This window comes from Mesocricetus auratus, unplaced genomic scaffold (genome assembly GCF_017639785.1).
Source record: "Mesocricetus auratus isolate SY011 unplaced genomic scaffold, BCM_Maur_2.0 Super-Scaffold_100676, whole genome shotgun sequence".
Lineage (NCBI taxonomy): Eukaryota > Metazoa > Chordata > Mammalia > Rodentia > Cricetidae > Mesocricetus > Mesocricetus auratus.
In genome coordinates, this window is record NW_024429266.1 from 118,199,534 (window position 1) to 118,321,646 (window position 122,113).

General features: G+C 41.3%; 1 protein-coding gene and 1 long non-coding RNA gene across 4 annotated transcripts; both read left to right on the forward strand.

Moving 5' to 3' along the window:
* Positions 1-6,483: 6,483 nt before the first annotated feature.
* On the forward strand, positions 6,484-17,973 carry LOC121137228. Of its 2 annotated transcripts, XR_005874465.1 has the most exons (4): positions 6,484-6,875; positions 14,704-14,773; positions 15,873-16,100; positions 16,203-17,973. It is a non-coding gene; the product is annotated as an uncharacterized LOC121137228 (long non-coding RNA). The 2 variants fall into 2 exon arrangements; XR_005874466.1 differs by lacking the exon at positions 15,873-16,100.
* Positions 17,974-45,133: 27,160 nt separating this feature from the next.
* Positions 45,134-114,810, forward strand: Znrf2 (zinc and ring finger 2). 2 transcript variants are annotated; one of them, XR_005873670.1, is made up of 5 exons: positions 45,134-45,712; positions 85,629-85,724; positions 93,952-94,025; positions 98,871-98,976; positions 106,378-106,457. XR_005873670.1 is itself a non-coding variant. In XM_021231029.2 (5 exons), the coding sequence occupies exons 1-4, from the start codon at positions 45,235-45,237 to the stop codon at positions 106,433-106,435; spliced, it is 738 nt and encodes a 245-aa protein (XP_021086688.2). In that variant the 5' UTR covers positions 45,134-45,234; the 3' UTR covers positions 106,436-106,457; positions 109,827-114,810. The 2 variants fall into 2 exon arrangements, 1 of the variants encoding a protein (XP_021086688.2); XM_021231029.2 differs by lacking the exon at positions 93,952-94,025 and adding an exon at positions 109,827-114,810.
* The last annotated feature ends 7,303 nt before the right edge of the window (positions 114,811-122,113 follow it).

The following is a 122,113-nucleotide window of genomic DNA, read 5'->3' on the forward strand; positions in this document are numbered from 1 at the left end:
TCAGTCCCATGCTGTGCTCCCAGCCGTCAGTCTGGGGGAGGTGAAAGCATTTTTAAATTGATGAATTATTTTAAATCTTTTTCAATATAAAATGGAACTCCCCCATCATTAATGCCCATTGTCTCTGATTCAGAAATGATCACCACTAATGTCCGCAGTCTCCAATTCATCCACCAATTCCTGCCTTGTGCTCCTCTTAAAAGTTTATTTCAGGAAGAATTATAGGAAAACAGACCTCATTGCTTATATGATATTCCTTGCTTTTCAGGCTGCCAATATCTACATGCAAACATTATATTTAGGAAGCAAATAGATTCTGATGCTTTGTAAATATCTTTCTTCTCCCATTTGTATGGAGAGGGGGGCAGTAGAAACTGTAGTGGCAATCAGATTTCTATTGTAACAAGACAATGGAGCACTTTTGATGGGTATGTGTGCTTAAATAATCACCAAGGCGGCAGCTGGCTTCTTTCTCTCTTGGTCTAATTAAGAGCTGTTTTCTCTGCAAAGAATATTCAAATCACACCTCAATCCTACGTGTGTCGAAAGCCTGTCTGGAAGACGGCTTCTCTTTGTCTAAGAAGAAACTGCATGCTTGTTTTTCTGCCTGTAGATGACACTGCTTCAGAAAAAGGCTGCTGGCTTTGAGTGGTAAACTTATTTTATCCCTAGCACGTGGGTGAATGCTGTATCTTCTAAAGACCAAAGAGAACTATGCCAGGTGAGGCAAGGATCAGTATGGACAGATGCTGTCAGCAAACGAAGGGTTGATGAGAAAGGAGAGAAAACATACATCAAGGCTACAAGGTTGAACTTCAGCAGTTGGGGGAGACAGAAGCCCAGGAAATAAGCCACCGGCAGACAGTTTAATGATTTCAAAATGGCAATTGCCCCAGTGTGGAAGTCACCCAACAGGGCAGGCTGTAAACTACACCCACCGCCGTATGTTTGTTTCCACTGCAAGCAAAGTTTCAGGTGGAAAGGAGGCTTTGGAGTAGAGCCATAGATCTCTGCCCAGGGGCCAGACTCTCGGGGGCCATGGGGAAGGACCATGGTTCAGAGGGGACCCAGCTATTCAGTTGAGCTAGTGTGATTCCTTTTTCTGGAGGTGAGACTTCCCGGTATAATCAGTAAGTTGTGTTCAGCATGGTGGTGGGTATTGTAGGAATCACATCCCCAGCCCCTAACACCTGGAGGATGGATGGTATGCAATTTATGAAGTGCTTATTCACGTATAGTTTATAAATGTCTTATCCCCAACAATCCCAAGGAGTTTTTAAAAAGCAGAAATAAATTTTTTGAGAAAAATAAAATTTCATGATAATAGCATCTAAGCAGGTAAGGGTGGTGGCTCACAGCTGTAATCCCAGAATTCTGGAGACTCGGGCAAGACGATCAGGAGTTCAGAGCCAGCTTGGTTTATACAGTGAGTCCAAGGACTGTGCAGACTACATAGTAAGAGCTCTTCTGCCCTGGACAGTTTTATGCAACCTGGCCTAAGTCAGAATTTTCTAAATGGAGGGAACCTCAATTAAGCAAATGCCTCCTAAGGTCCAGCCGTAAGGCACTTTCTTTATTAGTGATTGATGGGGGTGATCGGATAGTGGGTGGTGCCATCCCTGGGCAGGTGGTCCTGGGTTCTATAAGAAAGCAGGCTGAATGCCATGAAGAGAAAGCCAGTAAGCAGCACCCCTCCATGGCCGCTGCATCAGCTCCTGCCTCCAGGATCCTGCTCTGTGTTAGTTCTGACTTCCATAAGTAATCAACAGTAAGCCAAACAAACCCTCTCCTCCCCATGCTGCTTTGGTCATGGTGTTTCATCACAGCAATACTAACCCTAAAGTAGGATAGTATCTCAAAATTAACACAAAGCAAAGTTCCTCAGAACAAAGTAACAATATCGTCTCAGACACACTTCATTTACCAGACTTAATATCCAAATGCTGATTTTTATTTTTCATAACCACCTATCTTAAAGGTACTCATAGTCTCCAACTTGCAGATGAGAAACAGGCTCAGAGAGGGAAAGTCAGTGGCCTAGATCACACCAGGAGAGCTGATGGATCCAAAGCTCCAAATCAGCTGACACCACATAGGCAGCCAGTAGCTCCCCATGTAGCACAGCCTGGGTCTCTTCTGCTGAATATCCCCTCATCTTGATGCCCGGGGAGAGACATTCATCAAGTATTAAGCCAGGGAGAGCTCTAGACCCAGAGACAGTGTTCCTTGACTCAGTGAGTATGCCACTATTTTTGGGGGGAGGGTAGCTCATTTTCAGAGTACTGCTCCATCACTGGGTGAAGGGACATTAGCCCACCTGAACTTGTGACTCTGGCAGGCCTTGCCCTGCCACCGGATCCCCCTGCCTTGCTAAAAACCGTTAGATTACATTTCTAAAACTAGCCACTAAGGTCTATGCCCTTACTGGCCAATTCCTCCTCCAGAGACAGCTACCAAAGTCTAACAATCAAAAGCCCCCTTTGGCCCACCTAATTAACACACCCAATTAAAATTTAACACCTCGGCCAGGCGGTGGTGGTGGCTGCGCACGCCTTTAATCTCAGCACTCGGGAGGCAGAGGTAGGTGGGTCTCTGTGAGTTCGAGGCCAGCCTGGTCTACCAAGCAAGTTCCAGGACAGGCTCCAAAACAATACAGAGAAACTCTGTCTCGAAAAAAAAAAAATTAAACACTTCAACACTTCATCATAACATAGAGTTTCCCCCTTTACCTTTATAAACCGCCAATTGCCTATGTGCCACGGCTGTTTCCTCTCTATCCAGAGGCAGTCCAGGACAAATACATTTCCCTGCCTCTTTCCCCTGTCCCCTACCCATTCTCTCTCATCCCCTATCTCCTTCACCACAGCATCCTAACCCATTCTCACACAGACCTCCCCTATTCCCCTCTTAAGAATGACACCTGCGAGGTCATTGGCTGCTGTCTTCTGCCCGAGTCAGAAAGCAGCCACTTTAACTTTTCTTCCCTACTTAATAAAGCGTCTCTGTGAAGACAGGTGCTTGGGTGTGGTTTGTGTCTAATCTGAAGGAAGCCTATGATGTCATGTTGTGTGTATGGGGGGGTAGGGGAGTCTCCTTCACTGGGGGTAAATCCATAAGCAATAAAGCCCCCTGCCTTCTGGAGCCTGTGTCTACTGGAGCAGGCAGATGAGAAACACAGTTTAGGCTATAGCATGATAAGTTATAAAGTGACAAACTCAAGGCAGAAAAGAAAACTCAGAGACTGGTAAAGGCTAGGTTATGTGACAAAACGTCCTGGGGAGACCCAACAAATACATCTACTCACCCCAGATAGGGAACCCACGACAGACCCAAGTACAGACACCATCAAAGTCCAACTTGGTGAACAATGGGTTTTATTGGCGTTACTTACAGCTATATGGTTGAGGGGTTACTTACATGAGACAAAACGATTCAAAGACAGTTGCATTGCCAACACCCACTCCAGCATGGGAGACAACTCACACCTGGACCTGGAGCACACTGAACAGCCTGCAGGCAGCTCAGCAGGTTGGATAGTGGCCTTTCAGGTGCCTTGGTGGTCTAGTCCTCTTCCAGACAGCTCAGCTGGTCCTGTCTGAGAGTCTTCTTTGCATCTTGGCTCTGCTCTTCTGAGAGAGATCTCAGCTTTTATTGCTTCCTCTTGCTGGGAGGAGCCTAGTGAATCTGGTCAGTTTCGGGAACTTCCTGAGGCTGTTTTGTTTACCTTCCTGCTTAAGATGCAGGATGGCATGTTTCAATCTAGGAGGAAACTGTTGTGCAACAGGGCATCAGCACAGCTAGGGGATACCATGTAGCTATGCCACCATGCAGTGCCAGGGCTTGAACCCAGGGCTTTCTGAATGCTAAGCAAGCTCTCTACTATTGAATACATTCTGAGTCTCCAATTTGTAATTTTAAGTAGGCTGGGAGGAGGAGTCTTGCTGAGAAGGTGGTATCAGATGCTAAAGAGGAAGGAAAGGAGGGAAGTAATGACACTAACATACACGGAGGAGTGTAGCAAGCAAGTATGTCCAAATAACAGCAAGGAAGCTGGGCGTGGTGGCACATGTCAGTAATCCCAGCATTTTGGAGGCTGAAGCAGGGCCTGGAGTTCAAGGTCAGCCTGGGCTACATAAATAGTGCCTATCTTGGAAAACAAAGTGAAAGAAAGTAAACATGGAAAGGTGGAAGGAGGGAGGGAGGGAGGGAGGGAGGACAGACCGAAGGAAGAAAAGGCATTGTCACCGTCATGCTGGCAGACAGAATCAGCAGATGGTGGCAGTCCTAGTGGCTTCCTGGGCTACTCTAAAGGTTTGAGGTGGTGAACACTGGCAGGAGCTGTGCACCCAACAGCCCTGTTCTGACACCTGGGGTTAGAATGCTTCTGGCTGCTGCTTTGCAAATGGACACTGAATGGCCAGTGAGATGACTCAGCAGGCTAAGGTGCTTGTGGCACAAGCCTGGCGGCCTGAGTTTGAAGACTGGAGTCTGCATAAAGGCAGAAGGGGAGAACTGGATGGAAAAGCATGGACTCAGGACACCCAAGGTCAAGTTCTCTGCACAAAGGAGATGTATTTGCCCCAGAGGGACAGAGGGCAGGGAATAAGAGACAAACTGGGAGACAGAGGATGAGGGAGAATAGATAATAGTGTGCTGGTTTGAAAGAAAATGGCCCCCAAAGAGAAAAGCACTAATGGGACTTGTGGCCTTGGAATAGATACAGACTTGTCTGAGGAAGTGTGTCACTGTGGAGGCAGGCTTTGAGGTCTCATTCGCTCAAGCCAGGCCCACTGAGTCAGTCTGCTTCCTGTTGCCTGTGCATCAAAATGGAGCAGCTCCTTCTCCAGCACCGTGTCTGCCTACATATTGCCATGTCCCACCAAGAAGATAATGGACTCAAATATAAGCTTTTTCCCCCATTTACACACTTTCCTTTATAAGAGGTGCTGTGGTCATGGTGTCCCTTCACAGCAATAGAAACCCGAAGACAGCTACGTATACTAAGCTTTTAAAGAACACTAAAGGGAGAAGGATGGAGACTGGGAGGTCAAGACGTGATTCACGTGATAGGCATTGCTGCTAGGGCTGGGCCTGTCAGTTTGTGGAGGAGCGGTCGGGCTCTGTGTGCATTTTGGTTACTGAGTCACACTGAACACTGACATGGTTGTTAAACCAACAAAGCCTGCTGGAAGGAAAGCTGTTTTTTTCTTACAGTGGATCCCAGGAATCTGTGACTAGTGACGTAAGACACTGACAAGAGCTGAGAGCTTACAAAGATTCACCTTCAGACACAATGTCACACATTGCAGAAAACAACACAGTTCTTAGTTTGGTTTTTTCTTTTGCTTTAACATTGTATCTATGTGCCATCTCTCTTCAGAATTTTATTAGAAGATGTAAGTTAACAGAAAGAGAACTAATGAAAGATGAAAAGCATAAAAATAAAAGAGAGATGCAATGTGAATCATTGACTGTGTAGCAATGTACAGAAGCATCTCAGTATCTCAGTAGCATTACTAGCAAGGAGAAAATATATCTGGAAGTAACTTTGACCAGGGATTCTAACAAAACATAGTCAAGAATTTAAAATCTCCCATAAGTTATTAGATGCTAATTCAATCGATCATGACTTTTTTAAGTTTTGAATAAAGCTTAGATACTAGTTACTGGGATTTGGTCACAGGGCAATGTTCTTTTGGAAGTAATTTCCCCTCTCAGGGGCCCCTTCTGGTTTTCTGGAACCTTCCCTCTTTCGATTTCACATAGACTCACACATATAAAAACATACAAGCCAAGATCCGAATGCAAGAGAGAACTATCAGTGCTTGTTGGCTTGGCCTCAGTTAGTATAATATTTTCCAGTTCCAGCCACTTTCCTAAAAATTGTATACTTTTATTTCTCCTTACTAATGAATAGAATTCTTTTTTTTTTTTTTTTTTTTTTTTTTTTTTGGTTTTTCGAGACAGGGTTTCTCTGTGGCTTTGGAGGCTGTCTTGGAACTCGCTTGGTAGTCCAGGCAGGTCTCGAACTCTCAGAGATCCTCCTGCCTCTGCCTCCCGAGTGCTGGGATTAAAGGCGTGCGCCACCAACGCCCGGCACGAATAGAATTCTATTGTATATATGTGCTGTATTTTCATTATCCATTCATCCATTGACAGACAACTAGGCTGTTTCCTTTTCCTGGTTACTATGAGTACAGCAGCAAAGAACATGATGAACAGGTATCTCTGCAGTAGGATGTAGAATCATCTGGGAATATGCCCAGGAGTGGTACAGCTGTGTCATATGATAGATCTACTTGTAGCTTTTTGAGGAACCTAACACTGTTTCCCACAAATGGCTGCACCAGTTTCCACTCCCACCAGCAGTGAATGAGGGTTCCTCTTTCCCCCACACCCTCTCCAGCATCTGTTACGTTTATTTAAATCCTTATCTCATTAAATCCAATGGACTCATTCATATAAAGCAAGTCTCGCCGGCAAAGCCACACCACCGGCATGGTTCTTAATTCTACATGACAAGCAGAGCCCACAGACAGAGGGACAGTACCGTGGGGACTGTCACTGACCTCTGTCTTAACCCATTGAGAAATGCAAACAAAAGAAGAAAAGGAAGCCATGCAGCTTGAGCTGCTCCTGGTCTCTGAGACTGAAGCACTGAGCTCAGGAGAACCTGTGGGCCCAGCTCTTTTCATAGCCTGTGTGACCACTATTCCTTTCCGTCAGCTTTTCTCTGTCTGGAAACAACTACAGGACAAGCGCTGGGTACGCCCGTAAGGAATTTTCTAGATCTGATTATTGAAAATGGCAAGACCCAGCCTCGTATGGGCTGCACCTTTCTGTGGCAGCTGAGGATGGAGGTGGAAGAAGACAGGGTAAGCCCATCTTTTTGTTTCTTGCCTGGTTGATGACCTCTCCCTGGCAGGTTCATCAACTGCTACTGCTGTATTCCTTTGTCCAATGTTACAACCTTACTTTGAGCTTTAATGTGGACTGAAGACCAGTGGCTTTCTAGGAACCTTCTAGGCCTTCAGCACTGGCTTTGGGCTGCTGAGACACTGAGCCCTGTAGGTTGAACAGCTATGGGATTCTGGGCCTCTCCATTGCAAGACAGTCACTGTTAGACCACCTAGACCATATCGTGTAAGCTGATCTAACCAGCCTGACTTCTAACTCAGAGATCTGCCTCAGCCTCAATAGTGCTGGGACTAAAGGGGTACACCACCACACCCTGCTGATTTTCTGGTTTTAAATTGTGCCGCCTACATTGGACTTGCAGTTAAGAAGGCAGATGACAAGAGCTTCCTATGAGAAAACCACCCTAGACAACTATCTAAGTGTGTTCCTTTCAAAATATACATAGACAGTGGAGGAATGCTAATTAAATAGAATCCCTATTTCTGGACATTCTAGACACAAAGAGGCAAATAAAGGAAGAAAAAAGAAATACCCCAAAGTATAATTATTTGCAAGAATTAAAACCAGGTGTAGAATTTCTGAGAGTCCACAGTCAGCTTTGACCATATAATCCAAGCCCCCAAAGTAATACTAATAATAATTGTATTATTTTTAAAGAATTATTAGAAACAATACAGAGCCATCAGTAGAAATCATTTTCTGTCATCCTCAGTGAGCAGAACCTCAGGAGTTAACTTGCTCACTAACAGCCAAACTTTGTGACATCCCACAGTGAGATCAGAAGAAAGGGAAACGTTTGGGAGGCCCATGTCCAAGTTGAAAATAGCGACCTAAAGCCTCTGTTTCTTTTTTGTTTTGTTTTGGTTTGGTTTTTTGGCTTTTCGAGACAGGGTTTCTCTGTGTAGCTTTGGAGCCTGTCCTGTAACTAGCTCCATAGACCAGGCTGGCCTCAGAACTCACAGAAATTTGCCTACCTCTGCCTCCCGAGTGCTAGGAATAAAGGCGTGCACCACCACTGCCCAGCAAGCTCTGCTTCTTTATCCTTATGCCACCCCAAAAGAAGTCAGACGATATAAACCAAAGACCCACCACTGCAAGAATCTTGGGTATATGGTCAAATTTTTCACATTTAAAGAAGTTATACAGGGTCACATAAGGCCATTTTCACCCAATTATATAATACATTTTGACCATATCCCCCTGTAGCCCATTACTCTCTCTCATTGTGTGTGTGTGTGTGTGTGTATGTGTGTGTGTGTGTACACTTGTGTGCATGAATGTGTATGGGTGAGTGTGCATATGGATGTATAGGTCAGAGGCCAGTTTTAAGCATCAACTTCAATCGCTTCTTCACCTTATTTTTTGAGACAAGGTATCACTGAGCTTGAAACTCACCAACTTGGCTAAAATGACTAGTCAGCAACTTCTGGGGATCTTCCTGTCTCCACTTTCATAGTGCTGGGATTACACACATACACACACACACACACACACACACACACACACACACAGTTGTGGATTATTAGTTTAAGATGTGTTACATTTGTTTATGTTGTGGAGCATTTGTTTAATGATGGCAAATGTGTTGCATTCTTTTATGTTGCATTTGTTTAACTCTGTAAAGCTGTATTACTTTGCCTGTCTAAAACACTTGATTGGTCCAACAAAGAGCTGAAAGGCTAGTAGTGATGCAGGAGAGAGAAACAGGCAGGGGGCTGCCAGGCAGAGAGAGTAAATAGGAAGAGAAAACTAGGCTTGAAAGAGAAAGAGCAGGGAGTGAGAAAAGGAGGAGAGGAGGACACCAGGGATCAACCACCCAGCCACACAGCCAGCCATGATGTAAAGGGAGATATATAGAATAAAGAAAGGTAAAAAGCCCAGAGACAAAATGTAAAGAGAGATGGGATAATTTAAATTAGGAAATCTGGCTAGAAACAAGCCAAACTAAGGCCGGGCATTCATAGTAAGAATGAGTCTCCATGTATTTATTTGGGAGTTGGATGGCAGGCTCTCAAAGAGTTAAACAAAAAATCAACTACAACACACACCTCACATGGCATTTTTATTCTGGTGCTGGGAATTAGACTTACGTTGTCATGTTGCACAGCAACCACTTTACCCATCAGCCTCCTTTCTAGATTCCTCGTGGGTTCTTTGTCTTTCCTTGTATTACTGGTACTACTGCAACTCCACACAGATTAGTGATAACGTTTTAATATGGAAAGAGTCTAAGAGTTTGTGGGGGAGGGGTGGAAGGGTGCTATGATAATGAAGGTCCTCAAAGCTTGGAGAAGCCCCTAGGGACCAGTGAATGACTGAGGTTGTGGAAGGCTAGGTTGTGAGAAAATGTGCCCAAAGCATTTGAGGTACATGGCAGGAGTGTGGCTGGAAGAGGCAGGGGTGATTGCTTGAGTTCACCCCAGAGAAGATGAGAATAATTTTTCCTTTGAGTTCAAAATATCTCCCTCACAGCTTTCAGTACATGGATCTTTATAAGTATGTCTAAATGTAACAAGATTGCTTCATAGTGAGCCCCCCTCCACATTGCCATGGAAACAGCACAGTGCTCATATGACAGGTGTGAGCATGTACATGCACACACAGCATGCTAATATATTCTCATGTCATTCATGCGTTCTCCTTCTGGTGCCGCTTTATACTTCTAAAAATTATACACTTGAAATAAAAACTGCTAATTCCTATTGTACAATTGTCTGTAATCTCTCTTTTATTTTGACTTCAGAAGTTACTGACTGTGGACTTTTCTTCAGCATAGACATTCTAGATGTGAAATCATCTGTTGCCACACCCTGGGGCGATTCCAATTTTTCTCCTATCCCTATCTATTCCTCTCCTATCACATAGTCTCAATACCTATAGCTCAATTTTTAAAAGATTACTTATTTATTATTTATACAGTGTTCTGTCTGCATGCATGCAGGCTGCCATGTGATTACTGGGTTGTGATTGCTGATCAGGTGCTTCAGAGCCTAAGAGTCTGGAAGCTAGTTTAAGAGTTCATCACCATCAGCATTGAGCTTTCCCTCCGCTGGAACTGGAGTGTAGGCTGGAACCTGTAATATACAATGGCCTCCCTGGTCCCTTCAGCCCCAAGATGCGTGGCTGTACTCCTGCTTCATCACCAGGTCCATTCAGTTGAAGTGGATAGCGGGATTAAGTAGCCTTAGTTAAGTACCACCTTCCAGGAAGTGACTCAGCCACTTCTGGGTGTGGTCTGACACCCCCGCAGAATCCACACCCCTGTGTCATCAGTCTCTACCAAATGCCTTGACCCTCAAGGTCCATACCAAGTCCACATCTGCCTTCTTTACATTTGTCCTGGGTCACTCCTAGACTGAGACCAGCCAGCTTGGTATGTTCCTTGATGCCAAATTACCCAGGGATGGACTGCATCTGCCAAACTCAAGACTGTTTGCTACTTAGCCCAGGCTGGCCTTGAACGTAGGACTTTTTTGCCTCAGCTCCTCCATTTGTAGGTGTGTACCACCATACTCAGCTTTCCAGGTAACATTCTTGAGTTGTGAAGTTACAGTTTTGGAGCCACCAGCCCACCTACCTGTTTCCTACCACTGCCCTTCCTGCACTTGGCCTCTGCCTCAAGGGCAGTTCCTGGAACTCACCACCTCAGGACAGGCTCCATCCGAGTTGATGATGGCTTGTGATGCTGCTACCGCCAGACAGATCTTCTCCTTATCCCAGTCCTTCCCCTGGCTGGGCCCTCTGCTACTTGCTGTCTTTCATATCTCACCAGAAAGCATAAACATCTTGTGATTGTATGCTGTCCACCTCCCCCAGTAGCTCATAAATTCCACGAGGACATCATGCCCCAGTATACCCAGTGCCCAGCATGCAACAGGGGCTTAGGGAATTGCTATTAAACTAATGAAGAAAAGCACTGTATTACTCCAAACACAAGAGCGAGGACAGCACCCCAGCTGCCTCTGATGGTCGAGAGAAGTCATTTTATTGTACTGTGCTTTCCTTTTTGAGACGGCTTCTCCTATGTAGCTCAGGCTGACCTTATGTTCAGAGCAGTCCTCCTGCCTCAGCTTCTTAAGTACACATCACTTTGCCCAGTTAGGAAGGTGGTTGTTTTGTTTTGTTTTCTTCTTTTAACAAATAAAACTTCTCTCTCCTAGCTACTTTCATGTGACTTTAAATTCGATGTTTAAAGCTAGCACACAAAGAGATGGGTTTCTTTTTGGAATTTCCGTGCATACATACCATTATACTTTGTTCTCATTCATCCCCCTCCCTCCTTTCCATCTCTCATTCCCCCTACCCACTCCCCTGTTGCTGGCCCTTGTCCTCGCTCTGCATTGTTCTCCCTCATGTTTCTATGTTCCATTACACCCTCTTCCCTCCTCTAAGCCCCCAAGATTATTTCCTCCCCTCCTGTGGCCTTCTCTTTTCAGTACACAGACAGACAGACAACAGACACAGGCACAGACTACACATTATGAAAAAAAATGCGGTATTTGTCATTCGAATCTGACTTATGTCACTTAGCATAATTATCTTCAGATCCATCGATTTCCCCCAAAATGTCATGATTCTATTTTCTTTATGGGTGGAGACTTCTATTGTGTATATGTGCCACATTTTCTTTATCCATTTTTCTGTAGATGGACATGTCATTTGTCTCCATTTCTTGGCTTTTGCGAGCAGTGCAGCAATAAATATGAATGTGCAAGTTATCTCCTGTGGTGTGTTGACTTAGAGTGGGCACGTACCTAGGAAGGGTGTAGCTGAGTCATGTGGCCATTCAACTTTAGTATCCATGTGTGTTGTGGAATACTCCTTTACACTATGTGAAGATGTGTCTCTGGATAGAGAGCTCTGGGAAGAAGAAAACAGGGAGTCGCCAGCCGGACACAGAGGGAGCAAGACAAGCAGGAGGAGAGGTAAAAGCCACAAGTCACATGGCAGCAAGTAGATGAATAAAAACAGTTTAATTTAAGTTATAAGAACTAGTGGGACAAGCCTGAGCTATAGGCTTTTCATATTGTGAATAATATTATATATTATAATAGGCTATGAAATTGTATTTCATAATTAATAAGTATTCATGTCATTTTTGTGAGCTGGTGGCCCAAATTAAAAATGTGCTACACATGTGGCTTTTGAAGGACAGATGTCAGCAGCAGGAAACCCTGCTGTTTCTAACTGGCTAACTTGACTTACAATTGTTGGTTAGTAGTAGGGCTTTGACTCACTATGAATCTCTCTTTACATGGATTTAAGTCATTTTACATTGCACATTAGTGACAGTAGTCCTTAGAATATGAAGCCCAATGGCACAAACTTTAGGGTGAGATAGTAGAATTTACACTCACTCTCATCTCATAATGACAGGATTTTCTGTTTCATCTTTGACAGAACAAAAGCCAAACTCAATTTTTTGTCAGTGTTATGGTCCATTTCCTATGCCATAATAAAAATGCTACAGAGTTGGTTATTTATCATGAATAACAGTCTATCTGTCTTGCTGTCCTGGAAGCTGAGAAATCCGAGAACATGTTGCTGATCTCTAGTCAGGATTCAATGAGAGCCTTACGCTGCATTATAACAAGGTGAATGGTGTCACATGATAAATCAGACCTGGCCCCAGACAACTCCCCTTTATAACAAAACCACTCCTTTAAAACTCCCTGAACGGATTCTTCCACCGGTGAAGGCAGAGACCTCATGATGTCATCATTCTTCAAAGACCCCTCCTTCCAACATTGTCACCACCACTTTTCAAACCATATACAAACCACAGTTGCTGTACAAGTCACTCTGCCTTTCTGGGCCTCAGTTTCCCCCTCTGTAAATATTTTTTATTCCCTTTGCCTGCTTTACCTTTTAGTAGACACTACAATTTAACTTTTTTGATATCAGTAGCACCCAAATCCCTCACATACAAAAATTATATATAAAACTATGTGTTAAGCCGGGCGGTGGTGGCACACGCCTTTAATCCCAGCACTGGGGAGGCAAAGGCAGGCAGATCCGCCTGCCTCTGCAAGTTCGAGACCGAGCTGGTCTGACAGCCTCCAAAACAATACAGAGAAACCCTGTCTCGTAAAACCAAAAAAACAAAATAATGTGTTAGACAATTAATTAATGGGACAATAATTTCTTGATTCTTGTGAAGTTTTTTATTAGCTTTTAAAATTGGTTATATTCTATTTCATATTTATAGCTTTAAAAAAAACCACCCCAGTGTGAGCTTTTAAAACAAATAGTTGGCTTAGACATGACATATCTGGGGAATCAAAATGAAGGTGGTAAGCACTTTTGCTGCCTGGATTGACACTGGGAGGTTCTGTTCTGTTTGTCTTCCCTTGTGGGTAGATGGCGTCTGATCAGGTTACCCTCAAGTGTTTGAACACTGAACCCAACTTTAAAATACACTTTCTATCCTGGCTTCACTACCATGCCAAAGTACTACTGTGTCTTGGCTTTATCTATTGCGCTATGCAAATTATGCTGGGCTCTATGTGTCTTGAGGAATTTGGCAAAGGATGCTGAAACTCATGACTGCCATCATGTAAGTTCACACCCTGCCTGACCTCTGATCACCAGAGCTTGGTGACAACCGTCTTGTGGGGCCCTGGGAAGGTGTCTAGAGCAAGGCACTAACCTGTGCTCTGTGCCAGAGCTGGTGTTACCTACTGGAGTTGCCAAAGGACCAAGTCCACACTGCCCTTTCATGCAGCTGACAAGAGATCCCAGATGAATGTGTCAAGCGTGTTTCTGTGTGAGCCTGCATGTTGCTGTCAGCTGTCTTTTTCCGTATTGTCTTTGGTGTTAAGTTTTTAACATCAGTACAATGTGTTCATAAATAAAATCCTAAATTCTGCTTGGAAACAGCGAGCTGAAGGACAACTCTGTGGTTTCCAGGTCTCCTGTGACCTGCTTTTGTCAGTCAATGATTAACTGACTTTGGTTAGCAGAGATAATGCAAAGCTTTGGAAATTTACCCGGCTTTTGGCAGTAGGACTCCAGCCTTGTGCCTACATAAATAGATGGGGCTTCTGTATCCACAGCTGCATTAAGCCCTCTTGAGAGCCGTATGATATTGGAAACATTGTGGTTATTTAACATAGCAAAAGTCGGTTGCTCAGAGAGTACAAGTCCCTAGAGGTCAACCAGTCAAGTTTGGGTTTGATCTAACCCCAAGTTCATGGTCTTTTAACTGTATTAGACTGGCTCTCAAACAGCAATACATGAATTTCAACGAACCCTTTCTGCTGTCAGGAGATATTTGGTATTGTTTTTTTGTTGTTTTGTTTTGTTTTGTTTTGTTGTTTGTTTGTTTGTTTTTGGTTTCTCTGTGTAGCTTTGGAGGCTGTCCTGGTACTTGCTCTGGCCTCGAATTCACAGATGATCTGCCAGCCTCTGCCTCCCAAGTGCTGGGATTAAAAGCATGTGCCACCAATGCCCGGCTTAATATTTGTTTTAAAGATAGGGTCTTACTGTGCAGTTCAGGTTAAATTTGAATTTGTGTTCCTCCTGTTTCAGCCTCCTGAGTACTAGGGTTGTGGACTTGTGTCACCATGCCCACTGGGGGTGCTGGCTACTCCTGATGCTAGCAAAGAAACCCTGGAATACTTCAGAGCATGAGGTTGCCCTAGTTCTAGGCTGAGTGGCTCTTAGACCCAGGACCATCTGCTCAGTTTGTAGAGTCCTAAAGCATCCTAGGGACCAAGCTGTGAGTCACATCATGCCCCCAAGTTCCTTGGTGTCATCTATCATGGATTCTTTTGACGTGTACAGGAATCAACCATATTGCCTGGATGGGAAGGACAGAAACAAATGAGTCGTTTGTCATGCAGGTCTATACCTGGTAAGTAACCTGGTGTACAGTGTTGTATGGGGCCAGTGTTTATTCCTATATGTCATATCTGCTTTCTTTTTTTTTTTTTTCTTTTTTTGGTTTTACGAGACAGGGTTTCTCTGTATTATTTTGGAGGCTATCAGTCCAGCCTGGCCTCGAACTCACAGAGATCCGCCTGCCTCTGCCTCCCGAGTGCTGGGATTAAAGGCGTGTGCCACCACCGCCCGGCATCATATCCGCTTTCTGAGACTAAATTCTACTGTGAAGGTGACTAAGAAAGGTTAATGACAGAATGTTAAATACTTCACTATTAGGACCCAAGGGGCTGGAGAAATGGCCCAGGAGCTATCACTTATTGTTCTTGCAGAGCTGGATTCAGTTCCCAGCATCCACATGATGGCTCACAAGCATCTGTAGCTATGGTTTCAGGGGATCCAGTGGTTTCATGGACACACAGCCTGCACATGATACACATTCACACCTGCAAGCAAACCTCTCCCATACATAAATAAGAAGCCTTTAAAAAGCAATCAGTTCAAGAGAAGACCATGCATTTGAGCAGAATGATGAAAAAATACTGTTTGCAGATTTAAGTCAATACAAAAAAATAAGCATTGTAGAAGGCCGGGTCGGATGTTCTGAAGTGAGGGTTATAACAAATAATCAGAGAGACTTGTAAAAGCAAAAAGACCCGTGGCATGCACACTGGGAAAATGTCTTCTTTTACACATAACAATGGCACATAAAGCCCACATTACATATAACAACTCCCTGCCAGATGGACGTTTTCCCTTTATTATTTTTCTTTCCGACTGACAGGATGTAAGAGTGCCTTTGACCCTGTATGCTAAGAGAGAACTGCGCGAGCCTCCAAATAGCCATTTCTTTCCGTGGATGTATTAATATAAAATGGGTCAGAGAGAAAAATCCTCAGCTGTGGAGGGTTCTGGACATATTCAAGGGAATAATGATAATCAACGAAAACTAAGAGGGGCCCTGATGCCCTTGCAAACGCTTTCTAAGGGCAAGGAGTGTGCTGCACCTTGTCAGTGTGTAAGTCGTGAACCTAGACACAGCAGTCTCCAGATGGTTCTGTTTTTATCAACAGTACACATCAGCAGATCTTTCAAATGCTACCTGAAAAGGCCTCCCTTCTGGCTGGCTGCCACGCTTTTCTAAGGGGAGGCACACCACGCATGAGCAGAACTGTCTGTGGCTGACTACAGACAGGAACAAGTCTGTCGGACCACCCATCGCTAAACACATGGAACATCGTTCCTGACATAACCAGAGTTGCCCTGGTGAACTTGCCACAGAGAAGCAAGAAAAGAAAAGGGTACGAGGATGCTTTGGGAATGGAGAGCTGGGGCTGAGGTAAAGCGCCAGAGGGAAGAAGGGGGGCTACAGCTAAAAATGTTTACTGTGGTGTCTCCAACAGATTGGGAGAAATCCAGCTAATGGCGGTCAAGCAGCTGTCGGAGAATCACATCCGAAGGACGGTCTGTGGCCCCTGCGCCCTGAGCTGGAACAGTGACGTTATCTTCGAAACGAGCACACTGTGGTCGGTTACTGATGTCTGCCAACTGCTTAGGAAAGGGTGTATGCGGCCTGTGTGTCAGTCCTGCTCTTGTTGGCACGAGACAGTGTTTTAGACCATGGTGTTTACTGATCTTTCCTTTTAAAAAGACAACCAGCCTTTGCCTTCTTCTTCAGGAGCCCATGCAGGTATCCGCCTGCTGCCCAGGCAAGAGACTTATCATAGTTTAAGCAGAGTCTTTCCAAGGTCTCTGATCTAATGAGCAGTAAATTCCACTTAACATGTGTCTCCAAACTCTATAAATGGAAATCCCTACAGATTGGCCTTCTCTTTTCCTTTGCAACAGATGTTCAACACAGCAGGCTTTCCCATGCCTTAGCACCAACTGCCACTCTCAGATCTCCCAGAGCTGACCATGGCCAGGGAAGCATCCATGACATCTGCCGCTTGACCTCTCACAGAAGGCTCAGTAGGTGGATATGAATTATGGCATGGCAGCCACCACTTTTTGTCACAACCGACTCTCTAGAAGCACTTGTACCCTAATGGCATTGCCAGCTACGCCTTACTGGGTGGAGCACAGTACAGACATGCCACTCACCCTCTTCCTTTATTGTTCCACTGCCTGGATCTTTGTCAATTTTATAAAATTAACATTTTCCTTAAAAATTGAAAAGTCTTGTGTTCAGAGACCTTCCTTCATAGTGTGCTTCGGCTGCTCTGACGCGGTGCCCTAGACAGAGTGACTCCAACAACAGGTATTTTCTTCTCACAGTTCTGGAAGCCAAGGCAAGCCCAAGGTACCTGCTGGCATATTCTGTCAGGGGCTGGCTTTCTGGTCTGAAGACTGTCACGGTGCTGTGTCCTCACGGTGGAGGAGATACTATTCTTTCCTCACCTTAGGAAAGACACTAGTCCCACCAAGAACCCTGCCCTGTGTCCTCATCTAAACTGACCTGCTACCAAGAGACCCACCCTCAAATAACCTCACATTGGGGGTTATAGCATCAGTATACACATTCCATAGAATGCCCATATCTGTAAGGGGTACTTTTGAGACACAGTATTGCCACACACCTCAAGCAGCCTTAAACTCAAGAACCTCCCATCTCAGCCACCCAGATCTGGGATTTTAGGTCTGAGGCTTTGTTTGCAAACAAACTTTCTAACACTAAAGAGTTTTGATGTGCCTTTTGATCTGAGTTTGTGCTTGAAGAAGGCTACTGGTGATACAGGGAGAACAGAACTTTAAGAACCTTGAGATTTAAAAAGGACGCGACACACACACCAGTAGTCTCAGCAGTTAGGAGGTAGAGGGAGGAGGACCTTAATTTGAGGCCAGTCTGTGCTACATAAAGAGAGCATCTCAAAAAAATTTAAGATTTAGAAAGACAATGCTCCCTTTTTTCAGGTTTGAAGAGAGCAGTGGGTGACTGAGTTACTATTACTAATAGCAGAAAAATGCCCCAGTGAACTGTGTGGGTGAACATAGGATCCAGTAGTGAGGTGGGGGTTGGGCTATTTAGGCTGTTTCCTGAGAAGTGAATTGACAATTCCGCTTGTTGAGTTGTTGATGCTGTGCTGAAGCAGGAGTGCCATGATTTTGAGCTAGTTATTCAGTCTCTCTAAGCCTCAGTGGTGTCACTTCTAAAGAATGATTAATAATCATTTGCCACGGAATAGAATATTTGTTTAATTATGTAAAGATATGTTACATTTGTTTATGTTGCAGAATAATTGTTTAGCTATGTAAAGATGAGTTGCTGTTTCATCTTGCTTGCCTTCCTGGTAGGTCTAACAAAGAGCTGGATGGTCAATAGCTAGGCAGGGGAGGAATAGGCAGGGTGGTGGGTAGAGAGAAAAGGGGCCAGCCAGCCAAGGGCCAGACAGACAGGCAGACATGGAGGCACCAGGAAAGCAGGATTGACAGTATGTAGATGAGTTAACGAGCCCCAGGGCAGTACATAGATGAATAGAAATGGATTAATTTAAGTTTTCAAAAAAAATTATCTAGAAACAAGCCAGCTATGACCCAGCATTCATAATTAGTAAGTCTCTGTGTCATGATTTGGGGGGCTAGTGGTCCAAGAGAAAGCCTGCTACAATCATTCCTTCTTTATGATACTCACTGAGCAAGGCATCCCATGAGAATGATGCAGAGTACTTAAGGAATCTGTCAAGATCCTGCTAAGTGCTCATGGCTTATTGATAGCATGTGACAGGGCTATAGTCCTAAGAAATGGAGTCCTTCCCTCTTTGCTGAAGTCAGTTAACAATTACAGAAATCAACGCTTTACCGTACCAGGCCCTTGATGTGAATTAATCTGCATCCCCCTGTGGGGTAGCACCATGGACAGCAGCAGGTGCATCAACCCTAAGTTATAACTGAGGAAACAGAGTCACACAAAGATGAGGTAACTTGTCCAGAATCACAAAGCAAATGGCCAATAGGACCAGGAGTTGGACATCTGCAGTGTGGTGCATATCTGCAGAGCCAATGTGCTGAAGTTATCATGATGTTGGGCTCTGTGGTTAAGACCTTGGGTGGAAGCAATGGGTGGTCCCAATAATTGGCTAGGGTCCCCCATGTCTGAGCTCCTTTGATTGCCCTTGATTTGAAGTCTATAGTTGTGTTGCATATTAAAAACACAGTACTGCAGGACACATGGGCGAATTCAGGGACCAGAACTCAGTGGATACACACTTGGGGGCAAACCTGGGCTACACAGAGAGACTGCCCCCCCAAAAATCCCCAAAACCTACAGTTACTTTCATACATTTACTCAATGCTCAAATGGTACAAAAATCAAAAATAAAAGGTAACATTATCTCAAGTCTCTTCTTGCTCCATCATTCAACCATCTAGTTCCTTCCAAGCTCTGTACATGCAGACACTGAAGGCTGAGGTAGAATTGTCAACTGCATGGCCTAGTGTTACAAATGGCCTCTATGTGAAGACTGAGGACACTGGTTCCCGGTATATTTAGTAGACACATGGCTTCTAGGCTAACTAAGCAGAGACTCCAGTGACCAAACAAGAATACATGCTTTAGAGAATATTTTTTATAGGGCTGAAAATTAGGAAGCAACAAATAGCAAAAATAACAAATCTGGAGACAGGTGATCACTTAATTTCCATAGCTACCACTTTATAGTCAGCTTGCTGCATCCATGGATTGGCATACACGGGTCAACCAAGTGTAGATAAAAATATTTTTATTAAGTGGAGGGAGGGTTAGAGAGCATGTGCATGCAACAGTAAACTAGTGGGGGTCAGAGGTCAATCTGCAGGAGCTGGTTCTCCCCTTTCACCATGTAGGTCCCAGGAATCAAACTCAAGCCTTTATCCTTAGTGATGAGCTCCTTTTACCCACTAAGCTATCTGGCCAGTTCCCAGACATGTTTTTGTTTGTTTGCTTTGCTTTAAAAAATGTATCCTTGTTGATGTACACAAATTTTTTTCTTGTCAGTGTTCCCTAGACAATACAGTTTAACAATGGTTTACACAGCATTGTATTGTATTAGGAATCATTAATCATCTAGACATGGTTTAAAGCATCAGAGGAGATTAGAGTTGTAGCTCAGGGGTGGAGTGCCTTCTCTGCATATGTGACATCTTGTGTTCAATGTCTAGCAGTACAAAGAATACACACATAAAATCAAAATAAATATGAACAATCAGAGTTGGCTCTATCCAAAGGCTGGGCAATTTGTTACTGTAGTTAAATGCCTTTAAAGTAACCAAAAATTAGAGAGAAGTGCATTGTTTGAAGGAATCAAGTTTGAGTCAAAGGTGGCCCTGAAGAATAAAGATGGGCTACTTGGGGGGGGTGGTTCATGGCACACAAAGACTTCATAGGAGAAGAATGAGATTGATTGAAAAGCTTAGGGATGGGCAGGCCCTCATCATGGGGAGTGTTTCTTTTCCTCTTCAGCGGCTACGTCACTGAAATGGACGTTGACCTCCTGCAACTGGTTAACTAAAACCTGATGGAGGGCTTCTCCACACCAGATGGGTGAGGGGTGACTGGTGGCAAGGGGTGGAGGAAACAAAGGACAGTTCAGAAGTCCCCAATGATAATCTTATACAAGGCAACTGCATATGGACTTTGGAACCTGAAGGCAATCCCAGAACCAACTCCCCAAGGGACAACGTGACATAATTTAGAAGCCCATGTTTCAGCCAAAAATCATAGGGCATTAAAAGAAAAAAAGATAGAGTTGGGAAAATGGCTTAGTCCATAAAGAGCTTGCCATACAAGCAAAAGGACCTTTGTTTGAAACCCCAGGACCACAAAAAATAAGCAAAAAGCACCAAAATTGAGTGTAACAGTAATCACAGAGCCGGGAAGGTAGAGAACATTTACCTGAGACAGTCTAGCGCCAGTCCACAAGCTGCTGGTTCAGTGAGAGACTCTGAATCAAAACACAAGGTGGAGAGCAATTGAGGACAATACCTGGTATAGACTTCTAGCCTCCAAAAATCCATACATGGAGAGAGAGGAGGGGGATGCCATGGCGAACAGAGGAGATGACAATCAGCGAAAAAGAATTGTGAAGAAGTCAAGAATTTAGGATGATCTTCATATACACCAATAATATGTGACTAAACAGACGACCATCCTACGCTCAGTCATACTGATACACACCTTAAGAAATATTCACTGGGTCTGGCAGTGCAGGAGAATCACAAGATCAAGACTGGCCTGGGCTGCAGAGAAAGTTCAAGAAAAGCCTTGGTAACTTAAGTGAGACTCTCTCAAAAGAGGGCTGGTTCTGGGGTCTAGTAGTAGAGAACTTGCCTAGCCAGATTTGCACAGAGCTTCAGGGCCAGGTGACACCTCAAAGGGGCCTCAGGTCTGGGCTTATGCACCGTCTGCACAAAGGTGGTTTTCTAGTTTCCCAGGAATAAAGAGCAGCTGTGTGTAAAGTACCTTTAAAGATCTCCTTCTGTAGCTCTTCTCTAAGTGTTTGGTCAGCTTCTCGTTTCATGACTTCTGCATCCCATTTCAAGATACCCTTTTAAATTCAACATTGCTTTCAAATATTTCCAACAAATCCCCCCAGAGAAAAGGAGTTTTTACTGGATGATTTCAAAATCAAGTGAAATAAAGACTGTGTTTCCATTGGATTGTTGGAAGAGCTACCAGACAAGCCCTTATGGTTGACCAGGAATGAGACTTTGGTCTATGGCTACCCAAGATCTGGGAGAGTTGGGTAATTGTCCTGAGGCAGATAAGTTCACTGCTCTTTGTAGTGAGAGAGCTATGCCATCAGTGTAGACACACTGACACATTCATGCCTTTCCATAGTGTCAGGGTTCATTGGATGTCACTAGACTTACACGCTACATGAGTAATACCAGCTTTACTTTACAAACTACTTCTGACTTCACACGCAGTCATAACTTTGGGGATTCCAAGTCACACACACACCATCACGAAATTATATACAGGTTAGAGAAAGGTTGAAAGAATGAGAATACTGACTGGAAAGAGACAGGGCAGAACCAATGCAAAGAGGCACTATAGAGATTCAATGCAACTTCAAGAGGAAAGTCTATTTGGCTTAGAGTTTGCAATCTGTCATTGAGGGACACCAAGACAGGAACTCAGTGCAGGAGTAGAGATCATGGAAGAAATGAGAAACGCTGCTTACTGGCTTGCTTCTCAGCATTTGTTACCTTTCATGTTCAGGTAACTACTGCACTGCCCACAGTAGACTAGGTCCTCCTAGAAAAGTTGGCCTCACAGACATGGCCACAAGTCAGTCTCATCTGAGCAGTTACCGGCTTCCCAGATGTGTCAAGTTGGCAACCAAAATCATCCATCACACCCAGAATTTCACATGGGTTTAGAAGATGTAATTCAGACCCCCACAAGGCAAATGGTTTACTAAGTGATCCTGCTCCTCAGCATTTGTTTTGTTTTTGAGACATGCTTTAGTTTGGCATGAGGTCTGTGTTAGTGCAGGCCATGTACCACAAGGACCATGATGGTGGGTCTTTACACGGTCATCCCGGAAAGCCTGGAGAACGGAGGCGCATCAGCCCACTTTGTGTTCTCAAGACCAAATAACTGAGAGGCTGAGCACGCAGATTCATCTTGCTTGGGATCCTGGTGTCTGGAGGCTGTGAGCAGTGTGCTGCTGGCATCCTGGCAAGGTCATCCGGCTGTATCACAGTGTGGCGGGGAAGCAGAAGGAGAGCAGCGGTCTGCAGAAGGGCACGCGCTGCCTGGGGAAGGGCAGGCTTGCCCTTTTCCCAGCAACTTGCTTCTGAGAGAGCTGACCCACTCCTACCTATCCTCATAATTTAATCCACTCATAATGGAGCCCCTGTGACCCAGTCACCTCCCACTTAGCTGAACTCTGCTGCTCTTTTATTTATTCTTCACTCTTTGGGGGCTCTTTCTCTTTTGGGGGCCCGCTACCCAGCTCCCAAATAAATCATACATGGAGGATTATTAATACTTATAAATGCCTGGCCTTAGCTTGGCTTGTTTCTTGCCAGCTTTTCTTAAATTTTCCCAACTGCCTTTTGCCTCTGGGCCTTTTCCTTTCCTTACTTCTGTATATCTTATTTTCAGTCTTGCTCTGTGGCTGGCTGGGTGGCTGGGTGGCTGGGTGGCTGGGTGGCTGGGTGGCTGGCCCCTGACGGCCTCCTCTTCTTGTTCTATCTTGCTCCTCCCTCTTTTCCAGATTTCTCCTTCTGTTTATACTCTCTGCCTGCCAACCTGGCCCAGCCTTGCTCCTGAGTTTCTATTGACTGTTCGGCTCTTTATTAGACCATCAGGTGTTTTAGACAGGTAAAGAGTCACAGCTTCCCAGAGGTAAACAAATGCAGCATAAACAAAAGTTCTAGAGCATAAAAAAATGTAACACACCTTAAAATAACACACTGCAACAGAACTCTCATAGGTTAACACCCTAGCACTGGGAAACAGGCTTGTAGCCTGGGAACCCTGGTGAGACCCACCCTTCCAAATCTACAGGGCCTCAGGAGCAAGCCTCGCATTGCACTCACTTTTAGGAAGCTGCTCCTTTCTGTAGGTTCTGAAGAAATCTAGTTAATCATTTGGGAACTTTTACAGAGAAGTGCAGATATTCATCATGACAATTTCTTTTTATTGATTTTTTCATACAATGTGTACCGATCACACTTTTCCCCTTCCTTCCCCAACTCCTTGCAGATCTCTTCACCTCCCCGCCCACTCAACCCTACACCCTTCCTCCCTCTCTTTAAGAAACAAATGAAATAAAAACAAAGAAACCAAGAGCTCGCTCTCTCCCTCTCTCACTCTCTCTCTCTCGCTGCCTGTCTCTCTCTCTCACTCTCTCTCTCTCTCGCTGTCTGTCTGTCTGTCTCTCTCTCTCTCTCTCTCTCTCTCTCTCACACACACACACACACACACACACACACACAAGTAAAAAAAAAAAAGGAAACTCATAAAAACAGAAACCAAAATATGCAAGCAAAAGACCAAGCAAGCCCAATCAATTAAGGTACTTTGAGACAAGAACTCTACAAAAATACCATTGGGCTCATTTTGTGCCGGCCACCTACTGCTGGGCATGTAGCCTACCCTGAAGTATGGACAACATACCCAATGAGAATCCACTGGAGGACACTATTTTTTCCTTCACAAGCTGGTATCAATTGCAGATAAGTTCTTGGCTGAGGGTCGGATTCTGTGGCCACTTCCCCCTTTTCAGTACTGGAGCTCCATCTGACTTGAACCTATGCATGCCCTGTACCTGCTGCCGTTTTCTGAGAATTTGTATGTGTAGCAGCCCTGTTGTGTCTAGGGGACACTGTTTCCTTGGGGTCATCTATCCCCTCAGGCTCTTACAGTCTTTCAGCTTTCTCTTAGGATGCTCCCTGAGGACTGAGAGTAGGGCTGAATGAAAACATCGTATTTAAGCCTTGGTACTCCAAAGTTTCTCATGCTCTGCACATTATCCAGTTGTGAATCTCTGAGTTAGTTCCCATCTATTGCATCTGCACATCATCCAGTTGTGAATCTCTGAGTTAGTTCCCATCTATTGCAAGGAGAAGCCCTTCTGATGATGGTTGAGTGTCTTAGTGTAGTTGGATTTTTCAGCTCACAAATAATGACACAGAGACTTATTATTAACCATGAAGGCTTAGCCTTAGCTTATGGTTGTCCTACTAGCTCTTATACCTTCAGTTAACCTGCTTCTAATAATCTATGTTCTACCAGGTAGCTTTTTCCTCTTTCATTTTGTATATCTGACTCCCACTATGTCTCATTGGTGTCTTGCTAGCATAATTCAACCCTAGATTCCTCCTCTTCTTCCTCTCTCTCCCTGAAAATCCCACCTACCTTCATTGCCTAGATACTGGCCATGGCAACTTTTACAAAGGAAAACATTTAATTGTAATTGTTTGCTTATGGTTCCAGAGGTTCAGTCCATTATCATCATGGTGGGACATGGTGGCATGCAGGAAGACATGGTGCTGGAGAGGTAACTGAGAGTTCCACATCTTGCACAGGCAACAGGAAGTGGTCTGTCTCATTGGGCACGGCTTCAGCATATGTGAGACCTCAAAGTTCATATCTGCAGTGACACACTTCCTCAAGAAGACCAGACTTCCTAATAGTGTTACTCCCTTTGAGGGATATTTTCTTTAAAACTAACACACTGAGTAAGGCACTGATTTATGAGTATAGCAGAATGTCAATGCTCCTTTAGTAGAACAATGGTATTTATTTTTCTACTAAGCCCATGGCCTATCAAGTCTCAGTTTCTTGGCCACCTGTACAATGTCAAGTATGGGTTCCATCTCACATAGTGAGTCTTAAATCCAATCAGAGAGTGGTTGGTTACTCCCACAATGTGCCACTATTGTTCTAGAATATCTCACTGGCAGGTCAATATTATAGATCACAGGATTTGCAGTTGGGTTGATGATTACCTTTCTCCTCTGGTAGCATGTAGAGTACCATAATGCTAGTCAGAAGGGGTGAAGACCCTATTTAGTTACCAACCCAACTTACCCATGTCCAATAAGTTATGTAAGTATTATCTTCAGCCTTACTATCAGTTTATAGAGAATAACAAATAGCTTTGGCAATTACCTGAAACTATTGGACGCTTCCTTGGTGTCCCCTGGGGCATCTCCTGTAGTAGGCTTTTTCTTTTGGACCACCAGCCAGCTCCCAAATCATGACACGGAGATGACTTATCAGTTTTAAATGTTCAGCCTTAGCGTAGGTCTTATTTTAATCTGTTTATCTATGTTTTGCCTTGGGGATTTTTACCTTTGTTTCCTTCCTTGCTTCTCTCTCTCTCTCTCTCTCTCTCTCTCTCTCTCTCTCTCTCTCTCTGTCCTACTTTCCTGCTTCTTGTGTCTGTCTGTCTGTCTGGTGACTGCCTGGCTTCTGGCCCCAGGCATGTTCCTCTCTTTCTATCTCATTCTCTTTCTCCTCTTGTTCTCTCCCATTTATTTTCTCTGCCCACCAGCCCTACGTACCCCTATCCTGCCTAGCTATTGGCCATTCAGCTTTTTATCAGGTGCCTTAGGCAGGCAAGGTGAAACAGCAACACATCTTTACATAATTAAACAAATGCAGCACAAACAAATGTATCACACCCTCATATAGGTAAGTTATATTTTGCAGCATAAATGAATGTAACACATCTTTAAACATTCTAGAACAATCTCCTTCAGTAGATGCAGCCCATCCTGGCACAAGATATTTTACTTGGTGGCATGAAATGTCTAGTTGGGGCACTGTCTCCACCATTGTTTGCTGACTCCGTTTTGATTTCTTGAATATATATTTTAGGAAGCTTCTCAAATGGGCCTTAGCGTCTTTATATTGTCCCTCCCTATATTTTCTTCCTTCCTCATTTCTTTTTCCTTCTCCCCATTTAGTCCTTTCACTCCAGTCTGTCTCTACTTCTCCATAACAACATACAGTATTTCCCCTTACTTAGGAAATTCTCTCCTCCCACCTAGTCCCTTACTAGGTATCTAACCTCTGGTATTATACATACTAGTACTCACTGAAGTTTTAAAAGCTAATATCCACATATAAGAAAAAACAAACAATATTTATCTTTTTGAGTCTGGGTTACCTCACTTGTGATGATTGTTTCTAGCCCCATCCATTTACCTACAAATTTCATAATGTTTTTGGCAGATGAATAATATTCAATTGTACAACTGTGACACATTTTCATTATTCTTTTTTCAATTGATGAACATTGAAGCTGTTTTCAATTTCTGGCTATTATGAATAAAACAGGAATGAATGTGGGTGACCAAGTTTCTCTATTGTAGGGTGTAGAGTCCTCTGAATATGTGTCTGTGGTAGTTTGAATATAATTGGCCCCCATAATCTCATAAGGAGTGCACTATTAGGAGATGTGGCTATGTTGGAGTGTGCATGGCTTTGTTGGAGGAAGTGTGTCACTTTGGGGGTGGGCTTTGAAGTTTCCTATGCTTAGATACTGCCCCGTGTCTCAGTTGACTTCCTATAGGACTCTCAGTTACTTTTCCAGCAGTGTGTCTGTCTGCACTCTGTCATGCTCCCAGTCATGATGATAATGGATTGAACCTCTGAAATTGTAAACAAGCTACCCCAATTAAATGCTTTCATTTATAAACATTGTAATGGTCATGGTGTTTCTTCACAGCAATAAAAACAACTAAGACAGTGCCCAAGAGTGGTATAGCTGGATCTTGAGGTAGTCCCAGCTTCCCAGGGAACTGCCACACTGACTTGCAAAGTGGTTCTGCAAGTTTTCATTCTCACCAACAATAGATAAGTGTTCCCTTACTCTGCATCCTTCCCAGCATGAGCAGCCATTTGTTTTATTGATCTTGGCCATTCTGATTGGTATTAGATGAAATCTCATAGTAGTTTTAATTTGCACTTCCCCAATAACTAAGGATGTTGAATGTTTCTTTAAGGAGTTCTCAGTCATTTGTGGTTCATCTTTTGGAGCCTTCTGTTTAGGTCTGTGCCCCACTTTAAATTTTGGTTGTTCGCTTCCTCTGTGTCAAGTTTTTTTCGTTCTTTATAAATCCGTCTAGCCCAGGACCTTTTTGGATTGGAATATTTTTAATTACTGCTTCTATTTCACTATGGCTTATAGGTCTGTTTGAGTTTTTTTAATCTTAAAAAACTTATGGTAGGTCATATATATAAAGAAATTTATCCATTTATTTTAGGTTTTCCAATTTGGTGGAGTCAAAGTGTGTGATGTATGACCTTATGAGTGTCTGTCTTCCTTGGTGTTTGTTGTAATGTCTCCCTTTGTCAACATTTATTAATTTGGGTCTTCTTTTTCTGTATTTTCATTAATTTGGGTAAGGGTTTGTTTGTCAATCTTATTAATATTCTCAAAGAACCAGCTCTTTGTTTCATTGATTCTTTTGTTCATCTCTATTTTGTTTATTTCATCCCTGAGTTTGATTATTTTTTGTTGTTTACTCTTTTTGGGTGCTATTTCTTCTTGTTTTTCTAGAACTTTCAGGTGTGTTTTTAAGTTGCAAATATGGCCAGGTGGTGGTGGTGGTGATGGTGGTGGTGGTGGTGGTGGTGGTGCTGTGGCGCTCACCTTTAATCCCAGCACTAGAGAGGCAGAGGCAGATAGATCTCTGAGTTTGAGGCCTACAGAATTAGTTCCAGGACAGGCTCCAAAACTGCATAAAGAAACCCTGTCTCAAGAAAACAAATCAAAACAAACAGATAAATAAGATCTCTCCTATGTGTTCTTATATGTGCATACTAAGTGCTTATACATACAGAAATATGTATATACACATATATGTATATGCACTTAGTACTATGAACTCGCCTCTTAGAACTGCCTTCATTGTTTCCTACAGGTTTGAGTATGTTCATTTTCATTCAATTCTAAAAAAAAATTAAGTTTCCTTCTTGATTTCTGTCTTAAACCATTTTTCATTCAGTAGTAAGTTGTTCAGTTTTCATAAGTCTGTAAAATTTCTTTTGTTTCTGTTGTGTCGACAACCAGTTTTAATCCATGGTGACCAGATGGGATGTAAGGGGGTATCTAAGTTTCCTGATGTCTGTTGAGACTCTCTTTGTGACTTGAGTATATGGTCAATTTTGGAGAAAGTTCCATGAGCTGCTGAGAAGAAAGTATACTCTTTTTTCATGTTTAGGTGAAACATTCAGATAATCCATTTGATTTATGATGTCATTTAACTTTAGCATTTCTCTGTTTAGTTTTGTCACTATGGCCTGCCTATTGGTGAGACTGGGATACTGAAGTCACCCACTATATTATTGGTCAGGGTTCTCTAGAGAAATTCCAATGCATACATGGAAATTATGAAAATGACTTACAGGTTTTGGTTGGACTATTTCAACAATGGCTGTCACCTGATGATGAAGAGTCTAAGAATGTAGTAGTTGTTCAACCCACGGGGCTAAATTTTCAGCTGGTCTTCAGTATATGACAGAATCTTGAAGTAGGATCTAATACCAGTGAAGAATGAATTTCTCAGTGAGAGTGAGGGCAAAAAGGCAAAGAGGAAACACTTTTTTCTTCCATGTTATTTGTATAGGCCATCACAAGAAGGTGTGACCCTGGTACAGAAGACCAAGTAACATATAAAAGTACACTTATTAGAATAACACTTGACTTCTTAATGGAGATCCTGAAACCCAGAAGGGCCTGGATGGATGTTACACAAACTCTAAAAGATCACAGTACTATACCCAGCAAAACTATCAATCACAATTGCCAGAGAAAGAAAACCATTTCATGATAAAAACCAAATTTAAGGTGGATTTTCTTGCCTCAAAAGATCTGAATTTAACATCCTAAGCCTTCCCACTTCAAAAGATTTGATCAAGAAAATTCCTCACATGGGCACCTAGATTCTTAGGTTTTAGTTCCAGATGAAGCCAAGCTGACAACCCAAATTAACAACCACACACACACACTCATGGTGTAAAGACCAGTATTTGATTTTAGCTATAGCGGTGTTTCTTTTATAAGCTTTATGGTCCTTGTGTTTGATGCATAAATGTTAAGAATTGCAATATCCTCTTGGTGGGTTTTTCCTTTGATGAGTATGTAATCTCCTTCAGTACCTCTTTTGATTATTTATAGTTTGAAGTCTATGTTCTCAGATACTAAAATGGCTACACTTGCTTGCCACTTGGGTCCATTTGCTTGGAATATCTTTTCCTATCCTTTCACACTGCATGTGTAAAAGGTGTGCTTTCTATACTTGAGGATGACATGTATATATCTTGGATGCAACAGAAAGATGGAAACTTTTTTTAAATCCAATCTGTTAGTCTATGTCTTTTTATTGAGAGTTATCAATGAGCAGGAGCAGTGTTTATTGATCCTTGTTATTTTGTTGTTATGGTATGGACTTTGACCCACTTTGATTTATTGTTGTGGGATTATTTGTTCCTTTTGGGGTGTGGTTGGCCTCTTCTGGCTGAAGTTTTCCTTCTAGTGCCTTCTGAAGAGCTGGATAGCTTAAATTTGGGGGATTTTTTCCCCTCTGGCAATTGTGATTGACAGCTTTCTGGGGCATAGCAGTATGAACTGGCATCTGTGATTTCTTAGTGTTTGTAGAATATCCATTTAGGCCCTTCTGGCTTTCAGGGCCTCCACTGAGAGTCAGGTGTTATTCTAATAAGATTACTTTTATACGTTACTTTGTCTTTTCTCCTTGAAGCTTTTAATACTCTTTCTTCCATCTGTACACTTAGTGTCTTGGTTATTATATGTAATGGGGAATTTCTTTTCTGGTCCTGACTATTTGTTCTGTATGCTTCTTGTACCTTGATAGGCACCTCCTTTTTAGGCTCAGAAAGTTTTCTTCTAGGGTTTTGTTAAAAATATTTTTAATATTTTTAATATTTGTGCCTCTGACCTGGGTTTCTTCTTCTTCCTCTAGCCCTATTCTTCATAGACTTAGTCTTTTCATGGTGTCCAAGATTTCCTGGATGTTTTATGCCTTTTTTTGGTATCTGTATCTTCTACTTTGTCTCTAACACTTGAGGTTCTCTCTTTGGTGTCTTTTTTAATTTGTTGGTGAGGCTTGCCTCTGAGGGTTTTGCTTGACAGCCTAAATTTTTTACTTTCATTTTAATTTCACTTTGGGTTTCCATTTTAATTTCAATTAGTTATTTTATTTTTTGTTAAATTCTACTTTCATGTTTTGAGTTGTTTCATTATTGCATTCTACTGTTTCTTTATGTTTACAGTCTTCATTAAGAAATTTATTCCTGCTGGGCAGTGGTGGCGCACACCTTTGATCCCAGCACTTGGGAGGCAGAGGCAGGCAAAACTCAGTGTGTTCAAGACCAGCCTGGTCTACAAAGTGAGTTTCAGGACAGCCAGGACTGTTACACAGAGGAACCCCCCCCCAAAATCATATCCTTTCTCATGTCCTTAAATATATTCATAATTTTCTGGTAAAAAGTGTTTCTGATTATTACCACCCATTGATACATAGGAATGGAGATGGGCTACAAAGGGAGGTTTGAGAGGGTCCATGGAAAAGAGCTAAGTTGGGTCTGCAGAGTCCCCAGGATGTAAAATTCTTTTTTTTTTTATGGCAGGGTTTCACTATATAGTAATGGCTCTCTTAGAACTCACTTTGTAGTCCAGACTAACCACAAACTCACAGAGACTCACCTGTATTGTGATTAAAGTATTGTGATTAAAGGTGTGTGCCACTATGCCTGGCTGTGAAAAATCCTTTTAATTGATCTTTTACAACTTATAACAGCTGCAAGAGATTCAGCTTCCAACATTAATGAGCAAAAAGCTTTATGTATTTGTGGTGGTTTGAATGAGATCAGCCCCATGGCTCATATGTCTGAATGCTTGGTCTCCAGCTGGTGGAACTGTTTAGGAAGGATTAGGAGGTGTGGCCCTGTTTCCAGAGGTATGTGTCACTGTGGGCCAGCTTGCTTTGAGTTTTTAAAAGACTCTTGCTGGTTGGGTGGTGGTGGCACACGCCTTTAATCCCAGCACTTGGGAGGCAGAGGCAGGCGGATCTCTGTGAGTTCGAGACCAGCCTGGTCTACAAGAGCTAGTTCCAGGACAGCCTCCAAAGCTACACAGAGAAACCCTGTCTCGACCCCCCCCCCTGAAAAAAAGAAAAAAACCACTCCCACTGCTTCTAGCTAGTTCTCTCTGCTTCCTGTTTGTGGATCAAGATGCACACTCTCTGCTGCTTAGCATCATGTCTTTCTTCCTGACGCTGTGGTGGTAATGGACTCCTATCCCTCTGGAACTGAAAGTCACAAATAAACTCTTCCTTCTATAAGTTGCTTCTATGGTGTTTTGTCACAGCAACAGAAAAGTAATGAGTACAAAATTCAAGTGTCTCAATTGAATTGCTGTCAGGTTGTATGTGAAAGCAATTCAAGACATCCGGATTGAGGGCTTGGAAACACTCAGTAAGTATCCTTGCTTCACACTGGCCCAGTAATCCTGACTCTGAACAGTGCTTCAGGTCGAGCCCTTGGAACTGTGAAAGTGAGACCTGGGGGACCTGGGGCATATTCTGCTGCCTTTAATTTACTGACTGCACGTTCATACTGTAAGCAGCATGAGCACAATGAACTGGGGAAGCCATGCATCCCCACTGAGCTTTGGAGACTCCCTCCCCTGCCTATTGCTGTGGCCCTCTAAAAAGATGGCCTTAATTGTCATCTCTCACGAATGCCCATGCTGCAGGCTGTCTTACCTCTGCCACCTGGGGAAGGAGTGACAGATGGTCTCCTCTGCCTGGCTTTGCTGCTTGCCAACATTCATCTTTCTGTTCCCTTTGGCTACTTTTGACAGTGTTGAATGAATGAACTGGTCTTAATCCCTAAAATATACTTCTGCTGCTGCCTTCTGGGAATACTCCCTCCTAGTTGAACTCCTATAATGCTGACCACACCTAGTTCTTACCTTGGTCCTCACGCCAGTTACTTGCCTCTTTGGAAGTCGTCCTACACTTCTGGATGTTCTCCCTTCTCCAGGGGTGATTTCTGCACCATCTACCTAGCAGCAGCTGACCTAATCTGCGTCTCTGGTCTCCACTGATGAGCTGCGCGCCCCTAGTTCTAGCCCCCCAGATCTCAGTTTCACACTTGTGGTTATAACTGCCTACTATTACCAGCATGGGTATTTAGCAGTCTCTCTAATCAAACATGCCCCAAATTGTATAAACTGTTTCCCACAAGAGCTGCTTCTCCTCTTTTCTTTCCAAGTCTGCATGTCACCCTCAGCCTGGAGACCCTGAGTTATCATTAGTTACCTGTGGTGGTTTGCATGAGAATGGCCCCATTGCTCATAGGTTTGAATACTTGGTCTGCAGTTGGTGGAACAGTTTGGGAAGGATTAAGAGACCTGGCCTTATTGGAGGAACTGTGTCAATGAGTGCACTTTGAGGTTCCACAGGCCCACACTATCCCCAGCTACACACAGTCTCTCTGCCTCATGCTTATGGATCAGAAGTAAGCTCTCAGCTACTGCTCCAGAACCATACCTGCCACCCCTGCCAGGCTCCTCACCATGGTGGTCATGGACTCACCCTCTGGAACTACACGACCCTTCCCCCAATAAACTCTTTCTTCTACAGATTACGTTGGGCGTGGTGTCTCTTCACAGCAATAGAAAAGTAGCTAAGAAACTATCCCACTCCAGTCTGCCTCCATGTTCGCTCAATCCCATTGCTGACAGAGTCATTTCTGTCCTTTCTTCCCCTCTGTGCCTAGCCTTCTTAGCTACCTCTGGGACTGAGGGCATCCCTACCCCCTTTGTAACTGAAAATGATGCCAGAATCCCCTCCATAACACATTGATCTGTTCAGGGTCTGCTCTTGGAAGTCTCCAAAACTCACAGTCCCTTCTGCCTTTAGATGTATTTTTCTGGTAGAGGCTTCATTCTGGCAGGCATACCCATTCATTCTCCATAGTATCCTGAGGAAATGATGAATTACGTGATTGTGCTGATTGCTTTTGTCAACGTGACACAGACCTAGACATATTTGGAGAAGAGGAGCTTGAAATAAGAAAATTCTGTTAGGTTGACTGTAGGCAAGTCTATGGGGGTATTTTCTTAATTAGCACCTGATGTGAGAGGGTCCAGTTCAAGGCGGGTGGTGCCAGCCCTTGGGCAGATGGCCCTGTGTGATATAAGAAATCAGGCTGAGAAAACCACGAGGAACAGACTAGTAAGCAGCATTTCTCCATGGTTTCTGCTGTAGTTCCTGCTTCCTGTCTGCTCTTGCCTTGACTCTTCTCAGAGATGGAGTGCGACCTGAGAGTTGCAAGCCAAACCAGGTTTTTTTTCTTCCCCAACCTGCTTTTGGTCACGGTCTTTACCACAGTAATAGAAGCCTAGGCCAGTGGTCATTCTATCCTGGCTGGCAGCTAAAATCCAAAGACGTGCTTGTCACATTGACGCCAGCCCCGTCTTCCTGCCCTCTGCCCCCTGCTCCCCATCCCCTCGCTGTCCACGTTGCTCTCTCGTCCTCAAGGCTTTCTGCCGTTTCCCACGTGTCAAAGCCAAACAGCCCCTCTTCTGTGGAGCAGCACATCCTGTCTGCTGCCCGCCCCCCATCTGTAAGGAGGCTCGGGGCCCGCCCCCCACTGGTCCTGCTGCAGTTTCTCCAGACCTCTGCCTCGTCTCCCAGTGTGAGTCTGGTACACCTGGCACACTGCACGTCCTCAAAGCGCTTTGAAAGAGCGGCTTTAAGGGAGCAGGAATATGATCAGCTGATTAGAATTAAAAGCTTTTATCTTCCATATGGGATTTGTTTGAGAAAAATCTAACATGTCAGAGCCAAATCTATGTCTTCTTCATCTGTGAACTAATAAGGAGAACAATTGCAGCTGCCCAAACCTGCCCACGTGAACTATGTGGAGTCATAAAACCAAACCCTGCTGTTGGAAACAGAGCATGCTGAAAGAAGAGTGAGATAGATGTGCCATCCCCGTCATGTGTCTTCACAGCCCAGGGCCTGTTGTGGAGTGAAGGAAACAGGAGATTCTGGGATCTGACAGATGGCTGGACCCAGCTGCTGTTTGCTTGCTCCCTTCCCTTACCCCTCTCGAATGTGTCAGCTGCATGCTGTATAAGCACCACTGCCTGGGTGATGGGCAAACGGTGGCTATATCCTAGGTACCAAGTGCAGCACTGTCTCAAGCTGGGGATCCAAGAGGCAGCCTGTCACCCAGTCTGCTTGAGGAATCCAGGCAGATTGTTTGGAGGACACTGGGCTGGATGGCAGGTTAAAGGACAAAGAGGCACTCTTAGACCTTTCCGGGGGGATGCTGAGCTGTTGGGCCGACGGAAGAGTCCTATGCTCATTAAGTAAGTTTGTTGGAGTCAGGGCAGTACAAACCTGTAGTCACAGCGCGGGGGAGGTGGCTGCAGGAGGGTCACGGACTGCAGACTAGCTTGAGCTACAAAGTGAGATCCATGGTGAGAATTCAGAGTTTTGAGCTGTAAGGCATTGTAGAGATCAACTTATGATTCCGGAGGGCTGGGGAGGTATCTCAGGACAAAATATTTGCCTTACATAACCTTGTGTGAATCCCAACAACCCTTGAACTCAAAACTATCATGAAATTGGATGATTCTCAAACTTTTGCAGAATCTACCTCACATTAGGAGAAATATCCCATGTCTCAGAATATATATAGTTTATAGAACAATAGCCTCACCAAATAACCTCACAGCACTTATGTTTTTCTTTTTTGGGTTTTTTGAGACAGGGTTTTTCTGTGTAGCTTTGTAGATCAGGCTTGAACTCACAGAGATCTGCCTGCCTCTGCCTCCCAAATGCTGGAATTAAAGGCGTGCACCACCACTGCCCGGCCTCATAGCACTTTTTATACTGTCTAATGTTTCAAAACTATTCTTTTTCATTAACACACACAGAGAAAGAGTACCACATAATATATATGTACACACACATAAATATATAGCACCATTATATATACTGGTCATGCACACATATTTATTTATCTATCTATCTATCTATACATACACACACATACACACACACACACACACACACACACACACACACACACACACAGAGAGAGAGAGCACCATACATACTACATTTACTGGTCATGCTTGACCTAATGTTTTTCCTAACTCACTATCACTAATGGGATATAACCTCTAGTTTGAAAGTATTGACCTCTCTCTTTTGATATTTTTTCCTTCTGGTAGCAGTGACCCAGGATAATGAAATGACTAGGCCTAGAAGAGCAAAGAGACATTTAAATTCTAGTTTGAGGGATTGATGTTAGAAATAAAGAATCCTTATGCCATGCCTGGTGGTTTTATACATATGACCCCAACACTTGGGAAGCTGAGGAGGATTGGCAGGAGAATGAAGCCTGCTAGGGCTATGTAGCAAGATTCTGTCCCAAAACACAGACTGCATTGATCACTGGGTAATTTAGGACTTGCCTTCACCCGCAGTCCCTCTGTTTAGGAAGACACAGCACAGTCCTGGAGGGAGGGCAAGATGGCGAATTAGTAAGAGAGGGATCCAGGGCTTTTCTAGATACTTCTGATGCTTGGATACTTCTGAGTGAGAATTCTTAGCTTGGCTTGGGTATGGGTGATGGGAAAGGGCCTGTTAGAAGGGTATGGTCTTGGTCTGACAGGGATAACTGCCACCCATGCCGCTAAGCTACTCTCCTTTGGGAGCCACCGCTGTAGCTGAGAAGTTGCATGGGGCCCTGACTGATGGGGTGCAGCCTAATACTGTAGCAAGGGAAACCAAGAGCAGGGAATATCAGCCTCTTGAGTAACAGCTTCCTACTAGTTTTCATAAGTCGGTACAAATTAGAAAAAGGTTAGAAATCAATATTGAGTTGCCAGTGTTTCTTTGTCCCAAGTAAGGAAATACTTGAAAAGGGAGCAGGAGGAGAAGTGGTTGTAGGATGGGGAGATCACACCACTCCCACCCAATCTATTGCCAATCGTGAAAACAGAAAAGACGTCATCTTGGATGAAAAATAATTTCAAACATTGACCACATCTAGCTTTTCATACATCACCACTACTACATTGTCCTCGTTTCTCTGTGAACACACCTCATTACAGATGTGCTGGTGTGTAAACCAGACCCTGGAATTACTGTTCAGACAGATATAAACTTCTTCCTGAGGCTATTCACTCTCAAACGAGGAAATCTGGATGCTTTATGCTTTGTTTGACATGAAGGGTAATTATTTAAGTCATGAAAAATAAAAAAATAAGTGGTTTGGAAAATCACGCACAAGCCATTAGCCAGATTAAGGGGAAGTGGGTTTCTGCTCAAGGTCTGGTGTCCCCACAAATATGAAAAACAAGACAGCTCCTATTATCTAGTTTATCAAGCCATCACCATTCGCCTGCTAATTACTAGCATTCTAGACTTGGTCACTGCAGCGGATACTTACTTTCTTTTTTCTCTTCTGCAGGAGGACACTGGAGGCAGTGACGTGGCTTCCCCAAATCCTTTATGTCTCTGAAGACCCTATGTGTCAGGCTATGGTCATTGTGTGCATGGTAGGGCTTTGTGTTTTTACTCAGTTAGTTTTGAGTTGGGGGGGGTCACTCTGTTGTCAGCATTGACCTTGAGCTCCTGCAATCAAGCAGTCCTTTTGTCTCAGCCCGGTCAGTAGCTGGGGTCGCAGGTGCATTCTACCACTTCCAGCTTATATTTGATTTTGCTAAGTTTCTCTGTGAGTTCCAAAAAGACACTCACGCCACTCAAATGTATGAGTTATTATCAGAAAAGAATACACTTGCATTTAATAATACAGTATAAAATGGAATCCTAATTGTAGCTGTCATTCTCATAACCACTACTGGTCTTACCAATCATTTTAACTGGGGGGTGGGTGGGAGGGGGGAGCTTAAAGAAACAGGAAGATGTGTTGGTTTGCATCTGTTACAATATACTTGAGAAACCGGATAGAAGCACATCTACACGCTTTTTGAAACTCTGTCTTTTACCAGAAATATTCCAGATGTCATCTGATGCCTCCTTGGAATTTCAGCGTATCACCATTGCAATTTTTTGCCAACTATAAGAAATCAAAGTCACCATTTTGAAACCTTCCTGCCTGCTGTTTGCACAGGTCAAGTCTGATGCTGCTTCATAAATGGCGTTAGGGTTTGTCCTTTTCTCCAGCTTTACAGAAGCAACCATATTCTGGAAGTGTTTGTACTTCTCTCCTATATTTCTGACAGTCAAAACTGATTCAGACTGTCTGAGGAGCTGCCTTACTGGTTAAGCCTCAGCAAGTGTGAGGATCAAAGGCCCATGTAAATTCTTGGTTGGCCTAGTGGATCACCTTTAATTCCAGCCTGGAAGGCTGAGACAGAGCCTCCTAGGAACCCCACAGGAAGCTGCCAAGTGAGACCAGCCACATTAGTGAGCTCTGGGTTTGACAGAGAGACCACCACCTCACTGAATATGATGGAAGAATAATCAAGAATGATTCCTGACACCAATATGTGCCTCTGTATGTATCACACACATGTACCCACGTAAGTGTTCCCACACATATGCAAACACACACACACAGAGTTTTTTTTTTTAAAGTAAAATCTTTAACTTAAAATATGCAGAAAAAGTGATGGCTACTTAAGTCAGTGAATGGCCCTACACCCATGCAACACTGACAGCGTTAAGTGTGTTCAGTGAGTTTAAACACACACACACACACACACACACACACACACACACACATTAAGTTGGGAGGGAAGTGTCAAACATGTGAAGAGTTGGAGGGGAGAGAGTTGGGCGTGAATTTGATCAGAACACATATTCATGTATGATGTTGTCAAACAGATTTTTAAGTTTTAAATTTTAAGAGATAAGACTTTCATACAGCCAACCCTTGCACAGAAGCACAGTAAGACAGGAAAGGGAGTTCTGCCTCAGCCAAAGCAGCAGGAGGCTGGTCAACACTGAGACTACATGCACAGCGAATCTCTGGTCCCACAGGAGGTGCTAAGAAGGAGGAAAACACAGATGCCAACAGTTCCCCATGAAGCCCTTGGCAGTGCAACTCTGTATCACTAGATGTCAGTGTGGACTTTTCCAGCCACCACATTATCACCTTGGCGTGTAGAAGACAGCAGCACCTGGGACCTTTCTCCAACCCAGGGCTGGCTTCAGAACCTACATTTCACCAAGTATTTTGCTATGTTAAGAGTTTCATTTTTCAGCATCTTTAGAAACACAGACATTCTGAATTAAAGGTTGCTCTTTTAAATTACAACTTTCTATTCTCAATATTTGCATTAGGAAGGCAGCCTGTAAGGACTCCCCTAAGGCAGGCAATGGAAAGTTCCACTCAGGGGTATTACAAGCAGCAAGGTAAGTCAGAAAATGGAGGCCCAGCCTCAGGAAGCCACAGCATCCTACCCTGACACCATTGCTCACAAAGGAGGGTGGGGGTGGGCAGGAAGCTGTGGCAAAGTGTTTATGATCAACCACAGGCCCAGGCCATAGAGTGGCTTTGCTTGCCAGTTTGGGGGTTTTAGCTGTCCTTTGTTTTTTCAGGGACAGTGTGTAATCAGGAGATTTCTGTAGCCTAGAAGAAAAGTCACAGAACTAGTTTGCTAACCCTGACACAGACCTCTCAGGAACTGGGTGGCTCAGACCAGAACAAACTCACAGCTTCTGAAGGTCCCTGAGTTCAAATCAAGGTGCAGGCAGATAGCTGTTTGCTACAGGGGGCCCCTTAAGAGCCATCTCCATGCCTTTTTGGGCAGCTTTTAGGAGCCACTGCCTTCCTTGGCTTGCCCCCCCACACACACACTGGGGAAGGGAGTAGAACCTAGGTTTCATATGAGCTATGTAAGCATTCTTACCTCTACTTACTTCTAGGCTACATGCCCAACCTTACAACAAAACAAAACAAAACCCTACAACTTTCTAGTTTGGAGCAGCAGCTCACTGACTGGCCCAGGCCAGCTTGGAGCTTGTAATTCTCTTGTCTCCAGCCTCTGTAGCAGCTAGGATTACAGATCTGGACTAGCAAGCTTGGCTCTGTCTTGTCTTTCTTGACATCATTCTGACCTGTCTCTCCTGTCTGCCTCTTTTGCTTATGAAGAAAGTGGGCCAACCCAGGTCATTCAGGATAATCTTCCTGTCTCAAGACCCTTCCACCTGCAAATGCCGTCTTGCCATATAAGGTAACAGATCCACAGATTACAGGAACGAATACATGGAGAATCGTGGGCTGGTGGTGGGGGTGGTATGGGCTGGGCATATATCTAGCATAATAATTAATTTAAAAACAACATGGGATGCAATTCCCAGTGCCATTGAGCAGTGTTTTTTTTATATATGGCAGACTGTGTCACAAAATTATAAGGCCTGAATTGGTTTAGCTCATGTAATATCAACAATGAAAGAAATACATTTGTTATACCCCCTAGTAATATTCAGCCTGATTGCACTAACTGTACTGGCCCTGGTGACCCCTGCTTCCGGTGAGTACATGCATCCACAGCACAGAAAAGTGAGATCTGGTGCTAGGGAGACAAACTCAGGCAGGCCTCTGTGCATCCTATCCACAAGTCAACAAAAGAGCTGGATGTCACTCAGCAGGGGACTGCTGGTGTACAACGTTCTGGTTTCAGCCCTCCAACACAGCAAACAAAAACATAAACACCCAGCTTGAAACCAGGCCCTGCTGCAAACAAAGCCTGCTTCCTTTTGCCTGTGTATAGCTGAGCTCAGGTCCTCTTCCCAGGTGGTCTTTGCCTCCATGTTTACCCCAGCACTGGTCCAGGTCCTCTTCCCAGCTGGTCTTCCCCTCCATATTCCCCCCTGCACTAGAAGCACTGGTCAGAAAGCTCATGCCCCGTCTCCTCCTCTTCCTTCTTTCAGTCTGTCACCAGCCCTCAGCGCCCCCTACTCTAGTCTCTCCGCTTGCCTGTGTGCTTACATCAACTCCCATCACTCCATTCTCCAAAATGCCGCCCGAGACAACAACCTATCTTTTCAAAAATCTAAGTACGACCATGCTACACTGCCTAGGAGAGCAGTTCTCTTTTGCCTTTTGGATCCTCGCCCAGCGGGCCAAGCCAGCTGGACTCTGTCCCAGCCCACTCTTCCAGCTGGTCCTCAGACTTCCTTGTCTCCTCCTCTTCATTCCAGCAAGTGAAATGCTTGTAGTTCTTCGGATACTCAGACCTCTCCTTTGCTTCAGCCAGACTCCTGCCGCTTAGGATATCTACAGATGCGTAAGGCAACTGTCTCAAGATTTGGGGTCCCATCTTTGTTCTTTGTCCAACTTCCGTCCTTTGGCTCCGGTGTGCCATTACTCCATACTTGAACTATTTCTTTCTGTCTAGGCATGGTGGCTGCAGGCCATACGGTTTTAAGAGCAGGGTCCTTGGTTAACTTTGAGTCTCTGGTGCTAACATAACACATGTGGAGCCAATGTTGGTTTAAGAATGGAGACATCTTCCATAGGGGTCTGGATGTATCCCACAGTTTCTGTGTACCAGGGATGACCCTGCTTAGGGCTGTGTTCCAAAACCTATTGGTTCAGACTTGGATCTCTAGAGTTCAGCCAAAGAGCATCTGGCTTCTGGGAAGGGAGTGGTAGGTTGACCAGTAGCTCTCACCACCCAGTTTGCCTTCTCATTCCCAGCAAGAGGTAATCCTGCATTTCTGACCTTACTCTTTCCCACCTGCCCTAACTTGGGGCCAAGATCATTCAGATGTCACCCCAAGGGAATTTACCACTTAAAGTATAGACTTCTTTGGCAGTAAAACATAGAGGGCAACACACTTGGCATGGTAATAACAGCTAGCTAAGTCGGGGCAATCTAGGGCGTCCATTCATTACTGCTGCCTGCCGTTATGATCCACAACAGGCTCTGAAAGCCTCCTAGTTGCAGACTGTCTCAGAGCTCTGGAGAAGCATTCACTGTGGGGAGTTAAAGATACAGTAAGCTAGAGCCCCTGTACTTGTAAGATAATCCAGGCCTAAAATACAGGGCTTGCCTCTACTGGGGCTTTTGGCTACCCTTGAGGGAGGTGGTGGTACAGGGCAGTGTCTTATGCTACTTTTTAATCATTCATGTATTACCACAGGGATTTGGGAAAGTGGCAGCAGACTGGATGGTGCATATGCATTGGAGGAAAGAACACATACATTATGTAGCAGAGAGCTATTTTTTTCCTCTAAGCTCCTTTTCACTTCCATAGGCTGGGAAATCCCCTTGGTACTGAGCCCATGACATCCTTTCCACTAAGTTTTTGTACCTTTGCAACGGTATGGCTCCAGTTAAGTCTTTTACAACACTACGGAATCTAAGAGGTTTCTTTAGAATGCAGGAAAAACATCATAGGTTATGCTTACTTTGTGCTAAGTAGATTGAAATAAAGGGTGTGTATATGTGTGTTTGTATACATGTGTGTGGACATTAAGTATGTTTGTTCATTTATGTGTGCACATGTCTGTGCATGTAGTGTGGAAACCAGAGACCAATCGTGGCTGTCACTCCTTAGGAGCCCTCCACATTATTTATTTATTTATTTGGGGCCAGGGGTCTCTTCACTGAGTCCTGGATCTCCCTGATTAGGGTAGTGAGCCTCAGGAATCCTCCTATGTCCCATCTCCTTGGATCTAGGATTACAAGTCATACTAACTTGCCTGTCTTTTTGCGTAGCACTGTAGACTGTAGAGACTGAACTCTGGTCCACATGTTTGTGTGGCAAATGGCTTATAGACTAAGATATCTCCTCAGTCCCAAGTTTCTTAATTAAAAGATTGTTTGCAAGCCAAAGCAAATTGAAAGTATATAATACATGTTATATATTTATTAAATATAATACATATATTTAATCTCTTATTAATAACTTTGTATTATTTGATAAGTAAAAATCAAGTTATTTTCATGAACAGGTGCTGACATTGTGTCTCAGCTGTTTTCAGAAAAGAAAGAGATTCTAAAATCTATGTTAAACATAACACAGGGTTCTGCTTGCCAGCTCATTAACATGAAGCATTTTTTGTGACACGCCGAAGCCTATTTAGGACACCAAAGACTATTCAAAGTGTTAACTACTCTATGAAATAAAGAAAAGTTCATTTAAAAAAACTTTAAATATCAAAGATTTCAAATAACCTCCAGTCTTTCTATGCTTATCCACTCGAGCCATTATGGTGATGTATATACAGTAATGGCTACTCATCAATTAATAATGATACTTTAAGTGTTAACAATGTAGTTCAGTTGTACACAACAGTGAAATCAAGTCCACCAAGTTTTAGCATATTCTAAACTGTACAGTGTCACAATCTGCTATAGACAATATGTACAATATTATTCCATGATAGGTAGAACAACAAATTTCAAAGTACTTTGAAACAGACATTGGATCTTTTGAGACTCCCAGGTACTCTGAGACTGGTACTATGATTGTGGACATTTTACACATTTTACAGAAATCAGGTTTAGCTAGAGCAAGTGGCTTGGCTTGCCCCGAGTCCCAAAGCCGGCATTAAATAGAAGCAAGGCCTAACCCTCGTTTGAATGTACCTACTCTGTGACGTGTGTTCGTAATCCTGCCTGGTCGGCTCCTGCCCCTTGCTACTCATTAAGGAACCAATGGAGACATACAGAAGGAAGAACACGTCTACCAAAGAGATGTGAAGCTACAAATCCTAAGTGAAGTTACAGAGGCTTGGCAATAAAACACAGTCATGAGGATTTCTATTTGGAGAGAGAGAAGAGGACCAAGGAAAGAACAGAGAAGAGCCCCTTCACACTGGTGCCGTCCAAGAGTAATAATGCGAGTTCACGAGTGACTTTCAAGAATCGTTTTAGGACCAGTGAGGTGGCTCAAGCAAGTAAAGGCACTGAACCCCCAGAACCCACATGGTGGAAGGAAAGAACTTCTGCAAGTTGTTCTCTGTCACACAAGTGTGTCACACAAATGCCACAGCACGAGTGTACCCTCACACATTTGTATATACAAATAAATAAATGTAAAAGCACTTTTTAAAGGAATCATTTTGGCATGGTTGGAAAATATGAATACACTCATTCACTGAAAAGCTCCTGTGCTGACACAGACTGACAAGTGTCTAATGAAAAGTTTAATACCTTGATCAGAGTATGATGGGTTTATTACACAGCATTTTCTTCAGTGCTGGGAATGAGGTGGCTGGTAACATGGGCAGGGAAAAGACATTTAATCAAGTGGTGACATAACACAGGGTACTCAGAATAGCTATACTTGTATATTATATATATATATATATATCGAATGAATTTCCTCTTGATGCTCCCTTCCTTTTCCTCCTCCCTCTTTCCTCTTCTTATTGAGAATGGTTTTTTGCTGTTTCTCAGGCTGACTTTGAATTCTAAGGCTCCAGTGATTCAATTCCTCCAGAAGATGGGAACGAGAGCAAGTCTGCTCACAGGGCCTCATTTCTCTTAAAAACAAAACCAAAAACAATCAAACAAGCAAACAAAAACCCCTAATTGAGGCTAAAGTGATGGCTCAGCGGTTAAGAACCTGGCTGCTTTTGTGCAGGCACTGGGTTTGATTCCCAGCACCCTATGTGGCAGCCAACTAACCATAATTCCAGTTCCAAGGTAATTGATGCCCTCTTCCGAACTCCATGATAGGCACCGGGCACACCTGTGGCAAACATACATGCAGTCAAAACATTTATGCCCACGCTCTCTCTCAATTCCCATACCTTTTAAAAGAGTAACGAAAATCACTACATGAACGACTCACTGTAAATACAAAAGGGAAAAGACGTGACAACGTATTCGTTTCTGGAGTTTGTACAAACACACTTGCTGTTTTTCCATGCAGACAATGCTTCCGGCATTCTCCAAATGGGAGAGTCAGAACTGGCCGGCCCAAGCAGCACGCACAGGAAGGCACTGAGGATTCTGTTACATTCCGTTTAGAGAAACCACAAGATTTTAAAGTTGCTAGTGCCCTGGAGATTTAATTCAGACATTATGGGCAAGGAAGCTAAAAATCCAAAAAGGTAAAATGATTAACAGTTTGCATAGATTGGCCTGAAGGCCGGGTTTAAGGGAGAAGATGGTCCCTGCATCTCAGTTCTTTGCTCTACCCTTGAAGGTCAGGCTGGATTAGTATTCGTTCTTCCAATTTTGTGCTCCCCTCCCCGGGATAATTCAGAACAAGTTGACTTCAGCCTTCCAGTTGTTTTGTTCTGTCCTTCGACCCCGTACTGTTTGTTTGTTTGCTTGCTTTAAATCGTCCTCATGGCTGAGACGGAATTGTTTGTTTGCTTAATCAGTGTACACAACACCAGCGAAGGTCACATTCACCCATCCAAACGCTCCAGACACTGGGCACCGCCAGCAACGGCCCAGCCAGGAAAAGGTGCACTTGCTCCTTTCCAGCGTCCACAGGCCACGTGCGGGAGGAGGGGCCGTCTTCTGATTGGTGCCCGGAGCTTGGCCTGGAGGGCGGGGCCACCCGTCTGTCCATCACCACATGCTGGGCGGGGCAAGGGCGGGCAAGCCTGGCTGTGGGGCAGAGACAGGCCAGCGGGACCCAATCTCTACGCTGCGCCTCGCCTGGGCCGCGGCTTCTCCTGTGCGGGCCGCAGGGCGACGGTTGCCGGGGCGCGCGTCGCCCGTGCCTCTTCCCCGTTGCGAGCGGCTGGCGCGCAGGGAGGCGGCCCCCAGTCCAGCCGGGCGCCTCCCACTCTCCGAGCCGCCGGGGAGCCGGAGGATGGCGGCGGTAGCGGCGGCCGCCCGGGAGGAGGCGGTGCGGAGGCCGCGGTGCGCGGCAGCGAGCGGTAGCGGCCCGTCGCGGCGGCCCGGCAGCGACCGCGACCGCACGGCCACCTGAGCACCAGCCGCGAGCTGCGTCCCGACCGCCTCGCTCCCTCGCTCGCTCGCGGCCCGGGGCGGCGCGGACATGGGCGCCAAGCAGAGCGGCCCCGCCGCCAACGGCCGCACCCGCGCCTACTCGGGCTCGGACCTGCCCTCCGGCAGCGGCGGCGGCGGCGGCGGGGCGGACGGCGCTCGGGCGGCCCGGTTCGCCGCCCCGGTGCCCGGCGCGCAGCAGCCCAGTGCTTCGGCCGGCGCGGCGGCAGCGGCGGCGGCAGCCTCGGCCCCGACAGCCTCGGCCCCGACAGCGCCCCGCAGCCGCTCGCTCGGAGGGGCGGTGGGTAGCGCGGCGGGCGGCCGCGCGGCTCAGTCGGCCTTCAGCATCCCCGCCGGCGGCGGCAGCGGCAGTGGCCCATACGGCTCGCAGGACTCGGTGCACAGTAGCCCGGAGGACGGCGGCGGCGGCGGCGCTAGGGACCGGGACCGGCCAACGGGCGGGGGCCCTGGCGGGCCGCGCCTGGTGATCGGCTCGCTACCGGCCCACCTTTCCCCGCACTTGTTTGGAGGTAAGGTCCCCTTCCCCGGCAGCGGCTGCCCAGCTGGGGGAGCGCCCCTCCCTCAACTCCCCACCCCCCCCCGTCCCCGCCACGAGGTGAATAGAACGGGAATGGTTCTAAAACAAACTGACGAAACAGCCTCGTGGTTTGTAGTTTTTAGCACCAGGAAGTTAGGGGTTGATCGGTGGTTGAGTGTAGTTCTGCTCGGGAGCCGAAGGGCGACTAATTTTAAAGGCCCAAAGCCAGAAGGGACTCACGTGGATGTTTGTTTGAAAAAAAGGAAGTTAATCTCTCCTTTGGATCGACTCCTAACAAAGGTGCAATCCTTGAGCGCCCGTAAATAGCTCTACATACTTAACTGGGTGCATGTTATTTGGGAGTAGGTGTTAACACAAAGTGTTGCATTACCCTCCAGGAAACTGCTACTTTACATGTGGCTAATGTCAATACTGCTTAGTTTGAAGCTGATTGTGAAAATGTTCAAAAAGCAGTTACTTAAGGTAACCCTTTACAGTTATTGCAACTCTGCTTACAGAGGCAGTAAAATTGGTCAGGGTCTTTCGAAGCGTTGACTAGAGTTACGGAAAAATTTAGAGGTCACAGATGTGCTTCTATGTTGTTTGAGACAGGAGAAAGGTTGCACTGGGTTGTGAAAATGTGAACTCAGACCGCACATCCCCACCTCCTTGCGTTATGTGTCCGGCATTGTGCATTAATATTTGAGCACGGAATCATGCAAACTCCATCCCTTCTGTTGTAAAGACCTTTTTACTCATCTGTTTATAAATGTAAGAAATTCGGTTAAGTGGAGTGTTTACTGATCTGTGTTCTAAAAAGCAATGAGTCTCTAGTGTTAGTTCGTAAGAATGTCATGTTTAGTTTCCACCACCTTTATGATATTTTGCAGGTTTGGTATGAAAGCACTTAGCTTTTAGCTACTACTACTATCACCACCACTACTATCAGTGTTATTATTTTGTTTTTTCGAGGCAGGGTTTCTCTGTGTAACAGTCCTGCCTGTCCTGAAACTCACGTTTTAGACTAGGCTGGCCTTGAACTCACTGAGATCCACCTGCCTCTTCCTTCCAAGTGCTGGGATTAAAGGCACTTTGTTATTTTTTTTTTTTAAAGGTTCTGGGACTCTAGGTTACTGAGCTTGTTTGGCAAACTTGTTACCACTGAACTAGCCACTTCAGTAACTTATTTTATGGTGAGTTTTGCCATGCCAGTAATTAATTATAGTAATGTTTCCTAAAATTGAGGCATCTTAAAAAAAATCTTGGTTTTGGAAAACAGAACTAATATGTCTTACTGTGATTTGAGGCATTGCACTTCCCTGAGAAAGTGCATTTTAAGAGTATGCATCTTTTTAAAATGTTTTCATTAAGCAGTTACGATCATCAAGAGTAGGGGCAAGAAAAGAGAAATATTTAATGTCCTGATTACCACTTGATTCGGCTTCTCTCAGGGCTAATGATTGGCATTGACAAGAGTCAGTGTGTGTCTTTATTTTGTTAAAACAACTAACTGATCAGAGCTGGGCAGATAGCTGGTCTTCCTGCTATTAATTCCTAATAAATTGGCAACACCTATTTGCCAACAGTTGGAATCCAGGCTTTATGTTGTTGTTGTTGTTTTTGTTTTTAAACTTAATTCTTAGATTTGTGCACCTACTTGAGTAGTCCTAGTAGTAGTTAGGAAGACAGTGACACTGAGGAACCTGGGGTAGATTTTCACATCCCGATCTCTGATGAGGTTGAGTGCTAGGAAATCCTAAGTCATTAATTGTGTGGAATGATTTTAGCTTTTTCCTCCAGTTCATTATGAACCATTAGAGGTATGCATCATTCTTGAGACATATGAGAAAAATAGTCATTTTTCTGTGCTTCCTGATTCATGTGAGAAACTTCAGTTGACAAAGGCCTAAGGGGATCAGAAATGACTATTCTTATGTGAAAAGGAATGAAAAGTACAGTGATTGTTGAGAGAGAAACGGTGAAATTTGTCTTTAGTGGCTTTTCATAAGGAGACGTGTCCCTGTATGTCAGTGAGTGGGGTCATGAGAAAAACTAACAGAAGTCATTCTGAGATAGAGAGAGCTAGATGTGGAGTCATAAATAATTTGACTTGGTTCTTTATATTGACTTCATTTTTATTATGTTTTCTACCAATGTGTTTATTCAGTTACAGTTGTTAAAGGTTGGGCATATGCAATGATTCAGTTTTGAATTGTTAGGGGTACATAATGGACTCCATCTGAAAATTAAGAAAAAGCATTTCTAAATTAATGGAAAGTACTTATTGTAACTATATAAAGCACTGATGTTTGTATGTTTCCTAGCCAGAAAATAAGGATCTAAAAATACTCAGATAACATTCCTTTGTAGTCTTTCAATGTTATGTATTGAAAGAGAAAACAAACTATTGCTCTTTAAATTGCTTTACTCTTAGGAGTGTGGCAAGTAGATTTGTAAGCTGCTCTATTGCAATGAGTTGCCAAATTGAATGAGGTTTTTACTGGTGACTTTTGAGTTTTGCTTTCTTTGGGATGTATATTTTGGCTGCACACATTTATTTATTTATTTATTTATTATTTAGATTTTCAAGACAGCACTTCTCTTCCTGGAACTCACTCTGTAGACCAGGCTTGGCTTCATACATTCTCATTTCTCTCTAGAGAATTAAATAACTAGAGGGAAGTGAATAACCCAAATATTTCAGCTTGTAGACATTTGAGTTCTCAAGGAGATTACGGTATGGTTAGAATCTTGATGGGGTTTTTTAGAGGAAGTAGGGCTTGTTTTTCTTTACTCTGTAGATTGGTGAGTTGACTACTGTATATATAGTGAGCAGAAGTTCTCTCTTGATTATTGTTAATATTCTGGTCCCATTTATTTTAAAACTAGTCTCCAAGGGTATCATCTAACATTTGAAAGCCTTGATATCTTAAAGATTTGATTTTATTTTATGCCTGTATTTTCCCACTAAATCGCTGATGATCATAAAAGCCGTCAATAGGAGTGATAATATTCCCTGATGTAGCTGTCAAAAGAGGTGAATTGAACTCTTAAAATAACTCCAATGAGTGAAAATTATTTCTGGAGAAATCCTATGAACTTCAGCAATGTATCTGTGTGTCTGGTAGTGAGATTGTGAAGTGTATTAAAGTATTGAACCAACAGTTCTTTGCTGCTTTTGGCTGCTTAATTGTCTTGAGCATGTTTGGGTGTGGCTTGCCTGTGAGTAAGTACTTTAATAGCCTGTAATTCAGGTGTCTCCTGTTACTTACATTGAAAAAGCCTGGGCCATCATTTAAAATTGAGTGTGTTAAGTAAGGTTTGTATTCCTAGGAAGGTTTATTTAAATTTTCAGTTCAGATGTGAGGTTTTATGGAGCTGTTTTCAGTTATCACTTACAATAGGTGCCAAAATGTTTGAAATCATCTGCTCTACATTCCTGGATTTTCTTTTCTACAGTTGATGATTTTCTTGGGGAGGGTCAGAAGAGATGCTTGCTGCTGTGTAGGGGAAGCCATACTTCTAACTATCACTCCTGCCATCCCTTCCAAGGTTAATGTTTTTCACTTGTAAGCTCATCTGTCATTAAAGAGCACAGGCAATGCCTTATGTTGCCTGCTGAAGTGTGGCCTCTGTCCTCAACCGTCCTGTCCTGCTTTGGGAATTAACCTTGAGGCGGGAGGAGGAGTGGGATGAGTTGCACAGGTGGGCCCTTTGAGAGACAGCTGCATAACTTAGCTGGTGGAAGAGCTCTCTGTTGTGTGCTAGCACCAGCAAGCCTGCCCGACTGACTCCCTTCTGCTTGGTTAGTTTGCCTGTTGACCAGTAAGTAGGTTCTTATTGCTGGCTGTCCACTTGTCTCCTACTCATTTTGTGCGTAATTATATGGAGAATTGCCTTAATGTTCTACTTATCAGATTCACTGTCTATACATGTAATCCAGGATATTGGCAAATGGGCGAAGAGAAACGTGCAGGAACTGTTTTAGTAACAAGGTACTTTCTAAGATTTACTTTCCTATGTAAATATTCCTAAGCATTTTTAAATGTCAGTTTTAATCTGTGTAGGTTCTGAACTGTTTGACATTAATGTGTATAGAAATTGGAGAAACCATGGTACTTTGTATGAACAAAAGGTTCAGAAAAAACTGTGTGCTGTAGTATTTGTGCTCTATTATGCTGCTCTTTAGTAGCATATTACAAATATAGCTGTGTGATGTAGTACACATTTGTCAGTATTGTGGGTCAAGAGTCTGGGCACAGCTTAGTAGGCCAGGGGTGTTGGGGTCACTGCCACTGATGCTTGCTCTCACCTAGGACGATCTGCATACAAACTCCCTCAGGTGGATTGGCATGATTCATTTCCTTGTGGTTGTTAGGCTCACACACAGTACCTTATTCCAGTCCTCCCTCCTAATTCTTAGTGTGGAGTCAATGTACTGAATACATGGGTTTTGTTGTGACATTTTCTTTCTTTTCCTTTTATTCGATAGTACTTTCTATCTTTCTGCAAATGACATGTCATTTTAAAAGATTTTATTTTATGTATGTGTTTTTATTGCACATATGTATATGCCTACCGCATAAGGAATTGAAAAGAGGATGTCAGATCCCCTGTGAGCCAGATGTTGTAAGCTACCCTGTGGATGTTGGAAACCAAACCTCCCTCTGCAAGAGGAACAAGTGCTCTTGACCACTGGCCCATCTCTCCAGCTCCCAATTTCATTCTTTATGGCTGAATAGAACTCCACTGGTAGTGCATATATCATGTTTTATTCATTTATTGGAGACATAGACCAATTTTATAACTTAGTGATTTTAAACAGTGTCACTGTGAACATAGATGTTCAGATATCTCTGTAATATATCACTTAGATTTGTTTGGGTATATTCCCAAGAATAGTGTTGCTGGCTCATTGGTAGTTCTGTTTTTAGTTTTCTAAAGAACTGTCCTGCTGATTTCCATAGTTTACCTCATTGAGTATAGGATTAGTTTGATCAGGTTAACATGTAACTTTTAATTTAAATAAGCTTCTTTTTATTTACTTTCTAAAAGTTGTGGTTATTTATGTGGCAAGTGTAATATTAGTGGCCTTGACTCTTAGTCCCTTTAAGAGGGTATGCATGTAGTGTCAAGGGTACAAACATGAGGCTGCTCTTGCATAGTTCTTCCTGGACTCAGACAAGCGTGACTGGTGGTTATTGTGGTGTTACGTAACAGTTCCATAATAGGACGGTAAGCAAAATGTTTAGTTAAGTATATGTTGTGGGGGCATGGGGAGAATGCTTCAAAAAGGAGTAATATATGAACTGTTTTTGAACGATAAAGACATTTGGGTTAGGGAAGACACTATTGGCTATGTAAAACACTACAGAAGCTTGAAGTTTGGTAGGGTGCGTCTGGATTGTGGAGTTGGAGGGAGAATGATGAGCATAATAAGCTAAGAGTAGAACATTGGACTGGTTGTTGACATATGGGAAGAGAGGTTGTGCGGTAGAGACTTGTCTGTGGTTTCTCTTTCAAATAGGGCTTTAGAGATGTCCAGGTGACATTCCAGCAGAAAATGAGATGAGCAAGCCCTAAGACTGGAACAGAGTACACTCATGTCCAGGAACAGAAGCTAGAAAGGCCCTAAGTGTGGCTGTTCCCTGTGTCCTGGTAACACAGGTAGTTGGAGTCCAGAAGGCTGTAGAAGATGAGAGCAAAGATGTGGGTTGGGTGAGCATGAGAGTAGAAATACCTTGTGACGTTGTCCTAGATTCTTGGCTTTGCTCTAAAGATTGGTGAAGAGATCTACAATGGTTTTGAACAGAGAACTGATAGAACCTGGTGGGATTTAAAAGATGATTGTGGCCCCTATGTGGTAGTAGGCAAAAATCTAAGTTAAAGATTACTATAGACTAGGTGTAGCATCATAGGTAGTAAGAGGTGGCATGATTCTGATGTTTTTAAAAGTAGAGTAAGGTGATGTTGAGGTGAGAAAGAATCAAGGATTTTTTTTTTACAATTGAGCACTTAAGTTTGTAGCTTGTATTAACATACTGCCAAACCAAATTTCACATTTTTCCTGTTGTTGGAAATTCATTAGAGGCATAGGATTATTAGAACTCAAGATCTGTATTTGGTCAAGGTGTACATAAATGCGGAATAGTAAACACATCTTGAGTATATTTTTCAAAATAATAAAGCTATGAAATACATTTGAAGCTAAGTGTAATAATTCAAGTTCTGACTAATCATTCCTTACTGTAACTTGAATAATTATGATTAGCCTTGGCAATTTATTAATTTATCCTATTTGCACACATATAAATGGAGTGGGGCATAAATAAAATATATATGTATATATAATACATATGTATGTGTATTTTTGGGGGGTTACTACATGAGATTTATTCCTTAATGTCTGTTCTTGGTTTGAACAATGCATTCTGTTTTTATTGAGTTTTGTTTCACTAGCTTTATTCTTGTCTTTATTGCTTTCTTCCTCATTTTAGAGTTAAATTTTTGTGGTTGCTTTATTTTTCATGTATTTTCTAATGATAAAATCATAATTAGTCTTTAATTACCTCTCAGTACATCTAATCCCCTCCCATAGCTTTTGGATGATTCATTGTTTCTTTGTCACACACTCATTGTTTTAAAAACAACTCTTGAAGAATAATCTTGTTAGCTACATAGTTTGGCACTTTGCATATGGGAACTATTTTAAAGTGTTGCTTTAACATTTGCAGGTGGAAAGATTTATCATTGTTTTACTACCTTTTTGTTAACAGAAGTAACACTATAAAGTGTTACCTAGAATTGGGTTGCATTGTGGTCAGAAAAATCTTAAGATTTTTAAGCTCAAAATAGCAATAACTAGAAAAAAGTAAATCTGTTTCCTGTGGGTCCCAGTCCACCTTCTAATCTAACCTCTTGTGCCTCAATAGTTTTGTTTTGTTTTGGTTTGGTTTTGATTGCTTTTTGTCTGTGTGTCTAGGGTGGTTATGTGTGTGCAGTGTGTGGAGGTCAGAGTTCAGTGTTGAATGACTCGGTTGCTTTTCCACCATACTGTGTGTGGGATATGCCTGCATAGCAGGGTGTGTGGGTGCCATGCATGTGTGTGCATACATGTGGAAGCCAGAGATTGACACTGGGTATCTTTCTCTGTCATTGTCTGCCTTTATTTGACTGTGGAGCTAACTGGCCAGCACTGAAGAATCTGCCTGTCTCCTCCCTGTAAGCACTGGGCTAACAGAAGTACTTCCGACTGTTCTGTGTGAGATCTGAACTCACACCATCCTCCCAGCTCATTTTTAGAGACGTCTTCACTGGACTTGGAGCTCACCGGTTGGCTGCCGGCAAGCTCCAGGGATGCTGGTGATCTAGGCTCAAGTGCTCATGTCTGTGCAGTAGCCACTGGATTGACTGATCTGTCTCTCTAGTCTCTACTTTTTCTCTGCTTTTCTTTTCCAGATAGGGTTTCTCTTTATTGCTTTGGGGGGATTACCCTGGAACTTGCTCTGTATAGTCTCTATTTTTTATATGTTGTTAATTTCTTCAAAATTCTCATCAAACTATTAAATTATACTTTATAGCATGCTTACTGTGCTAGGCTTGTGGTAAAAACTTTCTAAATATTGTTTGATTCCTAAAATGTACTTAAAGGCTACATTATTATATTTTTAAACAAGATAATTGGCCACCAAAACTATTGTCATATTTAAAGCTACAAAAATGTATTGCTCTGGAAGAAGGCAGTATGTTTGTGTAAATACGTTACCTTGACTTTTTGAACAGTGAAAGTAGATAATATTTGAGCTTTAAAGTTGCCTTAGAAGGAAAGTAAATACATCATGCTTACAGCTTGTCTTTTGTTTTCTAATCGTTTGAATTTGTCACAGAATATTCTTAGGCCATCTGGACGTGAGTGTCTTGAGACTGGTAAGGTAAGGAGATATGGCGTGCCAGTGTTTTAAGTGTGTGACTCTGTAGCACAGAACCTGAAGGACTGAGTTTACTCTTACTCTGCTGGAGTGTGAACCTTGGGCTGCACACCTGGGCAAGTGCCCGCTGCTGAGTGCATCCTGGCCCAAGCATAGCATCTTCAGAGTTGTGAGGTAGTGCACCTCAGGCAGCTGGAACAACCTGACATTCAGTTGTGTGCTGTGTTTTGCTGTTGCCAGCCTAGGTCTGGGAGGTCTTGATTTACATTCTTCTGATTATCATAGGACAAAATGATGTCAGGGTATGATGGTGCATGCCTTTGACCCAGCACTCATGAGGCAGAGGCAGGTGGCTCTCTGAGTTTGAGGCCAGCCTTGGGTACATAGTAAGTCCAGGACAGCTAAGGCTACACAGTGAATGAAACAGAGTTTCAAAAAGGTCGGGGGGGGGATCCCCCCATCCTGAAGGCCAGTTCTTTAACTGCTGTCTGTGCACTCATTTCCGACTCAGTGCACAGCAGTTTCTAGAAGCTTCCATTAGTTTCTTAAAACACCCTGGACTCAGAAAATCTAAAATCAAGATGTGATGGGCCACTTTGTTTTAAAATAGTGGGGTAATGTCATGGTTGTATTATAATAATTTGTGTGTTAGGAAAGTGTTCATAAGAATGATCTTGTCTTGGTTGGAAATAGGCATGGCAGATTCTTTTCTTCGCTTACTTGGGGCAAGACTCAGAGAGGCTGTCTGTAGTCGCAGCATTTTAGATTTTATTGATTATGTATCTCAACTGTTCAGCTCATAAAACCTAGTCACTTTGTCTCAGGAATCAAAGTCTGCTTAGGATGGCTGCTTTTCGTTTTCCTCAAAACGTCCCATTTCCCTTGTGCTTTTAGTTTTTCTAAAAGCTTGTTCAGTTCTGTAAGTCTTACCTGAGTTTATATATGTTAGCCACTGAACATCATCTTTGAAAATAGTTTTCCATATATATTTTGTTTTTAGCTTTCTTTTTATTTTTGTTTGTCTTTTCAAATGAACATGTAGCCCAGGGTAGCCTTGAACTGTTCAGCTATGTAGTCCAGGATGATTGGACTTCTGGTCCTTCTGTCTCCAGGTCTGTGCAGGGCTACAAGCATGGCTCCCGACCCAGACATTGCTTCTTGTTAAGTCTAGGCCTCTGGCTTGGCCCAGTCTTAGTAGTCATACCATGTGAGACCTGTGTTCATCACCACCCAGAAGGCTGTCTCTCTTTGGTATTTCATCTCCAGGTTCCCTGATCTACCATCATCATCTTTCTTGATTTCCTTCTTTGTTTGGGCTGGAGCACAATTTCCTATGTCTTTCTGAGAAGAAATATGTATAGAGTAAAACTTTGAAGACTCAGTGTATGAGAATATTTTATTTGCACCCCCACTCTTGAATGGTACTTTGACCTGATAAAGAACTTAGGCTGGAATTACTTGCCCTCAAACTTTATAAAAGTATCCATACCTCTGGTTTTTGTGTTGCTCTGGAGGGCATAGATGTGAACCTCTTAGGACCCTTCTCCCTAGAGTTACAGGTTTTCATTGTTACTAATACATGTGGTGGGTTTGTTTTTATTCATTGTATAGCATTATGTCTCAGTCCATTGTTTCTTTTTGTTTTTGTTTTTCCAGACAGGGTTTCTCTGTATAGCTTTGGAGCCTGTCCTGGAACTAGCTCTGTAGACCAGGCTGACCTGTAATTCACAGAGATCCTACTTTCTCTGCCCCCAAGTGCTGAGATTAAAGGCATACACCACCACCATCTGGCAAGTCCGTTGATTCTTAAAAATGTATATATTGTGTGTTCATGTATGTGTATTTGCACATACTAGTGTGCATTGTGGCTGGAGTGTGGAGATTAGAGGACAATTTGGTGGTGACTCTCTCCTTCTTCCATCAGTATGGGGACCCTGGGTAAACTCAGGTTGTCACGTTCGGTGACAGGGCTGACATGCTGAGCCATCTCTACCCATATCCCTGCTATCCCTGCCGTTTGTTCTCTTGGGGGGGGAGGGTTGCTCTGAAAAAAAATGTAACTTGTGTTTTGACTTTTATTTCTTTAATTTTTAATTGATTTTAATTTTTTATTGTGAAATAGTTATCTTTCTTCCTTTGAGACTCCCAATAATGTACTTAGCATTGTGTTTATATATGTATTTATGTATATTTTATATTTTATATATATGTATGATGCAGGTGTGTATGCCTTCTCCCTTCATGAGTATTTAGTTTCTAATGTTTTCTCTGTTTAGCCTTTTTAGCCTTTTGGGGTGTTTTCCTCAAACGTTTGGTGGTTTTGACTGGTCATGTAAACACTAAACTGGGGCACTTGTAAGCTAATTGGAAGCTTTCTGCACTTGCAGCCCCCTTTCTGAGCCCTAAGGAAAGTTAAATTGTTTTCTCTTGGGCTTGGTCATGTTTTTCAGAAATGGCTTTTCTTACATATAAGAAAGTCCTCATTAACATCCCCTTTGTAAAGACAGCATCCAAACTGGCTTCAAACTTGTAATTAATACTCATGCTCAGAGCCTTCTGCGTGCTGGAATGACAAGTTTGTGCTGCCATGCTTGGCTTTGAAGACATTTGTTTTTTAAAGATAGATGTATTTTATGTGCATGTCTGGGTGACTGTATATACATGTGGGTGGTGGGTGTGTAGGTGTGTGCAACTAACCCCTCAGAGCTGCTTGCTACATGGGTGCTGGGATTGAGGCTGTGCTCTTCATGATCTGAGTGGGTGCTCTTAACCACAGAGCTCTCTTTAGCTGTGGAAAGCATGCTTTGTATTTTTTTTAAGATTTACTTTTAATTTTATGCATCTGAATGCTTGCCTGCATGTGTGAAAGTGCACTGCACGCATGCCTGGTGCCTGCTGAGGCCAGAGGAGGGTGACAGATCCCTGGAACTGGAGTTGAGGGAGGCTGTGGATTGCCTTTTGGGTGTTGGGAACCAAACCCAAGGTCCTCTGCAAGAGCAGTAAGTGCTCTTGACCACTAAGCCATATCTCTAGCCCCAAGACATAACTTTTTTTTTTTGTCCCAGTGTTACAGGAGTTGAGTGAGAAAGACTTGGAGTCTTTAAAACAAAAGTGTTCCTTGTGTTCGGATTCAGTATCAGTGAGTTATCTCTGGTTTTGACTATTCAGTTGTCTCATGTCCAGAAAGGAACCTCCAAACACAAAACCTCTAATAGGATTGGGGTTTCCTAGCCATTCAAAGACAGGGAACACAGCTGGGGTAGCTAATAGCTTTTTGCCTAGCCCAGCAGGCACTGTTGCCCTTTGGGCCTGTCTTCACTCCAGCAAGGCCAAGTCTGGTGTAACTCAGGTTGGGCTTCTGTTTTCCTAATTTTATATGAAAATTACTCCTCATTTATATGCTTTCCAGAGACTAGGCTCTATTTTTCATTATGTCATTACATTAATTTTGTAATTAGTTTTATGTATTTTATTTTTGGGCTGGTGAGATGGATCACAGATAGGAGCACTTGCTGCCAAGCCTGACTCTGGAGTTTGGTTCCCAGAGCCCACAAGGTAGAAGGAGAGAACTGTTAGAGCTCTCTCTCCACCTTCCCCTCTCCAAACTGCAAGCAAGGCCACAATTAAATGCTTTCCTTTGTGAGCTATCTTGCTCATGGTGACTCTTCACAGCAATACAGTGTTTAGTTGGCAAGAATGCTGTCGTCATACTGTCTTAAAACCTGCTTTTCTGTTTAAAGTGTTTAGGGGATTTTTATGTGAGAGAAGATATAAACCCAACTCTTGTTTTTAGTTAGTGTGTGTTTATATTTCCATGATACTAATGCGCTGTAGTTCTTAAGCCTTTCCTATTACTGGACATGAGTTTTAGTTTTGTGGTGTTTCAGATTGAATAGGCCTGGCTCTTTCCAGTGTTGTAGTAAGTACCACCGAATGTCTTTATACTTGCTCAGATTTTTCTAGTATAGATACTATTTTGACAGCAGTAGGTATAGTATAGTGTGGTACTAATCACCTAAGATTATTGTTAGACTCAGATATAAGGACAACATCTCAAGAACGCTACACACATATGTAAGCTATGCTTTAGGGCTTCCCAGAATATCTACATGGCCTCCCATCTGACTACAGACTTTGAGCACGACTTCTCACGTTTTTTGGTTATTTTCCAGTACTGGCATTGAGTTCAAGGCTTCGTGCATGCTAGGCAAGTGCTCAACACTGGGCTGTAGCTCCAGCTCTCCTTCCTGTTTGTGATAAGCGCTTACTAAGTTGCCTAGGTAGGCCTCAGACTTGTGATCCTCCAGTTCCGGCTTTCAGAGCAGCCCATGCCACCACACCAAATTTGCCAGGTTTGGTAAGTCACCACTGTGACTTACTTAGCTAGAAACTCAGGAGAACATTCCAGTTAATCATTGCAGCTTTATTATAAAGGTCAGAGCAAAATGGAACCCTCCGTGGGGCAAGATCCCTCAAAGCTAGAAAAAGCTGGCCTCCCTTCCCTGTGGGATTGGCCTGTGGCTCCACATTGCTCATGCTCTGTGTTCGTGAACCAGAGAGTTATTCCAGTCTTGTAGCCATACTACTTATTTGTATTTCATTATGTCAACATGATTAATTGGAAATTTGCCAGTTTATAGGCTGACTCTAAGCTGCATCCAGCCTCCCTGGAGCTTGGGGTTGACTGAGCGCTCCATCCTCCAATCATAAGGAATTCCTTCTAGTTCCCCTTCTGATGTCTGTTCAGTATAAAGCCAGGTATGATCCAATTACGTGGGAAACTAAAAAAAAATGGAAAGTTCTGCCAGAATTTAAAGAGGGGCGAGAAGCAGACAAGTTCTTTGTTATACAACAGTTACCAGGAATTTAGTTCAACAGAATGTACATTTTAATTTTCAGTGGCTATTGACCCTCCCTAAAGTCATACTAAATTATGCTGTGCCACTAGTACAATTTCTGCTAACTTTGCTGTTAGATGTTTTTCTTCTTTTAGGTAACTTCTACTTTTCCTCTGTTTTGCTGATAACTTTTTTCACTTGCATTTTTTTTGGCCACGAGTTAAAGATGAACATTTCCATGTTTTGATTTGCTTGTTCACTAGTGTTACCCATTTTTAGCCGATACCTTCATATTGCTTTGTGGTTCATTATATAATGCAAATATATCATTTTTGTTGTATGCATATTTTCAGCTATTCTCATATCACATAAAAGAAGGTTTTATGAATGAGACTTGATGTATTGGCCTTTATTGATACAGGGTTATGAATTTAAATTACATTGACATTTGTAAATATGTTCCTATAACTGAAGAGAAAATATCTTTACCTTTTTTTCCCCCCTCTTTCCTTTTTTCTTAGACAGAGTCTCACTGAATAGCAAGTATCCTTTGCTGGCTTTCTGTCACACAGGCTTGTTTGTGTGACTGTTTATTTCTAGTTTTGTTTTGTTCTTTACTACAACTTCGAATGTGTAATGCTGCATTTCATAGATACTTAAATTATATGGAGCAAGTATGTTTCATTTTTGGACATTTGTATTGAATAAGGAAGAGTTGAAAAGCAAGAAGAGACTTTGTGGTAGTGTATGAGAAGTCAAAGCTAATAACTGCCATAATCTGTGACTAGTATTTCTATAAATAGCTGTGCATTTTAGAAGAGTGAATTCTCAACAATAAAATTGATACTTGAGGTCTGGAGAGATGGCTCAGAGGTTAAGAGTGGGTGCTCTTCTTGCATGCTACCTGTGTACCGATCCTAGCACCTACATCAGGTTGCTTACAACTGCCTATAACTCTAGTCCTGAGACCCCTGGCCTCCACAGGCACTTATACTTAACTGTGCATATCCACACACATAGCTAATAAAAATATAAAATGTATCAATTTCTAATGGTTTCCTACAAATTAAAAGACTGAAATATTTTGGCATACAACTGGGAAGTATATAGTACAAAGAGCTTCAATAACACTAGCAGAATTTTTTTCATAACTCAGCTTCATAACATTTTAATATTTCCTTATGGGTAGTGTTTATATCTGTAGATACTTTAGTTATCAAAGCATATGAGTATACTCATACTTATATCTCTAAGTAAAACTTGGCGAAAAGAAAATGACGTTATCTCCCATTTTATAAATCAGAAACTAAGGCTCTGCAATATTGATGACTGAATCAATCCAATGTTGTTTTTTCCATTTCACTGAATGTTAGTTTCCTATTGATGCTGTAGCAAATTGCCATAAATGTAGTAGCTTTAAAACCACATAAATTTGTGATCTTCTAGTGCCAGTGGGCAGAATTCTCTCTCAGTGGCTCAAATTGAGGTATTGGCAAAGCACGGCTAGAGACCTTGCTCTCTAGCTTCTGGGGGCTGCTTGTGTTTCTTTGCTTCTGGCCTGCTTCCCATTCTTCACAGCCACGAAAGACCATCAGGCCAATTCGCACTACCATTGCTCTATCTAAGATTCTTCTGCCAGCCTCTTCCACATTTTAAGGATCTTTTTAATTGCACTGGATGTGCCCAGATAATCTAGTATAATCTTTTTCAGATCAGCTAATTAAGCTAATTAAGACCTGGCAGTCTTAATTCCTCTTTGCCTTGTAATCTAACATTTCCAAGACTTAGGATATATAGACATTGTCAGGAGGCCGTTCTGACCACTTCAGTATAATTCTTGAATGTCCTTACTGTGTAAGTATGCTTTTGACCTACCAGAAAGAAAAAAAAAATGATTTGAGATGAAAGGTGTTTGTGTGTGTGTGTGTGTGTGTGTGTGTGTATGTGTGTGTTTTTAGAGTAATTTGAGTAAATTTTATGTCTACTACTGTTATACCTAAAGGCCCTTTATATAAAATCTAAGATAGCTAAATAAGTATTTTTTGGACTTTATCCGAAACAGCATTGTTGTTTTAACTTCGGCACAGTGGCTGATGCCTTAATTTACTACTATTTCAGCCAGCAATTGCCACTCCACAGTTACTGTTCTGCTGCCCAGACTGCAGCCTAGTGGGAATTTTGCTCCCACAGGCACTGGCTCTGTTGCTGCTGCTGCTGCTGGTGGTGGTGGTAAAGGTAGGTAGCTTTAACTAAAATTCTGCCATTCTATTTATACAAAAGACTCAAGGTTCAAAGACTGGGGTGAAAACCTTCTAGCTCAGAGAGGCTGGGTCACAACGAACTAACCTTCTCTCCATGCTGGTGTGTCTCTAAGAGAAAGTGTCCTTTCTAATTACTGAAACAAAAAATTCCACCACATCCCTCCCTAATGCTTGCAGTGTCTGTCTCTTCCCGATGCTCTCTGGTGCTCTGTGATTACTTTCTGTCAACTAGTTGCTAACACAGCCTCCTGACCCATCGTTAATTTTATTTAATTAATGCAAATGCAAACTTGGGATTCACAGTGTGATTAAACATCTGTCAACACATCATAGATGGATGAATTTTGTAACACTGTGGAAAAATGTATATTTTGATTCCAACCGGAACAATCCAAAGCAGAATTGTCATCTTAGTTTTATGCATATTAAGTAAAATGCTCGATTTGTATCTGACTATTAAAAAGTTTTCTTAGGACATAGTGACTATGTAGAATACCATGGTTAAATAGTAGATAGTTCATGAATTGTGATATACAATATTTTGTGTATTACATTGACTTTTAATAGAATAGGTAGTTTCCATCAGATTTTAAAAGGGAATCTGTGGCCCTAACTTGATTCACAACATTGATCTAATAATCATTTTGTTGCTAATTATTTTTTTTAACTTTGGCATCGAATGTGCAAGGATCCAGAAACACCTGTGCAGTGGAAGGGCTGAAGGCAGATGAGACAGCCTTGTATGTTGGTCCTTGCCTCAGAATCCTGTTTGCTGCTGCATACAGCAGGCTGGCCGGCACAAGAGATTCAGACAGTTCTCATGTCCTTCTTCCAGTTACTGTAGGAGCTTTGAGACACGGGCTCTGGAGCTCTGAACTCAGATCCTCACATTTGCAGCAAGCCTCTACCTGTTGGGCCATCTCTTTAGTTCTTGTCATATTCTGCTCTGTTTATCTGTTTTTTTATATTTGAAGATTTATTAAGTTTCTAAGTGCTAGGTGGTAGTTGCAGAAAATCTATATTTATAGAGCTTCATGATTGTCAAATTTTTCTTGTAAACTTTATTTTCAAACTTTCTAAATGTTTTGTCCCTGAATATTTCTACTTTTATTGAGTCTGCTGAGCTCTGTCGGAAGTAAGCCACTGGAGCTTTTGTTTTTCAAGGGAAGGTTCATGCTTGCACAAAGATCCTAAGTGTAGGATTTGAAGATTTTGACTGATACATACACTATATCATGAACGCATCACTAACATGGGGAATTCTTTTTCTGCTCTTCTGGGAGACTGGTTATACATCCTGTTTTGGTTACCATGAACTAGTTTTGTTGTTGAACTTAATGGAAATGAGGTCACACTACATGTACTCCCTGATTTTGGCTAAATGGGAAGTGGAACAGACAGAAAGGGCCACGAACTCCTTTCCCCTGCACGGTAACATTGAACTATGATTTGTGGACCCAAGTGAGGGTTCTCAGGGTGTTTAACTGGCGGTAAACGCTTGGACTGAAGTCTGTGGATATCTGTTGTAAGGGAGCAATCAAATTTCACATTTAACTGTTCCCATTTCATCCATTCTTTAGTTTCCAGTTATTGGTTAAATTTTAGGTTTTCATTAAATCTTTAGATAATTCACTCAACAGTGGAATATAGTGGTTGGTTCACTTTCAGATTGTAGATCATCACAAATGCAAGATTCAGGGAACTTTATTTTTAGGATCACTGTTTCAAAGTGTATGAGAAATTCCACTTATTCAAGGAATATAGAGGCAACATAGAGAACAAAGATTTGCATGTTAGACATTTATGGTTTTAGTTTGATCTCCTTAAAAATCATGTATAGGTTTTTTTTTCCCCTTGTACTTGTATAGGAGTTGATGAAGTATAAATGAATCAAATACACTGTTTTGCATTCAATTTAGCTGATTTGAAACAACAGCTGGAACTAAAGGAGGCTTCAGCCTTATATGAGAAGAACCAGAAAAGGCAGCTCTTAGAGCCTGTGAGGGTGGGAGCAGCGGCTGGGGTTAGAGAGTTGCTCTCCGGAGGCTAGCACAAGGGTCTTGACTAAGGGAATCTGCTGTATGGTCATTTTCTTGCACTTGGCTTTGTTTTGTGACAGGGTCTTGCTATGTAGCTTTGCCTGGCCTAGAACTCACCAGGCCAGCCTCAAACTTGGAGGAACCCTGCTTCTGTCTGCCTCCTAAATGGGCCACCATGCACTACTGGTGTTCATTTTTGACATACTACTTTTTAAATATAAGGAGGCATCATTCTACTTTGAAGTCAGTTAGAACTTCATTTCTCATTTTTGGAAGTTTCTGTGTCCTATTTGACCAGTTTTTAATAGTCCATGTACATGTTTTGGTTGTTGTAATGACCCAGTGCAGTTAAAGTTCGCTGGAGCCATTCCACGAAGGTGGTGGGATGCAGTGTGTGCCTGCGGGAAAGTGTTCCTGTGGGTAGTGTGCCTAAAGAACACTCGCAGACAGGTGACAGGCCTCTGCTACTTGTCAGGAAGGGGAGGGGGCCTCACCTCCGTTTTCTTGAGAGCAAACCTAGTTCTGTCGTCTTGGTTGGAGGAAAACAGTTTTCCTTGCTTAGAGTTAGAAGCCCTAGGAAGTGGTTCTCAACCTATAGGTTTGTGGCCCCCTTGGAAGTCAAAGGACCCTTTCACAGGGGTCACATATCAGATATCCCAAATATCAATATTTGCATATGATTCACAACAGTAGCATAATTACTGTTACAAAGTAGCAACGAAAGTAATTTATGGTTGGAGGTCACCACAGCATGATGAACTGTTTTAAAGGGTCATAGCATTAGCATGGTTGAGAACAATTGCTCTGAAGAAATTGAGAAAACTGACAGGTCCTCCACTGAAGGCTGAGATCGGTTGTCTCCCCTGTTTTCTTGATGTATCTATATATCTATATGTGTCTTAGACTTGCTTTTTGAATTTATATAAGGAGGAGAGAAACTGTGATACAGTAGACTTTTACAAGCAAAACAGCACAGGACTTAGCTAATCTTTGTGTTTTAACTCACTTAAAATTGAGCATGGAGGAAATGTTTAGGTATTCTAATTACATGCTTAATCTGTATCACATTTTTATTGCTATGTGTAAAGCAATAAAAAACAGTGCAGTGCCTACTGCAATACGTTAGGTAGGCTTTTGGCGCTGGAATATAAAGATGAAGAAAGATCATTGTCCTTAGGAAATATATGCTTACTAGATAAGCCTTGGAAAAAAAATTGTTCCAATATTTAAAAAAGTGGTGTTTTATTTATTTCAACAACTTTATCATATTGTGTGTTTGTGTGTGTGTGTGTGTAGAAAAAAAATAAGAAGGTAATACTCGTTTATTGGTCATGCTTCTAGAACTGTTCAGACTCACATCTGTTATATCTGATTCCATCTGTGTGCCCTGAACACAATAGTTGGCACCATTGAAAACATAGTTTGTGGAAGACCCTCCTAAAATTTTCTTGAAAAATGAATTCTGTAGCCACACAAATCTGTAGCTTACAGAAGTTCTTCAGTAAAGAAATCTAGTTATTTTAAGAAACTATTTCCCAAATCAATTCTTGCATTTTATTTATTTATTTATTTATTTATTTATTTATTTATTTATTTATGTGACTCTCAAACTTTCATGATGGTGGCGAATCAGGGCTGGACCCCATTCCCAGTTTCTGTTTGAGTAGATTTAGGGTACACTGGAAATTTGCCTTTCTGAAAAGTTTGCTTTTACCTTATGTTCCCTTGAAATATAAGTTCCTAGAACTGTGATAGACCATCATCTTACTGTTTCCCTGCCAAAGAAGGTACTTCTGATGATGTGAAAAAGAATGGCTTCCTGTAAGCTCTTATATTTGAACACTTGGTCTGCATCTGGTGGAACTGTTTGTGAAGGATTAGGAGGTGTGGTCTTGTTGGAGGGGGTGTGTCATTGGGGGTGGTCTTGTAGGTTTCAAAAGACTCGCTATGTTTCAAAAGACTCGCTATTCCCAGGCTGCTTTGTTTGTATGTGTACCGCATGCAGTCAACACTCTCTCAAAGGTTAGACCTGGAGTAACAACACTGTTGTGAGCCACCCAGTGTCCTCTACTAGAGCACAGATGTTTCTAACTGCTGAGTGGTATCTTTACTCCTTCAAGTTCATTTTTAATAACTGCATGATATTCCACAGAAATGAACTCATTTCACAATTTTATATTGGTGGTCAACCTCTGCTGTTGGTGGTCAGTTGTTCACATAGTCTTGCATACTGGTGGCTATCATCTCTATAGAACTTCTAGATAGGACAGTTTTTAAAGTTACTCGAATTACAAAATGGATTTTGCATATTGGAAAGATATATAAATCTGTCTATTGATAGATACTAACAAATATTGAAATGAACCCTCATATACCAGCTAACATTTCTTTGGTGTATTTCCTGTGCTCCTGTGATAAGCAGTTTTCCTAAAGTTTATAGTTTTATTGCTCACTAGTGCATCCCAGCACAGACATCAGACAGGAGGCTTTGGTTTTAAATGCCAGGTCCCTGGTACTTTTAAAAAGTTTGATCATTTTCATATTGATATGTTGCAATGTTGCATTAAATGAATGTACCATAGTTGGTGGTTGATCAAGTCTTACATTATAAACGTTGCTGTGGGAACATTTAGAGATGTGGTTTTGGGTGTGTGTGTACTCCCTGGTAATGGTCTTCATACTTTTTAAAATTCTCTAAGTAAGTTTTAATACTGCCTTTTGGGGATGGGCTTATAGGTCAGTAATAGAGACTTACGCCTGCTTGACGCCCTGTATTCAGTCCACAGCCCTGAATCAAGACAATAAAACCCGACTGCTTTGTAGTGTTCACGTTTCATTTTTTTGTCATAATTGATTGAGCATTTCAGTAGATAAAATTTTAGGTCAATTACAAATACTGATCTTTAAGAAGTACCCTTTTAAATGTGTCCAACTATAAATATAAATAATGCTTATCTGTATGATTTCATGTATTTTAAATAGTTTTTAATTGTCATTAGGTTCTACATAGTAAACATTAATTGCTACTTTAATGATAGTTAATTAAAAGTAAAATTGAAATTGTTCAAAATTTAATATATATTTATATAGCATAAATAGAATTTTTTAGAAACGCATTTCTTTTTCCCAATTCTGGCAGTAAAATCCAAGGCCTTGTGCATGTGTTTATTAATGATACAGGCTAGAGATGGAGTGATAGGGTGATTTGATTAAAGAAAGTGTCAGAGTGGCCAATGCTTTTTTGCTGCCAGGTGTTTTTGGTAGTTGTTTGGTTCTGTTTGTTATTACTACTGTCTGGTGGGTTAAAACATAGTTTGCAGTGAGTGAGAGGTATGGCTTCCTTTACAGAATGGAAAAAGAACAAATGAAATGGGAACTGGACAGGACCTAGATGACTTCCTTGCTCTTAAACCATGTAAGATGAAAGCCTATATACCTGTGGTGTATGTTTTTTAATTGATAGCCTGAAGTTTTTAGATCCTCCCAGCTGTAATATGCCCCTTTACGTTATGGGATTAATTTATCAATTTACAACGCTGTTAACAGGGAATAAGCTATCCAGCCATTCATTCCATACTTACATTGTACTTTTCTTTTTGTCAAATTTTCTAATCTTTTAGTGGTATTCTAATTTGCTGTCTGTTGCTGTGATACAATACCAACTAAAAGCAGGTTGAGCAGAAAGGGTTTTTTTAGATTTTACTTCCAGGGTTACAGTCCATCCTTGAAGTCAGGGTAAGAACTCAAGGCAGGAGCTTGAAGAACCACAGAGGGGTGCTGCCTGAATAGACAACCCAGGACCACTTGCCCACAGGTGGTATCATCGACCGTGTTTGACCTGCCATTATCAATTCACAGTCAAGACAGTGCCCCACAGACATGCTTATAGCCCAGTCTGATCGAGGCAGTCCCCCAGTTGAAACTCCCTTGTATAAAGGCAGGCTGTGGCAGATTGACAACTGAAACTAACTAAGAGAAATAGAATGATATGCTGTTTCTTGTTCATATTTGTTCTTTTATTTTTCTTCTTTGTTTCTCTGTCTTTCAACATTATATCATGTGGCCCAGACTGGCTTTGAACCTATGATCCTCCTGTCTGAGCTTCTTGAGTCCTGTGTTTGTAGATGCTTAACATCATGGCTGGTTGGCTGATTATAGTTTCTTTTTCCATGATTCCATGTTCTTATTTTCAAGGCCCATGTAATGCATACTTTTCTGCTAGATTGTTAGTATTTTACCTAGTATTCACAGGTTTCTGAATGTAGTCTGTGTTCTTCTTTTGTTATGTAAATTCCAAATATCTCTTGAGTTTAATGCTTGTGTTTCAAAGAAAAAATATACACAAAGGTTCAGAAAAACAGTATCACAAAAACCCCTATCATACACATTCAACATTCATAAATATGTTACCTGTTCCAACCCCCACCTCACCACCAAGCAAGTCCCAGACGTGTCATTTCCAATGTGGACATAGTCATTTATTTAATGTTAGTTGTCTTTCCCTGCTGTTTAGATGTCTGCCTTCTCCTCAGTCTGAAAGGGGCTCTTAGTGACTAAAATGAAAGCATGGCAGTTTCACCTTTCATGTTCAGACTTTACTGCTCCTTGGGATTGCATTTGGCATAAGATGCAAGGTAGAGTTCAATCCTTTTAAAACTGTCTGCATTTGGTCTTGTTGTCTTTCAAGACAGGGTTCTCTGTGTAACAGTTCTGACTGTCCTGGAACTCACTCTGTAGACCAGGCTGGCTTCGAACTCACTGAGATCTGCCTGCCTCTGCCACCCAAGTGCTGGGATTAAAGCCACCGCCTGGCCTTTGTCTGCATTTATAAACCCATTTGTCCTAGCACCATTTGTCAATCATCCATAGTGCCTCCTTTTCATAAAATAAATGTCTTCTTTTTCTGAAGCTCAGAGCAATTGGAGCACTTGACTTCAGTGTGACCTATATGTTAATGCAGATTATTGTCCCTACACAGTAGGGCAGGACAGTGTCAGCATCACTTGGGGTTGTAGTAACAATGAAGGCAAAACCCTTTGAGTGCAAAGCAGAAAGACTGCTGCTTTCTGTCTCTGTGTGGGTTTCCAGCTTGTTTTCTGACCCTGGAATTTGTAACCCACTTGCCAGCTCATTTGATGTTCTCAATTTGTTTGTTTTTAATTTTAATTTTAATTAGTTTCTATCAGAAGGATAGGTGCAGATCCCTATTCTGCTATATTTCTGGGATAGCTTTCTCTGTTAAATTAACTAGCTTTTTGTTTAGGAAAATGCAAAGTGGGGTGCTAATATGGCAACATTGTCAACCTTTGTGCTGTGATATTGGGAATATTCATGTTAAACTTGGGTGAAATCTGTTTTAGAGATTGAGAACAATTACAACTTCCTTTCTGTCAAACTCAAAAACTACAGGAAATTGAGGGAAATAAGCAAAAGACATTCGTTGTTAATGTCTCCAGAGCTCTGTATTACAGGTGAGCCAGCACATTTATACAGTTTTTTTAGTGGGTGCTGGGGATCCAGGCTCCTGGCTTCATGCTTGTATGGCCGTGTGCAGCAAGTGCCTTACCACTGAGAAGCCTTCAGTCTTTGGTCCTTCAGCTTCTATCTACCCAAGTGCTGGGATTACTGGTGTGCACACTGCCGGCTTTCATTTGTGTTTCAAACAACTAAATACATGAACACATAACCTGAATGTAATTTTGTACAGCCATTTTAACTTTGACCTGTCATGAAGTCCGGTGTGGAATTTTTTGTTGTTGTTTACTTTAAAACTTTAGGGTTTTGGATTACTTTGGTTTTGCATTAAGAAGCAGGGACTTACAATTCAATTGGAATGTAAAGAGACTTACCTTGAACACCTAATCCTCCTGCTTCTGCTTGCTGAGTGCCATACCACAGCACTTGACACACTTTGGATTTTGGAGTAGGGGTGCTCAGTCTGTTCTTGGGGTATTTGTCACTCTCTGTGTGTGGTGGGGACACTATGAGAATGGGCTACTGTACTACCTGTCTCCTGGAGGCTGTACAGTTACTGGTTGACGGCTCTTACTCAGATACATTAGAGCAGCTGGTCAGTGTCAACCAGAATATTCTTGGTGTAGCACTTTGCTTTTTAGATACCATTTGTCTACCATCCCAGCAAATGTGCTTAGGCAATTTCACGGTAGTATGAAACTGTCTTAATTTTCCTCAAGTATTTCAAAAGATACTTTAAAAATAGAGGGAATATACCTTGTCTCGTTTTTGCTAATTTGTTCTAGTCTTTTATACTGTGAATGTTAAACTAGGGCTTTGAGCATGGTGGCAAGTGCTTAATCACTGAGCTCTATGTATCTCTAGCTCTTGGTCTTTTGAGACAGTGTTTCATTCTGTACCTAGGCTCACTTTGAAATTGAAATGTTGCTGCCACCATCTCCCAAATGCTGGAATTACAAGTGTGCACTACTACAATACCCAATTTTTATACTTTTTTTTTTTTTGATCATGCTGGGGATGATCCAAAATCGAACTCATTGCCTGTTAATTTAAAGGGATTTCTGAAAAATCTTTCTTTACAACAAATAACCACTCACAATTGACCTTTCTTATAAATCATTAGAGTTCATTGTAACATGAAGGACTATACTTTTTAAAAATATGGACGAATTGTATGTGTGCTTTAAGTCATTTGTAAGCTTCTGGCAATAATAGTAAAGTTAGGCGAAATAGAGTAGCATTTAGCTTGAAGTGAAATAGCTAACTAACGTCCTTAGTATCAAATGTGTAATTCTTTGTCAACAGTTTGCCTTAAGTACCATGTGTGAAAGGTGGCAAGGAGTTAGAGGCTTCATGTAACAAAAGTTCCTGGAGCAGTCTTCTGCAGCATGAGATACAGACAAATGAGTGGGCTAAGAATTGTGACCTTTCACCTTATTTTTCAAGAGAGTGGTTGGTTGTCAACCACACCAGTAAATAATAAAGCTGTTTGTTTTGCTCAGTGAAATGTTGAACAGCGCTTTCTTTCAGTTGTGTGAACCCATTGTGGATATCGTTGACTGTCCTGAAATACAGGACATAGAAGTGAGGCAACAAGATGCCGCGTGGTCCCTTTGATTATCGTGGTTGCACACACCTTGTTAGGCAACCAACCCGCCTTCCTTTCTTGCCTTCTCCTCTGCTATCTGGGGTAACTAAGCTGTATTTCCAAACGAGGAGAGTTAGGGCTGAGATGCAAAGGGGCCCTGCTGCTGCTCAGCCTTGCAGAAATCAGGCTGCCCGCCTCAGAGGCTGCTTAGTTCCAGGGTTATTTTGGGTGCCTAAATTTGATGCTACTGAGCTGCCACTTTTTATCATTAGTATTGATTGGGTTTTCCCTCTTTTTTTTTTCTACTCTGCTACCCCTAGTCCTTCTGGAACCAGTAGTGTAATGGTAAGTATTTAAATAAGACTTACAAAGTTTTTGACCTCGTGAGGATTTTTTTTTTACCCTCACACATCTTGGTGAAAACTTTGTAGACTCTAGCTGGTCTCTGTGACTTTACAGGTTTCACTGTCGCCTTGTCTGTGTGTAGGCTGATCAAACCTGTTTGAAGGTCCCCTGTCCTTGCATGCTGTGTCAAATGGCATCCGTTGTTTGTGTGCCATAGTATGTTTTTCTTGGAGCTTGCATTACCTCCCCCTTGTCTTTTCTGTGTTTTTGTTGGGGGCTCAGTCAGGGAGGGCTGGGAAAGGCTGTACTGGCATTCTCACTATTTTTGCTGCCGTCTAGGTCTCTGTTGAGTGGGTGACATAAAGCACAATAGCCAATGTTTGTGAGCTTTAGATTCAGTCTAAGTCTGCTAACCATACGTCTGGTCTGTTCTGTTCTGTTCTGGTTTTTTTGAGACAGGGTTTCCCTGTGTAGTCCTGGATGTTTTGGAACTGGATCTGTAATCCAGGCTGTCCTTGAACTCAGAGATACATCTGCCTCTGAGTGCTGTGATTAAAGGCATATGCCACCTCTCCTAGTGATTAATGATACTTTTTAAAAGTCATTGACTCTGGCATATTCCCTATCAAATTCTATGTTGCGTTATAACTCACTCAAATGTCAAGATATCCATCAGATGCTGTTCAGTATTCTTTAAAAGTATACATATATGTTTAGGACTTAGACCATAGTGTGCAGCTTGCTGCACAGTTACCTCAGAACTCCGATGTAATATTTACATTTACAACTAGGTCAGATCTTTTATTCTTTAAATTTATTATTATAACATATAATTGGAAAGAAATTAAGACCACAGGGCTGAACTAGAGTACTAAACTTTAAGTAGTGAGCTTTGATAGAATTCTGTCATCAAACCCAATGTCTAATTTTGGTGAAATATACTTAAGCAAAATTAGTAAAAGAATTCAGTTACACAGCTGTCACCGTGCACAGACATCTATACCTAGACGTGGTCACCTGTGCCATCTGCTGTAAAGCTCCTTTTTTCCTTAGAGTATTGTAAGCCGTCTGCTTCTTTGCCATTTGTTTCATTATTTGTGTATTTCTAAGTAATGTTGGCCAACCTGTGTAAATGCAGTTATACTCCTGTTTTGGATTTTGCTTCTTTCCCCCAGTACTATATTTATAAGACTCATTTATATTGAATATAGCTATTACAGAGTCTATACTATTCCCTTTTGTGAATACACCAGAATTTATTTTCTAGGAAAAAAGAAAAACATTAATGAGTACCAAGAAAAGAAACATGGCCCAGTAAAATATATGAAACAAGAATGCCTGTCATGAGATGCTTTTTTACATTTATGATTTCTTTCCATGGTTGTTTTTCATTGTTTGTTTGTCTGCTTTTAAACAACCACTTCTGGTCATTGGAATTAATCTGACAGTGTTCTGGGATGATGAAAATAACCAGATTCTATCTGATCATTTACTAATTGGGCATTTGTGGGTTCCTATTTTGTTAGCATGTATTGTGGTATGTGCATGCACTCCTTTAGGACAGCATTGCTCAAAGTATCTTGACCATTTTAGAAATGCAGATTCATTGCCCCATCCCCCCTTCAGTCCAGTCTCTGGGGATAGGTCCAGGAAACTAAAGAAGGTTCTCAGGATGAATCTCCACACAGTAAAACTTGGGAAACTGCCGCCCTGGGAGACCTACCTAGAATTGGATCTCTGAGCCACAGCTGTGTGCGCTTGAAGCTTGCTATTACTGCAGATTGAAAATGTAATTTTCCATGGAGGTTGTATCAAGTTTTACTTAGCACTGAGGGTGCTTGGACCTCTGCAGCCTGTAATGGAAACTAATTTTAAACTTGGAATTTTGTAAATAAAATTTGAATGGTTTCTTCTGAGTTCATTTTTAACTACAGTTGAATTTTGGTTTTTCAGATTTGGTGAACAAACTCACTTAAATTTTCTGAGGATTTTCTAGAAGTATTATTAGAAAAGTTCTCAAACATGCTGAAGTATAAGGAGTATACTTCATGCCATGCACACCCTGAGGTTCATTGTATTGTCTTACATTTGCTTTGTTGCTTATCTTTGAGTTGTTTCAAGCCAGTTTGCTGGTATGTCATTTCACCCCTGCAAGCTCAAACATGAATATCTAAAGCAGTGAGCCGTTTTCATGATGTCTTACATATTAAGGGGAAATTTTTACCTTGAGTTAGCATAAGAACATTCTAACTTGTATAAAAATTCCAAAATAATATATGGTTTCTGTTGTTTGGATACTTAGAGCTGGAGGTTTTGACGTAAAATTATTCTTTTAAAAATTTTTGCCTCTAATAAATTCAGTTAGTCATATGATCAAACTGAATGCTGTCTGTTTCATCAACAGTGAGAATTCTAGGCTTCTTGAAATAATTACTTAAATAAGGTAATTAACTTTGCAACCTTCTTATAAAGGAATTATATTCTTATTTTGGGCCACCCCCGTGATTCTTTTAAGAACAAGAAAATGTTTGAGCTTCTGTAGTTTATCACTTCTTTGCTAAAACTCAACATTGTTTTTCCTTTTGTTAATGAGTACAGTAGAGAACAAAATGGTACCCAGTTCTAAGAAGCAGCTCCTGGAAAGCCCAGACACATGCCCCTCAAACCTGCTGATGGCTTGCTTATCAATTGTTCATAGTGTCAGTGTTTAGAGAACCCAAGCAGTGGGTAGTTAGGGGTTTGTTTTGTTCACCATGCTGGTCATTGAGGGAGGGGAGGAAGGGAAGGAGGGAGACAAACTCTTATAATAGGGAGTCAAAAATTAAGTAATATGTTATGTTATTAAACAGTTCAGATTGATACTTAGTAATTTTCTTGAAATTACAGTGATTGGATTAAATACTAAGTCATATTGGTTACAAGATTGACTATCACAGTATATATGTTTAAAATGTAAATGTGTTGGACTAGAGAGATGGCTCAGCAGTTAAGAGCACTGATTGCTCTTCCAGAGGACCTGAGTTCAATTCTCAGCAACCACACACAGCTCACAATTTATCTGTACCTTCAGTTCCAAGGGATCTGACAACCTCACATAGACATTCAGGTAGGCAAAACACCAATACACATAAAATAAAAATAAAGTCATTTAAAATATATAAATGTGGATATGGTTAAAGGAGAAATGAACTGAGTTAGAAAGGAGTAAATGGACAAAGGAAATCTTTGTACACTGAATAAAAGTGTGTGTGTGTGTGTGTGTGTGTGTGTGTGTGTGTGTGTGTGTGTGAAGGGGGGAGGACTAAATTGTATGAGCAGTTTGAGGAGCGCAGACACAGGTAGCAGATATAGTTGTAGTGGTGGTCCAGTGTTTAGCAGACACCTGTAGTGGTAGTCCAGAGGATAATTATGGCTAAATTGAGGGTGGTGGCTGTCAAGAGAAGTGGTTAGGTTTGACGTACTTGGGAGGTAAAATCTGTCATAGTGAAGAGGTCCTTGAGCATGGAGAGTGGTCATGGAAAGCACATGTGTCACAGGCCATTTGGCTCCCTTGCCCTCAACTCTGCTTGAGACTGGGGAACCTTTTGGTCACATTCACTGGTAGACTGTAAGTAACTTACAGTCGTGTCATAAGCAAGCCTCTTTTGAAGAGATTTTCCTGGTTACCCCTTTGGAAACAGATACTCTGAGCAGCTAATGATTTCTGCGAGGATACAGACTTGCAAGAGAGTGCTACAGAGCTAGTGTTTTAGGCTATCTCCTCTCTCTGTGATAAATGAGGCATAGAAATAAATAAATGAAAGAGTAAAACTACCAGTTTGAGCTGGGCATTGGCGGTGCACATCATTAATCCCAGCACTCGGGAGGCAGAGGCAAGTGGATCTCTGTGAGTTCAAGGCCAGTCTGGTTAGTCTACAGAGTGAGTTCCAGGACAGCCCCCAAAACAATACAGAGAAACCCTGTCTCAAAAAACCAACAAAACAAAGCAAAACAAACAAACAAAAAAAAACTACAAGTATGTACTGAGGTAGGTATTTCCTATAGTTTTAATGTGTCACATTATTCTGATGTTTTTTGCATTTTATTCACCATTTACAAATGTAAAGGTTGCCCTAGACATAATTGCTGTACAAAACCAAGTTGTTACCCCAAGTGCATTTCCCTTACAAGAAACTTTGAGGTAGAAAGAGTAAGGAGACTGAGGTGCTGAGCCCCTTCATCCCTAAGGGTCACATGTCCTTACAGTTATTATAATGCTATATTTTATTCCTCTGTTTGAGTTTGGGAACCCAAGAGGCAAAACCCAATACAAACAAGGAGCCACCAGCCAGCACAGCAGGGTGAAGTCCCAGAAGATCAGTGTCTCTAGGAAGGTAATTAACATATTACTAACTAGTAGTAGCTTCCAGAGGTCAGACACCCCCCTGGGAGAGAAGCTAACAGGTTTTGTCATGCTTAAAAGTACAGTTGGGGTCTCTGATAGTGGTGATCAACCCTCTAAGAATATATGTGAAGGTGTCTGTCCTATGTTCCCATTTTGGTAAAGACAGCTCTATTTCTTATGATGTTTGCCTCATTATATTGCTTTCTGAAGACTTCATGTTCCTGTAGGTAAGTGGAACGTGAAATCATTGAGTATGTGGCTTACTGGTAAACCTCAATAGAAACCATCAACTACTGGTTACCAAATAACTAACGTTTACATTAAGAAAGTAAAAGACTTGGAATTTCTTTGTGCAGTCCTGCAGTGTACCTCCTGCCTTTCTCTTACTTGCTAGAAGTGTACGTTGTATGTATTTTATTGCTTTTGATTCAGGTTGTGTCTTGATTGTGGGCCGCCTGTTAAAATCTCCATCTTGGGGAAGGAAATGCATGAACAGTGCATGGCATTTAAAACGTCAGTTAGCTGTCCAGAGTGGCTTTTGTTCATGTGAGCACTGTCTTGTCTTTCAGTCTGGGCAAGATGAAAGGGTATTCTGGAGAGAGGGCCCATTTGTTTATTCAGTAATCCTGAACCCCTTGCTTTGGTGTAGCCTTGTGAAGGAAATGGGTATTTTGCTTTGAAATACAAGATATGCTTTTAAACCATTGTCTTCTCAATTAGAAATAGTTAATATTTTATTTTTGAAGTCTTTTTGGTTTTCTAGACAGGGTTTCTCTGTGTAACTTTGTAGACCAGGCTTTTCTCGAACTCACAGAGATCTGTCTGCCTTTGCCTCTCAAGTGCTGGGATTAAAGGTGTGCACCACCACTGCTCTGAAGTCTTAAGGACATTTAATTGGTTGAAATAATACTGTAATTGCACCTATGATTCTTGATAAATTTTAAATCTACTGAGTTTATTAGCTGGTCACACTTTGTTAAAAGCAATAGAGTTTTTTTGTTTTTAAGAGACTTAAGCAGGATCTTCAGATTTTTTTGGAATAGCCAAAAGATTGCAAGACAACACATACTTGATAGGGATAGGATAGTTTTGGGAGTTTTTCAGATAGAAACTAAAACAGGTGAGAACTCTTACAGGCCAGTGTTCTGTACTTAGGTTGATATCTGAGTCTGGACTTTCTATCAGTCTGTGGTCGCATACTTTCTGAAACTGAAAGGAAATGGCAATATTTATGTTTAGAAGCAAATTATTCTAAGACATTGAGCTTAAAAAACAGAGTTTTTAGGCACGCCTGGTATAGATTTAGAGTGCTGTTTTAAGCCAAAGAGTATAATGATGGTAGTGGTTAGTATCTGTGTAGTAATTACATTAATCCTATACATGCTCTGACTTCTGTCTTGTCATGTGACATCTTTGGCACATGTTCCTGTTGTCTTAGTCCTGTAACACAAAAACATGTGACTGAGGACATTATAAAGAAGAGGAAAGTTTTCTTTAGCCCGAAGTTTGGAGGAATGAAAACCAAGGCTATGCAGCGCCATCTGTGTGGCCTTGTTGAAGGTATCATGGTAGATGTATCACGGTGGGGAGGGGCCTGTGTGGAAGACATCCCAAAGCAAGGCCTCTCAGGAACTGATGAGAATCAATCTCTCTCTCTCTCTCTCTCTCTCTCTCTGTCTCTCACACACACACACTCACACTCAACTCACGCTCACACACTCTCTCACACTCTCTCACACTCACACACACACACACACACACACACACACACGCCCCACCCCTTAAAACTTCCTTCACCTCTCAACATAACCAAGCTGAAGACCAAGTTTCCAGAACATGAAACTTTGCAGTGGTTGTAAACACTCAGTGAGAATATCACTGCTTCAGTGCCCCTCATAGCTAGTGATATGGAGTCATTTTGAGGATCCCTGGTGACAGGAACCACTCAAGCATACTGTATCAGGCTTTACTATTAGTTAAAGCATTGGTCTTTTGTTCCCTTACTGATGTACTTTCTCAAAAAATGTATTGCCACCTGGGCTTGATCTGATTTCCATGGAAGTGGGCCTGTTCCCATCTATCTGTCTTTGACTTTTCAACCATTCCACATCTCCCTTTTGTTGCCCTTTTCAGATGTTTGATGAGCACACGTGTATTTTAATAAACATTCTCCTGTAAGATGGGTTAATTCATCCACAGACTTCAAACGAAAACCCCATCCTTTGGTCACTTTCCTGGGGAAGTGCTGTGGTGGTAAGGCAGCTTTTACCTTCTAAAAGCTGTGCATCAGTTTTCTCTGCAAAAAGTACAATGATGGGGAAGAGTGTCTGTGATTATGACCCACTTCTAAGGTTTTATAATTGTTCCAACTGCCGGCGCACACGCGCGCGCGCGCACACACACACACACACACACAGAGAAAAAGGGGGGGATAGTTTGGGGGGAGCATAAATTTGAACTTCTCTACAATAAAAAAGCCACAATACAGACTGAAGAAAAGCTCAGTGACTATTTAGAAGTGAGGCCGAAGAAAATGAAAGAATTGTATTTAAAATAATCTGAATTGTAAGTAAGCAAAGGGCAGATGTCTTCACAGACTTATCTGAGATTCTGACTGTAGCCAACTAAGAATTGAAGCCTGTATTGTGCTTGTTCTTTATGACTTAAACAATGGCTGTAAAATGTTGTCATTTTACAGGAGGAATTATCAATGCTAAAATACTTAATCTTCCTCATTCCTCAAAAGTTTCTCAAATACATGAAGTACATTTGTGAAAATGTCTAGAATTTATTTATTTTTTAGTTTTTACCACTCTGCAAGAAATATCACCTCTTCTTGAAAACAGTTGTAAAATAGACCCCTGTGATGGTAGCATACTTCTGTATAAAATTTTGAAAATTATTGGTTGAGTTTGTTAACTGATGCCAGAGGTCTAAAAGAGATAAGTGGGCTGGAAAATGTAATAGCTTCCTATTTGTCTTAGTTAGGGTTGCTATTGCTGTGATAAAACACCATGGTTAAAAGAGTTTACTTCACTCACGACTCCCTATAACAGTTTATCATCAAAATCAGTGAGAGCAGGAACTCAGGAAGGGCAGAAGCTAATGCAGATGGGTTTGCTCAGCTTGCTTTCTTGTAGAACCCAGATCATAACCCAGGGATATCGCTGTGCTCAATGGACTGATCCCTCCTCATCAATTACTAATGAAGACAATTCCCTGTAGGCTTTCCTACAGTCAGATTTTATGAAGGCATTTTCTTAATTGGAGTTCCCCTTCAGATGACTTTAGCTGTGTCTGTTTCTAGCCCTAGTGTTGACTAGTTTCCTGACTTAGTTAGAATTCTTACCTTACTGTCTTCTTATCTATAGAAGGAGATTAGAGTAGAGCTTCTGTAGGACTCATTTGCATTCTCAGAACCTCGAGCCCTGGAGTGGGAGTGATTATGGGGATAGCAGCTTCTTTTGGCAGCTCTTGACAGCGTGAGGTGCACAGGATAAGGCCTGAGAATGTCCTGTCACTGCTCTGTGCTTAGGAAGAAGGACTGTCTGAATTCTGATTTGTGTTTAAGCTGTACAGAAAACTGTGGAAGACTTGTTTTTAAGAAGTGGTTGTAAGACATTTAGTGAATCCTCTCCGTATCGTCAACTAGTAGTTCGCAGGGAAAAAGGATGAACAAAGAATTGTTACACATAGACAAACAATAGAAAACATTGACTTTCTTTAATGGACTTAAAACTTGGGCCCACATGAAATTAGTTTTCTAAGAATCCCTGCGATGCAGTCTTCCCCATTAGCATGAGTTATGTATGTTCCTCCAGGGCTGCTTTGGATGATTCATTAGAGAATCTGATCTTTAGACGGGTAAAGCACTTGCTGAACAAGGTTAAAATATAACAAGTGACCTGATTTTGCAATGTATTTTGCTACATGGTGGAGTTGGTTTTCACTGGACTACCTGCCGTTCTCATTTTATTAAATGTATTTTGCCCCCTTACAGAAGTAGCGGTCAGTTTTCAGAGCTGGGAATTTCATTTGCTGTTTTCTCCTTTGGCCTCTTTGAGTATCCTTTCCCTGTTAGCTGATGCTACTATACCTGTTAGAAAACCTTGGTAGTTTATTTAGAAAGAAAATAGGTGATCTGGATCTTGTCCTGGCTGTGTAAGTTATTTATTAGCTTATATTTTTGGGAGAATTTTTTCTTAGCAGATAATCCTACGCATGCCTACCACTGAGAAGGTCTTGCTAGCAGCCGAAACAGCTATCTTCTCAAGTTAAACTTCAAAGCTTTGGCTGTACATCATGTACTACTCATCATAAGACTTGTTTGCTTACAGGAATTGATTCATTTTTCTTATTGGTTTGTTTGGCACAATTTTTCCTTTTAAATAAATTTGGAAAATCATGAGGTTTAGGGCTTGACTCCTTGCAGTTATGATTAGCAGTAATTTGAGTTGTTTGGCCTCCAGTTGTGATATTCTTACCTTTACAGAACACAAGCAAGCTTGATTTAAGATGTAGGTAGAAGAGGAAGTAGGGATAGAGTGTGTGTGTGTGTAACTTCTCCCTCACGGATGGTGTCAGACTTGAGAAATAAGATCTACATAGAAGTAGTGATGATATATAGGCCAATGGAGGACATTTGGGCTTTCAGCTCTTGAAAGATTACATGTAAAATTTGATCTGAACTTGAAGAGATGGAAACAGTTTTTTAACAAATACAAGAAAACAAAGCATATTTCCTTGAGCAAAACCACAAAGGTGTCATAATATTTTCTTGGAGAAAAACATAAAATTGTTTTACTAAACTTGTATTAAGATAATAATGGGAAACAGTATGAAAAGCCTCATACAGAGACAGATGGCGTGTGTGCCATAGTGGTCATACGTGCCAGGAGCCAAGATGCAGCAAGCCAGAAGTAGAGCCGAGTTCTGCCACTTTGGGTTTCTTTCCAGTTGGACCTATACTCTCTTTAAGTGAGCAATTGAACCAGGCAAGTTTCTGGGCTCTTCTTATTATTACTAGTCCCGTTATTGCAGAAGGGAGCGGACAGCTGCCATATTTGGCGATCTGGTATAGCAAATGGAGACTACTTTGTTAAAGGTCTTGTAAACACAGTTGTCTATCATTAATTTGTTCATATACACTTGTATAAGTTTAAGCCTAGAAACTATTAGCCAATTAAAGTATTATAAAGGTTAAAATACAAGAACTTGCAAGTCTGTGTCAGTGTCATCCACACAGCCAGCCTAAAGTTGGACCTGGCTGCCTTTCTTTCCCTGCTGTCTGGACTCAGGGTGGGGAGGAAAGCTTCTCCATTGTCTTGGTGAGCAGAACTTCCTACAGTTAATCAAATTGTAGATAATTTACTGCAGTTGTAGAACAATGCATTGATGAGTAAATCTTACAGGTTTACTAGAGACTAGGGCTTTCCAGTACTGATAAAGGGCTTGCCTTCTTTTGCTGGAGGCCCTGGAGTTGACTTCTGACAGCACAAGTAGTAAGAACAGGACCTCTGGGTACTTACCTTCTCTGTCATTTTACAATAGGTTGTTGCTGATGGTAAGGGTAATTTTTGCATTATTTTTGTTTTGGGGAAGGGGGATCTCACAGTTACTTGTCCTGCTGATGCCATATTCAGGCTAAGGTTGATCATCCGTTCTGTTTTACCTATGATTGGTTGGCTTCTAGGAGAAAATTGTGTACACATTTTGATTAAAAGTGTGGTTAGGCTTTGAGGGGAAAAAAAAGAGAATCTTTTTATCTCAGTCATAAACCATGGACAAGCACTAGGAACCTGTATGATGTTCACAGTTTTATTATATACACAGTTTAATTGATACAGCAGACATGTCACATTTATTCTTCATAGGAGTGTGGATTTTATAGGGAATGCCTTGAATATTGAACAGCAGAACAGCCACTGTTTGCTGAATACTTGACTGTGCTTTAGGTACTTTTTATAGTCTCTTGAATCCAATGTGTACCTAGCATTACCAACATTTCCATCATCATAGCTTGTAAGTACAACCAGTATTTGTACCCAGGTACAAATATTTTTGGATTTCAAAATTGTTTTATTCAACTACTAAGCTAATAAGTTAAAGATGTAATAAATACTCTCCTTGCTCTGCTGTGATAGTGAAATTATTGTTGAAGTCCAGGAAAAGTACAAAGGGAGGCATGATTAAATTTACTGTAGAGAAGGAGTATTTTAAGAAAGATTACTGTAGAAAGACAACACCTCAAGCATTTGGCACTCTTGCTTCAGAGTTGGTAGTGACAGAAGATGGGGATGACATCTGGAAGTGGAGCTATGTTTATATATTTAAGCATTACTTGCTTGATCTTTCTTGGATTTTTGTGCTTTCATCTCTTGGGTTCAGAGTCTTTGAATATTTGAAGATATATATTTACTGACTCTCAGGTTTTTTTCCTAAAGATTTCTGAAATTACTCCCACACTATCTCAGTTAATAACTATATTACCATACTATATCAATTAATGACCATATTAGTCTGTGAATAATTTCTAGGCCTCCCTGTTTTCACTTAGCATTTCCAGCCTCATAGTATCTTCTAGGCAACATGATTTTCATCAAAGACTTCCCTTCACTTTGCATGGGCGTTCTTCCTTCCCTTGATGTCGTGGAGTGCATGCTCTGGAAACTTGTTGAAAATAGTCACAGGAGGTGAAGGTTCTGATGTCTTGCCTATCTGAAACAAAAGCTATGTGTTTAACCCCATGGAAGCGTGGAGGACTTTAGATGTGTCTTCAGAGAAGTGCCCTTTTAGAACTTTGGAGTTACTGTTTGGCTTGTCTCCTAGCTTCCAGCTTTGTTGAAAAGACTAATGCCATTCAAATTCTGAAAAGTAGTCAAACCTATCTCTTTCCAAAAAAGAAAAAGGCCTGGGTTTTAAATACTTTACTTTGACTGTCTTTTTCTTCTTGAACATTTTAATTTTTTTAAAGCCTCTTTTTAATTTCACAGTAATACTCTTTTATTTCTCTTTTCATTTGTTTCTGCATTCCTTCATTCTGAATACTAACTACTGTTTGGGAATATATGTTGTATTTCCTCTTTCCTCAGTTCTGCAGTTCTGTTCAATTGGATAATCAAGCACCTGAGCTGATTTTATTATCTATCTTCCTTGAGATTTGGTCCTACTTCCTTGTAGCCTGAAAAGGCTGTGTAGAGTTGTGGAAAAAGACTCTGGAGCCAGAAGGGCTGTTGCAGTCCTCTTGTGACCAATTCCTAGCTGCAGCAGTGTTCTTAGCCCATCTGCTTTTATCTTTAAGATATATTCAAAGTAGCTCATTTTCTCCTACATAGTAAATGTTAATTATTATTAGTATTACCTTAAATAAGAGTCCATCTTTCTATGTGAAATTTTAGTTTCTGTAATTTGTGTGTGTGTGTGTGTGTGTGTGTGTGTGTGTGTGTGTGTGTGTGTGTGTGTGTGTGTGAGTGTGTGTGAGTGATATGTATTCGAGTCACATTATGCCATGGTATGTGTAGAGGTCTGAGGACAGCTTCATGGAGTCTGTCCTCAGACCTTTTGGCCTTAACCTGCTGAGTCATCTGGCCAATCCTAATGCCTTTCTTCATTTCCTTGTCACAGGTTTCTAGCCTCCCATTCTTGTTTCATGGATGCAGTGTCGTCTTGAATTGTAACTGGATAATTGAGAACAGTTGGGGGGAAAGGCTTACACATACAAGGTGGAAATCAAAGCAAGTAACTAGTAACAGCCCACATGAATCAAAATCTTGAACTATTTATGGCAGGGGTCAGGATTTGAACTGTTCAACTTTCCTCCTGTTTTCTGGATTGACATTTGTATTATTTTGAAGTCTCTTGTATGTTAAAGGCTTTTTCTAAATTCCTACATGACTGTAGTATACATAAGTATATCTTGTCCTCACACCAAGTTCTTGTATATCACACCAAGGAGTGCTTGGTGCTGTTTAGAAATGTTGCCCATTTTAAAAACTGCAGTATTTTACTTTATTGATTTGGGGAGGGTTCCACAGAAAATACAAATATTGTTTGTCTGCCATCTTCTGGATTTGCTTCTGGTGTATTTCTCTATGATACATTGATGAGGTTTTTTTTTCTTTTAATTGTATTATGCCTAATAGGTCTCTTTAAACCCCTGATGTTTGGTTTTTCTTAGTAGGTATATATAGGTAGAGACTGTGAAGAGGGTTCTGGTTCTTTTTCAGTGTGAGATTTTTCTTTATTCCTGTTCTCTTCTTTTTTCATTGTCCTAGTTTGTTTTCTGTTGCTGTGACGAACATGGTGACAAAAAGCAACTTGAGGAGGAAAGGTTTATTTCAGCTCACATGTTGTAGTCCATCATTGAAGGAAGCCAAGGCAGAAATTCAAAGGCAGGAGCTGGAAGTAGAAACCTCAAAGGAATGCTGCTTTGGGTTTGCTTAGCTACCTTTCTTATGCCTGCCCAGTGATGACATCACCCCACAGTGGGCTGGACCTTTCTGCATCAATTAGCAATTAAGAAAAGGTGTCACAGACATGGAACAAGCCAGTCTGATCTGGGCAATTCTTCAGTTGAGGCGTCCTCTTAACAGGTGATTCTAGGTTCACAGATGAGGCTAATTATGACTCCCACTGCCTGGTAGAAATTTTGAGTGTCATGTCCCTGTCCCGTTCTGGTATCAGTTGCTAAGCACTTTAAAAATGTAGAACAGAGAATATCCTGGGCTCACTGGCCACCCTCCCTACCCAGATGTGAAGTACTGTTTCTCCAAGGAGCTTTTTCGATGTAGAAGTGACTTAAGTGACTCATAGACTTCAGGTTTTCAAATGGCTGTTTGGTGTTGTATGCCATAAATTGGAACCTGAAGGTTTGTATTTAGTCCTTGCAGCAGTAAATTTTAGCCTCATGAATTACTATTAGGAAAGTCATCGAGGGTCCTTGTCATCCATCCATCTTGGCCTTTGAGAATTATGAAGTGAGGTCGCTACCTTAACAGCACTTAAAACATTATTTTAGCAGCCCTTTCAACTCCTTTGTGTATTTTCTTACTCTGTTGCTGCTGACTCGTATCAAGTTCTTCATTTTTCCTTTTTGAAGTTTTATTTACTCAGTGAGTTTTGAGAAATGGAAAGAAACAAGTACAAAGTGTTCTTAACTGTTGAGCCATCTCTTCAGCCCCAATAAATATTTTTTTTTATTGTTCAGACTGTTTCATGTAGGGAAACAGAATTCCTGAATGAATAGCACAGGAACTCTTTTCTCCTGGCTTTGTATTAGTTGTGTATGAGTTATGATGCTAGTCTAACTCTTCAGGCCTGTGACTTTGATCTCATAGTCGAGAGAGAGAATTCCTGTAAGAACCTGCACATCCTAGAAGTAGGTGTAGAATATCTCTCTCATCACTAGTTACTCATCTCTTAGAGGGCATCTGCTTCAGGGCCTCCTGGAGGCTTCCTTTCCTGTACTTGCCTTGGTTTCTGTTTTCTCAATTCATCTTGCATCTGGGCCCCCATGATCATTCCAGACTGTACCTTTGTAAGTGAGATAGGTAACATTCTCCCATTTAGTATGCTAGTTTGATTTTAGGAAAGCACTTCAGGCAAATATTAGTCCACATTGAATATTGCATGAAAGAATCTAGCATTTAAGGATCAGATTCGACTGTGAGTACTTCTTGGTTTGTTGCTGTTTTTAATTTGCCTTAGGTCTTAGTATGGTGGAAAGGCCACTTCTTAGTCAATTCCTCATTACTGTAATGAGTTACCCAAGCATGGCCGATTTCATAAGGCTGCTTTAGCTCACACTTCTGGAAACTCATGGACTTGGCACTGGCATTAGTTTGGCACTGATAAAGGCCTCATGGTGATTGGTACCACAGTGGCAGGATATGGAGGTGAGCCATTACTTTGCCAGACAAGAAGCCAGGGCGCCATTAAAGGCTCAGGCTGTGACTTGCATAACAACTTAGTGCTGGGAAATTTTCTCTAGAATTGATAAGAACCACTTTAATTTTTTGGAGCACATGTCCTCAGTGACCTAAGAAACACATAATGGAACCCAGTCTAAAGAATTGCATTTCAAACAATCTGGGGATGAAGCTTTGAGCATAGAAACTTTGAGATACAAGGGCAAACCATCTCCAAGTATAGCAACCAATAGTATAAACCTTAGGAGTCTTAGATAGAGCTGCTTTGCTGTTCTCAAAGCTTTTTTGTTCTTTATCAGTGTGTGTTTAAAATGTTGAATTGAGTGGAATAGTGCTAAGGGGTTGTCATAGTTACTTTTCTATTGATATGAAGACACACCATAATGAGTTTGTTGGGGCTTACAGTTTCAGAGGGTGAGTCCATTGACCATGGTGGGAAGCATGACAGCGGTAGGCAGGCATGGTACTAGAGCAATAGCCAAGACATTACATGCTGAGGCGACAACCTCAAGACATAGAGCTCACTAGGAATGGCATGGGCTTTTGAAACCTTAAAGCCCACCCCCAGTGACACACTTCTCCAACAAGGCCACACCCACTAATTCTTCCCAAACAGTTCCACCAACTGGTGACTAAGCATTCAAACATGAGCTTGTGGGAAGCATTCTCATTCAAACTACCACTGGGACGTGTAGCTATAGAGAATGTGACTGCTGGTGTATCCAATTGGGAAAGATAATATTTACAAAGATGACCAGTAATAGAAAGCTCTTTTAACATGAAATCATCTCTCTAGAGAAAGTGTGTTGTGTGTTTTAAAAAGTCAGAAATGAGGATAACCCAAGTTGAAAAGATAAGGGAATTTATGATGAAGTTCACTCTTTGCGTTTAACTTGATTATTAAGATAATGGGATGATCTTCATACACTAATGTGTATGAAGTCATACTGACTTTTAGTCAAAAACCTTTTTCCCCCAAATTGAGTTTATGTTAAGTCCTATAATGTATTATTTAAGTCTAATATTGAAGTTTAAAGTGCTTTTGTTTGGTCTTCCATGACTTTCAAAAACTTTAATTTGATATTCAGAATAGTTAAATAACCTGGGTTTCCTTTATGTTTTAGGATTTAAGTGCCCGGTATGCTCAAAATTTGTACCCTCAGATGAAATGGATTTGCATCTTGTGATGTGTTTAACAAAGCCAAGAATAACATATAATGGTAAGTTTGGTGCCTTAAAATCACATTGTAATTTAGTATTTACCATAAATAATGTGAATTTCATGTTTGAAGCAAAATTTAAGTGGCAGGAAAGGACTCAAATTCTCATCTTAAGATACCTTTATATGTGTTAAACATCTGTTAATTAGGATATATCTATTAATAAGTGTCACTTTCCAAGACATTTAATGGCAAGAGTGGCATTGTCTTATTTTTTATTTATATCTGGCTTAATGGCAAATAATTATGTCTTTTCTACAGTTAGTGTTTTTTTGGGGGGGGGTTGTTGTTTTGGTAATAAGACATATCAGATACCCTGGAAAATTCCACTGGAACACAGGAGAGAGTGGGAATGAAAAAGACAAATGATGTTAGCATAAAAATAGTATTGGCTTTGTTCAATGAAAAGGATGGCCAAGACTCCCTACTCCAGAAGATTTTTGAATTACACTTGAGAACTCCTGTGCCTGAATAAAATCTTTTTTAGGTTAGGCCTAAAGAAAAAGTAATTTGTTCAGAAAAAAAAAAAAGTGTGCTTAAGAATATATAAGAAGGGAAGGACCAGAGAGATTTTTCAGTGGTTAAGAACACTTACTCTTGCAGAGGACCTGGGTTCAATTCCCAACATCCACAAGGTAGCTTATTACTCTGTAACTCCAGTTTCAGGGGCCCTAGCACCCTCTTCTGGCCTCTGTGGGCACTGCACACATGTGGTGCACAGATAACACACTGGCAAAGCACCTATACACATAAAATAAATAGCACTTACACAAATCTATAATAAATAATGCATTGTTAACAGTGAGGATGAAGTTTATTCATAAATATAGTAGATAGAAACTAATGGGAGAGAATAAATGTAGGAAGTAGAGACTGAAACTATTCTGTCACCATTATCTGTCTCTGAACCCACAGATAAATTTCATTCTTGTGCTAACTGGCCATTGCTTTTGGTCTGGTATGTTGGACCAGGGTATTCTCTCCTGACCCTAGTAATACAGTCTTTGGTGTTATCAAAGAACAAGTAGAATCATTTTGGGAGATAAAAATTAAATAATTCCTTCTGGCTGATAGAAACTTCATGATTTTGTGGTGTCTGCCTAAAAATAACTTTAGCATAGCCAAGACTGAAGCCAACCTGGGCTGTTTATGTAGTGAGACCCCATCTCTGAATGCAAACAAATAAATAAATAGAGGAACTCAGCACATACCTAAATGTCAAAGAAAGGAGAAAAGACATCTAAGGCTTAGATATAAAGTGAATAGTAAGAATACTAGTAATTGGCAAACTCTGTTGAAAGACTAAGTTTAACAACCAGATTTTGGGCACTTACAGATAAGATACTGTGCTAAGTGCAGTGATCCAGTAAATAAAGCAGATAGTGCTTATGGTGTCTCAGGAGTCAATGAGATGAATATATGCTTGGGATAACTACCATGTGGTTTAGGACTGTAGTGTCTCTCTATAAACTTCATGAAGTTTAGAGACGGTGAGTCAGAGATTCTGAGACTGAATCTTTTTGGTCCCGTGACTCTCTAGTTTTGGTTTTGAATTCCTAAGTGTTGACACCAACTCAGCTAGATTAGGCCTCTAAATCCTGTTAATGCATAAACAAGAACTCTCATTCAGTATGATATACTTAGTAAGTTGTACAGACTTCCAGAGGTAGCTAGACCTGAAAAAATTTAAATTTGTGAAGTATATATTAACTATCTACAAAAATTCACAATTTGAATAGTCAGGCTTATTTTCAGACAGCTGTATTTATAGAGGAACTCTGAGAGAGGGTGAGTTCCAGGCATTTGATTGTAAACTGATGACTCAGCTTGAGATTCATCCCACAGAGACACTGTACATGCTTCTGTCAAGGAACCTGTCTGCCTGCATTTGTTTGGGTGCAGAGAACCTGTGTCCTTAGTGTCTGGATTTATTCCTGTGTTGGGGTTAAGAATGGCAGTTCTCCTTGCTAACTGTTGTTCTGACAAAAATATCCAAGCAGCCAGATTTAAAGGAGGTTGATTTGACCCCTGCTTTAGGTTATGATTCTTTGGTCTCATTGCTTTGGCCCTGGGGAGATGATAGCAGTGTGTAACAGAGGAAGTGTATTCCTATGTCTCGGTAGCCAGAAAGCAGAGAGTGCACGAGAGGATGTAGCAGTGGTTCTGTTAGGCTCTTCAAGAATGTACCTATGATGACTCACTACTCATACCCACAACCATAGCACCACAGCTTGGGGACCAAGCACTGGCATACCGCTGATGGACATTTCAGAACCAGGTCTAGTGCTGTCTTTAGTGGATCTGGATATTGTGGGCATGTAAGTGTCATCTGAAAGTGAATTGTTACCAAGCACTCTGTGTGCTTATCCTTGTCTTTCTGAATCACCCATAAGTTTATTGTAGGATAACCGTGACACTTTGGGGCATGCTGCTTTTTCTAACTTGGCAATTGTCAGTTGAATGGATGCTTGCTTTGAACTTGAGTAATGTGTGTGTTATTTTCTTCTTTTAAAGCAAAAAGCAGTTTAATTTATTAAACTTATTTAACTTTATTTTTGAAACAATTTGTAGCGTAGGCTGGCTTCAGACTTACGAATTTCTTGCCTTGGCCTCTGCAAGTGCTGCAATTTTTGTTGTTAAGATTGTGTTGGTAGATTTTTCTAATGGTCTAATTTTTTTTTGTCTTTTTTTATTTTTAAATTTAAATTAGAAACAAGGTTGCTTCACATGTCAATCCCAGCTCCCTCTCCCTCTCCCTCCCCTCCTCCCACCCCTCTCCCCTAATCTCCCCCCCCATCCCCACTCCTTTCCCCAGGGAGGGTGGGGCCCTCCAAGGGGGGTATCCATAATCTGTCATTTCATCCAGGGCAGGGCCTAGGCCCTCCCTCATGTATCCAGGCTGAGAGAGCATCTCTCATTGTGGGATGGGCACCCAACTAATGGTCTAATTGCGTTGTGTTGATTTCTGATATTGCTGGATTATTGCATCTTTGAACATGGAATATTTAAAAACACTGCTATTTAGATTACACACAGGCAAAGATTATGAACTGGAAACTTCTTCCTTTGCTCTGAAGTCTATATAATTCAAGAAGTTTTGCTGTCTCATCAGCTACAACACCATGGTAGAAACCACCCATTCTTGAGGACTACCTACAGGTTCATCAATCCAGTCATATTTACCACTTCCTCAATGCATTCTGGTAATTTTGTTCGAAAATAACCCTTTTCTATACCTAAGTGTGGTGGAGCAGTTAGGTAATGACAACACCCTGGAGGTAGGGGCAGGAGAAGCAGGACTGCAGACCAGCCTGGGCTAAACGAGATCCTTCTTCAACTACCCAACAGTATAAGTAATAATATTTTCCTCTAAACTTTATATTTCATCAGTATAGCATTTCCTATGCCATTTTCTCACATTTTTTACTCTTTAAAATATCTTTGTTTATATTTTTATTTTCATTGTAATATGTGTTTTTGTACTTTAAGCAAGCTGAAATATTTGATATTTTCAAAGAAGATAATAGTTTTAAATAAAGCTAAAATTCATTAATGCTAAGTACTGAATAGCCTTTTTCTCTATATTTTAATAATAAACATTTTAAAAATAAATTTTTATTATCTTTATCAACTTAATTTGTTTTATTCCTTTTGCTAATTTTAAAGGTAATTTTGCTAGATATAGTGGGAAGTGATTTTTATTTTGATGTTCCAGGGTGCTGTCCATACCACTCTGTTTTTGGTTTTCACAAGACAGGGTTTCTCTGTATTGTTTTGGAGGCTGTCGGTTCAGCCCAGCCTCGAACTCACAGAGATCCGCCTGCCTCTGCCTCCCGAGTGCTGGGATTAAAGGCGTGAGCCACCATCGCTCGGCTACCACTCTGGTTTTTAAATTCATTGATTACTTGTGGTTAAGTAGTAAGTAATGGTTGTAAGCTGTCATATTTAGTTTTAGTTGTCAACTTAGCACAAACTTAAGAGTCACCTGGGAAGAGGGAACCTCACTGAAGAATTGCCTTGATGAGGTTGATCTAGAGCCTTGTCTCTGGGGCATGTTCTTTATTGCTAATAGATAAAAGTGGGCTCAGCCCACTGTGGATGGTGCCATCAACCTGTGTTGAATTAAAAGTAGCTGAGGGACTAGCTATTAAGAACCTTTACCTGCTTTGTTTCTTAGCATCCACATGGCAGTGCATAACCCTCTGTAACTCCAGTTCCAGGGGGATCCAAGGCCCTCTCCTGACCTCTCTGGGCACCAGGCACACACATGGTGCACAGAAATGCATGCAGGAAAAACATTCAGGTACATAAAAACAGACTTTTGAAAAAGTAGCTAAACATGAGCCTGCAAACAAGACAGTGAGCATCATTTCTCCTTGATCTATACTTCATTTCCTACTTGATTTTTAGATCCTTCCTTGACTTGTCTTAGTGATACAGTTTGACCTGAAAGTATAATCCAAATAAACACTTTTACCCGAGTTTCTCTCAAAGTGTGTCACAGCAACAGAAACAACTAGAACATATGTGAAGTATGTTTTCTGTGGAGTGAAAAAGATCTTCTGTGGTTTTGTTGTTGTTTGTTTGTTTGTTTGAGGTAGACTCTCACTGTATAGCCCTGGGTATCCTTGACTGGCTTGTTACTGGCTGTGTAGACCATGTGGAGCTCAGACTCAGATCTGCCTGCCTCTGTCTTGGTAGGGATTAAAGATGTGTGCCATCACACTGACTACTTCAGCAGCATTAATACATAAATTGAGTTGGTTGTATTATGGAAATATTCAGTAGCCTTCCTAAGAGGGCATTAATTGATCTACAGAAACCATAAATCCCCCACTGTAACTGGTTTTGCCAATTTTTCTTGGATTTAAAGTTTCTTTTGTTGTGTTGGTAATAACAGCCTAGTGAAAATGTCTCTAATTTTATGTATTTTATATATGCGTACATGTTCATATATGTGCAGGTGTTTTTTCATATGTATGCATGCATATAGAGGCCAAAAACTATGTTCTCTTCTATTACTTGATCTCCGTCTTATCTTTTGAGACGGGGGTCTTACTGTAATTAATCAATTCATCTAGACTAGGTGACCAGAGATCTCCAGGGATCAGCTGTCTCCACCTCAGACAACTCTGGGGTAACAGATACACGCCACCAGACTTTGCTTTTCCATGGTATTAAAACCCAAACTCAAGTCATTATGCTTTCACGCTGAGCACTTTGCCCACTGAATCACCTCCTAGCCTTTGGCTCTGTATATTCCATAGCTATGTTATTTGCATAAATTTTAAAACAGTTTATTTGAGCATTCCTTTCTGTATTAGAACTTTTTAAAGACAGGTCTCATGAAGCTGAAGCTGGACTTGAATTCACTGTGTAGCTAGATCTGGACTTGAACACTACCCCCTCCCAAATTCACCTCTTAGACTGTTGAGATTGCCATTATACACAGTTGTGTTTGGATCTTTTATGTTATATTTTTGGCTTATGTGTGTGAGTGTTTGCCTGCATATTTGTGTGTACCACATGCATGCCTGGTGCCCACAGAGCTCAGAAGATGGCATCGTAGTCTCTGGAACTGGAATTGTCAATGGCATGGGCCACCATGTGTGTGCTGGGAATTTGATCCAGGTCATCTTCAAGAGCAAGTGATCTCAACTGCGGAACCATCTCTCTGGTCTCTAGTGCTGTATTTTCTCTGTCTCATACAAGGCTTTAGCCATGTTCTGTTTTAATGTCATCATTTGATGGTGATGATGATTTTGCAGTACCATGGATCACAACCCAGCTTGTGCATATCAAGCAAGTGCTCTACCCCAGTCATCGGATATTATTTTGGTTTACACTTTTCAACCTGTAAATGCTTTGTTGACCTTCTTTACCTTGCCATAACCAGTTAACCTACCGTAGTTGTGTGAACTTTGATAGAACATGTAAACCTCTGATTTGGGCTCAGAATCAAAGGATTCTATTACTCATGAAGTAATAGCACAGAAAAGCCTTTCATCTGTCCTGAAGCCTTGAGTCCCATGTCAGTGAGCCAGTGAGAGTCAGTGAGCTGCTGTGATGAGGAGGTGCTCTTGCTTGAGGCACAGCTTCCCTTAGCTCTGGAACTGACACTCTCTGCTCTACCCATGTCCTTGAAAAGATGCTCCAAGGACACAGGAGTACCAGTTTAGAGCCCAGGGAGGATGGCCTTCCAAATGTGGTTTCTTTGGTTGCTTTTGCCTGACACCTTTGTTCTCCTCCTTTTTAAAATTAACTTTTCTTTTTGAATGGGTATGTTTGCATGATTACAATGCAGAGACAGGAAATACCTAGTGAAAAGTCGCCTTTCACCTTAGCAGGTCCCAGTCCTCGCCAGAGGTGGCTTGAATTTCTTAAGCTCCTTCCAGCAGAGAGAGATTATTTGTGTGTCTGTTTTGTTGTTTTTGTTTTTGCAGTGTTGAGCGTCAGGGAACGCTCTCTACTGCTAAACTATGTCCCCATTCAGATTTATACAAACATATTCATATGTTTTTTCTACATATACTTTACATGACCATTCTGTACATAATTCTGAACTTTTATACCTTATATGTCTTGTAGCCCTGCTCAGTCAAAGGTTTATGTATTTTGTATTCCTAATAATAATCTCCCAGAGGGATTAGAGTTCTTTTCTGGATATGTTTTCTCTTCCATTGCTGCATTTCTACATATATAGGTACACACATACACTCAATTTTTTACAAATTGCACTAAACAATACCTTTTCTAAATATATGGTCCTCTTCAGCTTGATAATTTCACACACTTAAGGTGTCTAAAATGTGTGTGTGTGTGTGTGTGTGTGTGTGTGTGTGTTGTTAGTAATGGTATAGACCATTAATTATCTCTGCATAACCTGCCCCATGCCATGTGCAGTACTAGTCAAGTCATGTCTCCTGCTACTGCTTTATGAGGTAGCTGCCACCCAATGTTATTAAATAAACTGGAAGTTTAGAATGTAACCTGAAGCTATCTAAGCTATACACACAAGGCACGTTTTCTTATGGGCTCGGGACTGGGCTTTTTGTTTATTTGTATCTGTATTAAAATTTATTGCCATTTTGAGCCTACCTACATTATAACTTCATGGACTATTCTAATTTTAAAAGTACATAGTAATCAATTAAGCTTAAAATCATATAGGTTATAGATTTTGTTTTTTCAGTAACTGATTTCCCCCCTTTAGTGATTCAAAATAAATGACCCTGAATCTTAGTTAAAAGCAGTTTGTTCTAGTTTTACATTTTCAACATTCTCGCTCTCTATATATACTTTTTTAATGAGTAGAGTGCCATTTAGGACAATAGCAAATAATTATGATTTTTGTTTGTTTTCTTTTTGTGTGAAAGAAAGGGGCATGGATTGGAAGTTTGGAAGATTTAGGAAGTGATGCCACAGTGTGCTAATTCCTTAGGTGGTTTGTGGGGTTATTGGCAGCCTTTTAGGTCACGTTGGGGGTGGAAGTGTGATTTGAAAACCGTCTTTTCATCCTTTGTGTTCCAGTTTTCCCATTCCAGGTCCAAGTGTATTTTATTTTGGTCACATTTTCTTGGAGATGTGAAGTTTGAATTTCCAAAATATTTCCAGACATATAATTTTTAAATTATTAAAAATTTGGCTTTTAAATATTATTTTGTTTGCTTTTGAGACATATGGACTACTTTGCTGTGTAGTCCAAGCTGACCTCTAATCCTGCATGTGTGGGATTTTAGACCAGAGCCCTCACTTGAAGATAAGGAGTTGATCTTATTTTCAAAATGTTTGTAACAGTACAGTTGACAGGTAGCTGCATGATTAATAGAATCGATTCTTAGTTATATTTACGCTTGGTGGCACGGAGGCAGAGAAGCTAGTAATGCTAAGGTGATCCAAGAAGAGGGTTCTGAAAGGGATAAGAACCAACACACACCAGGGATTTCCAGCATGAGGCACATTAAGAAAGGTTGATTCCATATTTTTATTGATATATTTAACTTAAAAATCAGCATCACTTTGTTAAATATCATTTATAAGCTGTGTTACAGTATTTGAATAAAACAACAGCTTGTGGATCTGAAGAGTCAAATATTAGCATTAACACCTTTTAAACTAATTAAGAGTTAATATCTGAAAATGTTAATAAGAGAGCCCCCACTTTCACTAATTGAGTAATTGCTTTTTACTAATATTGTGACTTTTTTTTAATTCTTGATTTTTCTAGGGACTATTTTACATTTCAGCTGCTTTTGTTTTCTTCTGCTATCATTGAGGGTTCAAGGAAGCGTAAACCTTCAGGTAAAACGCCTGACCGGTGGTAGCGCTCGGCATGGTGCTGCCTGGAAAGATGAACTCCTGTTTGAATGCTTGTCTGGAAGGGACTGTGCTGATTTAGACTTGTGCATGGAGTCCTGGCTGCCTGACACTCGGCCTTGGTTTGGTTTTGGCTTTGGAGACTTTTGGCTGTCTGCTTTTCTTCATGTTGTCTTGATCCACAATAACTATATGGATATGTGCTTGGACCTGCTAAATATTTTCATTTTGCATAGTTGGCTGCTTGAATTGTAAGAAATCTCTTTGGACAATGCAAACTTAAAGAGCTTGAGAAGCTGGAAGTGAAGTATCAATTTACGAAAGTTTATAATTAGCTTTGAAATGTATGTTCATTAGCTAGTATATATTTTGAGGTTTGATATTTTACCACAAGCAAAGCTGAAAATTCAAGAGCTGATTCAATTCTGTATGTGGCCACTGTAGATAACACAGATAATACTGTTTCTTTTATAATAAAACCTGTTGTTGGCCAGGATTGCTTTAAGCTGTTGAAGAAGTGGAATGTGAGTGACTTTGTACTACCATCTTTATAATGTATGATTAATTCCTAATGATAAAGTGGGACCAAGGGCTGGAGAGAGATGGTTGGTAGTTAAAGGTGTCCTGCTCTTACAGAAGCCCTGGGTTCAATTCCTAGCACTTATATCAGGCAGCTCACAACTGCCTGTGATTCCAACTCTGGGGGAATTCAACACCTCTGGCCTGAGGGCACTAGCATGCACAGAGTTTTTAAATAACTAAGCTAAAAAAAGAATACTTTTTCTAAATATGTGGTCCTCTCTAGCTTGAGAATTTCATACATTGACGGTTGTTCTAAAATTATTCATTTGTTTCAATATTTATGCTGCTTTAATTTGAAAGTTTTTAGAAATAAAGTGAAATTATTCCTTAGAGCAAAATTCATGCAGTAAGCAAAAATCTACTAAATTAGCTAACCTAAATCTAAGTTTGGTCCTAGAACACAACTAATTTAGTGCTTCTGTTAAGTTACTTTACTTCTTCGAGCTTTATTGCTCATGTGTAAATGTAGATGACAATCTATATTATATAAGATAAACATAAAATACAAGTAACTCCAAAAGAATATAATAAAGTGCCGGTTTGTATTGCTTTCTGCGAATGAAGCCACGGCATATGCCATATTGGGCACAGTCAATTGCATGCTGTTCTGTTCTGGCCGTTGGAATGGGTGTATAAAGATGTTAACTAAGTCAGGATTATCTCAGATGATCCCGGCCAACATGGTTCTCTGAACAACTGGCATATATCAGAATGAGGAAGAAAAAGGCTAGGATGCTAATTGGCTTTGATTTGTTTGTTTGTTTGTTTGTTTTTAAGAAGTCCATAAAGTACTTCCTAATAATAAAACAGATTTCATCTAGTGTTTTGTTACTTAAAAAGTATTTTACATAATTTTAAGATCTTAACTATAATGTTTTGAGTATATTTCCTATGTTAATACTAAAGACAAGTAATACGATGTTTCAGAGGTTGACTTAGTCAAATTACTAGCAAAATGAAAATCTGTATTAAGTTTTCCGTTTTCAACTTTTTAATTTAGTTTTTTGTTTTTGAGACAGGACTTCACTATATGTAATCCAGACTATCCTCAAGAAACTCACCATTGTAGACCAGCTTGGTCTCAAACTCATGGAGAGATACCTCTTGCCTCTGCCTCCCAAGTGCTTGGAGTTGAGGCATGTACCACCATGCCCAACCCATAAATTTTTTCTGGGTGGTCTCATCCCCCTCTCCAATTTCTCACTGTGTACCCTAGTTGTCCTTAAATAACTTCCTCCCATCCTGACCTATTAAGTGTGGTTATAGGACTGTCCACCATGGCCAGCTGGACTTCAGATCTCGTGAGCTTCCTACTCTGGCCTGTTGTTCCTGCCTCACCCCTTTTTTAATGATCAGTCCCCTTTCTGAAGCAGATGTACATTGTAAAATGCAGAGAAGCTCGGGTATCTGCTTCTGTATTGAGATAGAATGCACCCCTCCCCCAAGGGATTCTGGCATCCACCTCTTGTTAAAAGTCATCGTCTTAACTTTCCCTTTCCTTTATCTGTATGTGAAAATTAATACATACATTATAGGGAACCAGAGATATCGGATGGTATACAATGTACCAGTTCCTCTCTTAACTGCTCCAAATGTGTTAGGTCGGTGATGGACACTTTGAAAAATGCAGTTTAATTTTTTTTATGGGGGGCTTTAAATTTTGAAAATCTGAGCATTTTTTCTTGAGACAGTGATTATGAGGTTTTATTTAAGGATGAACATATCCTAACTTAGTTGCTTACCAGCATTGAGTAGCTGGAGTGTTAGCATTGGCTTTTAGTTGTCTGCTAGAGTTTTACAGGAAACTGTTTTCAGCAGAGGCTGACCTTTTGACTATAAATTGCTGTCTGGGGTGTTTGTGGGTATGCTTGTCTTGATACTGCAAGTACAGTTGCCATTGTACTGGAGCGGAATAGAATTAAAGATCAAAATAACTGGCTTTAATACAGCATGCAGAATTAAGGCAGACAGTATCTGAGTGTTCATACTTGTACCCATCAAGTTAAAAGAGCATTATATAGAATTCTTAAAATGTAATTCTTATAGTCTTAAAATATAATTTTATAGATGTGATTTGCCATTTTATGAGTTTTATAGGTAGAATAAAATACTATTTTTAAATAAAATTTTAATTAGATGTTTTAGCTTTAATAAATACTAAAATTATCATAGCAAAGTCTTTTAAAAATACTTATTGTAGTAAAGAAATGAAACTTGGTTATAGTTGGCCTAGAAATATTAGAAGTCAGTTGTTTTTCTTTGAACCATATATTTAGAGCTTGTTTCTACATATTTCTATTTCATGTTGAAGCTGTAATGTGGAGTTACGGGAAAATGATTTTCAAATGCTTATCTCATTTGTCTTATTTTGTGATGGAATTCTGGGTGCATTGTCACTCATCTAGGAGAGACTGACATATTTTACAATCAGTGTGTGCTGCAGTTTTGCTTGCTTTTGTTTCTTTTTGAGACATGGTCTCTGTATGACCCAAGCTAACCTTCAACTTGCAGTAGTCCTCTTGCCTAAGCTTTCTATGTACTAGGATTATGTGGCATCACTTAAGAGGTATATTTGTCTTACTACTTGGGTTATAGAAAACCAATCTTATAATTATTTATGGGTTGCGTTAGAAGCAGTGCTTCAGTTTCAAAGCTTGTTAGAAATTTCATTTGCAGGTTTGTTTGGTTTTATATTGATTTGTCTTTTTGGATAAAATCTATACAGTAGAAATATACTTTTTTTTTTAGAATTACAAACTTTTAAAAAGTGTTTTTTCTGTTTCACAATGCTGAGGATGAAACCCATCATCTTTTGCTCTCCCTGCTGTCTTAGAGCTTTAACTGTAAATTAGGTCCTTAAATGATAGGCTAGACACTGAGACTTCACTGGAGATAGAGAAAAGGAGCAGGGGGGAGACAGAAGAGAGTGTTCTAATATAGGGAGAAAACAGAAAAGGGAAAAAGGCTTGGGTCCAGCAAGGGTTGACGATAGTGCTCCCTCCAGGGTCAGCCGAAAAGCAGCGAAGTTCAGGACCTTAGGGAAATGGTGTAGCGCGTTCTTTCGTCCCTGCATTAGTTGCTGATCACGATGCCGTAGCTTATGAGTGCTGATACCTGTTTTGTTCACGGAACTTGTTCATTACCAGGCTATTCTGTGAACCAAAATAGACTATTTGCCCTCCATCTGTGGTCTCAGAATGAGCCGTTGAGAGGGAGCCACACTATTTTCTGCAGGTTTTTATTCATGATGGCATGATTTTCAGCATTTTTAAAGGGCACAAAGGATACCTAGCTAACAAGCTAGTTCAGACAGGGTTAAAATTGAACGTTAAACTGGGTGTAGTGTTGTGTATACCTTTATCCTCAGCACCTAGGAGCAAAAGCAGAGGCAGAGGAGGCTCTCTGTACATTTGAGACCAGCTTGGTGTACATAGTGAATCTGGGTCATCCAGGACTGCATAATAAGTAAGAGCCTATCTCAAAAATAAATATATGTAGAGAAAAATAACATTAAGAATTAAATTACAATTTTAGAACCCTTTAAAGGAATATCTGCTTTGTAGTAAGGGGTTTCCCCTTGGGATATTTTAAACACCATAGAGTTTCCAAGATACGGTCAGCACTGTCTGGCAGCCTCTTGGATCACCTTCTGGGGTTGGCGTGGTATTGTTAATGGGAAGGGCTGTGAAGAGTTTTCTCCTGTGCTGGTCTCTGAAACACTTAAGTTTCTAAAGTCACTTTTCAGAATTTAAACAAGAGCACTGATATCCTTCTGCATTTTATTTTTGAGATAAGCAGCTTTTTTAGCAGTTTCCTGTTTGGGAAACAAAGTGCTTTTTGTTTCCTTTAATTAAAAAAAACTTATAATGGTGTTCGTGTCTTCTCAGCCACACTACACTGAACTTTTTTTAACTGTCTTGGACACTACACTAATATTGATACATAGCAGAAAGAATATTGATTCCATATTACACATGAGTGAGTTGTTGACTTTTTCTGGATCAGAATCTTGCGTAAGTTGAGAACTTTTGTAGTCTGTCCTTGCTTCCTCCTATGCCTCAGTGAAATGGGAATGCGAGGTACTGCCCAGAAGCAGTTGATTTGATGAGCTTCACTCAGTAGAACAGTACTTTGAGTACAGGTGCTGAGTGCTATATAGCTGTACCAGGTGTGGTAAGTCATTGTCTGGTGGCCTTTGGTCTTCAGCTTGATGGCTAGCCTTGTACTGAACTCATTTTGTCTTCACAGAGGATGTGCTGAGTAAAGATGCTGGGGAATGTGCAATATGCCTTGAAGAATTGCAGCAGGGAGACACCATAGCACGACTGCCTTGCCTGTGTATATATCATAAAGGGTAAGTTTAGTATTGCTTAGCTACGTTGATTGATATTAAAGCAAAGTGATTATTTTCTTTGTTTCAAACATTGTAGGTGAGGCTGAAAGGTCACTTCATTCAAACTCTTCTGCTCAATTTAGAATCCCCACCAGCCTCCCCTTGTCTCCCTTGCTCAGAACAGACATCTGTTTTATCTAAAAGACTGCCGTTTTTAAAGCACTTAGTGTGGTGCAGGTGTTTTCAGTGAGGTCAGCAGGTGGTCTGTGTAAGCCTTAGCAGCCGCTTCACTTTACAGTGAGACTGTAGGGAGTTTCTTTCTCCAGGCCTCTATTTGTAGCAAATGACAAGCCGAGATTTCAACAGATTGGGGACTCCAGGAGATTGACTCAAAAGCCCATCTGGTCTTGTATATGTTCTTCTTGCTTTCAGAATAATACAGGACAGTTTTTAGTTTACAAAGCAAGGCTAGGCGTGGTAGGGCACCTTAATCACAGCACTTGAGGCAGCAGCAGGTGGGTCTCTGAATTACTGGTCAGCCTGGTCTACACAGTGAATTCCAGGGCTGATAGAGAGAACCTGTTGCAAAAAGCAACCACTACTTAAGGTAGCAGCCACATACAGAAGAGAAAACTGGGGACTGGAGAGTCGACTCAGGGGTTAGGAGCACATACTGGTCAGCTCAGTTCCCAGCACCTGTAACTCCAGCTTTTGGGGCGGGTATACGCAGTGGGGTCCAACACCTCTGGCCTCAGATGGCACCAGCACTCAAATGCACATGTCTACACATATGCACACAATTAAAAAATAATAAGATACATTTAAATTTTTAAAAAGAATAGGAAATTGTAGCATTCAAATCAAGGAAAAATGTGTAATTTTACTTAAGAATGGAGGGGGTAGCAAAAACAGAGAAATCAGAGTAAATAATTCTAAATAAGGAGACAAAAAATCCAAACTTACCAGTAACTGTATGTATAAGAATAAACTGAAAGTAGGTGAAGTATTAGAATATGATATTGATAAGCAACATGCTTTAAAGGTACAGACAAATACAGAATTAAAAGGGTAGAGAACTATATCCAGGCAATAATAACTAAACTAACAATATGAACAGTAGGTACCAACATCACACAAAGTAAACCATCAAAGGAAGCATTACTTAGAATAGAGTTGCTGAAAATTTTTCTTGGTGATCTGTTAGAAAAAACTGATAGTTGTGTTATCATAATGGGAAAAATTTAAATTTCCGTGACTAAATAAGTAAAATAAATGAGTCACAATACAGAAAAAAATAAGCCATTTCAGCTCGCCAAGTTTTGATTTTGTTTGTTTTTGCAGATAGAATCTAACTGCATGGCCCAGGATAGCTTCAAAATTACCATGTAGCTTAGACTGCCCTCACACTTGCTCCTCCCTCAGCCTCCTGAGAGCGGGTGTTTGGGGTGTACTCCTGCACCTGGCTCCTGGCTTTCCAGCCCCTTTTCATTCTTGGTACCGGAGATAGAACTCGGGGCCTTGCAAGAACTATCAGTTGTGTTTTAATCCATAAACCATCTCCGCAGACTCTTACAACTGACACCATACAGAACTCCGCAGACTCTTACAATTGGACACCAGGAATGACGGCAGAACTCATTCTTAGATATCTTTCTGAATAACATATAAATCAAAGAACAAATCATAAGGGAACTTGGGCATCACTTTAAACTGGGCAGTGAAGAACAGTCTGGACATGAGCCAACTGTGAGTAGTTAGATTTCAGAGTAGATGGTGGGAGTCATCAGAGCAGCAGCAAACAGAGGATGCTGGATAAGAAGGATCTCCAAAAGGTGAAGGTATAATTCTCAGAAAAACTGTAACAGAATGTCTCCAGAAGGAGAAAATAGAAAAGGGCATAATTTGTCACAAATTAAGAATAGCATTCTTGAGTTTAGAATGTTAACAAATGGACAATTTTCTTAAACATTTAATTTTATAAATAATGATTTAAAAACTTGAACCCTCAACTGACTGCTTTAAGAAGTTAAGTCTAACTCTGAAGAATGGCAAGCATTGATTGGAGAAGAGCAAACAAACCCTAAAGCAGGCCTTCAGAGATGATTTGACAGTGAGTTCTGCCCTGCAGAGAATAAAATGGAGAACAGCAGAGATTTGACAGCAGACAAGGACCGTGAGCATAGGAAACTTAAAGTGCAAACATGCAGATTTAACAGTGCCTGTCTAAAATAGTATCTTGTGCTAGGGATAAGCTCAGTGGAAAAGCACTTGCCTTAGGTCCTGGAGCCAACTGCCAGTAACACACACATACAAAGAATAAACAAATGAGTGAATGAAATTATGCCTCAAAACCAAATTGGATTTATGCTGGGGATGGACAGATCTATAAGACGAAACCATTAACTCAGTAAATGAGGAAGCTCTAAGGAAGTCTGTGTGTGTTTATGACTTTTGAAGCAAAAATCTCTGAGTACAGAATAGGTAACTTACTAGAACTGGGCCAGTGAGATGGATCAACAGGTGAAGGCAATTGCTGCCAAGCCTGAGAACCCAAGCACCTTCGCGCGCGCACACACACACACACACACACACACACACACACGGATGGGTGTGGACAGACAATAAAAATTATTAAAATCAATGAGAATTTATTGGGTTGCCAGATGGGTGATATGGAAATTGATGCCTTTATGGCCCATAAAGAAAAATAATGAAATAGAATTTTTCTTTAAATAGTAACTTTAAAAATAACAGCAAAGGCTGCAGAAGCAATAATGTATTAGGAATAATGTCTAGAAAAGATATATGAGACTTTCCTTTAAAAAATGTAAAACTATTGAAACATAAGGTATCTAAGATTAATATGCATGTAAAGCATGTTGTATATAAAAAACTCAGTATTACAAAAAATTTATACCCTAATTAGCCTATGTAGTTAATGCGATCCCTATCAAATCTAGTTTCTTGTAACTGGATAAAGTGTTTCTAACTAATGTGTGTGTGTGTGTGTGTGTGTGTGTGTGTGTGTGTGTGTGTGTGTGTGTGTGTGTATGTACCGGCAAGTGAAGGGCCAAAGAGCATGGCCATATTTACTTTGAAGAGACCAGACTTTGAAGATATGCCCTGAGAGTTGCAGAAATTAAACAGTACAGATGGTCCATAAACACATGATCCTGAGTGGGGAGCCCACAGCAGGGACATAAGGACACGGATGGAGGCTGCAGTCAGTCCACTAATTAATTTACTATGTGATTTTAGACGGATTTTAATTTTCTTGCTTCTGAATGTTTGAGGTGAAGGCAAAAGTACAAGCTTGGTGTAGTTGTGAGGATTTACATGGGTTAAAATTTGGGTGTTGCTAGCACTAAGTGAGTAGTGCTACGGTGGCATAGACAGAGGAAGCTGCTGATGTGGTGCTAGGATCAATTGGTTAATCAATACGGAAAACCAGTTGAATCATTCTTAAAGCTTGAAATAAAAATGGTGGGTTGTCTCCACAATGCCTGGGAAATTCAAAAGTCTAAGGAAGTAGGGAAAAAAAATAGGAGTTTCTTTTTTACCTTTTGGTAAGAAATTTCCTTTTGCTTAGGATATCCCCTTCCCTCCATCTCCCCAAAATAAGCTTAGGGATGCTCGAAGATGGCTCAGGAGCTGAAAGTACTTTTCTGCTCTTCTTGAGGACCTGGGCTCAACTCCAGCATTCACATGGTGGCTCAAGCGTCCTATAACTCCACTTCCAGAGGGTTTGACTCCCTCTTCTGACATCCAAGGGTTCATGCACACACATGGTACCCTACACACATTTAGAAACATACATAGACAAATTTAAAAGATAAACTTAGAAGATTGATAGCGCTGTTAAAAATTGTAGCATATTTGCATTTGAGATACAAACTAGACTTTGTAGTCTAGATGGCTCATAACATGACTACAAAAGTTTTGTGTTTTAAATACACACAGTTCTTTAGTAGTTGCTGTGGCAGATAATGCTTGAAGTTGGCAGATAGAAGCATGATAGTGTAATGACATGCTAATACTCTGGTCCATGTGATACCTTTTATAGCACCATAAGTGCTACTTTGTACAGCTGCAGATGAGAGCACACTTTAATACAAGCCATGCAGTAATGAAGTGTTGAAGGGCACTCATCCCCCATGGCCCTGCCTGGATCCCACCAGGCTATGTGTTTCAAAAGAGCCCAGGTCACAGTTCTCAGTTTTATGGGCATTGTCTTTTGTCTTCATGACCCATCAGTCTGGATTCTTCTTTAATTACACATAACAATAAACTCATTACATTCAAAAAGTACAGTACTTATTAGAAATGAACATGTCTTTGTTTTGGTAACAGATTATGTTGTGTGGTCTGCCTTTAACCTGATTTTTAACATCCAACCTTGTTAGAGTTTATGGGTTTTGTTTATTAAAAAGCACTATCTAGTGCCAGGTGTGATAGTGTTTACCTGTATTTCCAGTATTTAGGAGGCTGAAGCAGAAAGATCTTCAATTTGTGATCAGCGAAGCAACACCATGTTTCAGATCCCTGACCCAACCCCCAATATATATTGTAAATGAGATACCTAACTAATAGTAGCTTCTTGAAAATCTGTATGGGGAGAAAAAACCCTATGGAACATTAAAAAATAAAAAGAAGAAAACTTTGTGGCTAGTGAGATAGTTCAGTGGGTAAAAGTGCTCACCCCAAGCCTGACAACCTGAGTTTGATGCCCAGGACCCACAGGTGGAAGGAAAGAACTCACTCCCCAGTGCTCTGGACACCACATGGTCACTAAAGCACACACACACACAAGCCCATAAATGAATAAATTGCAATAAAACATTTTTGAAAATGAAAAATTGTTAGCAATTAACTTAGTAAAGAGGCATATACTACAGTTACAGTGTATATGCCATTAGTTAGTCATTCTACTCTCAAGTCTGTGCTGCGGAAAACATCTAGAGAGAGCAACTACTGCCCAAAATTAAGACCAAGAGGAAAGAAGGCATCTAAACCAGGATGTGACCCAGCACTGAGAAAGCCTTGTTGTGGCTTTCTAAAAGGCCGCTGATTCAAACTAATTAGTGACAAGATTAATTTATAATTTTCGTGACCTTTCAGAGACTTCATAGATAATTGTGAATGTTTATAGTAAAAGAATAGATAAGTAAATTGTGATATACTCTTTGTCATTATTTATTTTGAAATAAGATCTCACCAAGTTTTCCAGGCTGGCCTCCTTAGACCTAAAATCTTTCTACCTCAGCAACCCAGACAGCTTGGATTATGCCATGAAATCCATGTGCTATACTTATATATAATGGAATACAAATTTAAAAGCACTTAAGAAGGAAAATACGGCATAATGTTTATAGTAGCACTAATTTAGGTTTTGAAACATGGGATAATACTGTATGTTTTTAGAATACATTCCTTTAGAGTTACGTGGTAAGAAAATGCCTGAGAATATAAAGTATTAAATTCAGAATACTGATTTCCTGTTGGAACTGCTAGGAGAAAGGGGTTTCAAAGTAAAAAAAAAAATGAATAGGTGGTTTATAATAGAAACTATGTGAATTGATACTAGTTTACATGAAATGGGATTGGAAGTTATTTACTGCCTTTGATGAGCCCACATTACATGGCTATAAAGTAAAAAGCCGTCTTAAATCGCACAAGTACTATTGAGATGCTTTAGGAGCTTTTTTTCTTTCCTGAGACAGGATTTCTCTATCCAACAACTCTGGCTGTCCTGGAACTCACTGTGTAGACCAAACTGGCCGGCCTTGAGTCCCTAAGAGATCCGCCTGCCTCTGCCTCCCGAGTGCTGGGATTAAAGGCGCTCTTGCACCACCACTGCCCAGCGCATTTTGTTTTAAGGTGTATGTTTGTAGATGGGAGGTGTTTTCAGGGTGCAGTGGTATACACCAGACGGAAGACATGTGATAACCAAACTGGGGTGTGATAATTTAGAGTAAATACTATAGTGGTATCTATCATGAGTTGCTTTAGTCGCTTGAAAGACATGGCTACTGAGGTGGTTTACCTTTTTTTCTATTCCTTTCACCTATAGAGCCACCTTGGCAGGGTATAAGAATAGCATATCTTCATTTACCCCTTCAGCATACTAGCTAACCTGGCTTTATGAACATGCAGATATTAATATGTGCTACCAATGAGAACTCTGAGCAGTTTGAATCCTGCATTAGTGACTCATATGCTGCTGGCCGAGTTACTTGTCCTTTGAGGACATTGATGTTATCATTTGCCACGGCTCTGTGAAATTGAGACAATGGGAGAACAATGTGTACTTTTTTGTCTTTGTACAATGAGGGAAATGTGTTATACTGTGCTGACAGTGGAACAGCCATAACGGCATGTCACTACTGAGAGAGCACTTGAAATGGGACAGAATCTGGATTCTGTTGTTAATTAAGCTAATGAACTTAAATAACTACTGCATTGGAGTGCAGATCTATATTAGGGATAATTATGTGCTTTGAAGATAGCTCAGTGAAGTGCTTGCCTTGCAAGAATGAGGACCTGGGTTCAATCCTTGGAACACACACAAGAGTTGGTGTGGTGACAAGCACTTAACAATGTAAGTGCTATGGGGTGGAGATGGACAGCTAGCCTCACTCACCTGATTAGTGAATTCCAGGCTAGTGACAGGCCCTGTTTTTGTTTTTGTTTGTTTGTTTTGTGTGTGTGTGTGTGTGTGTGTGTGTGTGTGTGTGTGTGTGTGTGTGTGTGTGTAGGGGGTGGCACTTAAAAGGTGGTCAGCACTAGGGGAATGACCTCCAAGGTTGTGTCTGTCTTCCACATGTATGCACACATACATATACAGGCATGTGCATACATATACATACACAAACCCAAAGAAAGAGGATAATTACATGTACCTTGTAAATAATTTCCAGTAAGATCATGAATACTCTATAAATGCAAATAGATTAGGGTATCTTTGTCTGTATATATATATGGACTGCAGAACAAGGTGGAATGAAAGGTTCAATAATTACATATAAGCATGGAATTTTTAAATGTTATACAATATTGTCAAGAATTAAAATTTTGAAGCTATTTTTATTACGTTGATAGGCAAGCTGAAGAGCCCTGTATGTAACATTTTGAAAAGGAAATGTTTTTGTAACTCTTTTGAATATTAATGAAATGGTAGTTCTTTAAGGGAACTTTTTATATGTGAAAGTGTGTCATAGTATAGTTGTTCGAGGATTTCCCCTTTAATAATGTAAAATAACTAGAGTATACTTAACATCTTTTTACTGTATTTGTCAGGTGTGATCATTAAAAATACTGATTTTTTTCTCCTTAAAGGCACTAAAGTAGTAGATATTTTTATTATGACTGTTAAGATCTAATTATACATAGGATTTACACTTTTCTGGTTTTGTTCTTTTCTAGCTGCATAGATGAATGGTTTGAAGTAAATAGATCTTGTCCAGAGCACCCTTCAGATTAAGCATCAGATTCCTGTGTTATGGGTAATTGTCCCTTTTTTTGTTTTAATTGATTTATAAAATATTATTTTGAATTACTATTTCATCTTCAATTTTTTTCAGATATTTTAGTGTGTGTGTGTGCCTGTGTGTGCGCACACGAGAGTGCCTGCTGCCTGTGGTCATGCACAAACCTTGGCATGTGTGTGAAGGTCAGAGGACAGCCTGCCTGCAGGAATTGGTTCTGTCCTTCTGTTGTGTGGGTTCCGTGCATTGAACTCAGGTTCTAACGCCATCACCTTTGCTGCTGAGCTATCTCTCAAGCCCTCAGCTCTAATTGTTATCCATCCATTTTCTCACTGAGGTACACTGTTTGCTGTGTTTCTGGTCTGTGTGTACTTTCTAGGTATTTTTTTTTAAGACTACTATATAAAAACTCAACATTTAAAGATAAACTAAGGAGGCTAAGAATCTTGCTCAGTGTTATAATACACATAACTGTCACAAGCCCCAAGCTTAATCTCACCATAAACCACTCCCAAAAAAAAAACTGCAAAAAAATAAATAAATAAAAGGAACTGTTCTAACTGTTCTTAATTCTTGAATAGTTAGGTATTGAGTAACTAGAATACTCTTGGTACTTAAAAATACATTTTTTTATTTTAAAGTTTAATACTAGGAGGAAACAAACAGTAAAGTACATGTCATGACATTTTCCAGGAAGAATTCTTTTGGGTCAGAGAGGTTAAGTCCTATGACTTTCAAAAACAAGTTATACCACACTCATCAAAGTGTCTGTTGTATACGTACAACTTTTTTCATATCATTTACATCTGAGTTAAGTGATTTAAAGAAAGAGGGCTGAGGGCATGAAGACCTGAGTTCAGATCCCCAGAACCCAAGTGAAAAGCTGGTCAGGTGGTCCTCACTGAAATCCTGGTGCCAGGAGCAGAGTGGAGAGGCTCCCTGGGGCTTCCTGGCCAGCTAGTTGGCAACCTCCAGATTTAGTGAGAGAGACCTGCATTAAAAATAAGGTGGAGAGCAATTGAAGAATGTATTGAATGTTGGAATGCTTCAGAGAACTGAGAGACTCCATAATCAAGGTGAGAACACAGCCAGCCAGCAGTAGACTTGCTGAGCAGCTGTGACTAGATGTTGGGGGTGTTGTTCTGGGGTCTGTTCTCTGCTGTCCTTGCATAATTTCTTGTGTTTTTAGGCTACCAGGGTGCTCATCATGTGTGCTAGCTAGTTTTATGTCAACTTGACACAAACTAAGGTCAACAGAGAGGAGGGAACCTCAATTGAGAAATTGCCTCCAGAAGATTAGGCTGTAGACAAGCCTGTAGGGCAGTTTCTTAATTAGTGATTGATGTGAGAGGAACCCATCCCATTATGGGTGATGTGCCATCCCTGTGCTGGTGATCCTGAGGGTTTTGGGTTTGGGTTTTTTTTTTTTTTTTTTTTTTGGTTGTTTTTCAAAACAGGGTTTCTCTATGGCTTTGGAGGCTGTTCTGGAACTAGCTCTTGTAGACCAGGCTGGTCTCGAACTCCACTTGCCTCTGCCTCCTGAGTGCTGGGATTAAAGGTGTGTGCCACCACAGAAGAAAGCAGGCTGAGCAAGCTAGTAAGCAGCACCCCTCCATGGCATTTGCATCAGCTCCTGCTTCCAGGTTCCTGCCCTGTTTGAGTTCATGTCCTGACTTCCTTTGATGATGAACAGTGATGTGGAGGTGTAAGCCAAATAAACTATTTCTTTCCCAACTTGCTTTTGATCATGGTGTTTCACCACAGCAATAATAATCATAACCAGAACACTGGGTAAAGGTGCCTGTCACCAAGCCTGCTAACCTGCATTCCATCCCTGGGACCCGCATGATAGGAGAGAAGCAATTTCCCATGTTGTTCTCTGACCTCCACCTGTGTGTCTGCCTCCACAGACAATAAGTAAACGATGTAATTAGTGTCTCTTGCTCTTTAGCTTAGAAGCCTAGGTGTTGAGGTGATGTACTCAAGAAACTTAGTTGCCTCTTTGGTGAGGATAACTCAATGATAATAGATTCTGAAGTGATAACTGAAGCTGGGTACACGTGAAAGCAAAGGCACTAAAAGACCATCACCTGGGAACTTGGTGGGACCCTAAGTACAAATGGGATAGTGAGATTTCTGGCGCAGAGCTTGTATCAGGGCACGTGTGCATCTGTGCTTTTATTTCACTCTTAGAAAGGTAGAGATTTTACTGTTTTTGTTTTATGGTGTTGGAAATCAAACCCATGGTCTTATACATGCCAGCAGTTCACACTGAGGTACATCCACAGCCCCAATAAAGTTTCCTTTTGTCATGGTTGTTGCTTCAGAGCTTAAACTTAAGTTCTGTTCTGGCTAGGTGATGCCTTGCCACTGAGTTGAATCCCCGACCTGAAAACATTTTCTGGATGGTGAGGATTCTTTGAAATACTGTCAAGTGTTGCCTTGTGTCTGGGTCAGCATAGTTAGGGAAACTTCTGAAGCATCTTAAAAGTAATGCTAAAAACCAGTGCTGGACATGGTGGCAGAAGTTCTGGGTCAGCCTGAGCTACAGGGAGGTAGTTTTAATTTAGTGTTTAACATGCTAAAGTATATCCCTGAATCTGCAGATGGTCATTCCTCAGGTGTCCTATAATGTTAGAAGAGTGGTCATTGGCTCTCAAAGGCTCTGTTGCTCCTGTGATGGAGATAGGAACACTAAGACCTAGTTTTCTCTTTCATGGCCTCATCGATGTCACAGTGAGCTCATGGGATTTTGGAACACATCCCATCTCATAGTCACCAGCATATCTCTGTTAACCTCAGACAATATTTCTGTTTTCTTAACATCTTAGTCCTTTATTTTTAGGGGTATTTCTACACATGTCGCCTGAGCTTGGAGATAAACTTACATGGGATAGGTTGATCTTTCTACACAGCTACCTTCAGAAATCGAAGCCAATGGAGTCTGTTTCTAAAAGCTTTAAGGAGTCTTTTTCTAAGTAGCAAGGCCCTCTATTATATCTACACCATAAGAATTTAATAATTACTAACCCAAAATACAGACATGAATTGCCGTCTTGATTAATTATAAAGTTGCTTCCTGCTTTTGGGGGGGAGATGATTTTATGTTTGAGAAGGTGTGTGTATATGTGTTCATGTGTGTGCTTAAGCACTTAGTGTGGAAAAGGAATGACTTAAGTTTTGCTGATTTCTTAATACTATGTTAAGCTTTAATTGATCATTGTTTCTTGATTTGTTCTGCAGAATAATTTTATAAGTTTCTGACATAGTAAAAGTGGTGGTTTGAAAGGCTATAGTAATAAACACTCTTCATGGGAAAGTGGGTATTGTATTTCTGTTTGTATTACTAGTATTGACCATGACTTAGAATAATTTATTTTTATGCAGGTTTCTTGTCTTTTCAAGATGCTTGAGAAATCTAGAAGATTTGAAGATCTGGCTCTGGAAAACAAATGAAAACTGCAGGCTTTCTCAGTCAGGATCTGAGTTCTGTGACACTCGGTAGTCCAGTGATGGTCAAGGAACCACAGAACTCAGTGTACCAAACTTGCATATAAGGGACACACAGGGATTTTGAAAATGCTGCACATCCTGTACTAGTCACTGCGTAGATAATACTGATGAACATTTTGTATTCAGACGCCAAAGTTAACTAATTTCAAAGTTGATTTACTTTTTATTAAGTTCTGTAGAGCTGCTGTTTTATTGTATTTGTTTTGTTTGTTTGTTTTTCGTTTGGGGACTTTTTATTTTCCCCAACATAATGTTTCTGCATTTACCTATTCTTAACTTGAAAACCACCCAACTTAGTTCTTACAAACTCTTCAATGTGAAACCAAGAAATGTAATCAAAACAGTTAAAATATTCTGTGAATGGAGAGAGAATAGTCTCAAGTTCTTCCATTTGTTTCCCCATGTGTGAAAACTAGGTTTTTGGGTAGGAGAACTAAAATATGTTAGTAGTTTGAGTTAAAGGTTTAATATTATTAAAAAAAGCAAATGCCATCCAAAGAGTAAATCAAGTAACATAATTACATTTTAGTTGATTAAATGTAGAACTGTCTACTGAATTGCAGTTTCTGAAATACATTGTTTCTTCTGAAATAAAACTGCGCAATAGCTTGTTAGCAGTGACCATCCTGCAGCTATGCAACTTTGAAAAGTCCAGATTTGCAGGTCTTTGTGCTGGGGCCGCAGTGACTGTCCTAACGGGGATCTCTCCTTCCTTTCATGTAACTACTTCATTGTGCTTTGCATTTCCAGGCAGTTTTCCCATGTTTGGTAAAATGTTTAGCAAGCTGTAAACTTAATACCTTATGAAAAGGGTGAAATAAACACGTCTGCAGTGGGACTTGTAGTAATTTGAGGGACATTTTATATACTTTTAAAAATCAGAATTTAATTGGGATGCCAGATTTCTAGCAACTTGCATCTTTAGTTTTCCAGATAGTCTGGAAGTTAGCATTTGATAAATGATTTTTAAGCAAATATAAAGATTTTGTTAATTTATAATTTATTAATGTGTTGTTACTGTAATTGAAAATGTTGTGGATACTTTTAAATTGAGTCTTTGTAGAAAGAACTGTATTAAGCAAAATTATGTGAATAAATATTCCCCCAAATACATCTGATGGTTAAGAATACTGAAGAGACCTATCAGGGCTACAGCAGTGAATGTCTTTTTAAATCATTATCAAAATATCAGTAAGTAGGTTTCACGTTTGGTCTCCTTGGGAGATTGCTGCTTCTGGTCTAGTCCACACTGCACAGTCCGCTTCTCTGCTGAGCTGTCCTGGGTGATGCAGTGTGTGCTTCCTGATGCTGATGCTCTTGCCGGCCCCCCCCGCCCCATTTGTTCCCGAGCCCTGTTGCTTCTGCTGCTGCTTTTCCAAAGGAGTGAGGGCAAGAGGGGCGGGGGCAGGGCATAACTGTGTTGCTTTCCTGCGGTTGTAGGCTAGATGATAGTACCTTCCTGAAGTTACACACCATCGGCTACCTGTGTGGTCAGTGGTCAGCCCAGCAGAACCTGAGTGTGAGGGCTGCCAGTATAGCTCCGTAGCTGCCCCCCCGCCCCCCCCCCCCGTCCAGTTATAGGAAGTTACTCTTCCCTCAAGGAAAATTTTCTTTCCTTAAAGTTTTCCTGTTAATATGAAATCTGAATCCATTTTACTTCATCTTTGAGTTTGTATGCTTTCCTCTCCCCTCTGATTTCCCCTCAGGGAAGAGCTCTTAGGATGTGAATAGTCATTTGGCTTCCTACTACTGCTGTATCGTGGTAAGAATTGCTTCTGCCGTTTGCTCTTCTTGGAGAGCAACTGGTAATGACTAAATGTTTAGGAGCCCCTGGAAGGTGATCTGCTTTGTGCCAAGCTCAGCCTCTTGGACATCTCGGCCTAAGTTCACCGCCCTCTCTTCACACTGTCCTTCAGCCGTCTTCGTCGCTTCCGTCTGCGCCTGCTGCCTCCAAGCTCCTGTGGTGTTAGACTCAATGCTGCCATGTCGAGGACACTGACGGACTACACCTGTCTGGACAGTATTTACTGACATCCAGTAAAACAGCCCTTATCTTCCCCTCAAATTTTATAAAGTTGGCATTTTTACTTTATATTCTGTCTGCAGTGATTTCCTATAAAGAATAATTTAGAAATAAAAGAATGGAGAGGAGCTCAGATGTTCCAGTTTCTGCTCAAGGTTACTATTCTGCGAATGTTCTGTAAGTGATACTTTATATAACATTGCTTATAATATTTATCAGTCTGTATGCAGACACTGAGCAACAGTCATAAAATTATACTAGCTATTTGAATATTTATCTGCAACTACTGACAGTAAGTACTATGAAGATGGAATAAAAATTGGGATCCTCACTTACCCAGCCAGTCATCACCTTCTAGAATCTTTGTAAATGTTCTTCAAATGAGGTCACACGTGTGTGGAGAAGTAGATTTTCTATAGTTCCAGTCTGTCCAAGTTGAATTTATTGCAAATTTTTATACTACTTTTATCTGGCTTTTTATTTCCTCTTTGCCAGGAAATGTAAGAGAAGCACTATTCCCTTTAGAAAACCATTCTCTTTCTTTGACTCCTCTCTAGAGAAAAAGACAATGATTTCCAAACCTAGTTACAAAGCAGACTGTAGGGTTGTTTTAAGAAACTGATTGTGTGTGTGGTAGGGTCATGTTGACTGGGAGTGGATAGCTTTAGGCTCTTCAGTGCAAGTCTTTGCATTCTTAAATGTTACCCAGTTACTCTGGTTTTCACCAGCTTAGACACTAGGATGCAGCCCAGAATAACCAAGGATGAGCCCGAGCATAGCTACAGGATGCAGAGCAAGGCTGTTTCCACCCGAGCATGTCAGAAATGCCAGAACTTTCCAGACTTGACTTCACACTGTAGCTCTGAGTCTTGCTATGGTGAACTTTCGGAGCACTCATGTCCCACCGGACATGGTGGCTCATGCCACACTCAGGAAACTGAGGTAGGAGGATTGTCACAAGGTCCAGGCTGGCCTGGACTACAAAGTGAGTTCTAGACTAGCCTGTCTTTAAAAAAAAAACAAACAAAAGCAATCATTTTAATATGTCTCAGCAAGGCATATTCCTTTCAGGGAAAGGGATCATGAATTCAATGTAAATAGTGCCTGCTTTTCTGTGCTGACTTGTGTGAAATAAGGGATTTCTGCAACAGTAAGCTAACAGCAAGCAGAGCATGAAACTCTTAAGTCGAGAACCGTTGTGTTTTGTAATCTGCTAGGTGCACTGTGTGTTGACCGTAGGATCAGGATAGCCTATGCTTCACACAGGAGATTTCCATCTAAACCAAATCAGCTCGTCAGAACCATACAGAGGGACTTAGAGGCAAATGACACTGTTGTCGGCCATGCTGTTTGCTGGTTGTGGGTGCTCTGGTGCATTCAGCCATGTTTCTGTGGGTTTGGTTTGCCCTGGCGTAAACTCACTGACAGTGAGAGAGAACTGTCCATTCTTACTCACTGTACAGATATTTTAACTTGATTTTTAAAATTCTAGCATGTCAGTACTTTGGAGCCCATTCTCCTATTTTTCCTAAAATATGTAACTTCTGATATTTTCTTAGCTGTGTGATATGACAGTAGTTGCCTGTTTCTCTGTCTTCTTTCTCCTTCCCACACCTGCTGAGTCTGAAGTCACTGATGAAACGTTTTTGGTGATAATGTACCCAATTAATACTTTCTACCATATTCTGAAAATGTTGTGCTTACGCTAGGAAATAGAATTTTTTTAAATCAGAGTTCTGTCTTAAATGGAAAATACCTGGTCTCCTAGGACTTTCTCTGAGAAATAAAAGGCCTTGAAATGTTCATATTTAGTTTCATTTTAATATGCACTGACACTGTCCTCACAGGTTTATTATCAGATGTTCAAACTATTCTTAATTTTTTGATCAGTGGCTGATAATAAGGTAGTAGTTGTTGTTTTAGTTTGGTCTCTTTGTTTATTGAGAAGCAAAGAGCAGTTGGTATGAACTAACATCCCCATAAAAAATGAAGAATGTGATACTGTAGCATTTATTAACATTGTTTCTTAGCTCTGGCCCTGGGCCATGGGGATCTCAAGATTGGACATAAAAAGTAAATTCTTCTGTCACTGAGGAGTCATTTCTGATTTAGTAAGTTGGAGTTGACATGGGCCATCATTTATTTGGGAAATTTCACAACTGCTTGCCTTTTTGCGAGCAGTAACTGTGGCACCAGAAATGCTTCCTTCCTTAGTCAAGCAAGTGTGCCTCTGGTATCCAAGCACGGGAGAGGCAGAGGTGAGGATCTCAGGTTTGAAGCCAGTTTGGGCTACACAGTGAGCTTGAGGCCAGCCTGAACTACAAAATGACAGCATGCTCAAAGTTTGATTGTAGTCTTGTTACACTGTTTGGGTGTCGGAGGACAGTTGGGAGACTGGTCTAGGAAGAAACAGCAGGAACATTGCATTTGGTGGCACTGATTAACAGTTTGTTGCATTTCTTTGCAGATGACTTGATTGAAAATCACAGTATTTACCTCTATTGATTTGTTCCTGGTTTCCACAACTCTTCTATAATACCTCTTAATTTCCTCTATTAGAAAGTATTTAATTGTTCTTGTTAAATAAGGTCCTGGAAGCACTGATCACAAGAAACATAGAAAATGTATTAGGAACAGCTTGTATTAGTGGGATCTAAACAGAAAGGGAACAGTTAGTTCATCATCTATATTTTAATAAATATTCCAATTGATCTTGTTAAACTCTCCTGTTCTTTAGAAGTAGAAGGCACGAATGCTCTCAAAGGAAGTTGTCATGCCCTACTTTATGTCTTTAAGTTGACAGTGTATTACAATAAAATATTTGAATGCTGAAAAGTTGCCATGCTTTCATTAATGTTATGGCCTCTTTGTTGTTTATTTATTACCCATAATAACAACGCTAAATCCAAAATTGTGAAAATTTCTCATTAGCTTATGATTTTGTTTCTGTATTTCCATGACTGTAAGTATTAAGATTTGCTTTGAAGTACCTGATGTAAACCTTTTAATGTTACCAGTGAAATGCAGCTGGAGCACTGTTGAGAAGGATACTGTGGGTGTGCAGTCACACTTTGTGGACTTCGTTTATTTCATAGCTTGCCTTTACTTTTGGAAGCAGTTTTTAAAGATATAAACACCATTGGGTTCTGTAGTGAAATGATTAAGAAACTGGTCTAGTCTTAGGCATCTCTGGCCATGTGTTTTATTCTCTGTGCCTTGATCTTCTGGTATCAGGGCTCCTGTAATAAGTAGAAGGTATGTGTATTCAGAGTCAGATATGTGGTATACATAAATGTTGATATATTAAACAAAAGCATTTATATGATTTTCGTTACTGTTTACCATGAAGTGTGATAACATCTGAGATCTTAACCTGTATTGAAAGAAGCCATGGAATAACTGAGCATCGTGGGTTCTAATTTCCATTGTCACCATTTAGTGAAAGTGGTATTTGAACAGCTTTCCATTAAGCAGCTTTTGATTCCATGCTGTCTTGGTACTATAAACAGTAAGGAAAAACAGCTGGCGTCTAGGAACCTATTTTAAGTTACCATTGCACAGTAGAGAGTAATAGGCGGTAGCAGACATATATACTATGTAATGACTCACACATAGACTCGGGAGGTGAGAGCATGATTAGGTCTTGAAGAACAGATGATTCAGAGCTCTGGAGAGTGTGGGTATAGAGATATGTACAGTAGACAGAGAAAAACTCAACCCTCACTCTGTCTAGGGAGGCAAACAAGCAACAGATCATGCAGTGTGTGTATGTCTTAACTGGCTAGAGGACTAAGCAGGAAAAAACATGCTAACATTTCAGATTGGGGAAGGTGGACAGGAGGCTGAAAGGCCTGCTATAGTAACTCGAGATGAGAAAGAAGTAAAGAGAAGGCCAGGGCAGGAAGACTTGGAAACTTAGGAAGGAAAATGGATTCACCTCAGCAGTCATCTGTGTAGAAAGGCATAGAGAGCTACCGGTACAACACATTGTACTTTCATCTGATTATGCCAGAACTATCCTAAAGAACCAGAAATGAGGAGCTTCTGTGGGAGATAGGAGAGAGGGTTGAGAACAAAGCCAGAGACACCAATACATGGCAGTTTCTTCAGGGTCACGGTGCCTTAGGACTGCAAACATTGCCAGCACTAACTGCTGTTTAGAGAGTGAGGGCCACAGAGTTACTTCTCTGGAAGCCCCATTGCCTTAGCTCCTGTTGCTTTAGCCCATGTTTGGTGAGTGCCAGTCTGCACCCTGAAACACTCTTAAGAGTTTTGTGTCGGGTTCATTTTCCATGCCCTTCTCACTGGGCAGTTGGTTTGGGTCCTTGTACATACACATCCATGTGAGCCTGTGGTCCTGGTCATGACTGCTCTTAAAGATAGCCTGGGTTCTGCTCTGTAGAAAGACTAGACTGCAGATGCTGCTTCATGGTCTTTGCTCTGGAACAAAGGACAGAAGGCTTCCTTGGAAGAGCCTCAGCCTCAGTTGGGTCAGGGACGCAGCACATCCATGGCAGCACCACATCAGGTTGCTCCAGAGTGACTTGGGTTTTCTTCAGAGGACAGGAACTCACAGACTGTGAAGACAGAAACTTACCCTAAGATATGTATCCCAAGATGACAAAAGCCCTATATACTTCACATAAAATGCCTCTTTAAAAAGTCTGCGTTACTTGATGTTAAATAAAACTTAAAATTATGTCAAATAGTGCTTTACTCCTCTAGCAATATTTTCTGTAAGCTCTTGATTTCACTATTTTATGGGATTCAGATAAAATATAGCCAAAAATAACATCACAATTAAGTCAGTTTTGAGTTTTTAATATTTCTTATTTACTTGGTCCTTTAGGAGCTGAGTGACCAGGACCGTGACTGCGTAGTGTTGACTATAGTGTGAAAATCCTTCAGGAAATATGAAAGCCTTTTGTAGCTCATTAATACCTCAGGTGTTTAGTGTTAGGTCAGGTGTGGTGGCTCAAATCTGTCTCAGCACTCATGAGGCAGAGGCAAAAAGATCTCTGAGTTTGAGACCAGCCTGGTGTATATAGCCAATTCCAGGTCAGCCAGGGGTACATAGTGAAACTCTCTCCACAAAAAAGTCTAAGGCTTTTCAACCGATATTCAGGTACTGTTTGTCAAGGACAGCAAATGTCATATAATTCATCTGTTAGAACATAAGACATAGACTGTTCAGATATACAGATCCATCTTACCATGTAATCAATTTGACAAAAAGTCAACCAAATGATCTATAACTAGGTTTTTTGTTTTTCCCCATTTTGGGGCTCTATTTGGAAACATTCCTATTTTCAGTACTCAGCAGTTAAGTGACCAGTGGCTATTTTCCTGGAAAGCACAGGTTTCTATCTGACTTTTTGTGCCTGATGATTCTGAAGGCTTGTTAAGACCCTGACATCATTTGGAGTTGGTTTGGTTTAACAACTGCACGTGAGCAGCTCTTGCTCTATGTCGAGACTAGATGGAAATAGTGTCAACTTTTTTGGCAAAAAGAACTGGAAAACCCTTTGCAAAGTTAGTGTCTGTGTGTGCACTCACAGGCAACTCTGGCCTTCATTGTGACCGTAGTTTTTGGTGGTTACATACAGGCTTTGATTGCCTGGTCTGCACAGGAGCTGAAGGCTTGTGAGGTCTAATCAACTAGAGCTGTCCTTGAGCCCCCTTTAGATGGCCTGGGTGTGTCCCTGACCACCTAATTGTTTACTCTCTGCCATGCTCCTTCTTAGTGCTGTTAGCTTATCCACAAAATACTCATTTGCAAAACAGACTTCAGAATCTAGTGTGGGGAGCAGTCTAGAAGTAGTGAAGTCTGAATGCTATTGAAGCCCCTGCCAACTTTCCGAGGGGTCTTGTGCCCCAGTGTCATACTGAATGGAGTTGTATCAAGTTGAACAGTGCCCTGGGAAAAGGCATGTTAAATGCTTGTGCCTTTTGATTACTGTGAGTTGATAATTTCTCAAAACTGGGTCAACAGGGAATGCAGGGGCAGTTCTTTAAATCTGTTAAGGCCTCACCCCCTGGACTCAGGGATAATCTTTGCAGTGTGGTTCTGTTGGATATCCATACTCAGGAATGGGTCCAGGAAACCTCAGACCTGTGCAGAAGGCTCTTGATATCTTTTCTACTGCTCTTCTTGTTAGGTCAAACTTCTCTTGTTGAATGTTGAGAAAGCTGCTCTTGGTGGTGTTAAAATCCTTCCCCTCTTTGGTAAAGCAATAAACCGGACTCAACCAAGGCTCAGGCATTGATTTTGCACATCCTAGTTTAGGTTCCTCAAAACCTTTTTTGCCTCCAGAGCTTGGCACATAAAGCAGAAGTCCTTTTCCTTCAGGCTTTTGTCTTCTTCACATTTAATAAACTTAGTTTTGACCCTCAAGACTGAGCACTGACACCCCCCTCTCTCCCCTCCTTCCCTCCCCTTTCCCCTCTCTCCCCTCTTTTCCTCTCCCTCTCTCTCCTGAAGCAGGGACCCTAGTGAGTCACAATTCCCAGAAGCACCCAGAACACAAGAAATTACCAGGAACGAGGACCATAGCAGTTAAAAATAGTGTCTCTAGCTGGCCTAGTAGCACACACCTATAATCCCAGCACTTGGGAGTGGAGGCAGGGGGATCACTAGTTTAAGATCACCCTTTCTACATAGCCAGAGACTAGCTTGGGCTGCACAAGACCCTGTCCCCTAAAAAATGGTGCTGTATTCGAGTGAGAGAAAAGCTGCCCCGTTCTGTTCCACGCAGATAACCCTTCAGCTCTCATCCTGCAGAGGAGTGTGTGAAGCTGTACTGATAGGGGGTTGATATTCGCTGTTTGTAACAAAAAGGTTGGAAGGAATGAAGAAGTATTGTACAAGACAGTGGTCTCATTCATTGTACCAGACTGATATGCTACTAAGAACCAGTGTGAGAGCCTCAGATGCCAGTGGCATGCCCGAATCAAGCTGTTAATTTTTCAGAGCAGCTTTACTGAGTTAGTTTAGATATAACAGAAACACCTATGAAAACAACACCTAAGGAATTGGACAGAAATGCACCTTCGTGGTTTTTCTCCACAACCAAAATAGAGAACATTTCCATGATCCTCAAAGTTACCTCATGTCCCTTGAGTTCAGTTCCAATCCATCCACCCTCGGCCCAAGCCCCCACTGTCCATTTTGTGTTGCTGTGTATTAGGTGAAATCAGTATGGCTTTTATTTGTGGTTTCACTGAGCATGGCTCTGTGAAAAGCTCATGCTGTTACTTGAGTCCGTTTCCTTCCGAGTAGTGTTCTGTTACTTGAAGATGCTGTTATCTATTGGTGTGGACCTCAGCTGTTTTTAGTTTAGGTTATTAAGAATAAAATGGTTATGAACATTTCCATAATGTGTGTGAACATATAACTTCACTTTTCAATAAATTTTGGTGGTAAATTGCTGAGTCATGTGGTATTTACGTCATAAGATGTTACCAAGTTGTCACAAAGTGACTGTTGTGTCACTTCCCACCGAAACCACACCTCATCAGTGCACACCTATAACCCGACGTTCAAGAAGTGGAGGCAGAAAGGTTGGTAGTTCAGGGCCAGCTTCAGTTACATACCAGGTTTGAGGCCTGTGATACATGAGGTCCTTTCTCAAGAAAAAGGAAGTGCTTTGATTATCAGTCATTCACCACTTACTCTTCCCCAGCCGGAGGACCCTCTGGCCATCATGCTCATGGTAGATCTGCATTTCTGGTTATCCAGCCCGTGTCAGTGGACTCCAATGTGCTCTTGCATTTGATGTCTTTCACCTTAACCTGCACCATGCTTAGTGGGTACCAGTGGTTCTTATTTTAGTGAATACTATAATGTGTCTGACTTTGCCACATTTTACCTGTCCAGTAGCTGGTAGAAATGTTTGTTCCTACTTTTGTGGGTAGCTGTTGTGAAGAGCACTGCTTGAGCATCTGCCCTCGGGTCTGTATGGACATTTGTTTCCGGTAGGTACTGAGGAGTGGAATTTCTGGGTCATGTGTGTGCAGTTCCCTTCCTCTCTCGTTGGTCTCAGTCCCCAGACCTCTAGATTCCTGGCTGTACTCTGCCCTGTTCCAAGTGAGTCTGCTGTCGCTGGGCTGATGACCACATGGGTTCTCCCTGATTTTCTACCTCCTACATCAACACTGTGTCCAACACTGACCTACACCAGAGTTTCCCCCACTTTACTCTCAGTCCCTTTGGCCCTCCAGCAGGCCCCACCCTGGTAGAACTGTCCCTGGACCTGCTCTATTGTATGCTTTTCATCAATTTCCAAGGCTTGTCATTGATGGTGTGGGGGTGGGGTTGCAGTGTTTGGTAAACCTTCTGTGTGGTCATTGGGCTGTTCAGGTTTTATGTGATTCAAATTCCTTACAGATTTGTAACATTTCTCAGGGTGGGGCAGGTTACAAAATCTTACTAGGTGATTTGTAAATGCTAGTCTATGGATAACTTCAGTGAAAAATGTTATATTTTAATGTCAGTTTATTGGTGTGTTCTTTTCCTGTCTTCCTGACCTTTTGTCCTAAGAAATTCTTGCCTAATACACAGTTACAGGTTTTTCTCTATCGCTTTTATATTTAGGTCTATGAAATCAATTGTATACTGGTGACAAGAGGGATTATGGTTTGTGTTTCTGCGTATGCTTCTCCAGCTTGTTCCAGATCATCTTTTTTTTTCCCCTATGTGGACCCACTTCTGGTCCCCTTTGTTTTTTAGCCCCGGTGGTCTGCTGTCCCCATGCTAATGTGTCACTGTCATGATTGCTGTTATGTTGACTCTAAAGCCATCACCTAGGCATATAATTATGAATTGTGTTTTCTGTTTGCTCTGTCTGTCTTTCTCCAGTATTTTAGTAGATTCTCACGGCTTCATTCTCTTGTCTCACAGCACCAGATAAGATGTCACATGCGTAAGCTTCACCGTCTGCACGTGTGCGGTAAGCTTCACCATCTGCACGTGTGCGGTGAACCTCACCGTCTGCACGTGTGCGGTGAACCTCACCGTCTGCACGTGTGCGGTGAACCTCACCGTCTGCACGTGTGCGGTGAACTTCACTGTCTGCACGTGTGCGGTGAACTTCACTGACTGCACGTGTGCGGTGAACTTCACTGTCTGCACGTGTGCGGTAAACCTCACTGTCTGCACGTGTGTGGTGCAAGTGTGCAGCTGTCTCCATCAGATAATTTCATCTCTCTAGGAAGAATGTCCGTCCATGTTCTTTTATTCACCACCCCCCACCCCACCCCCACCCTGCTTCCCCTGTGCCTCGGGAACTACCAGTGATCTGCTTTCTGTCTCTGCCTGTTGTAGGTATTTCATCAATGGCATCAGCATGTGGTCTCTTGGCTCTTGTTCCTTTCACTTAGCCATCATGTTTTCAGGGCTCATCTGTGTATTGCCATGAATTCTTTATGTGCAGATTAGCATTTCATCCTGTGGATAGCTTTTTCTTGATATCCTCTGGAGTTTCCGCTCTGGCGATTCAGAATAATGTTGCCATCGCATTGGTGTGAACATGGGTTTAATTTGTTTGGGTCTACACCTCAGAATTGTAGGACCATGTGGTAATTCTGTTGAAATGTCTGGAAATAGCCAGGCTCTTGGTTTGCACCATTTCACAGTTCTGAATTCATGGCCATCCAGCAGCCATGAGGGTGGAGTGCTTGGTTCTGATTGGCCTTTGCATAATGATTATGTTGCATCTCCGTTTGTCTTTTCCTGTACTTATTGGCCACTTGTACTTCCAGAGAATTGCTCAGATCCTTTGCTCATTTTAAAGTTAGTTTTCTGTTACTGAGTTCTGCCTACTAGCCGATAGTCAGATGCAGAGTTTGCAAGTGGTATCTACCATCCTGAGGGTTGTCTTTCCATTGCTTCTGACCTTGGCAGCCTTGATTTTTGATGAAGTACAGTTCATCTGTATTCTTCTTTGGTTGCTTACTCTTCAAGTGTACTAAAGAAACCATTGCCTAAGCTAAGTCATAAAGTGTACACCTGTGTTTTCTCCCAGATTTTTTTATAATTTTGCCTCTTACACTTAGGTCTTCGCTATACCTGGTATTAGTTTCTGTGTGTGTCCTCTGGAAACCTAGCTTCATTCTGTGGTATGTTGACAGCCAGTGTCCA

Bases quoted from the DNA above. Each gene is read 5' to 3' on its own strand.
- Znrf2 (XM_021231029.2), top strand. From the start codon at position 45,235: ATGGGCGCCAAGCAGAGCGGCCCCGCCGCCAACGGCCGCACCCGCGCC. The intron at 85,725-98,870 runs GTAAGTTTGGTG...TTGTCTTCACAG, and splicing joins GCCAAGAATAACATATAATG to AGGATGTGCTGAGTAAAGAT. The intron at 98,977-106,377 runs GTAAGTTTAGTA...GTTCTTTTCTAG, and splicing joins CTGTGTATATATCATAAAGG to CTGCATAGATGAATGGTTTG.